Here is a 127,604-nt window from a genome sequence, read left to right as displayed (position 1 = left end):
AATCGAACCCGGGTCCTCCGCACGCTAGGCCGACGCTCTACCGCTGAGCCAACCGGCCAGGGCCTATTTTCTGTATTTTTTAAAATGTTTATTTGATTGATTTTAGAAAGAGGAAGGGAAAGAAAGGGAGAGACAGGAACATCAATCTGTTCCTATATGTGCCCTAACCTGGGATCGAACCGGCAACCTCTGCTCTACGGGATGATGCTCCAGCAACTGAACTATCTGGCTAAGGTTTATTTTCTGTATTCTTGATGATCTGCCATCTGGGGCTTCACTGGCTAAGAAGACATTGCCCCTCCTGTGGCTAGCTAATTCCTAGAGAAAGCAAAAAAAGTTCCCTGCACCTTTCATATGCAAACAGACCAATCCATAATGCACAACACACAACTACCTCTATCAGAATCACACATCAAGCCAATATTTCCCTACTCTAATCAGCCCAGGTCCAGACACCAGTTTGGGGTAGCCCCTACACTCTAAAACATGCTAAATGATTATGAATAACCAATTCTAAGCCTGCTTACTCTGCTTTGTTTTGCTTTTTCTGTGGATACCACTGTAAAGCCTTGTACCCATACTTAACCTTCACTTCTTTTGCCCCCTGGCTGAACCTGGTGCTTCCTATGTGACCTTGCATGGTGTGGCATCCTCCTCTTGGGGACTGTAATTAACATACTATCTTGTCAATGGCAGCTGTCTCCTGATATCTTGGTCTCACCATACCTGAATAATAATAATAATAATAATAATAAAACCTACATTTTTAAAACTGGGAGTTATGCTCTGGTCAGATAGCTTGGTTGGTTGGAGCATTGTCCTGTAGTGCAGAGGTTGCTGGTTCAATCCCTAGTCAGGGCTCATATAGGAATAGATTGATATTCCTTTCTGTCTCTATCTCTAATTCCCATCCCCTCTCTTTAAATAAATAAAAATAATCATAAAACTGGGAGTTATTATTGGGCCTTTCCAATATCCTGACAGATATCTTCAGGAGATGATTCAAAGTGTGACTTTATAATAGTGTCACCAATATCATTTCCCCTTCTTTCCTGCTATCTTTGTTATTAAATAAGTAACATAGGAACAGAATTAGAGTTGATCTCTGAACAGCAACAACTTGCCCAGTCTTCATTTATTCTAAAGAGTCTAACCATTTACTTCCTAAAGAAAAATAGCTTACCCAATGTAAGGCCAGGAGCCGCCATCGTGGCCATTCACATGCAGGTTCCCATTGGATTCAGGCAGACGATAAAGAAATGGCGGAGTCAGAGGATGGGGGGCCATCCTATTTATTGGTGTCTCACCAAGACAGGCAAACCACAAAAGAAGACAAGGGAAAAGCAGAAAACCAGCTCTTCCCATGAAGGGCAAGGGATCAGGGAAGCCCCTGCAATTGTGATAGCAGGAACTGTGTGTCCAAGCTCCTGGTCTGTCCCACTTTATAGTGTAGAAAACCAAAATCCCTTAATCCAATATACAAACAAGGAAGTCTCCGATACAAAGTCACTTATCCAAGGCATAATTGGATTCCTCATGAGAGTGCACCACCCAGATCATACAATCAGTCAAGGGTGTGGGGAAAAGCTTAGTCCCAAAACCAAACCCCAGGCTACAACGACCTGGCCTGCTTATAGCCTGTCCCCCACACCCAATATAAGTCACAAGCGAGCAAACATATATATCATATTTACAAACTTATTTGACCAACACCCAAGAATTTATCAATCAATCTGCATCTTAATTTTGAAAAATTCTTAAGTATTCTGAACACAAGAGAAATGTATTTCATATTCCAAGCTTTCCTGAAGCTTATGGACAGTGGGGAAGCAAAACTAGAAAATATTAAACAATTAAGAAGATTTTAAAGTAGTATGGATTAAGTAAGGTGTAATGGGAATTTAGGAAAGGAAGGACAGTTTGAAAGTGGCATAGAGCTAAAAAAAACAACTCAAAGGATGACTTTAACTTGAAGAGACAAAGAGGTGGGAGTGTTCTTTGCAAATCAATTCAAATCGGTTTAAGCAAAAAAGGGAAGAAAGCATTTATTCCTTATTACTGAAAAGATCAGATATAGGTAGGTCTAGAAGCTCAAATTATATCATCAGGAATCTGTCAGTTGCTATTTCTAGTAATGCGAAAAGAGCACTAATCTTTTGCAACAGAAGGTCTGGGCAGGGCTCTTTCTGGACCAGCTTGAGTCGGGTGCTCTTTGTTGAACTGGCTGTGGTTCTCTTGATTAGCCAGGCTTGGGTCACATGTTCACCCTAGAACTGGCTGTGGAGTCAGTCACGTTAAATTTACGGACTGAAGGTAAGAGTTTAATGGCCCTCAAAGGAAATTCTGAGTGATGTTACCAAAGAATAAAGTCGATTCTGGATAAGAAATCACAACAATTGTTGGTGTAGTAAAGGAATATCATAAGCCATATGAAGAGGAAGGCAAAGACTAATCTGATTATAATCCATATGAAAAAATAGAGGAAAACAGATTTCAATAATTCAGATGGTATAAAATTATTAGAACTGATTTAAAAATCAGACTGAAACATTTGAGTGAATCCCTAAGCCAAAGAGATTCACTTTAGATTCTGAAACAGCAGTGTAATGTGATAAAGGTAGTAGTACTGTATTATAGAGCACTTAATCAGACGAGAGCCAGGAATAAACTGTTGTCAGGAAGACCAAATGAGGAGATTGTTAGAATAATACTGACATGGAGTGATAAGTATTTATGTTAGACAGTTATAGTTAAGGGAAGAGATTAAGGCAAATCCAGATGGTGCTTTCAAAGGAAGAAAAGACAGAGTTGAATACAGGGGATGAATAAAGAGAAGAATCAAAAAGGATGACAAAGGTTGTAGCAAGAGTTACAAAGATATTAATAATAGAAATTTATAAGGAGAGTGAGTTTCTCCTTTCCCAATGCCCCCATTCTACTAGCCTGCTCTTTTATCCTATGGGTTCCATCATAGGCTAGATAAAGATTACTAGAGGTTCTAAGTACTGCGAGATTATGGTCCCTACCTCCTTCACCATATGTGATTCTGAATAAAACTATTTAAATGATGAAGTAAGCATAAGAAATCCAGCAGCTATAACTTGTCACATGATGCTACTGTGATGCTTTGCTTACAATCACAAATATTGAGCTTTTTTACTATTTTTTCTCATTAGACATTTACTTGCCAATACCATAATTCACACTTAGCTTATGTAATCTAGCACTACTTGTTAGAAATAACGGCCTTATTTTTAACCCTTATGTTGAAAACACATATTTTTAGACTGTAGATATTCTTTGTTTTTTATGGCAACTAAAAATGGAGTCCTAATACAGCTAAAATTCATTTTTATTTTCTCACAGGAAATAAAAGCGGGGTATTGAAGGGATAGCTGCACTCCCATTTTCATTGCAGCATTATTCACACTAGCCAAGACCTGGAAACAACCTTAGTGTCCATCATGGATGATGGATAAAGATGTGGTATTATGTATATATAAATTAAAATTCTGAAAAATTTATTTGTAACTTCCAGCTGTTTAAAAAAAATGATAGCATATCTATCTAATCTTAGTAATTAAAACTATTTGATGGGGTATCAATTATACATAGGCAGAAAGAAGATAAGAAGGAAGCGGAAAGATGAAAAGTGTATCAGGTAAAGCTCTCATGATTGGGAAAGGACTATCATTAGCCCTAAAGCAAAGAGACTTATCTTACCCTTCCAGCTTCCTTTCTCTAGCCACTAGATCACAGGGTGGATTCCTCTTCATTTTAGGAAACTGGCAAGATGCACTGATTTGGTGGATAGAATATAGAGAGTGTGAGAATTCCCAAAGGAATAAAGTCTAGAATGGAAAAAGAAAGCTTAGTACCAGCTAACAATTCTAAAACTATTGACCAGTGGATTAATGGAGTGTGTAATTAGAGCTATACTTGAATGTCTTGTCACTAACTTTCCACTTCTACAAAATTTATATTTTTTTCTCTGTCTTTAAAAATAAAAGTTAATATTTAATGAGCCAGATTACTGTGCTAAATGTAAGGCATTTACATGAGTTAAAAATTTAATCCTCACAGCAATTTTATAAAGTAATTTTATTATTATTTCTATTTTACAGAGAAGGTAACTAAGCCTCAAAATAGTTGAGCTCTATATGACAGACATCAAAGCTCTGGTTTTTATTACCACTTAATACTCTTTTCCAAATAAATAAATAAATAAACTCTTTTTTTTTAATTAAGTGAGAATGGGGGAGGTAGAGGGACAGACTCACACATGCATCTGACTGGGATCCACCTTGCAAGCCCCCTACTGGGTGATGCTCTGTCCATCTAGGGTGTTGATCGACAACCAAGCTATTTTCAGCACCTGAAGTAGAGGCCACAGAGCCATCCTCAGCACCCAGGGCCAAATACTCCAATCAGTTGAGCCATGGCTGCAGGAGGAGAAGCTGGTGGTTGCTTCTCCTCTGTGCCCTGTCTGGGTATTGAACCTTGGATATTCACATGCTACACTGACACTCTATCACTGAGCTAACCAGCCAGGGCCTAGAGAAACTCTTAAAGTTCTTTTCGCTGGGTGACAATGTTTTAACACACAACCCAGGATTTGTATTGCTAAAGAGGAAGATGGAAACTGGGAGGCATTCTCTGCCACATTCAATAAATCAGTGCAGTTTTCTTCTAGTGTTAGAACAAATCACTGTTTCTTCAGCTGAGCACCAGATGAAGTAACTAGTGTGCATTTAGGGGTTATAGTTTATTAAGTGTCAAATGACATGTAACATTTTAGAATGCTCATACTCTTATGTATTTGGGGGACTGAGGAAAAGCTTGGAAATACACATCTTCTCCCGTGTTACCATACAGGCATATATTCATTTTCTCTCTCTCTTATCTCCTCACCCTTCTCCTCTCCTCTCCTTTTTTCTCTCTCTCTCCCTCCCTCCCTCCCCAAGCCTTCTCCTAATCCCTCCCCATTCTTTCTCCCTCTCTATTAACCTATATAATTGATTGAAATTTGATACAATAACATTTTTTTCTAGCCTTTTTTCCATTTGCCTTTTGAAATAATTTTAGACTTCAGAAAAATTGCAAGGATAGTACAGAGAATTTTCATATTCTCTTCACCCAGCTTCCTCTAATGTTAACATCTTGCATAATCACAGTACAATGGTCAAAATTAAGAAGTTGGTAGAGTAGCATTAACTAAGCTACAGAATTTACATGCATTTCACTAGTTTTTCCGACTAATGTTTTTCTATTGTTCCAGAATTCAATCTAAGATCTGGCGTTCTGTTTAGTCATCACGTCTCCTTTGTGTTCTGTGCCTGTCTGTGACATCTTCTCAGTCTTTCAATTTTCTTTCATGATCGTTGACACTTTGGAAGACTACTGATCACTTTTTTTCATATGATGTTGCTCAAGTGGGTTTATCTGGTGTTTTCTTATGATAAGAATACCACAGAAATTATGTGCCCTTCCCAGTGTATTATAGTTGTGGCTGTGTGATGTCAATGACTTGCTTTTAATCAGGGAATTGGCATGCCACAATTCACACTTTGGAGAGATACCTCGGGCCGCTACATGCATAGTGAACTGGAGTGAAGAAAGGTTGTTAGAGCCACCAGTTAAGAGCTTGCTGTAGTCAACTGAACAGAGGTGGTTGCTGCAGAAATGGGGATGAAAATCTGAATATGAGATTTTTGAAGTAAAATTAATAGGAATTAGGGGTTATTTCCGTGAACAACATGAGAAGAGAGAGGAACTGAGGGTAATTACTAGGATATAAGGATATCAGGTAGATAGCTGATGTCATTATCAATTGATGGCTAAGATCTTTGTAATTCAGGTTTCTGAATAAGATTTTAAAAAATGATTTGCTGGTGTGTAATGCTATAAGAAGCTTCTTGAGTGGATAAGGCCTCCACCTGGAATGCTGAGGTTGACGGTTTGAAACCCTGGACTTACCCGGTCAAGGCATATACAAAAAGCAACTACTATGAGTTGATGCTTCCTGCTCCTCCCTCCCTCCCTCTCTTCCTCTTTCTAAAATCAATTAATAAAATCTTTAAAAAAAGTAAGAAAGTAGCTGCTTGAGTGTGAAATAATAAATCACTTAAAGAGAAGGAGAAAGAGATGCTTAGCCATTCATTTACTCTTGTTTTCAAGTTTCAGGTTTGGAAATTCAGCATTTTGGGTTTATATCAACAAGTGAGGACTAGGCAGAAGTGTCACACCTCATCATGGCATCGTTTTCTCTGGGTAAAAGGGAATTTTCATAAGTACTTGAAAAATATTTGTGGAATATTACATGAATGAGTTAGTGTGTCTTGAGTCAGGGGCAAGGGAGATTAGGCAAGAGAATGTGATGAGATCTCTTGCAAATTGCCCCATGGCCCATAACATTTCATTCATATGGGCTTTATTTGTAACTCGGTACACTGAAGCCAAGGTGAAAATTCAAGAACAGAGGAGTAAAAATTAATCTTTCATGCTTATTTGTATGTTAGAGATAGAGGGAAGAAAAGAACCTTAGATTTTCCTAATGTTGGAGAAAACTGTCTGAACTTCTATTACCCAACAGCTGCTCTTATCACAAGGTATCATGGAGGGAAGAGGGAGTTTAGTTCACTGGGAATTTTAGGGTTATAATTATATGTTAATATCAATATTCCACAGTAAAACAAAGTTTGTTTGTTTTTGAGAGAGAAAGAGAATCATCAACTCATTGTTCCACTTAGTTGTACATTGATTGCTTCTCGCATGTGCCATGACCCGGGATTGAACTGGCAACCCCGGGTCTTGAACCAGAGACTTCAGCATTCCCAGTCAACACTCTATCCACTGCACCATCACCAGTGAGGCTAAAACAAAGTGTTTCTTTAACTGGCTGCACCTTATAATCATTTGTAGAGCTTTTTTAAAAATAGAGATGCCAGGCCCTGGCCGGTTGGCTCAGTGGTAGAGCATCAGCCTGGCATGCAGGAGTCCCGGGTTTGATTCCCAGCCAGGGCACACAGGAGAAGCATCCATCTGCTTCTCCACCCCTCCCCCTCTCCTTCCTCTCTTTCTCTCTCTTCCCCTCCTGCAGCCAAGGCTCCATTGGAGCAAAGTTGGCCCAGGTGCTGAGGATGGCTCTGTGGCCTCTTCCTCAGGTGCTAGAATGGCTCTGGTCACAACAGAGCGACCCCTGGATGGGCAGAGCATCGGCCCCTGGTGGGCGTGCCGGGTGGATCCCGGTCGTGCGCATGCGGGAGTCTGACTGCCTCCCCGTTTCTGGCTTTTGAAAAATAAAAAAATAAAAAAAATTAAAAAAAAAGAAAAATAGAGATCCCTAAGATGCATCCCAAATGATTCTGATATAGTAGATGCATTATTCAGAATTTCTTTGGTTGGAAGTGGCAGATATGCAACTCAAATCAGTCTCAGCCAACAATTTGGAGTGGGTTGTGTATCAGTTATATACTCCTGCATAAAAAATTACCTAATAACCCAAAACTTAGCAACTTGAAACACAGTTAGCTCATACAGTTTCTGTGAATCAGGGTTTTGAGAGTGACTTTCCTGGTGGGTCTGCCTCAGGGTCTCTAATGAAGTTGAAATCAAGGCGTTGCCTGGGCTTCAGTCATCTAATGGCTTGTCTGGGGTTGGAGGACCTACTTCCAAGGTTGCTCAGTTGGTTACATGGCTGGCAAGATGGTGCTGGCTGTTGACACCATCAACAAAACTTTTTAGATATTTTTATTTATTGATTTTAGAGAAAGGAGAGAGAGAGAAAGGCAAGGGGGAGGAGCAGGAAGCATTAACTTGTAGTTGCTTCTCATATGTGCGCTGACCAGGCAGATCCAGGGTTTCGAACCAGTGACCTCAGCATTCCATGTTGATGCTTTATCCACTGTGCCACCACAGGTCAGGCTGACCCTACTGTTGCACCACATGGATTTTTGCAGAACATTGCTGGAATATTCTCACAATATGTTGGCTGGTTTTACCCAGATGGAGCACTCTAGACAGCAAGGCAGAAGCAGCTTGATACAATTCATGGCTGGAACTAAGGTGAGTAAGAGAAAGGGGATGGCACTTATAGGTCAGACGATTTATTGTTGCAAAGGCTAAAGCTCACCCGTATATGGATTTTTAGGTCCTAGAGCCGATATACCATATGTTACACCATACAGAGTCATTTCTTTTATGTAGTGAACATAATTAAGGTAAGTAGCAAGGAAAAGCTTAAAGGGAAAGAATACTAATTTAAAAAAACCCAAGAGTCGTATGTGATTCACCTCTATTCATGGTAATAGGCTTAGATCTCCCTTAATAACACTTTAACCTTTGAGGAGCTCTTTGGAGCCTTTGGATAGTTTCATAACATTTTATTTGATCTTAAGAATAATCTTGGGTTCATAGGATGGAGTTCAGAAGGTTGGGACTGAAAGATAGAGCTAATAATTGTGAACACCCACCAGGTGCTAGACACTTGACTGGGTGCTTTGTATGTATTAACCCCTTTTAACCAAAAACCATGAGGTTAGTGTTAATCATTTTGATTTTGAGAGAAGCTTGGTTTCTTTAGCCTCAGAGAGGTTAAATGGCATGCCCATGGCCAAGCATCAGAGCTAGAAAGAGAACCCAGGTTTTCCTACTCATGGCCCACCTACTTTCCACTTGGCTGTTTCACTCTTTAGCATGACCAATCATTGCTGCTGATCTCTCCACTTGATAGGTCCACGATTCACTCTTCATCTTCTGGTAGCATGGGACTCCCGCAAAACAGGGATGCTATAATTGTAGGCCCAGACTTATTGTATCCTCAGAATGGTTTTTTTGTTTTTGTTTGTTTGTTTTGGTGAACACTTCCTTACAAGCCTAATGGAAATAGAAAGAGGGAGAGAGAGAGAGAGAGAGAGAGAACAAAGAAAAGTATATTGGGTCAGAAAAGAGACCTAGTTTATATTCTATATTGAAATAAATCCAAGTCTCTAGGAATGTCTACCCTTGTTTGATTTTTATTAAAAATCTGACTCTAACGCAGACTATTTGAGTGGCCCCAAGTAACGCTTTGGTACCTCATTTTCCTGTGTTGTTAAGTGGGGTAATATTCCAGGCTGGTCTGCCTTTCATGCTGTGGAAGGATAGGTGGCATGAAAGATGGGAAGCACTTCATGTTCCTATATGTGTTTGGGGGGAACGAAAACCTCCTGAATCCCTTTGAGTGTCACCCAAAACTTGGACTTCCTCTATTTCTGGATTTACAAAAAACAAAACTTGGATTTCCTTTATTTCTGGATAAAAATTACCCACAATCAAACAAATCTTTATACAAATGAGCTTTGCAGCCCAATCACCTTCTCTATTTAAACTTTCTTTGCTAAAATTAAGCACTAAGGTTTCCTCTACAATCTTCATCTATGGCACAGCTCTTGCATCTATGAAGCAGCCAAGCCAGAACTGGAGGTGTTTCTCCATAACACCCAGAAGAAAAAGCTTTTTCTTACAAAAAAAAATTTTTTTTTTTTGTATTTTTCTGAAGCTGGAAACGGGGAGAGACAGTCAGACAGACTCCCGCATGCGCCCGACCGGGATCCACCCGGCATGCCCACCAGGGGCGATGCTCTGCCCACCAGGGGGTGATGCTCTGCCCCTCCGAGGCATGGCTCTGCCGGGACCAGAGCCACTCTAGCGCCTGGGGCAGAGGCCAAGGAGCCATCCCCAGCGCCCGGGCCATCTTTGCTCCAATGGAACCTTGGCTGTGGGAGGGGAAGAGAGAGACAGAGAGGAAGGGGGGTGGGGGTGGAGAAGCAAATGGGTGCTTCTCCTATGTGCCCTGGTCGGGAATCGAACCCGGGTCCCCCGCACGCCAGGCCGGCGCTCTACTGATGAGCCAACCAGCCAGGGCAAAAAAAAAATTTTAAGAAAGAGCTATCTTAATGTTCTAGCTTAATGTCAGTTTTCACAAAGGCTCCCTTGTAGGTGCTATTTTATAATCATACAGGTTGTAGCTCATAGCCCTTGTAGACCTCTGGGTCAGAGTCATGCCATGCCCTGAGAGCGGGGCAGAGTGGGGTAGAGTGGGGAAGAGCAGGGTCTCATGCTGCCCTCCTCCACAGCCACCCACTTGCTAGGGAGATGACAGCTGTTTCTTCAAAGCAGGGCATGGCAGAGCAGAACACAGGGAAGGCTGGAGCAGAGGGAACGTTAGAGAGCAGGATGAGCCCAGTCACAGTGAATACACCAGCTTCTTCCATGTATTTTTCATAAAGCTAAATTATCTCCTAAGAGAGGTAACTCAGACTTAGGAAAGTGATTATTGTTTAATCATGGAATCCAAAAGGGATTTCTATGCTGCTACTGTGATTAGTATTATTAGACTAGACAGAGAAGACATGAAGACAGGCAGTTGAAAATCACTAGCATAGACCATTCCCTGATGCCTTTGTGCCTTATTTTACCACATCTTCCATTTGAAAAACAGGAAGAAGGAACAAAAGGTGAATACCCGGATAAGTCCAGAAAGAGTCTGCTGGATCTGTCTTTTGCCTGGAGGGAGAAAAAAACAGCAACTCACAAAGGTAAATTCAAGGAACATGTTGATCAAACACGCCACCTTGAATTGAGTAGCTACAGATTCCATGGACTCCTCTGTCAGCCTCCTATTGTGTTGACTTCTGTGATATTATAACAAAGGGAGCACAGAATGTTCCGAAGTTAGACGGCTACTCTGATTGGTTCTTGTACAATATATTGAACTATGAAGCCCTTTTACTGGATATAAATCGGGTGGCCTAGAGCCATGGGGGTATAATTACCTACTAAGGGCAGTGACAACAGCAAGCAGGTCACAGAGATTTAGGATTAGCTTCATAATACAATATAGCATATTGGTCTAGAGCTCTCTATTTGGGTCATGAAGACTTTGGGTTCCAAATCTTGTTCCAAGTGTTAACAGTATGACTTTGGGTATTTATTTTATACCTCAAAGCCTCATATTTATACAGTTGTTATAAGGATTACATAAAGTAATGTATGTAAAGTATTGCAAAAATATACTTTTCAAGAAGTTAAAAACATGACTGTCTTACAAATGTAAAGGGAACATGTGTTAAAGATTCACTTAACATTTTAATAAGGGGACTGGCAAGGTGCTGTGGGAGGTTCAAAGAAAATTGGAGACAGCAATGCGTTCATGGTAGCTGAAGGAAAAAGGCTTGAATAAGATGATTAATTTTAATACAAAACTGGTTAATGTGAAAGGCAATAAAACTGTCATTTTGGATTTTTTTAAAATTAGATAACTCACTTATATCTCTGGTGGACAAAGTTAATTTTCATTGCTATCAGCAGTTGGTCTCAAGTGGAGATAATTTTGCCCTCAGGGGACATTTGGCAATGTTTGAAGACATCCTTTTTTTTTTTTAAGATTTTATTTATTCATTTTAGAGAGGAGACAGAGAAAGAGAGAAAGAGAGAAGGGGGGAGGAGCAGGAAGTGTCAACTCCCACATGTGCCCTGACCAGGCAAGCCCAGGGTTTCAAACCAGCAACCTCAGCATTCCAGGTCGATGCTTTATCCACTGAGCCACCACAGGTCAGGCGAAGACATTGTGTGTGTGTGTGTGTGTGTGTGTGTATACTTTAACATTTCTTAATTGAATTTATTGGGGTGACATTGGTTAATAAAATCATATGGGTTTCAAGTGTAAAATTCTATAATACATCATCTGTATATTGTGTTGTGTGTTCACCACCCAAATTTAAGTCTCCTTTTGTCACCATTTATCCCCCTTCTTTACCCTCTTATATCTTCCCCTATGCCCTTTCCCTCTGGTAATCACCATACTGTTGTTCGTGTCTATGAGTTTTATTTTTTTTTCTTAATTCCTTCACCTATTTCACCCAGCCTCCCAATCCCCCTCCTCTCTGACAATTGTCAATCTGTTCTCTGTATCTATGAGTCTGTTTCCATTTTGTTTGTTAGTTTATTTTTGTTCATTAGATTCCACATATGTGTGAAATCATATGGTACTTGTCTTTCTCTGACTTGCTTGTTTCACTTAGCATAATACTCTACAGTTTCATCCAAGCTGTTGCAAAAGGTAAGATTTCCTTCTTTTTGTTTTACGGTGAAGTAGTATTCCACCATGTAAATGTACCATAGCCTTTTTATCCACTCATCTGCTGATGGGTATTTGGGCTGCTTCCAAATCATGGCTATTGTATATAATGCTGTAACGAACAAAGGGGTGCATATATTCTTTTGAATTAGTGTTTTGGGTTTCTTATAAGATAGTTCCAGAAGTGGAATTTCTGGGTCATAAGGCAATTTCATTTTTAATTTTTCAGAACCCTACACACTGCTTTCCACAGTGGCTGCCCCAATCATTCCCACCAACAGTGCTTGAGGGTTCGCTTTTCTCTGGAGACATGTTTGCTGTCACAATCTGGGAGGAGGGAGCACTACTGATACCTAGTGGGTAGAGAACAAGGATGGTTCAATGTACAGGAAAGTCCACCATACAGAAAAAAAATATCTAGATCCAAATGCTAATAGCACTGTGGTTAAGAAACCCTAGCTATCAATTTCCACAAGATAACATTTAATCTTGTGGCAATTAAAATATCCTAATTAAGAGAAAATAGCAAGTCAAACAGGTATATACTGCTAGAGAATTGTCTAATCCTTCGGTGGGTTACCTAGGCAATCCTGAGATAAATTGAAAAGGACATGCAATAAACTCTTTTGACTGTTTCCAAGCTTTGGAAAATCTTCTTAATAGCACTTGACATCATATCTAGCACATGCAAAGTGCTCAAAAAAGTTTAGTTATTATAAATTCATAGGCCACTAGATAGAAGTCCAAATGATAGATCATACTGAGAAATAAATACACATTTAAAATTTTTTTCTGAAATCCTCACTGAAGAAAAGCCTCTCTTCCAATTTAAGAAACTTTACTGTCAAATGGAGAGTATCCGAGATAGCCTTAGAAAGTCCATTTCATGGCTGCTGTAAAAAGAGGTACAGTAACATAAAGATCAAAGGATTGCAGGCTCTGGCCATTTTGATGGACCAAAATGTTTTTATCTTATGAGCATGGTATCCCAGAGATAAGACATGGTAAAACAAGCAAGCAAACAAACAAACAAAAAACCCACAGTTGCCCAAATTCATCTATAAATCAGTTGAATAGTATACCCAATAGTTGTATCAATTTGAGTTCATCAGGAGAGAGAAACCACAAAGATATGTAAACAAGGTAAGTTTAATATAAAGAATTTCATCGCCTGACTAGGCAGTGGTGCAGTAGATAGAGCGTTGGCCTGGAATGTTGAGGACCCAGGTTTGAAATCCTGAGGTCTCTGGCTTAGCATGGGCTCATTTGGTTTGAGCGTGGGCTCACCAGCTTGAGCACAGGGTCACCAGCTTGAGCGTGGGATCATAGACATGACCCCAAGGTCGCTGGCTTGAGTAAGGGGTCACTGGCTAGGCTGCAGCCTCCCAGTCAAGGCACATATGAGAAAGCAATCAATGAACAACTAAGGTGCCACAACTATAAGTTGATGCTTCTCATCTCTCTACCTTCCTATCTGTTTGTCCCTGTCTTTCCCTCCATCTCTCTCTCTCTTGCTTTAAAAAAATAAAATTTTATAAATTTTTCCATAAAATATAAGTATTCTTAAAATTAATAATTGTATTATGTAAATTAAATAAGTAGACACATAATTTATGTAGAAATAAATACATAAAACAGATTTTAAGTATATTTATATAAATATATGTGTGAAAATATAAAATACATTATAATATATAATATATATCATTCATTTATAAGACCTAAATCATTTAATAGTTATAATTATGTATTTGTTATATAAACAGAATACACACAAGGTGCTGACACTAAGAAATAATAACTCTAAGGAACAACTACATCTGCTGATTGAGGGTAAATACCCACAGAAGGGATGAGCCAGTAATGAGAGCCAGACCTTGCTGGAGAAGGCACAGCCATGGCTCTCGAATGGCAGGGAAGTTGCTGTGGTGCCATGTCAGCAAAACTTGCTGGAAGTTAATCCTCTGGAATCCTGGGGAAATCCTAGGATGCTATTGAAAAGCCACTTGCCGGGAGGAGTCTCACCAGATCTTTGCTATACAGTTGCTGACTTATGGGAGCCAAAAAGCAGAAACCTTTTCTTCTTCATTGTCTCCCCAATGTCCTCTGTTGTCAAAGCTTAACATCGTTCCTCCTGGTAAAGGAAAAATATTTAAAAGGCCCAGATTCATTTTTACACGTGAGGCAAAAATGAAGAATTTGGAGCTAAGAGTGGAAAAGAAAAGTTGGCACAAGAGTGGTGCAGTAATATCTTTAGGGGCTTAATATACTGGTAAATTCAAGCTGGTAGTGTCCAAATAGCCAGTGTGGGCCCTTAATGGTCAGCCAGCTATTTGTCCATTATAGTGCAGAGTGTAGTAATTCTGAAAGTGTGGGCCCTGGATCAGCAATAGCAACATCATCTGGAAACTTGTTTGAAATGCAAATTCCAGTGCCCTACCCCAAACCTATTGAATCAGAAACTGGGGTTGGGGCCCAGCAATCTGTTTTAACAAGCCCTCCAATTAATTCAGATACATGCTAAGGTTTGAGAACCACTGCTATAACAAGTTCTTGAAACTTGCTTTGCAGGTTTGAAGGAAAGAGTCAATAGAGATTTCTTTGTATAAGTTTTAGTCTCAATATTTTTTTAAGCAAAGTAAATGGGTATTATTTTTTCTCTTCCTTTTTGAAGTTTTATTGATTTTAGAGAGAGAGGGAGAGAGAAACATTGATTTATTGTTCCACTGATTTACGTATTCATTGGTTGATTCTTGTATGTGCTCTGACCAAGGGATCGAGCCCTTAACCTTGGTGTATTGGGACTACACTGTAACCCACTGAATTATCAGGCTAGTGCTACTCTCAATTTTTCATCTTGAAGAAGACAACCTAACTTCTTTAGGATCTGGAAGCTAGCAGAGAGCATATTATTATATCTCTACTTTTGCTAAATTGATGACATCTTTGTGGACCCTGTGGGTATGACTGCATAAGATATGCTCACTTTGCTAAGAAAAAGAAAAATTTTTTTATGTTCTCTTATCTGCGGATCATTCTACCCTAATTAGGGCCCCAAAGCTGCTATTGCAATTGTCATCTCTTTCTGTGTGTAAACAGAAGTGGAGAGTAGTGTTTATTCTATTTGTCCATAACTTTTTCCCCCTAACCACCCTGGATGGAAAATTGAAAGAAGAGCTGAAACCACAAACCTAAGGTCTGCACGGCCAGACAGTGGCATGGAGCTTGTGTTAGCTTCCTACACTCCTTGCCCCAAGGGAGTTAGCTTGCCTCCCTAAGTTGTGAAAGTCCAGACAGACAACTTCATTTTCCCCTGATATATACGCCTTGTTTTTCCAGGCTCTTCCATGTGCTCTCTTCAAAGGAGAGATGGAAAAATGATGTATTCTAGCAGGCGATTTTTCTATTCTCTGCTTTAAAATTTAAAATATGTGTGTGCATATTTGAGTGGAGAAGGCTTGAAACCTGGCGCTGGTCCCACCACTAACTAGCTGCATGTGGTTGGGCAGGTCACCAGCTCTGATTTTAATTTTCATACTGACCTATAGAGCATAGGACCAGTTGATACTGTTCCAACATTTTATGATTCTATTTTCTACCAGAAGCATATCCTTAAAAGGTAACTGGTCTTAAATCTCACCCTTTACCATAACAGTCTCTTCATGAGGTCCTCTTTTAAACTTTGTCCTCTATTTGATGTTAAGCTCAGTGAAGCCTTTCTACAGCAAATTCAACCTAAAGGAATTGAGGTTATTTATTCACAAAAAGTGAAGACTTCAGCAGATTTGCTCGGTTCCAATAAATACAGAATGCACGCCTTTTGAACGAGATACAATACCCCATTAATTGCTTTGATGAGTGCACTGTGAAACCACACACCCAGACACAAAGCAGTGGTATTCTTTATTTCAGTCCTGATTTTTCACTGATAACAATATACGAAAAGATATTTCTTCTTCCAAAATGATTTGAATGTTTTTCTTTTTAATTTACATTAATATTTTGTTTGTTTTTCTTCAAGACAGTCTTTCTGTGACCTAGTCTCACATGCGGAACACAAATCAAGGGTCATGATAATCAGCAGGGTGAAGATGTTATTTCAGAAATTCTTGGAAATCATATTTGAAAAATCACACCTAGACTTTTATTCTAAATATAAATATTATATATTCCTACTGTTCTCATAACAGTAATTTGGAATTGCAGTCATCAGCTTGATAAAATCATGGTTAACACTCCTAGTTGCTTACCTGTTTCCTAGTCCTTCCTTGCTAAAAGAAGCTTAATTTTGTTCCCACAGCCACATCCCCAGGCAATGAATCGTAATTGCTCCAATTCTATCGTGACATTCTCTTTCCAGCCTCCTTTGCAGTGAGAGGTGGCGATGTGAGCCAGTTCTGGGACCGGAGGCATACGGGGGAGTCTGTTAAAGACACTATTAGGTGATTTGGGGAGGCATGTAGCTCTCTGTGCCGCCAGCACCCATCTTCCTGCCTTGATAGTTGACACTATTCAGGTAGCTTTTGCTGCTTCCTGTAATCTCCTGGCAATGGGGCCACAAAGCTAGGATGAAATACCCTGGCTTTTTCATGACATTTTTGAGTTGTGGCTAAAGTAGAGGTACAGATAAAATACAGGAACACCCCAATTAAATTAGAATTTCAGAAAAACAGCACTCTTAAATGTTTGGAACTAACATATATAGAAAGTTATTTATACTTTATCTGAAATTCAAATTCAAATGTGTGTCCTCTAAACCCCCCCCCCCCATCTGACATCTGTATGCATAAGCCTGGACTGTCTGCCTTGGACTTCCTTGTTATGTTTAAAACAATAACAACAACAACAAAAACCTCCAATGAGTGTAAGCTATTAGTTAAGTAATATATTGGTAGCATGTGAACTCATTCCTGACTTAACAGTAATTAACAAAAGGTACCTAGCATTTATTGTGTTCATCATGTGCCAGATACTGTGCTAGTCAGCAGGGACACGTTTATAACTAAGTCACAGAGGTAGGTCCTGCCATCATGGAGCTTGTATCTAGCTGGAGAGATGGCCACTAAGCAAGAGATCCTACAAGTGGCAGTATAATTACAGTTGTAATTAGTGCTTTCAAGAAAAAAAAGCATTTTGAGAGCACCAAGTAGGGGGGATCAGGAAGGCCTCCCTGAAGTGGGATTTTAGGGGCAATCTGAAGGAGGAGGAGGAGGAGGGAGCAAGCTGGTTGGAAGGACGGGCTGCAGAAGTTCGCTGTCAGCATTGGGAGCAGAGTGTGTGCCAGCTGCGGCGGGCAGGGAGGGGTCCTGGTAAGTTGGAGGAGAGCTCCCACTGGCTGACCAGGAGTGTGCTGAGTGATGGGAAATGAAGGTAGAGACCTACACAGACACTAGATTGGGGAATGCCTCAGAGGTTATTTTAAAGATTTCAAACTTTTTTGGTACTCTGCACAACACCTTAATGTTGATATCCCCATCTTAAAAAGAGGAAATCAAGACTTTCAATAACTCCATCAAAGTCATACAGCCTTTAAGTATCTGAACTGTAATTTGAGTTCAGGTTGGTTTCCTTGTTTTATGTAGAATGTGTGACAAACAAAACAAAACTAAGCAAAGCAAGAAAAACAAAACCAAAGCAACCCCGATCATCACCAAGTACAAGCTAGTTAGAAATACAGAATGAGCGCTGATCAAATGAGTCTGTAGAGAACATTTAAAGTTAATGTAACAAAATATTTTATATTTGTAAGGACTGGAGGGGTTGTGAGCAATCTATTTGTTATTTATAAACAAAAAGTTGATCAGTACAGTAGATACTTTAAATTCCAGCATTGAAAAAGGCCTCAAAAAATCACACAATTCAAATTGCTTGTCTGTGCTATATTACATGTCGTTGAAATAACTATAACTCATTTCTGTGATTTTTAGACCATTGGTTTTACAAAAACAAAATAAAACACAGAAACACCCCCCCATTTGTAATAATGTCTTAACATAAATGACACAATGATTCAGTGGTTTTAGACACACACAAAAAACAGTAAGTGAATCAATAATGAGAAAACACACGAAAGTTACTATAGGATATCTCTGATTTATTTTAATACGATTGCTACTCCTGGTAATGCCATTATTTGTAGGAGGTGAGCAATAGTATGTAATATTTAAAAAAATTAAAAATGGAAAAATAGCAGAATACACATATATAAGGTAAATATTTTGATACTTCATTATGTGTGTGTATATATACACACATATAATATATACACATATAGACACACATATAGACATGTACACACAAACACACACCAGATTACATTTATACTGGATTGTGATATAAATCTTATTGCTTACTCTGGGTCCCATTCAGAGAAGTTTGACAATTCATTGGTCTAGAAGAGGAGCTGACTCACTGTTTGTGAGCTATGCTGTATCTATACATTGCTTGGAGTGAAAACAACTCATTATGATAAATTCATGACCGCCTGACCAGGCAGTGGCGCAGTGGATAGAGCATTGGACTGGGTTACAGAGAACCCAGGCTCCAAAGTCTGAGGTCGCCAGCTTGAGCACGGGCTCCCCAGCTTAAGCATGGGGTCACTGGCTTGAGCGTGAGATCATAGACATGACCCTAAGGTCACTGGCTTGAGCCCAAGGTTGCTGGCTTGAGCAAGGGGTCACTTGCTCTGCTGTAGCCCCCCAATCAAGGCACATACAAGAAAGCAATCAATGAACAACTAAGGTGCCTCAACAAAGAATTGATGCTTCTCACTCTCCCTTCCTCTCTGTCTGTCCCTATCTGTCCCTATCTCTGTCTCTCTCTCTGTCTCTGTCAGAAAAAAAAAAAAGATAAGTTCATGACCATTGTCAGGGATAACTGTTTACTGTTCCACATATTGGGGAAATCATGTGTGCTAGAACAAACAAAACAACAGTTATCATTGTACCAAAGTGCATGTTATATCTTGATAGGTTAAGGTTCTTGAATAAGGTCCTTGGTTAAGTTTCTTAATTCACACAAGAAGAGTTCAGTGTGTTCCATCTTTATGTTGTTACTTGCAGACCTTGGAAATAAATATAATAGAAATTAATGGAGAATTCCAATTCTCATTTTACTAAGTCCTCATACAAACAACAATCAGTATTCTAAGGCTTTTAATATTACAGAGATTCAGCCTGACCTGTGGTGGCTCAGTGGATAAAGTGTCGACCTGGAAATGCTGAGGTCGCCGGTTCGAAACCCTGGGCTTGCCTGCTCAAGGCACATATGGGAGTTGATGCTTCCAACTCCTCCCCTCCCTTCTCTCTCTCTGTCTCTCCCTCTCCTCTCTAAAATGAATAAATAAAAAAAAATAAAAAAAAATATTACAGAGATTCTGGAGCCAGAAATGCTGGTTTTCCATAGAACTAGAGTCCAAGTCTCATTCTTTTAATCCTTGCATTAAATTTAACTCTATATTAAAATATCAGATATCCATTATGATTTGCAGTTGGTATAATGATCCTTGACTTCAAGGAATGAAATAGTTTGAGAACTAGAAGAATATCACAAAGTGGAGCTAGCTGCGTAGAATTTGTGTTTTGGGGTGTTGTCCTTGATTTGGAAAAATAAGTATTGTTACCTTAATCATTTTTCTTAAACCAAGGAAGCCTAGCTGAATACTTAGTGACTTTGCCTTAGAAATCCAGTGATAAACAGCTCATGTTGGAAAAACACATTTTTAGTATAGTATTTAATTTTTGAAGTATGTAAAATTTAAAAATGATTCTACTCTTTGACCAAATACATGTTCCTTTGAAAAAAATTTTTTTTTGTATTTTTCCAAAGCTAGAAGTGGGGAGGCAGTCTGACAGACTCCCACAAGAGCCCGACCGGGATCCCCCTGGCACACCCACCAGGGGGCGATGCTCTGCCCATCTGGAGCATTGCTTCATTACAACTGGAGCCATTCTAGCACCTGAGGCAGAGGCCATGGAGCCATCCTCAGCGCCAGGGCTAACTTTGCTCCAATGGAGCCTTGGCTGTGGGAGGGGAAGAGAGAGATAGAGAGAAAGGAAAGGGAGAAAGGTGGAGAAGCAGATGAGCTCTTCTCCTGTGTGTCCTGACCGAGAATCAAACCTGGGACTTCCACACACTGGGCTGACGCTGTACTGCTGAGCCAACTGGCCAGGGCACTTTGAAAATTTTTAATGTAATTTAAGAAGAAGGAAACCAGCAATCTGTACAGATATTTTTATAGCATGTTATTTGCCAATGTGAAAAATTTGTACAATACTAAAAACCAAGCAATGGGGAAATGACTCAATAATTATATGTTAATTTGAACTATTATGCTACTATTACTTTATAATTAGAAATTATATTTTAAATTCAACACAACAGAATGCCAAAAATAAAAATACAAACATTTAATTAATTTTTTATTTTGCAATTTCTTATTCCTATTATTTGAAAGTAGGCATGTGACATCTTCTCCACTAAGATGTCTATGTCAAGCCTATAATTCACTTTTAAAACAGAACTCAGCCTTCAATCCTTTAACTGGGAGAGCTATTTAGTTTTATTTAGTTTCATTCGATAATGAACTCTATAAAACTTCTTGAATATTAAATATTAATCTAAAAAGGAAAATAAGCATCACAATTAACCATGTAACCATATAAAAGACAGATGAATGTAAACAGCAAAAAACAATGGATGTATACTCATTAAAATATTAACATTGCTGACTGGTAGAAATATAGGTTGTATTTTTCTCTTTTGCTTTTACATTAAAACCTTTTTTACAATTAATATACTTTTATCATGAGATAAAAATAAATATTCTTTTTTTTTTTTTTTTTTTTGTATTTTTCTGAAGCTGGAAACGGGGAGAGACAGTTAGACGGACTCCCGCATGCGCCCAACCGGGATCCACCTGGCACACCCACCAGGGGCGAGGCTCTGCCCACCAGGGGGCGATGCTCTGCCCTTCCAGGGCGTCGCTCTGCCGGGACCAGAGCCACTCTAGCGCCTGGGGCAGAGGCCAAAGAGCCATCCCCAGCGCCCAGGCCATCTTTGCTCCAATGGAGCCTTGGCTGCGGGAGGGGAAGAGAGAGACAGAGAGGAAGGAGGTGGGGGTGGAGAAGCAAATGGGCGCTTCTCCTATGTGCCCTGGCCGGGAATCGAACCCGGGTCCCCTGCATGCCTGGCCAATGCTCTACCACTGAGCCAACCGGCCAGAGCCAAAATAAATATTCTTAAAGGAAGTATGAATGTTGCCGGTGGCAGACTGCTTTGTTTTAGTGAGAATAAGTAATGATTCATTTTTGCCTCAAAGTCTGGATTTAGATAAGTATTGAATTAAATACAAAACTTCATATCCTTACTCTCTTGGGTCATTTATTGTTTCATTATTAAGTAAATTGAATCTTTGTTCTTTCCCTTTCATTACTGTTGCTTTATCACAATTATGATTTTAGATGCTTAGAGTAGAAAATTAGTTTAACAGGTTTATGAGATCATAGGAGAAGCTTCAAGAGTAGTCAGCTGAGCCTGACCAGGCGGTGGTGCAGTGGATAGAGCGTTGGACTGGAATGCAGAGGACCCAGGTTCGAGACCCCGAGGTCACCAGCCTGAGCGTGGGCTCATCTGGTTGGAGCAAAAAGCTCACCAGCTTGGACCCAAGGTCGCTGGCTCGAACAAGGGGTTACTCGGTGCTGAAAGCCCGCAGTCAAGGCACATATGAGAAAGCAATCAATGAATAACTAAGGTCTTGCAACGAAAAACTGATGATTGATGCTTCTCATCTCTCTCCGTTCCTGTCTGTCTGTCCCTGTCTATCCCTCTCTCTGACTCTCTCTCTGTCTCAAAAAAAAAAGAAAAAAAGAAAAAAAAAGAGGCCCTGGCCGGTTGGCTCAGAGGTAGAGCGTCGGCCTGGCGTGCGGGAGTCCCTGGTTTGATTCCCAGCCAGAGCACACAGGAGAAGCGCCCATCTGCTTCTCCACCCCGCCCCCTCTCCTTCCTCTCTGTCTCTCTCTTCCCCTCCCACAGCCAAGGCTCCATTGGAGCAGCGTTTGCCCGGGTGCTGAGGATGGCTCCTTGGCCTCTGCCTCAGGCGCTAGAATGGCTCTGATTGCGGCAAAGCAACGCCCCAAGATGGGCAGAGCATCGCCCCCTGGTGGGCGTGCCGGGTGGATCCCGGTTGGGTGCATGCGGGAGTCTGTCTGACTGCCTCCCCATTTCCAACTTCAGAGAAATACAAAAAAGAAAAAAGAAAAAAAAAAAAGAAAAAAAATACAAAAAAAAAAAAGATGTGTTTTAAGAGTAGTCAGCTAAAACTTCTGAAAAGCCTCCCCAGTGGCTGATTCCTGAAACTGAAAGGTTAAAGCAGGTTATACTGAGGATCCCTGCAGGCTGGCTTGGCCAGGACACTGTGGTTGGAAGAAATGGGAAAGAAAGATGGTGGTTTAAGAGAACACAGTAACTTATTTATGTAACTAAAAAAAATAATAGGAAAAGTTGATCTGCTTTGGATTTTATTTCTCTTCTAATATATCTGTCACATACAAAGGTGGGCAAAAGTAGGTTTATAGTTGTTCATATAGAAAATATAATATTAATAAAGAATAAACACTGTGTTTCATGTACTCACAACTGTAAGCCTACATTTGCCCACTCCATATTTTTTTAAAAACTTTATCCAATATCTAGAACACAAGCAAGATAGCCTTAAAGGTTAAATATTTCCTTACAAGGACATTCGCAAGGAAAGAGGAGGGGTCAACACATGGACATGTATAGATACTATCTCGTGGGCTTTCAGTACCTGTCAAAACACGCCAGATATTCCTGGGCCTTGGACCAGACTGCAAAAGCTGGCATTTGGTAGGAACTAGGTGCTGTTTGCTGGAAATACATGATCAAGGCTCCTTTCATTCTTATCAGCAGGTAGAACAATCATAAAGCCAAACTCCAGTATTTGACTTAGTCGCTAAGGGAGAATTGCACCTGCACACTGGCCATTATTAAGAGGATGGAGAAGTCTAGGTGACCCACTGGCAGAAATGCCCCCAGAAGTATCTCATTAGGGTCAGAAAGGAAGCCAATAACCCCTATAAAAGTGGTTTTGGCATAGGTGCTATCCTGAAGGCAAAGCCCCTCCCTTCCCCTTACATTCTCTGTGTCTATTCATGATGATGTCCTTAGCTTCACTGTTGGAGGCCTGCTTTTCATCAGAGTAACAGATGGTAGGGGTGGGCAAGCATATCTGGCAAGAATTATAAGTTCTACTAAGAAGCAATTTAAAAACAGTCCTGAAATTTCTTCAAACTGGTTCATGCCTACATGAAGGGATGGTCTTGAAATTAGGAGTATGTAGGAATAAATAGCTGCTGGCTGGCTGAGCTCAGTCTTCTAGTCAGATGGAAATTTACAGAGGACATTGGAAATCTTTTTATTATTTATTTATTTATTTATTTATTTTGAGAGAGAGGCAGCGAGAGAGACAGAAACATCAAGCTCAGTCTTCTAGTCAGATGGAAATTTACAGAGGACATTGGAAATCTTTTTATTATTTATTTATTTATTTATTTATTTATTTTGAGAGAGAGGCAGCGAGAGAGACAGAAACATCAAGCTACTCCTGTATGTGCCCTGACTGGGGAATCGAACCAGCAACCTCTGCACTCCAGGACGATGCTCCAACTAACCAAGGTATTGGCCAGGGTTTAATTTTTATTGATTTTTAGAGAGACAGGGAGAGGAAGGGAGAGAGAGGGGAGGGGGAAGGAAGCATTCATTTGTTGTTCCACTCAGTCTTGCATTCTTTGGTTGCTTCCCATGTGTGCCCTGACAGGGGACCAAACTATAACTTTGTCATTTCCAGATGACACTCTTACCCGACTGAACTAATTGGCCAGGGCTAGGAAATCTAGTTCTTATTGAGAGATGATGACATTTGGACTAGGGCAGTTATGTCTCACCAAAAAAGCGTGTAATATTCTTAATTGCTGTTTTCTCTTGATCAGCTGATGATTGCATTTTACATGAGATAGTCATGAATATCTATTTATTTCAAATATAACAGTAGGCAGAGCTACAATTTTGTTCTCCCAGTATGATTTGTTATCCTTTTTCTTCTGGTTTCTACTTCCTACCCTTCTTTCTCTTTGGTGAATTTCTCCCCTTGATTCAGGAGGCCTTAGGAGGTATATTCAATTACAAGATCAGTACATGATCCATTCCTAGCCATTCAGAGTGTGCTATCTCCCTGGCCGTAGTGATTGGTTTATCAAAAGCCATGTGACCCAAGCAGGACCAATTAAAGTCTTTTCTGGAAATTGTCAGGTGGCCTGAAATGGAAAATTGCTTTAAAAAAACTGTTTAAGGGGAAGAGGTTTTGGAGGAGGTAGATTAAAAAGGTGAAGAGATTAAGAAGTACAAATTGGTAGTTACAAAATAGTTGTGGGTTATAAAGTGCAGCATAGGGAATATAAGCAATAATATTGTAATAACCAAGTATGGTGTCAGCTGGGTGCTTGAAATATTGGAGGGAATCACTGTAAATTATGTGATTGTCTAAACACACCTGAAACGAATATAAAATAATATGGATGTCAATTGTACTTGAAAAATAAAATTTTAAAAACTTTATAATAATAAAATATTAAACATTGACAAAAGCAGTGAGAATAATATGTAAACCCCTTGTGCCCAACACCAGCTTCAACATTTATCAACTTATGGATAATTTTGAAAAAGGATAAACTATCTTTTGTCACTGGGGCTGTCAAACCCAGGGAGACAATTCTTCCAACAGCCATGATGACCATCAGCGATTGATGTCTGTCAGTGATGGCTTCCCCTGTATGGTTTTTGCTTAAGTTAAATTTAGGAGGATTTCTGTCACTTACAAAATGTGACAGAAATTGTTGGCTCTGGCCAGCTGGCTCAGTGGTAGAGCATCAGCCTGGCATGTGGTTGTCCTGGGTTCGATTCCGGTCAAGGCACACAGGAAAGGCACCAATCTGCTTCTCCACCCCTCCCTCTCTCTATCTATCTCTTTCACTCTCTCTTTCCCTCCTGCAGCAATGGCTTGATAGGAGCGAGTTGGCCCCAGCCCCTGAAGATGGCTTAGTGGCCTCTGCCTTAGTTGCTAAAAAAAAAAATGGCTTGGTTGCTGAGCAATGGAGCAATGGCCCCAGATGGCCAGAGCATTGCCCCCTAGTAGGCTTGCTGGGGCTCATGTGGGAGTCTGTCTTTCCTTTCACTAAAAAAAAAAAAAAAAAAAAAAAAAAAAGTATCATCCAATATAAAAATCTGAAAGAAACACTTAATAATTTTTTAGAATCTTGTGTTACTTTTGAGATATTTGGCAAGTAGAAATTCATGTACAATCCTTAAGAGGAATCTTTAAGAGGCCCTGGGCAGGTAGCTTAGAGCATCGCCTCTATACGTCAAAGTTGTGTGTTTGATCCCCGATCAGGGAACATACAAGAATCAACCAATGAATGTGTAAATAAGTTGAACAACAAATTGATGTTTCTCTCTTTCACTCCCTCCTTTCCTTCCTCTCAAAAATCAATCAATAAATTTTAAAATATTTAAAAAAGAAGAATAAAGAAGAAGGGGAGCTTGAGACATATTAAAACAAGATCATTAGCATTTTAACTTCACTTGCCAAAGGATAGTTTCAGTCTTATTTAAATAGCAGCCATTTACTAAAATATTAAACTACATAACATAAATATTATTAGGAGATATATCAAAGGGTGGAAAAAATAATGAAGTCTCCAAATCCATTTAGAGCATCTGATTCTGAATTGTCTTCAAAGCAATGAATGAATGGATACAATCACTCCTACGTTAGCATCTGGATGTCATTTTGGGTATATAATTAACTATATTCCTCGCTGTTCCTTCACCATCTACGTTGACAATACTTACATTTTTGCTTTGCTAGTTGTTGTCTTAGGTCTTTATACACTTGTGAAAATAGGTCCTCTTCAGATTTTGTTCCATCTAGGTAAACTGAAAAGTGAAAAAGAGAGCAAATCAAATGCTAACAGGCTTATTAATATAAGATGCTTACTTTGGCACCTGATAGCTCTTGAAAGTACCTGTAGGTTTAACCAAAGAACCCTGGACCATAAAGTGAAAAGAAGAGAGAAAGAGAGACTGACCAGGCAGTGGCACAGTGGATAGAGCATTGGCCTGAGACACTGAGGACCCAGGTTTGAAACCCCCAGGTCACCAGCTTGAGCACAAACTCATACAGCTTGAGCATGGGATCACAGATGTGGCCCCATGGTTGCTGGCTTAAGCCCTAGGGTCGCTGGCTTGAAGCTCAAGGCTGCTGGCTGGCACAAGGGGTCACTGACTCAGCTGGAGAACCTGATCAAGGCACATTTGAGAAAGCAATCAATGAACAACAAAAAATGCCTCAACTAAGAGTTGATGCTTCTCATCTCTCTACCTGTCTGTCCCTGCCCCACTTAAACAAACAAACAAACAAAAAAATGGAGAGAGAGATTACAGTCAGAAACTACAGGTAAAATATTTTGGTTAATTACAGAGAAATGCACACTAGCTAATGTTAACATTGTTTTTAGAAAAAGAAAGAAAAAGAATGAAGTAGCATCGTGAATACGGTACTTTAGGAAGACTAAAGAAGGGCCTCCCTGAAAGGATCATTTAAAAGAGTAGTTCTTCAACTTACTTATGCATCAAGATGACCAATGAAACTTTTTAAACCATGTAGGGGGCTGGGCTCTGGCATTCGTTCTTAATCAGAATTCTCTAGGCCCAGAAGATATGTATTTTTAATAAAACTGGCATAGGCAATTCTTAAGAAAAAGTAGAAGTTATGTATGTTAAAAGAAGGAAAGGTCTTCTAGTCAGAAAACTGCTGAGATGGGAAGGTAGGAAAGAATTTTGCCTGTTAAGGGAAAGATGCACAGTGTGGAAAGGCAGGAACAGTGGAGAGATGAGGTTTAGAGCAAGTCTGTGTCTTTGTCTTTAGATGTCTGGCTGTGTAGGTTTTACCCAAGGGCTGGAAACTCTCTGAAGATGTTCAGCAAGGCAGGACATAGTTTTATATTTTAGATGGAGGAGCAGTAAGAAGAGGACACCCTGAAGCCATGATCCAAACTGGAAGTGTTGTGGCTAGAACTTCAGCAGTGGCTCTGGAGATGGGGAGAAGGGGTTGGACCTGACTGAAGAAGAGGTCAGGGCTGTCAGAACATGGGGAGGCCGTAGGTGTTTTCCATGCAGCTCAGACATAGCCAACCTGGAGGCTACAAAGCTTCTCAGAATATGGGCAACTCCCTTTATTCTGAAAAGTATACATCAGTTCTGATACCTCTGCCTCGACTAACAGCCTTCTTTCTCAACCTCCTGTAGCTTCTCGGTGTTGAGCTCTGTATACCAGCTGTTTGTTCTAAGCCTGAGCTCACAGAGTCAGATACTCCCCTTACATCTCTCAGGCATCTCCACGACATTATGTGCAAAACAGACTTGCATTCTTACCTTACAGACCTGCGACTCCTTCACTTGGTTTCCGTTTTCCACAATAGCACCAACCAGGTTCCAAGGTGTTATCCTTGCCAATTCAATATCCTGCACCCTCCATATCTACACTATCATCCAGGTCTATTGAGCACGCGTTTCTAATACTGCACCCTCTACGCCCACCCTCCCCATAGCCAGACGGATCTTACTACAACAAGAATCTGATATCTATGATGTCCTTGTCTAAACCTCTCTGTAAAGGGCTTCTCACTATTCTTGAAATAATCTTTACATGACTTATGGCCTTATAGGGTTTGGATCTTTCCTGTACTGCCAGCCACACCTCTTGTCCTTGGTTTTCTCTACCACAAATACACCAACCTCCTTTCAGGTGCTGATCATTCCTTCCTGCCCCCTGGCTTTTCATATACCATACCCACTGTCTGGGGTGATCTTCCATCTTAACACTCTTCTCTTTGTCCAGTGAAACCTGTCAGGGAGTGGTTTAAATGTGGCCAGATCACTGAGGCTTAGGCAGTCCCCAAGAGCTTGCTATCATGTCCTCATCACAGTGAGAAAGGACAGCAGCTAGAGTGTTTAACATCCGCTTTCCCAACAGAATGTTCGTGCAGGAGTTAAGGGACTGGATTGGCCTATCTCCTTTGATATACATCATTTTTCAATCAACATTTATTGAATAAATGACCACCTAGAAGTTGACAAGCTATTCACAAGAGCCATAGAGAGATCAGGAGAAGCCAGGGGAGCCAGTTGTGAAGAACTGCCCGGGGAGCCCAGTGTTATGACTTAAAGTATTCCTTTATAATTTAATAAATGAGAAATGTGCCTTCTGATGTCCTTTTGTTTGTGTACTTTGAGGCAATGATAAGTAAGAGGCCTTCCGTGGAGGGAGAAAGGGCACTTACCAATTTCCCATGTGATGTCTTCCATTTCTTGTCTGTGCTTTAGATACATGGGCCACACGTGTCCATCAAAGTACCCTGGGGGGTCTGGAGGCGTGTAGACCCTAGTACTATTGAAACATGTAGGGAACTTTATGTTGATAGAAACACACATTGGTAAAGTAAAATAATAATAGTCAGAATAATGGGAAAAATCACTCAGAGACTGAATCTAAACAGGATTAAGATTATACATTTTAGACTCAATGTCAGTTAAAAAGACACAAAAATGGATTTAGTTCACTTGTCCAAAAATTAATCTTCTAATACACTATCATTCATATTATTTTTTCCCTTCTTGTTTTTATAAAATAATTGAGAGATAAGTATTGATATAAATACTGATATGTTTAAACTAAGTGGTGTTCCTTGTGGCTGTAGCAGACTATAAGCCAACTAATTTAAAATCATAATCAACATGAAATAGTGAAGATTTAGGAGAAATGAGCCAAGTAGCTCCCATCAGGGACTTTTCTTAGAAAAGTAATCTGTGCCCTGGCCGTTTGGCTCAGTGGTAAAGCATTAGGCCTTGTGTGTGAATGTACTGGGTTTGATTTCTGGTTAGGGCACACAGGAGAAGCGACCATCTGCTTCTCCACCCCTGCCCCTCTCCCTTCTCTATGTCTCTTCCTCTCCCACAACCATGGCTGTATTGGTTTGAGCATATTGGCCCCAGGTGCTGAGGATGGCTCTGTGGACCCTCTGCCTCAGGTGCTAGAAATACATGGCTTGGTTGCAAACATGGGCCCAGATTGTCAAAGCACTGGCCCCAGATGCAGGTTGTTGAGCGGATCCAGGTTGGGGCACATATGGGAGTTTGTCTCTCTATCTCTCTATCTCCCCTCCACTCACTTGGAAAAGAAGAAAAACAAACCAGAAAGTTGTAATACTCCTGTGAATGATTACTTATGAAAAAAGGTTTTGCTTATTGTATAAAAGAGTTAAGGCTTCCCTTGTTTGAAAAATTATATATTTCTCAATAATGTCACTTTCCTCATTTTTAATAAAGTTTGCCTTCTGAATAACATCTGCAAAGGCACTTTTAAAACTCACCTCCTCCTCCTCTTACATTCTTCATATGGAATGGTCACAAAGTAGCTTCTATTCCATATAGTGTCAAGGGGCCTAAAATAACAGCATATTTAGTTCACAAGATTTTTACTCCCATTCATTCAGAATCAATATTTGAGTGAGGAATACTTACTTATAATTAAAGAGAAGGAAACCTTCGATGATTAATATGGGAATTTCTTCAGAGCTTCCCCAGTCTGTTGATACCAGAGAGTGTCTCGGGTTTTCCATCCAGCAAGAAATGGTAGCCATCATTTTTTCCATGTTAAGTGCTTCAAGCACTTCAACGTACAAAAAAATGAAATCAGTACAAAAATTTTATGGTGCAGCTTTTTATGATAAGTATATTATATGTAGCTCTATAAATTTATAATGCCATTTACTCTTCAAAAAAACCTAATAACAGCTCTGGCCAGCTGGCTCAGTGGTAGAGTGTCGGCCTGGCATGCAAGAGTCCCAGGTTCAATTCCCGGCCAGGGCACACAGGAAAAGCGCCCATCTGCTTCTCCACCCCTCTACCTCTCCTTCCTCTCTGTCTCTCTCTTCCCCTCCCGCAGCCAAGGCTCCATTGGAGCAAAGTTTCCCCAGGCGCTGAGGATGGCTCTGTGGCCTCTGCCTCAGGTGCTAGAATAGCTCTGGTTGCAACAGAGCGATGCCCCAGATGGGCAGAGCATCGCCCCCTGGTGGGCGTGCCGGGTGGATCCCGGTCGGGCGCATGCGGGAATCTGTCTGACTGCCTCCCGTTTCCAACTTCAGAAAAATACAAAAAAAAAAAAAAAAAAAAAAACCACTCCAAAAAACAAAAACCTAATAACAAAACTTTTAGATACGTTTTGAACTCTAATATTGATAAATTGGTATTCTTGAAATATTTTATTATGGGAAATTTGAAATATACACAAATGTAGAGAGTAAAGTAAAATGAACTCCCACATCCCCATGCTCAGCTTTGACAATCATAAACTCATGACTAATCTTGCTCTGTTATAATTTCTACTATGCCCGACTACATAAAAGTTTAGCATTTTTGGATGACAAAATATCTATAAATTAGTTCAAAAGATATATGACACACTGAGGAAAATATATGCAATGTATTTGGCAAAGAGCTAATATTTTTAATATATAAAGAGACCTTATCTATGAAAGAAAAATCATTAAAAACTTTTACAATGAACACAAGTATGTCATTTTCAAACTCTAAAATGTGTATACTTATTTTGTGTGAGCAAGAGAGACAGACAGGGACAGAAAGCATCAACTCATAGTTGCAGCACCTTAGTTGTTCGATTGCTTTCTCATATGTGTCTTGACCTAGGGGGCTCCAGCTGAGCTAGTGACCCCTTGTTCAAGCCAGCAACCTTGGGCTCAAGCCAGCAATCTTGGGCTTCAAGCCAGCGACCTTTGGGCTCAAGCCAACAACCATGGCGTCATGTCTATGATCCCACACTCAAGCCGACAACCTCAGGGTTTTGAAACTGGGTTCATAGTGTCCCAGGCCAATGCTCTATCCACTGCGCCACTTTCTGGTCAGGCTAAAATGTGTATACTGTTCTAGCTTATAACATTATAGTAACTATCAACATGATTCTGAAAGTGTGGTCCTAGACCAGCAGCATCAGCATCGCCTAGGAACTTACTAGGAATGCAAAGTCATCTGGGTTTAGAAGTTTTTAGTTAAATTATGGATTAATTTATTTAATAGATACAGGGCTATTAGGATTTTCTCTTTGTTCTGGTGTTAGTCTTGGTAAGTTGTATTTTTTCTGGGAACTTGTTCATTTCATTTATGTTTTCTAATTTAGTTATTTAAGTTATCTATAATACCTTCTTAACTTTTTTCATGTTTGTAGGATCTGTAATGCTATTATCTTCTTTTCATTTTTGATATTTGTTATTTATGCTTTCCCTATATTTTTCTTTATCAGTGTTGTGCAACCTGTTTGGGGATCACTCAGATTCTTACATATGTAATTTATGTCCTATGCTAAATTTGAGATGTTTTACACCATTACTTCTTTAAATACTTTTTCAGCACCATACTCTTTCTCCTCTCCTTTTGAGACTCCAGTGATACATTAGATCTTTTGTTATTGTTTCGTATTTCTATTCATTTCTTTGCAGTCTATTTTCTCTTTGTGGTTTAGGTTGAGTAATTTCTACAGTATTTGTTTTGCTTTATAGTTCACTGATTCTTTCCTCTATCTGATTTTTTCCATTGAGCTCATCCAGTAAGTTTTAAATTTTCAGTTACTATTTGTTTTCAGTTCTAAAATTTCTCTTTGATTCTTTTTTACATCTTGTATTTTACTGGAGCTTTCTAATTTTTCACTTGACTTAAGAATATGCACAATTGCTTGCTGAAGCCTTTTAATAAACACTGCTTTGAAATACTTTGTCAGATAATTCCAACATCCATGCCATCATGGAGTTGATGTCTGTTGTTTTCTTTCTCACTCAACTTGAATTACCTGGTTCTTGATATGATAAGTGATATTCAATCTTGTCCTGGAAACTTTGGGCATTATGTTGCAAGGCTCTTAAGCCTACTTAATCTTCTTTTTTTTCAGGTAGTCACCTTTTTTTTCAGGTGTAGTCTGCCCAGGTAGGAGGATGTTCAGCTCCTTGCTGGGCCTCACCAAGAATGAGTGAGGAATTGCCATGGAGGGAGAAAGGGAAAAGCAAACAGCTGGTGTGGCTTCTCAGCTGCTCAGTGAAGGGTGAAGTTCAGCTCTCCATTGAGTTCTGATAGTAGCTGACACCATTTGGTTGAGGAAAGTAACGAGCTAGCACCACCTCTGCCCCTTAGCTGCTAGGTGGTGGACGAAGCTCAGTCACAGTTTGGCTCCACTGATACAATCCCTGTGGATGACATGGAGAGCCAACTCAACCTTCCTTACTAGTGTTGGTGGATTCAGAAGTCTTGCTCCCCACATGGCCCTGCTAAATCCACAAAGGAGAACAGTTTGTTTGTTTGTTTGGGTTGAGTAGGGTGGATATTATAAAAATGATTTTCTATTCTGCTAAGATACCCTTTATATGGTCCTTTGATTTAGAGAACAGTCTTCCTGTTTATTTTTGTCTGTACCTATTGATGGTTCCGTATTGTACCCTTCTCCAGCACCTCTTCCTGAAAACCTGAGAGGCAAAAAGAAAACTCTGGTAACTCACAGCCATGTTCTTCCTCAAGTCCTATAGTCCCTAGTCAGTTTGCTCTCTGTTTTTCATCTTTCAAAGCCTTCCCTTTGTTTGCTGTATTCCATCCAGGGTTTTTAGTTGTAAGAGGGAGGAACAGCAAGGAATAGGGCCAATGCATTTTGGCTGGGGCTAGAAATACCATTAGTTTTAATATATTTTCACTATCACTCAGTTAAAAATATTTTCTAATTTTCATTGTGATTTATTCTTTAACCCATGGGATATAGAATTGTTTTGCTTCAAACAAAGTTCATTGTCTGGAATTTATTCAAAATAATATAGGAGAAAGTGAGTGAGGATATAGATAAAATATAATTGGTTAAGAGTTCATCATTTTTAAAGCTGGATATTGAACTCATGAAAATTCATTGTACTTTCCTGCCTACTTTTATATATGTTAAAATTTTTCCATAAGAAAAAGTTTTTAAAAATTAGAAAAAAAAGGTACTGATTATTTTCCAAACACTTGAAGAGGACTTTTCTACTTCCTCTTTTGTTACTGACTTCTAATTTGGTTCTTTGTGATTGGAGGGTGTTTCTGTATTACTTGAATCCACCGAAATGTATTAGGATTTGCTCCATGCCCATGTATATAGGCCTCCATTTTGGTTAACGTTTCATGTGTTCTTGAGAAAACAAATGTGCATTCTGCGGTTGCTGGGTGCATGTTTCGTATGCGTTAGTTTGGCCAAATTTGTTAACTGTATTGTTCAAGTCTGTTATACTTTATAAATTTTGCCTGTTTATTCCATTAATTTTTGAGGACGTTGTATTAAAATCTGCCACAATAATTATAAGTTTGTCCATTTCTCCTCTTAGTTTAGGTCAGTGGTCCCCAATCCCCAGGCCGTGGACTGGTACCGGTCCGTGGGCCATTTGGTACCAGACTGCAGAGAAAGAATAAATAACTTACATTATTTCCGTTTTATTTATATTTAAGTCTAAACGATGTTTTATTTTTTAAAAATGACCAGATTCCCTCTGTTACATCCGTCTAAGACTCACTCTTGACATTTTCTTGGTCACGTGATACATTTATCCGCCCCACCCTAAAGGCCCATCTGTGAAAATATTTTCTGACATTAAACTGGTCCGTAGCCCAAAAAAGGTTGGGGACCACTGGCTTAGATCATTTGGAAGTTTCTGATTAGGTACACACAAATTTTATGTTGTTTATCTTCCTCTTGAATTGATTTACTTATCTCTCTTTATCTTTAGCAATACTCTTTGCCTTAAAGTTTACTTTGTCTGATAGTAATATAGTTATATCGGTTTTCTTTCAGTGGGGTATGTGCATGATGTACCACTATCTTTTTCCAGCCTTTCACTGACTACTTTTCTATGTTCTAATATTTAAATATATCTTTTATAAGGAACTGGAAGTTGGCTTTGAGAAAATAAACCAGTCTGATAATATCTAGAGTATTTTAGTTCATTTAATTTAATGTAGCTACTGATGTATTTGTTTTAAATCTATCAGCTTACTATCATTTTCAATTTTTATACCCCCCTTTGATGTTTTTAAGATCTGTTTTTTTTTTTACTTCTTTTGACTTACTTTGTATTTACCAACTATATTTTAATGATTCCCTTTATTTATAAATTTGATAGCTGTATGTTTAAAAATTATTCTTTTGGTAGTTATAAAGATTTCAACATTACCTTGATTTACCTTAAATTTGTACATTTACCTAAAATGCTCAGATTTTTGCTTCTATGAATAGTTTATTCACATCCTTGGACATTTTTTCAATTGGGATATTAATGATTTTCTTATCAGTTTGTAAGAACTCATTTAAATTAAGAATAACTCTTTGCCTATTATTAAAAACAGTTTTTCCTTGTTTAATTCTACTTTGTAATAATCTTCTTTACTAACCTTTAGAGGAGGGGAATATATTGTCAAAATAATATCCTGGCTGCAGCTCAAGACACAAGAACAGACCGCAAGTCAAGGACTTTGCCTCTCTTAAAACTATCACGTGTAGGTAAGAACTAACTATGCAACATTTTCCCTCCAAGATTATCAGTGAAAAATAAAGAACATATTTTATAGATCCTCAAGAGAAATCTCTTGGTTGCTAGTTTACATAAGCTCTCAGTGATCATCTTGTTAGTTATAAAAGCTGATAATACCATTAGATATAGTTTATTAGCATGATATTCTTTATAGGAAAATAAAAATTTTTTGATGGACTTTAATCCTTTGGTTTCAAAGCAGTGTTAGATTGGGCAGAGAAGTGAGGTGAATCCATCTTAACAATAATCACTGTCCTTTCTGATCGATGAAAAGGAAACACGCTGCCCAGTTCACCCTGGTCACTGGGAAAGAAGGCTAGAAGATGATGCTTAGAGTGAGTTCTAGGTGAGACTGGGGGGTGGGAGGGAAGTATAGTTTGGTGTGCATTCCCCAGGCAGGGAAGACTAGAGTGCCAGTGCACCCACAGTGCCTCAGCTTCAGAAGAGATATCTATATCATTCCAGGGTGTTCAGTTTTAAATATAAAACTGGGGAAAAGATTTCAATTTTAAAAATAGCTGAACATAAATCACAAATCTTTACAAAAGCAGGTTTAAAGTACAGTGATATATTTTAAAAGATACTTTGAGAATGTCTTCATAGACAGTAAAGTATTTGTGTTTGAAGAGAAAATGAACACGAAAGTATAATATTTTCACAAGTTCATCTACTTACCATCATACTGCAGAAATCCATTTTTATCTGTCTCTATCTCAGACTCTGGCTGAAAAAATAATAAAGTATCAATAAAAACTTTGCAGTGCAGAATTACAGAATGAAAGGCAATAAACCTTTAATAAATGCATTGGATGACGAGGATAAATAAAAATATAAGAACAGCATCAATAGTAGTGCCATCTAGTGGAAAAGTAACACTACTGCATTGACTCTACCTTCACTTCAAAAGCTGTATCACTCAGCAAAGGTTTTTTGGATGTCATTCATTTAACTTTGCAAATAGAACATCTTAGGACATCTTTTGTGTTAAATAAATTACCTTAAAGAAATCATCCTGAGATATGACACTGCAGTTTGGGAGATGTTTCTGCAAATTTTTAGCCAGTGTTGTCTTCCCACCATTTGTCACACTGAAGCCAAAAAAAAAATTAATTAATAAAAGATTTTTTTTTTTTTTGGAAATACTGAAAATACCAAGAAGATGCATTAAAAACATGGAACATTTAGTCTGCCAAGGTGGTGGAGCAGTGGATAGAGTATTGGCCTGGCACATTGAGGACTCAGGTTCAAAACCCTGAGTTCCCTGGCTTGAGTGCCAGCTCATCTGGCTTGAGCATGGTCTCACCAGCTTGAGCACAGAGTGGCCAGCTTGGGCATAAGATCATAGACATGACCCCATAGTTGCTGGCTTAAAGCCTAAGTTAGCTGGCTTGAGCAAGGGGTCACTGGCTTGGCTGGAGCCCCCCAATCAAGGCACATATGAGAAAGCAATCAATGAACTAAGGTGCCGCAATGAAGAATTGATGCTTTTTCTCTCTCTCCCTTCCTTTCTGTCTGTCCCTCTATTTTTCTCTTGCTAGAACAAAACAAAACAAAACAAAACACAGACCATATAAAAATTATCTTAGAAAAAGAATATTTAAAACAATATTTAGTACCTAAGGAAAAAAATACTTCTTTCATAGATGTTTTTCTGTTGGCAAAACCACAGGCATAAATAGACCTGATGTAATAAATGGTAAGAAAGAAGCTGGAAGGGTTGAATAGAAAGGTAACTAACTACTGGGCAAGTAAAGTGGGTAATACCAATACTAAAAATACAGCTGTTGTTTTGGAATCAAAAGAATTTTTTGTCTATGATGAAACATTCACAGGGTTTATATGTAACACAGAACATGAGTAGCACATTTTAGTGCAAGGATAAAACTGCCTGTGGTTATTGTGATTTTGTTTCAATGCACAGTATAAAAAAATGGAGGAGTGGCTTATTACAATCCCACCTATCATGAATTTACTTCTCTGTGGTGTCTCTTTTTCCTTTAATCTTTCTTCACCTTAGGGCTAGGTGGGAGGTCCATTTTAGGGTTATCACACTAGTCAGGTGAGGTGGTTCCATATTCCAATATCCAAAGCTGAGCATAAGAGAAAAGAAATGATAGATTTTCTCCAGTGTTACACTGGGGAAGCAGCCATATGGGGAATGAAACCATCCCGACCCAAAGTAACATCTGATCAGGCCTTGCCTCTGGTATCAGCTCCAAAAAATAGATGATAAAGTAGGCATACTTTGCTTATCGACTGTGTTGTTTTTCTGTTTATAAGAAAACTCTCCCGTCTCTCACTGGCATTTATGTAGCCGGTGCTGCACTGTTTTACATTCGATAGTGGCCTGCTTTCTCCAGGACTCAGAATCCTCACTGCCTCTCCTTCCCCCACCACATCCACATTAAAACACCCTTTGGACATCCTCAATATCTTGACCAGCTGTTTGTAGCAACATTACTTACCCACCGATTCCAATGACAAATGTTTTCATAATTAGCTTTGAAAATGTCTTCCTAAAAAAAAAAAAAATCAAATGCTTATCACTTAGATGTCTGAAGAGGCAAAGGAAAGAGTGTAAATTAGGAGGACCAGCAGGGGGAGAAAGATGGCTACCTCACCCCTGGATTAACCACATTCTGTGGAAGAGCTTCACACTGTACGGGCATACCTCAGAGATATCGTGGGTTTAGTTCCAGACCACCCTGCAATAAAGGGAATCATAATCTTTTTGCTGGTGGAGGGTCTGGCCTTCACTTTGTAAAAAAAGTGCAACATCTGTAAAGTGCAATAAAACGAGGTATGCTTGTACTGGCTTCTCTCTGCCATACTCCCCTGCTAAGTGCCAACAGATGGCGCATGCTCAGGGCCTATATGCCCAAGTCAAGTGAACTGAAAGGGCCTTGGTGACAAAACATCTACCTTCAAGGTCTGTTCTCAAGGCTCTGGAAGAGTTGCTAGGCCGTAGAGCACACTACTGTTTCATACGCCCCTTAGCCAGGTCACCTTTTACTTGCATGATTCAGTCACTTGGAGATGACCCATTGCCTCCGTGGAGGGACCAGCAGAGCCTCTCCCCCCAGACCCCCTTTTGAGATGGGGATAAAGGTACTGTTGGCCAAAGGCAAAAGGAAGTTAATGCCCTTTAAGGGCACTATTTTCTCACTGAAAAGACTAGGTCTAGGGCCAGGGTAGACACATTTTCCTAGGAATGGGATAGACTGTAAATAGTAGAGGTTCTCTGGGCTAAGAGGCAAAATCCAGGTTATTATGCAGGAATTTCTACAAGAGAGAAAAAAATTTTCCCCAATTTTTTTTTTCTTTTTTGCATTTTTCCGAAGCTGGAAATGGGGAGGCAGTCATACAGACTCCCACATGCGCCCGACCGGGATCCACCCGGCATGCCCACCAGGGGGTGATGCTCTGCCCCTCTGGGGCATCGCTCTGTTGCATCCAGAGTCATTCTAGTGCCTGAGGCAGAGGCCGCAGAGCCATCCTCAGCACCCGGCCATCTTTGCTCCAATGGAGCCTTGGCTGCGGGAGGGGAAGAGAGAGACAGAGAGGAAGGAGAGGTGGAGGGGTGGAGAAGCAGATGGGCGCTTCTCCTGTGTGCCCTGACTGGGAATTGAACCCAGGACTCCTGCACGCCAGGCCAACGCTCTACCACTGAGCCAACCGGCCAGGGCCTCCACAATTTTTTTTTATGAAAGTCAAAACATCATAATAATTGAGTACAATTATTTTTGGTAAAACATGTCTACTAATGAGAAGGATGCTTTTCTTTTTTTTGTTTGTTTGTTTGGATAACACTTCCCTTACTGCATTTGAAAGTTTGTGCTCCCAATCAGGAATTTGACAGCCAGTGTTCAAGCAGAGGTCCAGTTTTTAGCCACAGGTCATTGTCTGTTGACCCCTGGTCTCAGAAGTGGAGGGCAGTTTCACACATGGTCATCTAAGGTTCACCATAGCGTTCCCTTCCAATGGGCCATTTTCACCTTTTTAAGTGAAAAATTGAAGTTTGCTGGAGAGACTTTAGAAAACTGCTCATTATTCCTGATTGCTTTGGTTGGATCATCAGGGACCTAAGTTGTGCTGTCCAGGGTGAGTGGCCTCTGGATGGAGGTTCCCAGCCACCCTGCCAATGCCTGTCTCTGACCTGTGTCTAGCCTTCCCCTGGGAAGAGGGGGTGAGAGAAGAACCTGGTGGAGAGAGGGCTGTTGTTTCTTGGCATCGTCTCAGTTTATTCAGAATATTCCAAATTAAGAGCAATTTCCCAAGATTCAGTTCTATTTTCATTAACAAGCTGATGTGAGACAAGAATTCAACAATGTGCTAAAAATAAAACAGCAGAAAAGTTGAACATCTGAGTTTCACCAGGAGTTGCATTATTGAGTATTTATTACACCCAAATTGACAGAGTATCAAGGGAACAACTGCATACAGTGAGTACTGTAAATTTTTATGCTATAATTGTCAATGTAGGAAACGTCCAAACCTGTAGAGACTTTTTATGAGTTTATTTGAGCCAAACTGACAATTGCTGGCAAACAAGGTCTGAATGGATTGAGATAATGCTCTGGAAAATGGCAGTTTTGAAGCTTATTTATACATTAACTTAATTTTTACACATTAGAATCAAAGGAGGATTAATAACCTTTAACCAGACTTTTCAAGAAAAAGAGAGAGAAAATCCAAATAAATAAAATAAAAAATGAAAGAGGAGAAATAACAGCTGACACCACAGTTATATGAAGGATTATAAGAAAATATTACACTCAACTCTATGCCAACAAATTGGATAATCGGGAAGAAATTGATAAATTCCAAGAAACATACAATCTAAGAAGCTGAATGAAGAAAAAACTAAAAATCTAAACAGACCGATTACAACTAGTGAAATTAAAGCAGTAATCATGAAATTGCCAAGAGACAAAAGTCCTGGGCTGTGGCTTCACAGATAAATTTTACCAAAAATTGAATGAAGAACTAACACTTATCTTTCTCAAACCATTCCAAAAAATTCAAGATATGGAAATACTCCTAAGCTTATTTTACAAGGCCAACATTATCCTAATTCTAAAACCAGATAAAGATACTAAAAAGAAAGAAAATTATAGGCCAAACCTCTAATAAACATAGATGCAAGAATCTTCAACAAAATATTAGTAAACTAAGTCAAGCAATGCATTTAAAAAATCATATACAATAAACAAGTAGGATTTATTCTTGTAATGCAAATCTGGTCCAATCTCTGCAAATCATTTAAGGTGATACACCATATAAACAAAATGAAGGATTACAATCATATGATTGTAGCAATAGATATAGAAAAGACATCTGACAAAATCCAGCACTCATTCATGATAAAAACTCAGTTAAGTTGGGAATGGAGGGAACAAATCTCAACATAATAAAGGCCAAATATGACATACCCACAGCTCACATCATACGCATTTCCCTAATTATCAAAAACAAGATGGAGATGTCCACTGTCACCACTCTTATTCAACATAGTACTGGAAGTCTTAGCCACAAAAATTAGACAAGAAGAAAAAATAAAAGCCATCCACATTGTAAAGAAGTAAAACTCTTATTATTTGCAGATAATATATGACACTGCATGCAGATAACCCTAAAGATTCTACCAGAAAACTACTAGAAGTGATAAATGAATTCAGCAAAGTATCAGGATACAAAATTAATATTCAGAAATCAGTTGCAGTTTTATACACCAATAATGAATTTTCAGAAAGGGAAACCTGGAAAATAATCCTGTTTACAATGCCGCAAGAAAAAAGTTATACACCTGAAACCTATATAATTTTATTAACCAATGTTATCCCAATAAATTTAATTTTTAAAAATATAGAAAATTTAAAAATAAAAAATTAAAATAATTAATTAAAAATACCTGTACTCGAAAATTATAAGACAATGACAAAAAATTGAAGAAGATCCCAATAAATGGAAACATGTATCATGCTCACAAACACGAAGCCTAAAGATCATTAACATTTTGCCTGACCGGGCGGTGGTGCAGTGGATAGAGCGTCAGACTGGGATGCGGAAGACCCAGGTTCGAGACCCTGAGGTCGCCAGCTTGAGCGAGGGCTCATCTGGTTTGAGCAAAAGCTCACCAGCTTGGGCCCAAGGTCACTGGCTCCAGCAAGGGGTTACTCGGTCTACTGAAGGTCCCCGGTCAAGGCATATGAGAAAGCAATCAATGAACAATTAAGGTGTTGCAATGCGCAACGAAAAACTAATGATTGATGCTTCTCATCTCTCCGATCCTGTCTGTCTGTCCCTGTCTATCCCTCTCTCTGACTCTCTGTCTCTGTAAAAAAAAAAAAAGAAAAAAGAAAAAAAGATCATTAACATTTTAATACTACCAAAGTTATCTACATGTTCAACACAATTCCTATCAAAATACTAATGGTGTATTTCACAGAACTAAAATATTTAATCCACAAATTTACATGGAATCACAAAAGACCCCAAACAGCCTCATGTATCACACTACCTGATATCAAATTATACTACAAGGCTATAGTAATCAAAACAGCGTGGTACTATCATAAAATCAGACATATACCTCAATGGAACAAAATAAAAGGCCTAGAAATAAACCCATATCTATATGGTCAATTAAAATTTGATAAAGAAAGCAAGAAAATACAATGGGGTAAAGACCTTGTATTCGATAAATGGTTTGAGAAAATTAGATACATGCAAAACAAAGAAGACAACCTTCTTATACCATACACAAGAGTAAACTCAAAATGGATTCAAGTCTTCATTTTATGACTTGAAACCATAAATTCCTAGAAGATATCGTAGACGGTAAAATCTCAAACATTTGTCTTAGTAATCTTTTTTTCCTGATACATGTTTCACTGCGTGGTGTAGTGAGCTGACTGCCTTTGCCAGGAAGTGAAGTCACTGCTCTTGTCTGGGCAGCCACTCAGGGTAGGGGACCCAGGCAGTGACCGCACTTCCTGACCATAGAGCACAGCCCTGGTAACCAGGCAGCCACATTCTAACACAGCCTCTCCTCAGCTCACTTGGCTAGAGACATTTGAACTCACAGAATGTTCTCCTGTTGTATGCCAATGCCCAGTGACTGTGGCCCCCAAAATGCCAGCCATGATGGTATGTTCCTGTGGACTCAGCCCAGATGTCTGTGGCTCTTTACACGGGGGGATCCAGAGGTAACACCTGGTTGCTCAGGGTGGTTTTGTTGAGGCCAAGTCACCACTCTGATCCTACTTGAGCAGCCCTATGTCCCCTGTGTGTGTGTAGAAGAGGGGTTCACCTAAGGAAGGCCTGCCAGGAGCAGGAACAGGCTGAGCAGGCATCAGAAGCCTGGCGGGCCTGTCATGTTCACACCCTAGGTCAAGGCTGGCTGGGTGGACACAGAGTGCGAGCGGCACCCTCTGCCCAAGGTTCACCCGAGCACTGGAGGTGAATCTCATTTCCCTTGGGTGGAGGTCTGTGCAGACACAGGGCTGACCCTGATCCAGGAGCAGAAGGTCCGGTGGGCAGAAGTGGGAACAATGAGGGCCAGTCAGGGCTTGATGTCTTCTGACCTGCTGCTGCTCACTGTCATTGCAGAACTCAACCAAGGACACTGAGGAGCAGCAGCTGGACGAGGAGACCCCTCAACCCCATCTCCACCAGTGACGGGTAATTGTGCCACACCACCAAAAGCACAGCAGGCCTGAAGTGAGTGTGGCCACCCGGGAGCCTGGGGAAGCAGGGCCTGTGGAACCAGGGCCCGTGGAACCAGGGCCTGTGGATGGCCGAAGCTGCCCAGGCTCTACAGGCCTCCTCCCATGACACCGCCCAAGCTTCATGGGCAGCTAATGATTTCTGACTCCAACCTGGGGCACTAGGCCCATGCTAAACCAATTGGGCAGGAGGACCTGGAGCCCAAGTAGGCAGAGCCCAAGGGTGAGAAGGTGAGGGAGGTGGCGGTGCATGGGAGCTGGAGGTACATGGAAGATTATTGGGGAGGGTTGGTGCCAGACGCACAGGGGTCACCCCCAGAGGCCAGGAGCAAAGACCAGCCTCAGACCATCTATTTGCTGAACTGCCAGCAGGGAGGACGTCCTGTATGGGCCCTGGGCTGCAGCTGTGTTCTATCTTTGGGAGGAACATTGAAATGCAGGCACATAGGTGATCAATCTTTTCTCCTCTTGTAACTCTAGCAGCAGCCGCCCAGGAGGCAGAGCCATTGCTGCTACACCTGTGGGACATCCCATGGAGCCGGCTGCATGGGCAGACCTGGAGGCAGACGGACTGGGAGCAGTGCCCTACACCAGCGGTTGTGCCCCTCCAGCAGCCACGCCAGCTGCAGCGCTGGAGCCGGCCGGCGCAGCATCTCCTAAGCCACCTGAGGCCCTGCCACCCCTGCCTGAGGCAGCCTCTCCCCAACATGCCTTGGGGCCTGCAGAAGGGAGGAGCTGCCTCTGGAAAATGCGGCAGGGCCAGCTCTAGAGCCACCTCTAGAGCTCAGTCGTCCAGCCATGAGAAGAATCTTTATACGCCTCCTCTTTGACTTTTTTCTTACTTTCTACAATTGGTATGTTTTTCTTCTCTATGGCGTGATTCAGTATTTTATTTTCTTTATTTGGGATTATGGGAGTTTATTTCTTTTTTTTATCCTTTGTTTTTTCATGGCATAATTAAGTATCTTAAGTAATAAAAAAACGTTATTGTTTATATTTTAAATTGTGCCATTCCTGAGCATGAAGTACATTCACGATGCTGTGCGAGCATGGCCACTATCTAGTTGCAGAATGTTCCTTCTCCCAATAAGAGACCCTGCACCAAAAGCCCTCACCCCACTCCTCCTGCCCCTGGCAAGCCCTGATCCTTTTCTGTCTATGCCCCTTACCTATTCTGGTCATTTCCCAGCAATGGATTAGAGATCAGATGTAAAAAAAAAAAAAAAAAAAAAAAAAGCTCTTTTGTTAAGTGTGAAGTGTGTGTATCATCTAGGGGTAGAGACTGCTGTCAGAAGCCAGTTAGGTAACAGCTGGCTTTTCTTGTGCCCAAAACAAAAAAGAGAAAAATGCAGAAATTTGAAAATACAAACCACATGCTGGACAACATTTCTCACACAAGACCAGAGAAAGGTTAACATCTCTGTAGTGAAGAAAACTTTCTAAGTTGGTGTTTTCTAAAGGGACAGAGGGCAAACACGTGCACTTTAGAGATGCACATTAGAGATGCCTAACGGCCCCATGGGGACACACAGGCAATGTAAACACTGGGAAGACAGCACTGTTACTAACAGACTGGATGGCCTCTGGTCTGATGGCGATCAGCCCTGGGGACAAAGTGAGGAAGGAGAAGCCCCAGCAGCTCCCTGTGAAAGCCTCCCCCCCACACCGAAAGAACAGTGTGCAGCACCTGTCAAACTTCCACAGGTGCTCACCTTCACCTGGCAGTGCTCACACCCTAGGAGGTTACCTCACAGAAATTCTTGCTCTATTTATCAAAATGTACTTTCGAGACTGCCCCTCAGCGCTCTGATGAAATAGCCAGAAATTAGGAAAAATACCTATGGCCATGGAGAATGGGACCAAGCAATTCTAATCCACATGAAAGAGGGAAACTGAACAGCTGCAAAAGTAGGTGTGGGAGGCCCTACATGCTGACAGATAAAGACCTCAGGGGTCCCCTTACATGAGACACATAGACCAACTGTCTGCATCCAGGAGCCCACCTGTTAGACCACATACGTATGATTTTAACAGGAAAACATACATATGTGAAAATCAGTCTGAGTGTAACAGAGACAGTCAAGACAATGAGACCGGCGAACCCTGTGAGATATCCACCAAGCCAGTCATGATGGTCACCTGTGCAGTGAGGCTTATAAATCTCTTATCTTCTCTTTGAGGTGATGCCCAAATTTTTATAATGCATGCATAACTTTGATAGTTCTAAAAATATTAAAATCATATGTTCAATGTTATCCATTATCACTTATCTATGGAGTAAAGTACATTATTTAATTTTTATTCTAAGAGATTAATGACAAGGAAAATAAACATTTATTATAGTACAATAATGAATTCTAAAGGAATTCAGAATCAAGGAAAGTACAAAGTCCTTCCAGGGAGGAGAGCCCTGACACGGGGTGCCCACTGTTCCAGTCCTTTCCCTGTGTGGGCATGTGCACGTGTGTGTCCCTGTGTTCTCACACCCATGTGTCCATGTGTGTGTGTTTCCACACCTGTGGGTTTCAGGTGGGGAGGGTTTCCAGATGTGTACCCATCCAGAACCACATTTCCCCAGGGGTGGACTCTGCCAGTTAGTTCTTTTCCTCCTTGGCATTTTCTGTGTCCCCACTTCAGAATTTCCCAAGGCTCTACTGTGGAACACGAGCTGTTTTCAATTTTTCACTCCTATCTTCATGTGGAAGGGCAAGTCTGCATCCATAAATCTTTATTTATTTAGAACAGGTCTCTCGAACTGGAGATTCTTGGTCTAATGTAAAAATAATTTTAAGGTGTTGGATACCTTTCCCTACATCCAAGGTCCCCTGTCCCTTTGAGCCTTGTTTGGGAAAGGAGGGGTGCCGAGACTGGGGGGTGAGACCTCAGGGAGGGAGGGAAGAGGAGAGGCCAGGAAGGAGCGAAGGGGAGGGGCAGGGAGTAGAGGAGATGAAGGTACCTGGGAATGACAGGTCCCCTCTGTTCTGCCTCTGCCTGACACAATGTCTCACACAGCTGCCCCTGCCGTTAGCCCGCACCAACCCCACTCTGCTCCAATAACTCTACTGGGATGGACAGTTTGGCCCTGCCTTCCTAGACACAGGAGGGAGCAGCCCTGCGCATTCTGGCTTGCTCCCTGTCTCTACAAGTGCAGAGCCCGTTCCTCTCAGTCAGGAAAGCAGGTCTACAGAGGGTGCTCTATGTAGGTGAATTCTCAGTGGCAACAGCAGAACCCGCTTGATTGTATGAGCAGAAGGGACCTTGCAAGAGGCTTCATGGAAGGTGCCAAAAGGTGCTGTAGAACAACAAACAAAGCCCCAAGCGAGTGGAAGAAAGGAAACAATAAAGATCAGAGCAGAATTAAACAAAATAGAGTCTATAAAGCACACACACAAAATACCAATGAACAGGATTAATACATGAAATCCACTGGTTTTTAGGGAGGCAGGAGAAAGCGAAGTGGGGAAATCTCTAGGATTGGATCAAGAGTAAAACACAGACACTTCTTTTACTCTGGTGGGTCCAGGACAGTGAACAATTAACATCACAGCCCACAGTGATGGTATTTAGGAAACAAGCAATGAGGGGTCCTTGGCCTTGTGCCCTGGTGCAAGGTGGTATTCAGAGGGGTCTGGGAAAAGGGGATTACTCTGACATTCCAAGGGTTTGTTATTTTAGATGCAAAAGGACAACAGACAGGCTTCCTTACAGTAAAGACTGACCTTTGCCAAGGAAGCTGCAGGCCTAGGATGTGACTACCTGCCATGACTAGCTTTTAGTTAGGAATATTTACATTCTGACCATTATTATATCGTTATTTTTAGTTTCTGAGTCTGTGAGGCCCACCCTGCAGGCCTTCCCTGAGCTTGTCAGGTTTAGGATGTGGCCCCTTTTTATCCACATAGTTTTTCTGCTTTTGATTTTAATTTTACCTTATTCTTCTTTTTAATATGTTAGTGCAAGGTTGGTAACTATTCTTTTCTGGGGGAAGAAAAAGGCTGCCCTTTATCCTGAGATGGTGCCTTTTTAATTTTTTTTGGTGATAAATGTCTTTTCTCTTATGCAGTAAATAGTAGATTGATGTCCTTACTTGGCAAAAGAAATAATAAATAAATAAAACTTTGTCATTCCTTGCACCCACTTTACTTAATTTTAGATGGTTTGTCAGAACATTAAACTCTCAAGCCTAGAGAAGTATTGCCTTGGAGTTTACTTAGTCTACCCCTTCATTTTGCAGAAGTTGAAACTGACCCAGAAAATGGAGTGACTTGCCAAGGTCACACAGCGAGTAAGTTTTTGGAAAGCAAGAAACAAAACTAGACCAAAGAAGTTAACTTCTTTCCTCTTTCCAAGCTGCTAAAAAGCACTTTCTTACCAAGAGCAAAGAAAAGATGGTGTTCAGTAGATGAGTGGATAAAAAAGCTGTGGTACAATGGAATACTACTTGGCCTTAAAAAGAAGGAAGTTTTACCTTTTACAACAGCATAGATGGACCTGGAGAACATTCTGCTAAGTGAAATAAGACAGTCAGAGAAAGATAATTATCATATGAATTCACTTATATGTGGAGTCCAATGAACAAAATAAACAAGCAAAATAGAAATAGACTCACCTGAGTGGTGGTGGCACAGTGGATAGTGTGTGTTGACCTGGGACACTGAAGTCCCAGGTTTGAAACCTTAAAGTCACTGGCTTGAGCGCAGGTTCACCAGTTTTAGCACAGGGTTGCAGGCTTGAGCATGGGATCATCGACATGATCCCATAGTTCCTGGCTTGAGCAAGGGGTCACTGGCTTGGCTGGGGCCCCCTGATCAAGGCACATATGAAAAGTAATCAATGAACAACTAAAGTGCCGTATCTACGAGTTGATGCTTCTCATCTCTCTCTCTCTGTCTCTCTTTCATTAAAAAAGAAAAAAGAAAATAGATTTGTAAATATAGAAAATGGACTGATAGCTATTAGAGGGGAGGGGGATTAAGGGGTTGGGTGAAAAAGGTGAGGAGATCAAGCAAAAAAAAAAAAAAACAACAACTAAAAGAAAACTCATAGACACAGACAACAATATGCGATTTAGACAGAAAGGAAGGTGGGGGAAGGTAGAGGAGGATGGCCGGGTGATAAATGGTGATGGAAGGATACCTGACTTAGAGTGGTGAACACACAATACAACATGCGGATGGTATATTATAGAATTGTATACCTGAAACCTATATAATTTTATTAAGCAATGTCATCTCAATAAATTCAATAAAGATAAAAAGAAAGAATGGTGCACATGCGCTGGCTTGTGAGGTTCTCATGTATAATAAATGTCCTTTTTATTGATGGGTGTATATTTGCTGTGCACACTGAATGGCAAGGATTACTGGTCCCCAGTTCTTCTTGCCACATCTGTGCACACACACTAGGGTATTGTATCAATTATACAGCATGTGAATAACAAGTGAATGTGGAAATAGGTTCCCAGAAATAGGTTTGAAGGGATTATCATGTGGAAACTCTAGCAATTCAGAAACTAGGAGTGAGGGAGCATCAAAAACCTAATATTATAAAATCTCTCAGGCTCAGGAGGGAACTCCCCCTGTCAAATGCAAGTTTTTACCAAAACTGGAACTCTTAGTTTTATACCAGCAGTCTTAGCCTATTATAAGACAGTGTTTGGATAACTGTTGGGTACTGACCATTAGCAATGAACAGGTGACAATGTGCTGGTAAGGGTGGGGAACTGGAAGAAGTAGAAGCAAGACCTGTGTCTGGGGTGAGTAGCTGGGGTGGGAGAGGGTGTAGAAATCCCTGAAGCCATTTAATTTCATTAACACTGTTGGGTGCACAGGGAAGCTTCAGGTGAATTCTAAGTTCAAGCCTGGCACCTGTTCACCTCAACACCATGTTCTGCTATTTCACTGCCAGTTGTCCTCCTTAAGAACTACTTTAAAACCACACTTAAAAAGCTTTCAATCAGGAGTTAGCCATCACTAAATATCTATACGTAGCAGCAGGCTCCATGGAACAAACACAAATTTGATCAACTACATACTATTTATCACTGCAATGTCTCCAGAGAGAAAGACAACCTTTTGGTCTTTCCAGCGTCATCAATCCAGGGCATCCAATTACTAGGAATATAAATCAACACCCAATCTCGTGGGATATTTGTATACTTTATTCTCCTAATAAGTGCAAAGCTTTCCTCAACTGCACAGAACACCAAATAAGAGATCCATGAGCAAATCCAAAATAAGTAATTTTAATTATCTTTAATACTTTTTTTAAACCTAAGTAAACTATGTTGTTGAGTCCTTTTTTTCATAGCTCATGTTTATTATATTTCATTTATTTCACGACTAAACTTGGTATATTTTAAATTCCAAACTGCAAAATGGTCAGGTGGCATGTGCCGATTCAGCAGATTATAAGCATGAAGCAACTCCCTAATACAAACTGTCTGAAAGAGGGATTCTGTTTTTCCATGAATTGAAAGAGCGGTTTGATATTTCTAAGAGTGAAATGTTTTCAGAACTTCTCTCTCATTTATTTTATTCAATAGGTATTTTGATTAGCTTCTTCCAAGCAGCAGGGAAGACTTTTCCTACTATTGTAAACTTTGCTCCCTTTTAGTAAACAAAACTCTCCCAAGGCTAAGGTTTCAAAATATGCAAACCATCCCCCTTTCTCTTGGAATCACTCCATCTTTCACTAACCCCTAGTTGAAACTTTGAAGCTTCATTTTATGTAGACACTCACGTAGAAAGTAAAAAAAAAAATTTTTTTTTAAATTTACCGATTTTAGAGAGAGGAAGGGAGGGAGGGAAGGGAGGGAGCGAGACTGGGGAGAGAGAGAAAGAGAGCCAGGGAATGGGGGTGGGGAGGGAAAGAGATGATTTGTTGTTCACTTATTTATGCATTCATTGGTTGATTCCAGTATGTGTCCTAACCCGGGAGCCAACGGGCAACCTTGGCATGCTGGGAGGACTCTTTAACCAACTTAGATACCCGGCCAGGGCAGGATTTAAAAATATTCTTTTTAATGTTTTTACCCCCAAACACACAATTGGTTTATAATACTGACTGTTTTTCCGAACTCATGAACGTTGCAGATTCTGTGTGATCCAGCCCTTGGGTTCCTTGTTAGGTTATGGGTGGGCACACTTCTGTTAAGTCTCTGATCGAAAATTCTTCGGACGATGCGGCGGGCAGCTCTTGTCAAGTGAAAGCGGCCACAGACAATAAATAAGCAAACGAGTGTAGCTGTGTTCCAATAAAGCTTTATGAACACAGAAGTGTAAAATTTACATACTTTTCACAAAATATTTTTTTGATATTTTTGTTAGCCATATAAAAATCTAAAAACCATTCTCGGTTAGCAAGCGGTACAATAAAAGGAGGCAGGCGGGCCGCAGAGTCAGCCGACCCCAACGCGAGAGGAATAAAAGACTTCCTGCCGTGAAGATCAGGACCTGGTCTTGTCCCCAGTGACTTTCCCCACAACCTGTACGATCTCGGGGAGGCGGACTCCTATTTTAAGGGTTATCGCGGGGCGTGAAAGCACTAAGCTGTCACGAGTACACTTGGCAGGCCACGTATCAGCCCTTTCAGGGTTGTTAGGAGTCTCTATGGGGCTTGCAAGACGCAGCCAGGTTCGGGCTCCAGCGCGGGAACACGCCGGACACACTCCGCGCCCCGGGAGGCTGCGCGGCGCGGCGGGGTCGGGCAGGTACTCACCGGGCGCCAGTTTTAGTCCTCCCAAGCAATGCGGCAGAGGCGATGGCCCAGCGCGCGCTTGGCACTAACCCGCCGCAACCCCACAGCTCGCTAACTGAGAGGCCCACGGTCTCTTGCCCAGCGCCCCTCTCGGGTCAGAGGCGGTCCAGGTAGAGATCTTCAACCTTGGGATCGGTCCCGGCCCGGCCCGACGCTGCGCCCGGCACAGCCCCCGCTGGGCGGGGTCGGGCTCCCGCGAGCGTGGCTGTGCGCGCGCCCCTGCAGGGTCCGGCCCTTTCTCCTCGGGGGCGCGCGCCGCCCGCGCTCCCGCCGCAGCTGCCAGAGTCGGAACCAATTAGCGCTCGGCAAGGCGGCGGCCACTTCCTCATCGGCCCGGCCGCGCGCTCCGGGCGGCTCCGGCGGCCGCGGGGCGGGGCGGGGACTGTGCGGAGCCGCTCTGCCGCGTCCGCTGGTCCTGCCGCCGAGGGTGGGCGCAGGTCCTTGAAGGCGCAGCACTGCAAACCAGACAAAAAGAAACTTGGGGGCGCCGGGAGTACCGACTGGCGGGGTATTCGGTTGGCTTTTCGTCCGTGGACTTTAGGCTCAGCTGCTCCAGGAAGCGAAATGTCGAAGCCGCCACCCAAACCGGTCAAACCAGGTAAGGGAGGTGCTCGCTGGGTCCCCTGATCGCCTCGGTGCCCTGCGCTTCCTCTGCCACTTGGCACGGCGGACTAGGCACGTACCCGGCCCCGAGCCTCGCTCTCGAGATCCGACCCACCGGGATGAGAGTTGTTATCTTTGTTGCATTCGCTAAAGGGGAGGGACCGTTTTGGGTAGCAAGAGGATTTCGAGGATTTTTAAAACGTTTATTTTTAAAGAGGAGTCGCCCTCGGTTTTGCAACATTGACATTCTTTGCAACTTGAAAGTGGGTGTGATGGCTACGTCCTATTGAAGCTTTCGTGGTATACAGGGCCACCGATCTCCCTTTAAAAAATAAATTAAATAATTGTCTTGAGAAGGTCTTGTAGCCACTTCCTTTTTTTTTTTCTTTCAGTGTGTCACTGTCAAGTTAGAGTTCTTGACCGGCCAGAGCGAACGGGAAGTGCGCTGCTTGCAGGGAGGGGTGGGTGAGCGAGTCTCCTTTGGGACTTTTGAGAGGAACATCGTTTGGAATTGACCTCGAAATCTTGGGGAAAACATTTAGAAGAAAAAACAAAACTCTGTACTCGGGTTCATGGCGAGAACAATCTAGGCTGCGGCAGAGTAATCTCGGCTTTTCCTATTAGGAAGTGTCACTTTATCGTGTAGTACAGGTTCTGAGCCTCCGCTTCCCCGGTGAATTTGGCCTGCTAAACTGGAGAGGGCGAGATTAGGAACTTCCTCAAAATCGTTTTCTTGTCAAATAGTCCAGGTTAATTTTTTCCTTTATTCTTAGAATATTGTCTGTGATAGGGAGAAAAGAGAATTTAAAAGGGACTGATGTATTCAGCTCAATACTTTATAACAAAATTCTTCCTACCTTCATTTCGTAGGTAATTATGGGAAATATACGGAATGGAAAATAAATAGCTCTGACATGCTGTCAGGTTTTTCTTTCTTTCTCTTAATCTCATGTAACTTTAGTACAGCACAGGCTGAAATTTATCCACTTACCTTACATTTCAAAGTAACCTTGATTGCAAGGCATAGAGTATCAGCGATTAATTATTTTCTTTATTTTTCTAAAATTTAGTCAAGCACTGCAACTTGCATTCAGTTTTTTTTTCTTTGCCCTCAAGCATTGTTAGTTTCAAGTAATTTTACTTGAAAATTATGTACATACTCACATGTGGAGAGTGATTCACTGAGGAATTAAATTAAATTGGTGGGCTGGGTGTGGAGGAAGTTGCTGGGATTTAGGCTCTGCTGTGAACAAAGATGGGGCTTGGCTAGAATTGGGCTCTGTTCTTCTTAAGATGTGGAATCTGATGAGGAATTTGCATTTTGAGTGAATGTGTAGGAGGTGGCAATTTTGTAATCTCAGATGGGACCTCAAGTATTCAACAAAGCAGAGTTGTTGTTTTTTTATTTTTCAGAGACAGAAAGAGAGTCAGAGAGAGGGATAGATAGGGACAGACTGACAGGAATGGAGAGATGAGAAGCATCAATCATTAGTTTTTTGTTGCATGTTGCGACACCTAAGTTGTTCATTGATTGCTTTCTCATATGTGCCTTGACCATGGGCCTTCAGCAGACCGAGTAACCCCTTGCTCGAGCCAGCAACCTTGGGTCCAAGCTGGTGAGCTTTTGCTCAAACCAGATGAGACCGCGCTCAAGCTGGCAACCTCAGGGTCTTGAACCTGGGTCCTCCGCATCCCAGTTTGACACTCCATCCACTGTGCCACCGCCTGGTCAGGCCAGAGTTGTTATTTGATAGTGAAACAAAGTGCTATATTTTAGAGTGTCCTGTTCATGAGGTTTTTCATCCCTCTAGACATTAAGTCAGGGGTCCCCAAACTACGGCCCGAGGGAGCCATTTTTCTGGCCCCCGCCGCACTTCCGGAAGGGGCACCTCTTTCATTGGTGGTCAGAGAGAGGAGCACATTGACCATCTCATTAGCCAAAAGCAGGCCCATAGTTCCCATTGCAATACTGGTCAGTTTGTTGATTTAAATTTACTTGTTCTTTATTTTAAATATTATATTTGTTCCCATTTTGTTTTTTTACTTTAAAATAAGATATGTGCAGTGTGCATAGGGATTTGTTCATAGTTCTTTTTATAGTCCGGCCCTCCAACGGTCTGAGGGACAGTGAACTGGCCCCCTGTGTAAAAAGTTTGGGGACCCCTGCATTAAGTGATGTCTTTTTGGCAGCTGGAGGGACATCAACAGTGATGTATATGTGTGTGCATATGAGTTTGTAAATGTGTACTTATGCACACTTATGGTTTAGGAATCATAGTTTTGCCGGTTGGGGATAAACTTCCAGGAACCATTTTTGTTGTCTAATGCCACTGCTGTCTCCTGTTCTGCAAACCAGAATGCAAATGGTTGAAAATGACTGCTGTTTAGAGAGAACTTGGACTCAACACTTATTTATAAATGACATCGAAACTTAAATAAGGTCACCACAGAAATTGGTTTGTACAGTAAGAAATATTACTTGCAATCAGACTTGAAACTTTGTGTGGCCTGACTTAATTGAAAACAGAATTGTCCTGTTACAGTACCGGCTCATATTTACTGTGTGCCAGGCACTGATCTAATCACTTTAAATGTATTTATTTCTTTTATTTCTTACAACCCTGTGAGGTCAGCACCGTTATTGTTTCCATTGCACAGGTGGGGAGTGAAGGCAAGGCACAGAAAGAGTAAGTAACTTGCTCAAGGTCGGTAGCTGGATGAAGAGGAGCAGGAAAGATTAGAACTCAGGTAGTCTGGATCCAGGGTCTGGGTTCTTAAGTGTAATGCTATTCTGCCTTACAGTGCATCATTCATATGAATGGCCATATGTATTTTAGAGCTTGTGGGCAGGAAGTAGAAAGGAAAGTGCCTCTGGTTCTCTGTCAGACTTTCTTGTCACAAATGCACGTAAAAGTCACCCCCTGGTTGGTAGCAGCAAGAAGAGTGGTGCTGAGCTTTACTCACTTGTCCTGCAAACAGGCTACATAGGTGAAAATGTCTGAAGCAAGATTGGACTGGGGGATTTAATTATTGGTTTCTTGATTTGTTGATACTCTGCCTCATCCCAAATGAGAGTATAAAAATAAAGAAAGCAGGGTCGTAGAGGGAGGAAAGAGTAGTAGGAGGAAACCAGTAGAAAAGTTAGCTTTCAGACACATGTTGTAAGGTCCTACAAAGTTTGTAAAGGAGGGTTGTAGATTTGGCCGTCAGCTTCAAGCAGAGAGGTAGGAGATAAATTACAAGATTCCTAGTATTCACAAAATTAAAAAGTATTACTTGCTTTGAGAAGAGTTATTTTAGTGGCACTGAGATTTGAGTGGAAGATCACAGTGGTGGTCCCCATAGCTTTCTGCAAAGCAAGTCTTGGCAGAACAGCATGGCTCACTTCATAGGCAGTGCTAAAAGAAGGGCAGCTGGGCGAAGGAGGACAAAGGACTTAATGGGAGATTTTAGTAGCAAGGAACTTTAAACTATAATGTAGGCTACTGTATCTATTGGTCTGATTAGCAATTCCCCGGAAGGGGACCTTTTTGGAATGGAGGCTGCCCAGACAGGCACTCATCAGCTGCTTGTGGGAAGGCCGTCACTTATTTTTTCTTTGCACTTCCTTAATTTTCTTCCTGAAGTTATACCAGGGGTCACTTTGTTAGAGATTTTGGACACAATCAAAATTCATTTGCTAAAAGCACTTCTTAATATGTGTAGCTATATTTTAGGACCTGTGTTAGGCACTGAGGTTCCAAGGAGCAATGAAATAAGTTCTCATTCTTGAGGGTCTTGAGTTTAATGAGGGAGATTTATGTATTCATAGATTATTTTTATTTTTTATTTTTTTAAGTTTTTTTCATTGACTTGAGAGAGAGAGAGGAAGAAAGAGAAAGAGAGAGAGAAGCACCAACTCGTTTCACATAGTTGTTCCATTTAGTCATGCATTCACTCATTGCTTCTCTTTCGTGCCCTGACCAGTGATCCTACTCCATGACCTGGGAGCTCTGGGTTGATACTTTATCCACTGAGCCACCTAGCCAGGGCATACAGATTAGTTTTAGATTGTTCCATATATACTGCTGGATGGCTAGTATTGTTCATTTTGTTTCAAAAATCTTGTAGTTAAAAATAAAAGTAATATTTTTATTATAGAAAATTTAGCCAATACAATAGAGAAAAATAATAAATATATAAATAAATTTATAAAAATTATCCCTAGCCTGACCAGGTGGTAGCACAGTAGATAGAGCATTGACCTGGGATGCTAAGGTCCCAGGTTCAAAACCCTAAGGTTGCTGGCTTAAGCACAGGCTCACCTGGCTTGAGTGTGGGCTCACCAGCATAAGCACGGGGTCACTGGCTTCAACATGGGATCATAGACATGACCCCATGGTTGCTGGCTTGAGCAAGAGGTCACTGGTTTGGCTGGAATCCCCTGGTGAAAGCATGAGAAAGCAATCAATGCACAACTAAGGTGCTGCAACTATGAGTGGATGCTTCTCATCTCTCTCCCTTCCTGTTTGTCTGTCCTTGTCTGTGCCTCTCTTTTTCTTTCTGTCTTGCTAAAAAAAAGAAAAAATAGTAAAATAAAAATCATCTCTTCTATCACCTGGTGATAACCACTGTGTTTTTCCATTTTTTTCTTCTTCTTCAACTTGAAAAAGAAAACGCAGTTATCCCAAGAACAGTGTCTTAGTTGTTGTTTTAAGTGCCCTTGCTGTTGGTTGGCATTTGTTTCCTTCAGCCTCCGTAGTAGTGCCTACCCTCTGCTTGAAAATCAATTTTGTCACATTTTAACTTTTCTTCTTTACTGTTTTTTTCCTGTAGGGTCACTTTTGGCCACTCAAGGTTTGTTATCAAAACTCTCCCTTAAATGTGTCATTGTGGTTCTCCGTTTGTTTAAATGTATCACAGGTTTGTGGTTCAGCTCATTCTTTGTGGGACCTTTCTTACCTACTGAACCGGCCCAGCCTCTGTTTTACATACGCACGGCAGTTCTGTTGCTTTCAGCCACCCTCTGAAGCCTTGCAGTTAAGTTAGAGTGAACCTGTCTGGCTTGTCAGAGTGTAGAAAACAACTTAGATTCTCATAAAGACTTTTTTTTTTTAAACAGACTTTTATTATGAGACTTGATGTATTATGGGCCAAAGGATATTGAATGAGATGTGGACTAGAATCATTGCATTTGGAGCAAGTTTGATGACCCTGCACTGTAGTTGGAAGCCTGATGTCTGACCTTGACCAATTATTTTAATTGCTTATTGATTTTGCAGGAAGTAAAGCAGTATAAATATTTCACATATCTTGTGAAAAATCATGGGACTTTGAAGAAGCATATGTCAATGTTTTGGGTTCTTTTGTATACATGGTAAAAACAAACTTCAAAGATGTTACACATAGGCTGCTTATATAACACCTTTGAAAGGAAAAAAGGTCTTCATCTAAAACAATCTGAACTTTTGTGTAATTGTTTTCCCTCTTAATAAATAAATTAGTCAGAGGTGCTCCATTTATAAAGTTTGAGAAACACCTTCAAAATTACAGGATGATGATGATGATGAGAGTTAACATTTATTTGGCCCTAAGTGTTGTGAACTCTGCAAAGAACTTTAAATGCTGTATCTCATTTGATTATTTTAACTTGCCTAAAAGGTAGATCCTAATATCCCCATTTTATGGATGAAGTAGGACTTAGTGAGGTTAAGAAAACTACTTGAGATTTCAAAGCTAGGAAGTGGTTGGTTTCACCTAGAAATGGAACACAAGCCTTAACTGATGTCTGCATTTTGCACAGAGAAATTTGTGAGGATTCTGTTAGGTTTGGATAAGCTTTCGTTGGGTGGCCACCTTCACTAATTTATGCAGTGGTATGTTTTGCAATTGCTTTGTATAACTCCCTCTTTCAATAGGTCTGTATTACACTATTTGGTACCTTTTGAGAGTAGAATAATTTTTTGTTTCTTTGTAACTGCATAGCAACTAAACTTTTTATGCATGAGGGATACATAGAAAGTCTTGACACATAATACAGTCTTTGTCTGGAAGAAGGTGAGGGAGACTGGTTGGGTACATCTTGTAACTTCACTATGAAGTAGCAAAAGCTGGAGGCATTGTCTATCAGCACTACTTCTGAAAATAGTGGGGTCCCCTCCCTTTTTTGTTAATATTCTTACTGCTTGACTTCAATGTATCTAGTGACTAGCTTTTCTGCCATGCCTCCTTAAGGGAGCAAAAATCTTTTTCTCTACCAGGTTAAGTTCTATTTCTGGGTCCTGTGAATTAAACTGACAATAAACAAGCAAACAAACAAAAAAGACAACAAGCAAACTAACAAACACAGATTAGTAGGAGTAAAAGGCATACAAATTTAATTGATGTTTTGAATATGATATGTATAGGGGATCTACAGAAAATCCAAAGAAGTGGTTAGATTTGTAAGCTTATACAACATTTTAACAAAGGGTAATAAAATGTGGAAAAGTGACTAGACAAATAATAAAAGGGTTGGGCTTCTGAGGGGAGTAAATTGTGGGAAGGTAAATATATGGGGAAACTAATGGAAGATAAGGATTATTTTTGTAAGGTTTGTTTATATAGTCTCATCTGGGTTCCATTTCCACCTGCAGTGGAAGGAAAGGCTAAGGGTTGTTTTCTTCTTGTATAGGGGACATGTTGGGAGGAGTGCCTGCACAAGGGGAATTTCTGCTCTGCTTTTAAGCAGAAACGAGGGGGACAAAGAGTTCTTCCTGTGTCTGCTGCTTTTCAACTGCCTTCAGCTCAAAATAATCCTTATGCCAAAGTGGCATATTTTGGGGTGGCAGATTTTGATCCCCTTTACTTCATACATCGTTATATCCAATGAAAACCATTGCCAAAGTTAGGTCCTCCCTTGCTTAATGCCCAGAAGAAAACAAATTACTTGAGAGAGAGAGAGAGGCACTGAGACACCCTTTCAGTGGGCTGATGTGATCTGTTTAGTTAGGATTCTCTATAAATTCATCAGTCATATCTCAGTAAAGCTGATGGAAAAGATTCTCTATCAAATAAATTAAAGGAGTTTGGGAGGAAACCTTCAGATATCAGTATAAAGAGAGAGCTTCCTGGTTCTTTTGAACAACTACATGGTACTCTATTATATTTATTTAACCAGACCTATATTAAGGAGCATTTACATGGTTTCTACTATTTCGTTATAACAGTGTTATAACAGCCTTGTTGCTTACCAGGTGAGTAAATCCACAGGAGAGTCTTGATTGTGGGGTTGTTGTACTGTTCGAAGGCACGTGCCTTGTCATTTTTATAGACATTTCCAGAATTTTCTCCAAAGAGGTTGTACCAGCTGACCTTTCTACCAAAAAATGTGTGAGCTTGCCTTAAACAGAAAAACTGCAAGGCTTGTCATAGATGATATTATCTAAGTGTGATCAGAGAGCTGGAAAGTGCAAGGTAAGGAGCTTGAGGAAGCTGAAACATGTCACAGAAAAGGGGAAATATAAGTAAGAGTTTCGCAGGCAAAAAGGGGGAAAGTCATTTGACTTGGGCAGAAATGAAAGAACTTGATACGCCCTCCTATCCCCATTCGCCTGACTGCACAGGGGCTGGGTTTCGCTTGGAGAAGTCAGAGAGACTGCTGTGCACACGTGGGACTGTGGACTGGAGAAATTTGTTCTGAATTAAAGAGAAAGCCATTTGTCTGGTGTAGCAGTCGGGAAAACCAGGAATGTGTTCCACACAGGAATCGAAAATTTAACCGTCTGCATATCAGCCCTCTCCATCTCTGCATATCTTTGTGTCTGAGCATTAACAACAGCTGTGGGTGTTCGGTTTGCAGCCATAGATGAAAGACGGTCACGTGGAAATCACTCAGGCGAGTCAGTGGTGGGACTGCTGTGACCACCTCTTTTTCATTCATTCTTGCCAGTGATTTTCTGCGTGGTGTTTGGGCATGTTTGGAATTTTTTAAGAGCCACAGGCAAATTCTTCCGCTTACTCTTGGGTTAAAAGTTGTATTTGTACATTTTGATTAACTTGGGATTTAAAGCTCGTTAGCATCCCTTAGAATTTGATAAGTTACTTTGGTTTTATTATATTTGTGGGGCCAAAGAATACTCTCCTTTTGGTTATTTCCTAGTTTAGTGCTCCTGATTTCCAGGGAGCCTGAAGGCAATTTGAGTTCAAATTAAGGGAGGCCCTAGGGACCAATTCAGTTTATACTGTACAGAGGTTGCCGTAAGCCCTTGAGGAGGATCTGACGGCAATTCTAGGGAGTCTTTCTGGCAGCTGACACTTCAGGGATTTTGCCTGGTTCTGAGACACTCGTGGGTTCTATTTCAGGATTCCCTCCCTCATCTGGGAGAAAAGACTGGAATCAGCTTCTTTGCATGAGACAAAGAAATGATTTCCACTGGAGAGAGTTCTGGGGTGGTTGTGTTTTCTGTGAACCTCCCAACCCAGTCCCTACTTGGGGGAAGGACACTTCTAATTTCAGCCTCTGAGTGGTCCCGTGAGGACGGGAGGTGATCAGAGCCCCTCTTGCCTGCTGGCACAGTGGCAGGTATCTCAGACTCCCGGTTTGGAAGTCTCCAGAGTCTCATATTTCCTTGTTCAAAACCCAGATTCCAAAGAACTTCCTCTAAAATGTTGCCTACCTGGGTTTACAGGGTTTTCTGCTCTGGGGGCCTGTTGTTTTGATGAGTTAGTACAAGGTTGTCAATAGTAGCCCTGGGAGGACCTAGACTGAAGGTGTTCTCACTCGTTTTTCAGGCAAGGAAACTCACTGGCTATGAAATATTACAGCAGAAATCCTTCCCTTTAAAGTTTGTTTGCTGAATGCTGTGCCAAATTTGAGGTAGTTTTTTCTGCCTTAATTTTCTGTTGGGGAATAAAGCATTCTCTTTCATTCGTCTGCACTCAGGTTCTAAATCTAAGTTCTCCAAGCCGCTGCCAACAAGAACCTGGGCCTGTGTTAAGTTGAAATGTGAGGTAGGAGTCATCACTTATGGTGACTGTCCACATCTCCTCTTTCAGGAGCCTGCCCCACCCACAGGGCTGCTTCTGATCTTCGCCTGATGCCTTCCCACTCTCAAGGACCAGTGCTGTACCTAAACCTTGGGGCTCTACGCGGTCCCTGGGACTTGACACTGGCTTGGCAGGAGCTCTGTTCTCCACAGTGGGTTCCTGCCCATTTCCAGATTCCTGGTTGGTGCTGGATCTCTCCAACGTCTTGGTATCTGTTGTGGTGCTCTCTTGTTGATTGGCACTGGGTATCTGCTGCTTGGTCTGCCCTGAACTCTTGTCATTGGCTGGCTTTTTTCCTGCTGGGATGCATGCCCTGTATCATTTATACACACCCTGTCCTTTTCAGATGTACTGCGACCCTAAGATTGGCCTGGGTCTGTGGCTACTCTTGGATAGATTTCCCCTTAGGTGCCTGTATGGCCAGTAGTCACAACCATCGTGGCCATGCACATACAGGTTCACGGTGGATTCGGGCAGATGGTAAAGAAACAGTGGAGCCAAAAAATGATGGGCCATTCCTTTATTCAAGTTTCTCACGGGCCGACAAGCAAACACACAGGGCTCCCAAAGCCCTGACACATTCTCCGGTTCCACAACTAGGAGAATCTTCTCTGGTTTCTCCTAGAATCAAAGGCCCCACCAGTCTCAGCGGAGCATGCAAAAGCCCCTCAGCTCTGGTTCCCCATCTGCACACCTCCTCTCTCTCTGCACAAATTGGCTTCTTGCTCAGCACTTTGTATTCTCTCTGCTCTCTCACTCTACAAACATGGCTTCTCCCTCTTTCTCCTTCTCTTTCCAGTACTTTCTGGCAGGAAAACCTCTTGTCCAGCAAACATTAGCAAGACAGTGGCCCTTCCCAAGCAGGAAGGTAATTTGCAATTTCACAGATCATATACCTGGCTGCTCAGAGCCATTTTTAACAATAAGAGTGAGCAAACTCAAAAAACATAAATTTTACACACTCATTTGCCCAACAGTGCCCTTGCTTCTTCAGACCTAGCTTTAGGCAGACCTGCATACCATAGCCAGTTGGTTAGACTATTTATGGCACTTCAAGGGACCAGGGCCATATACCCAGAGAGCCTTACAGCAGCATTATCTCAGTCACCATCCTGGTTTTCCTTGCTGACATCATCTGGAATGTGGTTTCCTCTTACCTCAATTCTATAGGGCTCTGAGCATGAACTGACTCACTGCTTCTCATCTGGTGAACGAATCCACCTTCCATGTTAAGCCAATCACTGATTTCTCATAAGCTCCTTCCCAAAGATGCTTACATTAAAAAATAAAATAATGCTAAAAACAAGATTCCTGAAAGAATTCGCTTTTCAATTGAACTAAAGTAGTCCCCTTATTCACGGTTTTGCTTTCTGTAGTTTCAGTTACCCGTAGTCAACTGTGGTCGGAAAACGTTAAATGGAAAATTCTAGAAATTCATAAGTTATTAATTGTGCATTGTTTTGAGTAACGTGATGAAATGTCATGCCACCCCACCCATTGTGAATCATTCCTTTTCCCACTGTATCTACAATGTATATACTACCCAGCTGTTAGCCCTCTGAGTTACCAGATCTATTGCCTCTGTATCACAGTGCTTGTGTTCAAGGAACCCTTATTTTACTTAATAATGGCCTGAAAGCACAAGATTCTGGCAATTTGGATATGCCAAAGACAAAAGCTTTCTTTAAGTGAAAAGGTGTGTATTTTGTAGGAAAAAAAATTAGTATATACAGGGTTTGCTACTATCTGCAGTTTCAGGTATCCACCGGGGTCTTGGAATGCATCCCCCATGGGTAAGGGGAACTACTGTGTTTTTAAATAGGATTTTAGGCATAAAGACAAGCTAATAAAGTGCATATTCTAGGGACTAAATTTTGATTTGGAGGAGGAAGCAGAATATAGACATAGGAAATGAACATTAGCTTTGGGATGAAATTGTGGCCTCAAGTTTTTAATTAACTTGCTAGGTCACCTTGATCAGTCAGGCCACTGTGGACCTGTTTCTTCACTTGATTCTAAATCTGAGACTAAACTATCATGGCCTTAGACTGGTTTTTCAGATAACTCCTCACATTTCTACATGATTTCATCCTGTGCTTCTTAAAGAACCCGCTAACATCTTTGTTGATACCATCTTCCTGCTACCTCCAATGCTCATTGTCATGGGAATGCTTTTCCTAAGTCCAGAATTTCATGATAACCAGGGAAAGAGGGGAAAGGGTGGGAAGAGGACATAATATATTCATAATCAGGCCTGATATCATTTTACATAGGCTCTGGTTAGATAGGGCAGTGGTGGGCTTTCGTTTCATTTTGTTTTTGTTTTTTTTGTAGCTGCCTAGAGGAAGAGAACATTGGGGTGGCCTGCAGAAACGTGTCTGGATGGACCCTGCGTTTACAGCTAGAAAACCCTTGCAAAATGTGGTCATACATGAATGGCCTGAGACGTTGAGGTCTTTTATGTTTGGAATTTGTATAAAGCTAGTGATAACTCGATAACATCAATTCCATAGATTTCCACAGATTTGAGATCTAACAATATATCTTTGGCTAGTGTTCAGAAGTTAACTCTGTTCATAATACACCTTTCTCTGACAGTTTTTTCCTGTCTGTTTAGAGGTAACAGTTTTAAACCATGGATTCTAATTCAGACCTTGCTTTATAGAAATTGCCATATTTTATTCTGGGAAGGAAGGTTCTCAGGGCTTCTCTCTGGAAGAGGAATAACAATTCATCCTCTAAGAAAATTGTTCTCAGCTTACCCATCACTCTATCAGTTGATGTAGTTCTTGTACAAGAAACAAAAAGCCTCTTTTAAAATTTTTATTTTTATTTATTGATTTTAGCAAGAGATGAAGGGGGAGAAAGAGAGACAGACAGGAACATTGATCTGTTCCTGTGTGGGCCCCAATTGAGGATTAAACCAGCAACCTCTGCACCTCAGGACGATGCTTTAACTAACCGAGCTATCCGGCCACAGCCTCTAATTTTCTTTTTTTAATTTAAGAAAATAACATTTGTACATTTATAGGGATTCTGATAAAATGACACTTTTAAGAACATAGAATTGTACTTACTGGTGGGTATAAATTTTATTGGTAAAACTTTAGAACTTAAACCAAAAAACAATTCTGTTTGTAGTCAAACTATTATAATGTTCTCGACTATAACATTTTCCACTAAACACTCAATACATATAAGGTCATAAAAGACTGCAATTTGTGCCTGACCGGGCGGTGGTGCAGTGGATAGAACGTTGGACTGGGATGCGGAGGACCCAAAGCTCACCAGCTTGGACCCAAGGTCTGGCTTGATCAAAGGGTTACTCAGCCTGCTGAAGGCCCGCGGTCAAGGCACATATGAGAAAGCAATCAATGAACAACTAAGGTGTTGCAACAAAAAACTGATGATTGATACTTCTCATCTTTCTCCATTCCTGCTTGTCTGCCCCTATCTATCCCTTTCTCTGACTCTCTGTCTCTGTAAAAAAAAAAAGAAAAATAAAGAAAAAAAGAACTGCAATTTGTTAGGACAGATAACAAAAGAATACAGGTTACTTATGCAACTGGACAGTGGTTACTGAAGGAGGGCAAATTCCTAGTAATTAATATGAAAGCCTACAATTTAGACTGCCACTGCGTGTTGGCGGAAAGCCACTGCCCTAGAGAGTGGTGAGTTTCCCCTCTTCTGTCCCTGTGGGCAGAGAGGTTATTTTCTCTGTCAACCCATTTACATCATAAACAGCCAGTGGTTCTGCAGGCTCAAGGGTTTGGAAGGGGACCAGGGGTATTCTTAGAAGTTTAAGGGCAAATTGCAATGTCTCAATCCCCTGCCTTCCACCCACTCATGACCCCATTTCATAAAGATAAATGATCTTCTGGGTGTCTGCTAATGAAAAAGAATTAAAATTCATGAGCAACTTGCAGCCTGAGGAATGGATATAAAAGGTGCCTTGGGCTTGGAGTTGCAGAAGCTTGTCACTGAGTCAAGGTACCTGACCTTCAGAGAAGCCCAGGCTCTGAGTGGATGAGGACATTTTCAAAAGAATGGTTCTGTAATTACCCTATTTTAATTACAGCCCCAGAAAAACCACAGCTTTTCATTTGTCTGACCTTTGTCATTCTCTAGGGAAACTCTAGGGACTTCTATATCATTCTTTACGAACTTTATTCTCTTGGGCCTCACTTCCCTCTCCCAAAATCTGATCAAAAAATGTTCAAGTATTGGGAAAATACCTGAACATTTCTTTGACATTTTTTGGGAGCCACTGGGAGTCTGTAGGGGAAGGAACAAACTTTCCTCTACCTTCAAGTTTCTTCTGGCTGGTCTAATAATCAAATAGACATGAGACAGATTAGCCAAAGAAAATAACCAAATTTACTACATACAGCTGTATGGGGACCCTGCATATATGAGCAAGTATGCAGGAGAGGTTTATATAGAAGGGATTGAAGTATAAGACATTCTGAGTTAAGGACCAAGTAAAGTAATGCACCGCAGGGGCTTCGAAGGGTCATTGCAGGATAAGAGCAGCTGGTGTTTAGAACATATAAGTTTGCCCTGTCATTTCAGGTGGGTTGAACAAGTCATTGCTGATAAACTTTTATGGGCAAGGCCTCTAATTCAAATTCTTCTAGGCAGTTAAGGGTGGGGGTCAGAAGTTTCTCCTGAGCCTGTGGTTTAAAGTTGCCTTTAGCTAAAAACTATCTTCTTACCACAGAGGCACATCTTTGTGGGTGACTTGTTCTGGTCCCTCCCAACTCCTTGGGTCTTCTCAGACCCTCTAGACTCCTGTCAAGCTCCCCTTTCCATAAACAATTTTGACTCTCAGAACCAGGCAAGCTGGGAGAAAGAACTCATCTCTTGGGGCACCTCCTGTCTGCCCTGCCCCCAGCTGAGCCTTCAGCGAGATGCCATATCTGGCTCTGTAATGGCCGGAAGTGTCATGTCCAACACTTCCAGAACTAGCAGGCCAGGCTCACCACTTTCATGGTAGGACCACGGCTCTTGGTGCACTTCGTAAACCTGCTGAAGGAGCACTGCTGTGGGACTGGAGAGTGGGTGGAGTTAGGGGAACAATTTCTAGTTTAAAGACTGTTGAATAGGTAGGTGATCTGGGAAGCAATGAAGTGATAGACATGTTGTTGGTGTCCTGTCGATGGCCTTTCTGAATCTGCTTTCCTGTTTTTGGTTCTGTTCTCATTTTGGATATGGACTTTCATGGAATCTCTTGAATGTGCCACAGAAGCAGATTGGACTCCTTTTGTTTTCTGAACTGAAAGGGGCTCAGTTTCGGCTACTGCTTATTCTTTGCTCTCTAGTTACTTTCTCCTGTTGTGTTTGATAATATTTCTCACACATCTAGAGTTTGTATTGTTGTACAAGAGTTCTAGTGTTAACTAGAAATAGTATAATGTCGTCCCCTACAGGTTTGGCTCCTCTGTATCCATCAGGTAAGTTTTGAGTGAGCACCTCCATGTAGCTTAAGCTCAGTTCATTGTCTCTAGAGATTCTCTTTTCTTTATTTTAGACATAGTGTATATCTTTGTCCTTATATCAGGTTTTAAAGGGGTTCTGCTTAAAATAAAAGAGACATATTTTTAATCCTCATGTTGTGTTGCTAGCATGTGTTTTTATAGAGGGCTAAGACCAAAGCCATTTTATTGTTGTTGCAAAAAATTTTTTTTTGTATTTTTCTGAAGTGAGAAGTGGGGAGGCAGAGAGACAGACTCCTGCATGTGTCTGACCAGGATCCACCCGGTATGCCCACCAGGGGGCGATGCTCTGCCCATCTGGGGTGTTGCTCCATTGCAGCCAGAGTCATTCTAGTGCCTGAGGCAAGGCCATGGAGCCATCCTCAGTGCCTGGGCCAACTTTGCTCCAATGAAGCCTTGGTTGCAGGAGGGGAAGAGAGAGACAGAGAGGAAGGAGAGAGGGAGGGGTAGAGAAGCAGATGAGCACTTCTCCTGTGCGCCCTGGCCAGGAATCGAACCTGGGACTTCCACACACCGGGCTGATTATCTACCACTGAGCCAATCGGCGAGGACCTTGTTGCAAATTTTTATTTTATAAATATTTATACATTTGCAATTTTTCTAGAAATTGGACATTCATGAAATCTGAAGTTTAAGCTTGTCCATTTATTATTTGCTCAAATTAAAAAAAAATTCTCTTGGGATAAAAATAATTTCCAAGACCATTTTTAATATATTTTGAAAGCATTTTGAAAATTATTGCCAAGAGTACCAGATATCTAAATCTGAAAATTTTTTATTTGGTTTTTCAGCACTGGTTATACACATTCATGTATTAAATGCTCTGGCCTGGTGTTTATTCAAATTGTGAGTGGAGATCCAGTAGTAGGTCATGAAGTCATGAAGTCTATATAGTTAGTCATGACTAGCATTTAGTACAGGGGTCAGGAACCTATGGCTCACGAGCCAGATGTGGCTCTTTTGATGGCTGCATCTGTCTCGCAGACAAATCTTTAATAAAAAAAATAATAACGTTAAAAATAGAAAACATTCTCATGTATTACAGTCCATTCATTTCCTACCACTCATGTTCATGGTTGCGGGTGGCTGGAGCCAATCACAGCTGTTCTCCGGGACAACACCAAATTTTTATGGATAATGCATAATGTACATGGGTCGTTGTATGGCTCTCACAGAATTACATTTTAAAATATGTGGCATTTATGGCTCTCTCAGCCAAAAAGTTTCCCGACCCATGATTTAGTAGAAACAAACAGAGAGAGAGACAGAGGGACAGATAGGGATAGACAGACAGGAAGGGAGAGAGATGAGAAGCATCAATTCTTCATTGCGGCTCATTAGTTGTTCATTGATTGCTTTCTCATATGTGCCTTGATGGAGGGCGGGGCTACAGCAGAATGAGTGACACCTTGCTCAAGCCTGTGATCTTGGGCTTAAGACAGCGACCATGGAATCATGTCTATGATCCTATGATCAAGCCAGTGACCCCTCACTCAAGCCAGATGAGCTCGCACTCATTGACCTGGGGGTTTCAAAACTGGGTCCTCTGCATCCCAGTCCGACACTTCATCCACTGCGCCACGTCCTGGTCAGGCTAGCCTCACTTTTGTGAGCATAGTTGGCATCGCAGTTGCTTATCTCTACACAGATGATTTTTTTTTTTGGTGGTGAGATCTGGGAGACAAAGATGACAAAAAAGACTCATATTAAAACACTCTGCTGGCCCTAGCCAGCTGGCTTAGTGGATAGTGTTGGTCTGTCATATGGACATGCCAGGTTCTGTTTCTGGTCAGGGCACACAAGAGAAGTGACCATCTGCTTTTCTTCCCCTCCTTCTCCTCCTTCTCTCCCTCTTTCCTTCTCTCAGCTAGTGACTCGATTGGTTCGAGCATTGGCCCTAGGCACTGAGGATAGCTCGGTTGGTCTGAGCATTGGCCCCACGTGGAGGTTGCTGTGTGGATCTTGGTCAGGGTGCATGAGAGAGTCTGTCTCCTTATCTCCCCTCTTTTCACTTAAAAAAGCTGATAAGTAAGAGTACAAATGACTTAAGATGTCCTCCTGTAGGGCATTAAAATAGAATATGTCTGCCTGATTATATTTGGAATTCGTATTCTTTGTAGACAACTTAAAAAATAAAGAGGAATATAAACATGACTCATAATTCTACTGCCCAGAGGTAACTATTAACAGTTTGATGTTTTTTATTTCTTCCAGTTTATCTCCTGTGCATATTTTTGTTTTGCATAGCCAAATGTATACATGTAATATTACCACCAACCATTTTTTATGTAACAGTAAAACATAAGCATGTCTCCAAAAAGCTAATTTTTACTATTATTGTGGCAGCCTATATTCTACTGTATGTATACATTTACATGTTCATGCATTTCTGTTTTTTTAAAAAACAATTTTGCATTTATAGCTCCTCTAGATTTAGTGTTTTATTTATTGTATATCTTAATGCACAATGTGGTGGTATGTGGAAATGGGGCCTTTGGAAAAGGTTAGGTGAGGTTGTGAGGATGGGGCCTGTGCGATGGGATTAGTGCCTTTATAAGAAGAGAGGTCTGTGTGTGTGTGCAGAAAAGGCCACATGAGCACACAGTGAAATGGCAGCGATCTGCAGGCCCGGAAGAGACTTATCTCCAGAAACTGAGTTGGCTGGCGCCTTGATCTTGGACTTCCCAGCCTCTAGAACTGTGAGAAATAAAGGCTGTTTAAGCCACCCTGCCCATGGTATTTTGTTAAGGCATCCTGAACTGACTAAAGACTATAGCTGTAGGTTTCAAAACCGACAACTTAAAACTCACATTTAATTCTTTAATAGCCATGGTGAGGGATATAATACTAGATATTATGCTTTATTTGCATAAAAAAGCATTAAGATTTCTCTGCTGGCATATTATGGATGATAAACCTCCTAATATACAAGAATAAGATTTTGATAAGGTTGTTTCGCCAGAATGGATAAAGACAGAAGGAATAAACCCCAAAATAGGGTGAAAATTTGTAGTATTTAATAGTAGCTAATACTTACAGGCACATACAACACCACAGGAACTGCATTCAATACTTTATGTATATTAATTGGTTTAATTTATTTAATGCTAGTGTGCTTGCACTAAAAGCTCAGGTCTTTCTAAACCGCATCCAGGGTGTTCAGAGCATCATGGGCCCTGGAACCCAGGCCTGGGTTTACACCCAGCTCTGCGCCTTCCTAGCTGTGCAGACCTGGGCTGTGGACTTACCCTCTCCAATCTCAGTTTCCTGAGCTGCAAAATAGGGCAGATAAAGTACTTACGTCCCAGAATTGGTTTGAAGATTAAATGAGTGGCTGCAGATCAGCTCTTTACAGGGTGTCTGGCATTTGGGCATAGATGGGTAATTTTGTTTTGGCTTAGAGATTTTAGTGTTAGAGAATATTCTATTTCAGTCTTGGATGTATAGACTTATTTTCCCAGCCAATTATTTCTCATAGGATGAGGCTGGGACCGAGCCTGCTTGTGGGATCAGTGGGAGGTAGGTTTAGACCCATAGCTCCTCACATTATACCATAGTGATCCTGTGGTCTGACTTGTTATGCACAGAAGAAGGGACCAGATGATAGGACTTGGCAGACCTTTTCCATAAAGGACCAGATAGTAAATATCTTAGGCACAGACAGGCTCTGTTCCTGCTGCTCACTTCTACCATTGTGATAGGAAAGCAGTCATAGACAGTACACAGAGACTGGCCATGTGCCAATGAAACTTTATGGATGCTGCAATTTAAATTTTGGATAAGTTTTCATGTATCTTGAAATATTATTTTGATGTTCCCACCCTCCCATCCTGACCATTTACAAATGCAAGCCCATTCTTAGCTCCTCACTGTTTGTACAAAAACAGCGATTGCCGTCATGGGCCGGCTCTTAGACTCATCTGAGCCTTTTGCAGAAGGTAACATGGTCAGTGCAGCCTTTTTTTAAAGTTAAATCCCAAGGACTGAAATAAATAATTTTCTTTCATTCATCTCTACCGTCTCCTCAAACTGACTTTGGAAGCAGTTTATCTTGGGATGAAGGGTCCTTGGGGGCCCTTGCCCCCACTCTAATTTTTAGCCAGTCAAGACACAGTTGGCAATGAACATGTCATCTGAAAATTTGAACCCTGCTCTTTAGGACTTTCACATAATATTGTAGAGAAGAAACAAAAATAACCAGCAGTTATGACCCATTGAGATGTAAAAGTAACCAAGTTTGCTGAAAGGCACTGAAAAGTGTAAGCAAAGGAAAAACTGGATAAGAAAGGCACACTGTTAATAAACAGAACCCTCTTGTCTGAAAACACACTGGCTACTGTTTTTAATGAGTCTGCCATTCCTCCAGCTGAAATCAAGACACGTTTCAAATTCTTTAGTTTTTTTTTTTTTTGTTAAAGTGGTAGGGAAGAGGTGGTGTTGGAATAAGGAGAGATGAAAATATTATGTTCTTAGCCTTTTTTTATTATATCTTTCAAAGGTATATATGCAATTCTTTGAATTTCATTTTATTAATCCAAGAGTATAAGTACGGAGGGAAGAAACTTATTCTTTACATTGGAAACTCTTGGACATTGCTATGCTCACATGATGATTTTTCTTTGCAAGGATCCTAGCCTCTGTGTTTTATTTTCAAGGGCAGTGGGCTTTTGTGAAATGGCACAAATAGAGATCATGACCAAGAAGTCTGTCCTGAGCTACCCGCTTTATTTATGGGTGTTTGCAATGCACAGAGCCCAAGGGAGCCTTGTGTTGGCCCAGCAGAGCACAGCTGTTTCCTCTCACCCCAGCAGTCAAACGATGACCTTGACTCTTGGATACTATCACGTAGACTCCTGTATTGGTTTTGAGCAGAAAACATCCTGTTTCATCCTGCATGTTCTATGGAATAATTTAAATATGCTTAGTAGAAATAACATTAATACTTTTACTTATCCTGAGAAGAGAAAGGGTGGTGACACATTTGTTTTTTCATACAGGATGTGAATTAAGAAGTTAGCACTCCCTGCGTTCTCTTAGGCAAATGTGAGAACTATATCTACATGGTAAATTCTGATTTTTCCATGATTCTCCCTTGTTCATTCATTTTTCTTTCTCTTCCTTTTCAAAAGCCCTAATGTTGGTTATAAACTATCTGTTTTAGGGGGAGATAGGAGAATAAATAGTATTAATATGCTCGGTGAATTTTAAAATTCATAAATTAGAGGAAATATTACTTATTCTTTGGAGTATTTTGTAGCAAATTCCTAATTTGATTAGATAGTCTAGAGCAGTGGCTTTCAAATTATTTTTTTTTGATGTTGTCTTCGGTAAAACAATTTACTTAATGACCCAGTCCAAACACACACATGTGCACACATGATTATAGGAGTACACAGAAGTTTACCTTAGCCTCAAATTTCTTTCTAACTCTGCCATTCAGCTCTGGCTGACTGGCCAAATGGTGGAGTGCCTACTTTAGTGTCCTTTTAGGCACACCTAGATTGATACTAGAACAAAGATTGTAGATTGACTGGTAACCTTCTTGTCTAACCAGTGTAGTGCACCAGTCCTGCAAACAAGGTGTGCCATTTGGACTTGTTGTTATCTTAATATTCACTGTGAAAAACAAGTCAATACTTAAAATGTACTTTATTCTGAATGCCCCCTTTTGTGCTTTATATATGAAAATTTCCTCAGTCAGTGGAAAGTTTAAATGTATATTTGTTATTGGAGAATAAAAATACTGCTCTAAGTAATGATGATTGTTAAAGGCTGTGAATTTTATTATGTCCAAAAATTATTATGTATATAAATAGTAGAGAATTGATATTGCAAGAGTGTGATTGGTTATAATTTTGGGGAAACCAGTGTGTCCTTTGTGGGATTGCCTCTGGTGAAATTGCATCGTTACCATTAAGCAAATCTTCCAGCCCAGGAGATAGAGAGGAAGTGAGTCTCTTCCTCAGTCATTTTTTCTTAGGAAGGAAGAAAGCTTACTAACTCGGTGGCAACATCACCACGGGTGCAGCTCAGTTGGCAGAGCTAGCACTGAACTGTTGCTTTTCAACAGACCTCATTTTATTTATTTATTTTTTTACAGAGGCAGAGATAGACAGGGACAGACAGACAGGAATGGAGAGAGATGAGAAGCATCAATCATCAGTTTCTCGTTGCGCGTTGCGACTTCTTAGTTGTTCATTGATTGCTTTCTCACATGTGCCTTGACCGCGGGCCTTCAGCAGACTGAGTAACTCCCTGCTGGAGCCAGCGATCTTGGGTCTAAGCTGGTGAGCTCTTTGCTCAAGCCAGATGAGCCCGCGCTCAAGCTGGTGACCTCGGGGTCTTGAACCTGGGTCCTTCCGCATCCCAGTCTGACGCTCTATCCACTGCGCCACCACCTGGTCAGGCCAGACCTCATTTTAGACAGAACATTTATTTAGATTTACACAAGTCTCATCAGGCTGCAGATGATGGTGCCAAGAAATTGGGGTTCCTGCCCTTTTATATCAAACTTTTAAAACGGGTCTACCAGGATTTTTAATTACTAAGGTTATAATCATAAATAGTATTTTGAATAACATTTCAGATTTATTCTTGTCTCTCAATAGTTCATCCTGTGAAGGCAACATTGGACTTAGGCAAATATTGATTTTAATATTTGGCCATTTGGCATGATGCCAAACAAAATGTGTGTTCAGGAAATCTGTAAAATAGACATCCATCTATCCCATCCCAATAAAACAAAAATTTCACAAAATGTTATTATTTCTGTTGTTCTCTGGTCTATTTAGTTCTATTTGATATTTTTTAAAGCTACTAAATTAGCATCATGATATACCTATAGATATTATATATACTATATATGTTATAGAGGTTATGATATATAGTTTAGAAATGTTGAGACTCACTGTATTCTGAGAGTAGTGACACTCACTGTCCCAGAGGGGTCATCCTTCTCTGCAATATTTTAGTCCTACAAAGATGCAGTGAAGGTTTTCGACTTGTGCTTTTTTCCCAAAAATGAAACTTTAGGTCTCAAAGTCATGTTAAGACTTATAAAAAAATGAATTAAAGCTACTGCAAAATAATCTTCTGTAGTGGCTGCACCAGTTTACATACCTTCCAGCAGTGTCTGAGAATTCCAGTTGTTCTGTATTCTTCACACTTAACATTACCAGTATTTTTAGTTTTAACCATCATAAGCAGGTATGTAGTAGTTATAGCCATTTGAAATGAAATCCTAGATGGCTCATGCTTCCCAAATTCTTAGCAGCACATGAATGAAATAGCTCAGCTGTTCTAGATAACTAAAGTCTGATGTTTGAAAAGTCATTCCTCTTGCTATTTATTACATGTTTGTCTGTTATAGTGAGCAGTCCCTTTTTAATTCTGTCTCAGTGGCTTACTCTAGGAACTTCTTCTCCTCTACTCCTTCATCTTCAGAGAATAAAACAGATTAACAATTTTACATCTGAGTTTATAAACCCCAAGTCCTAAGTGCTATTTCAGAGCCTTAGAGGTGCAGCAGTATATAACGTATTCTGTTTGCAAGCCTCAGAAACAGAAAATTCTCTTATATTTCCCTGTACAAGGCCCTGTCCAGATCCCCTTCCCTCTACCTACCTCAACCACAATGGATAAGGATTAGTTTATTGACATGTGGGGTCAGCCTAACTCCAGAGGAAAATTGTATTTGGCTGATGACCTGTAGACTCAGCCCTTCTCTGTAGGGGCAGGAAGGGGTGTGCCAGGCAAGATGAGAAACCAGCAAAGGGAAAACCAGCAGGAGCCAGCTGCTGCGGGTGCTTATTTATCTTGTTAACATTGGGAAGCCAGCCCTACTGAAATCCTCAATACCATTCACATGCTAGTTCATGCGAGAGCCACGTAAAGCATTAGGCATAGGATCTGGCCTCTCTCCATTCTTAATTCTGGTGAATTCCAGGATGATTTCAGGTAATTTACACAGTCTTCCCAGCTCTTCTTTCTCTCTTTGTTATGTGTAACCAGATTTCCATGAAAAAAAAATGATAAGATGGAGGATGCCCGAAGAAGGCATCTGAGCTAGCCTCCCTGCATACGCAAGAACACAACTATGTTAGATTTGTGAGTCTGCCTTTAAATAATTCTGACTTTGATCATCAGTACCTGCTCTTGATAATTAAAATGTTTATTATTTTTTTAGATGCATGCTAGGACAATACTATAGAAACACATAGTACCTTATTTCTTCCCTTCAATACTCTGTTTAAACCTCTATAGAACATCATGCACAGTTGAATTATTTATGATGTAAAAATGATCACTGTATTAAGTATTATTATTCTCTTGAGAGACTATTCAAGGTTGGTAAAACTAATCATGAAAGTCATGTCTTTCTCTTTTTTTATGCAATTCTTTCATATCTTCTATTTTCTTTTTTGTTCTTTTATTTCTATGTGACTCAGATCTGAGAATGGAATAACTTAAGGCCAGAATTTTTATAATATATGTATATAGATTAACAGGGATCCACTGGAGGCTAACATCCCAACATTAACTGCAAAGTAGGATCCTGTATATGACAGGGTTTCTACAGCATTTCACAGAATGTTCCCTTGCCTAATGTTCAATATAAATCAAAATGCAAATAAATCTCCCACTTTCTTTTATTTGTGAACATTTTAAGTAAGACCATCACACAAGATACAGTTACAAAAATCAGTGGGTTAATCACACTCCAAGTATTTTATTCAGGTTCTTTATGTTGAATTTTATCTAAGCTCATTAAATTGACCTTGGATCTTGTTTTCAAAATTAGCCAGAGCACATCCCATTGTAACCATTCCCTCAAAGGGACAAGAAAATCTGTCATTATTGATTTCAGTCATGAGTAGCCTGCTTCCTGTGTAACTTCTCTTTGGAAAGTTTGAAGTAATCAAGATGCCCAGTCTCCCTTCCCCTTCTCAGAGAGATATCAGGTCAGCAGAAAATGTTTCTCCTGGCGGCTCCTCCTTCCCCTTGGTGTTGCCTTTCTTAGGCTTTGTGGATGTGGGTAAAAAGTAAACTCAAAACAAACAAAAAGGTTTTCACCTGACCAGGCGATGGTGCAGTGAATGGAGTGTTGGTCTGGGATGCAAAAACCTCAACCCCAAGGTCACCTGCTTGAGTGTGGGTTCCTTTGCCTTGAGTGCAGGCTCACCAGCTTGAGTGCCGGGTTGCTCACGTGAGCATGAGATCATAGACATGACCCCATGGTCACTGGCTTGAGCCTAAGGTTGCTGACTTGAGCAAGGGGTCTCTGGTTCAGCTGAAATCCCCTGGTCAAGGCACATATGAGAAAGCAATCAACGAACAACTAAAGTGCCGCAGTGAAAAATTGATGCTTCTCATCTCTCTCCTTTCCTGTTTACCTGTCTCTCTCTCTCTCTAAAAAAAAAAAAAAAGTTTTCACCTTTTCTTCTGCCTATTGAACTCCCCCTAGTAGAGCAGGAAAGAAGTAGCACTAGAATTCAGGTTGCAAGAATATTTTCTTGCAGACACACTAAGTAACAGGGATCTGAGCTGCTCTTCTGTGTTAGGGAGTTTAGGAGAAAGAATGACTCCTACCTCTTCATCCCCCATGAAAGTATTTTTACTACTTTTATTGATTATAAAAGTAATACATGCTAATTGTGCCCAAGTCAGGTAGCTCAGTTGGTTGGAGTGTCATCCTGACATGCCGAGATTGCAGGATGGATCCCCAGTCAGGCACATACAAGAATCAACCAATGACAGCCATGAATGAGTGGAACAACAAACCAATGCTTCTCTCTCTGTCTCTGTCTCTCTCTTGCTCTCTCTAAAAATTAAAAAATAAAAATTTAAAAATGCTTGCTAAATGTATTGAATATAAACAATACATGTAAAGTAGAAAGTGAAGTTTCCTCATAATTGGTTCTATCAGTCAAGGGGTGTGTGTGTTGTCAGCATAAAGGCGATGATACTTGGCATAATGTTCTGTAGCCTGCTTTTTCACCGAATGTTTTGTAGGCTCTTTGCTGTCAATGTCTTTGGATCTCTCTGCAGCCTTCTTCTTTAATGACTGTGAACAAATCAGGGTTAATTTATATAGTCCCCTCTTAATGGACATTCCATCATTTCTCATTTTCTAATGTTCTAAACCTGCGATGTTCAATATGCTACCGACGAGCCATGTGTGGCAATTTAGTTTAATTAGAAATAAATAATGTTTAAAACTCAGTTCCTCACTCACTCTAGTCACATTGTGTTATTAATCATTTATTGGGGGTGATATTGGTTAATAAAATCATATAGTTTTCAGGTGTATAATTCTATAATACATCATTTGTACATTGTATTGTGTGTTTACCACTCCAAGTCAAGTCTCCTTCCATCACCATTTTTGTCCCTTTTACATTCTTTTACTTCCCCCAATTCCTCCCTTCTCTCTGCCTATCACCATACTGTTGTTTATGTCCATGAGACTTTCTTTTTCTTTTGCTTAATCCCTTCACCTTTCTTACCCAGCACTACTCCCACAGCTGTAAGTCTGTTTGCTATACTCATGAGTCTGTCTCCTCTAGTCACATTTCAGGTGCTCAGTAGCTATATGTGACTAGCACAGACATAGAACTTTTCCATCATTGCATAGTTTTATGGGACAATGCTGGGTTTTTTTCCTTTTAAGTGAGAGGTGGGGAGATAGTCAGGGAAACTCCGGCCTCCCTCATGTGCCCTGGCCGGGATCCACCCGGTAACCCCATCTGCGGCTCATGCTCCCGTACCAAGATATTTTTAGTGCCTGAGCCTGATGTGCTTGGACCAACTGAGCTATCCTCAGCATCTGGAGCTGATGTTTGAACCAATTGAGCCACTGGCTGTGGGAGGGGAAGAAGGAGAGAAGAGGGAAAGGTAGGGGAAGAGAAGCAGATGGTCACTTCTCTTGTGTGCCCTGACTGGGAATTGAACCCAGGACATCTATATACTGGGCTGATGCTCTATCCGCTGAGCCACCAGCCAGGGCTGGACGTTTGCTGTTTTAAACTATGGGTTTTCAGACTTTTTTTAAACATGTTTTCATTCCTTTATTCATTTATTCTTCATTCATCCAACAAATAATTATTGAGTGCTCTTATGTGCTCAGTACTTGGATGTCTAATTCGTGAAACCAAAAACCTGTCCTCCTAATGCTTACATTCAATCAGCAAAAGGTTTTGAGAACTCAGCCCTAATAAATGTATGTGTATTTATAACTTGCATATGTAGTCTATTATGCTGTTATATTATAAAACATGTTAAGTTAGGAGTGAAAAGAATAGGTAAAGATGTGCATAGTTTCTGAAGTAGTCTTCCTGTATCCCACCTTAGGGGCTACCATTCTGCATGATGCTCTTGTGATAGATGTCATCTCTAAATGTGCTTCCAGTGCTGAACCTGAACTATTAACACTTTTTATTTATTTATTTCTTTTATTCATTTTAGAGAGGAGAGGGAGAGACAGAGAGAGAGAGAGAGAGAGAGAGAGAAGAGACAGAGAGAGAGAAGGGGGGAGGAGCTGGAAGCATCAACTCCCATATGTGCCTTGACCAGGCAAGCCCAGGGTTTCGAACCGGCGACCTCAACATTTCCAGGTCGATGCTTTATCCACTGCGCCACCACAGGTCAGGCAACACTTTTTATTTTATTTTATTTTATTTATTTATTTATTTATTTATTTATTTATTTATTTTTTTTTTTTGCACTTTTCTGAAGCTGGAAACAGGGAGAGACAGTCAGACAGACTCCCGCATGCGCCCGACCGGGATCCACCCGGCACGCCCACCAGGGGGCGACGCTCTGCCCACCAGGGGGCGATGCTCTGCCCATCCTGGGCGTCGCCATGTTGCGACCCTCCTGGGTGTCGCCATGTTGCGACCAGAGCCACTCTAGCGCCTGGGGCAGAGGCCACAGAGCCATCCCCAGCGCCCGGGCCATCTTTGCTCCAATGGAGCCTTGGCTGCGGGAGGGGAAGAGAGAGACAGAGAGGAAGGCGTGGCGGAGGGGTGGAGAAGCAAATGGGCGCTTCTCCTATGTGCCCTGGCCGGGAATCGAACCCGGGTCCTCCGCACGCTAGGCCGACGCTCTACCGCTGAGCCAACCGGCCAGGGCCAGGCAACACTTTTTAAATAGGTAGTTCTTCTATTTTGATATTCCTTCTAAATTTATTTCATAAAAAAACATTTTCCCCCTCTTTATGCTTTTTCATACACTGTGTGGATTTGTTCTTTTACTTACATATTCATTTAGCAAGAATTTATTAAGTTTATACTGTACATCTGCCAGGTAGGGGCCAGGAAGTTGAAAAAGTTAGGAGTCTTGCCTTCAAATGAGACAGGCCAGCAAATTAGTTATTCTAAGACATGGTACTATGGAAATGCGGCAAAGGGGCATAGAAGGAGAGATACTGTTTGGAAGAATGGAGGACAGCTCTCAATGAGCATGGCCTCTGCTTTGTACTCTGTTTTGGAAGTTAATGAAACCGCTGATTTCTCCAATAGGTACTGTTGTTTTCAGTAGTATTTTGCGGGGGTGGTGGTGGTAAAATTCTAAACCATTAACTGAAGAATACTAAACCATTGTCATTTGTCATGTTAGGTATCTTTTTTATGTTAATGCTCACCTTTCCAGTTTTAAACTTAGATTTTAGGGTTTGAAGGGCTCTCTATATAGGATAGAAGGTAAGTACATATAATTATGTAGCTGCTGTTATTTGAGAGGAGAAAGCAAAACTACTCTGGAGTTGTATGTTTGTTCATGCTTTTATTTAATAAATGTTTAAAAAATATCTCTGATGTGGAAAGGGCACTTAATTTCAAAGTAAATTTCACATGGGCTTTTAATAGGGAATTCTGAAGACTATAATGGATAATACTAGATAGAACAAATTTAGAAATGAAAGAATTGATCATATGTTGTTTTCCCCTTTCTTTTAGGACAAGTTAAAGTGTTCAGAGCTCTTTATACATTTGAACCCAGAACTGTAAGTATTCAGTTTTTAACTTTAAAATTGGCATAGAACGTAAGGTGGTTTCATTTAGATACTTCCTCTGGCCTAAATGGTCTGCCTGTTCTTGGATAGCCATAAATAATTCACAGGAATGGGTGTTCGGTCACTTCCCACTGCAGTCCAGAGGGTTGAACGCTAAGCTCCTCTGCTGATCTGCATGTCCTTCTGTCTCTAGGTCATGTTGTCTATCTTGAGCTGCTTCTGCCCCTGCAGTAAAACAAAGTGATCTGCATAGCAAGCATATGACCCCATCTTAGTCATCCTTCCTGTGACTCTCACGCTTATTTTCACCTTGACCTTTTACTTTAAGCTACATTGTAGTGGCACCTTCTGCCATTTGCCCAGAGCATTTTTTTTTTTTATGTCTCTGCTGTATGCAGTTTCCATTGTTATAGTTTCTGGTGTCCATCCATAAATCCATCTATTCAACCATGGTTCAGTGAGCACCTATTATGTGCCATACACTGGTGCAGCCATGGGGATAGTGTTGTGACACCAGAAAGGACCGTCTCATGGAGCTCACATCCCACTAGGGAGAGACAGATAGTAAGCAGACAAATGAGTGTGACTGTCAGGGCCTGGTAAGTGCTGTGAAGAAAACTGAAGAGGGTAAGGGGCAACGAGGTTCAGAAAACTGGCCTCATCTGGGTTTGCCCTGGGCCCTGTGGTCCCTGGGACATGTGGCACTTGAGCTTTGATTCACTGTCAGGCCAGTGCCTGCCTTCAAACCCCAAATCTGTCATTTACTCACTGTGTGAATTCACTTATTCTTGTGGTCATCATTTCCCTAATTTGAAAATGAGAATAACATAAACCATCCTCCAGGGGATCCTTGCTGTGAGCACGGAATGTGATGATGCATGCCACTAAATGGCAGCAAATAATGCAGTTAGCAGGAGTGTGTGTGTTCAGATGAGTTCTCCCGATACTTTGTAAACAGATGTTTCTGGGACAAGAAAGGGATTTGGTGAGTAGAGGTAAGTCTTAGTTTCTTTTCTTTTTTTTTTTAAAGTATGTACATTGTTTGATTTTTATTGAGGCATAATTGACATATAACATTATATTAGTTTCAGGTGTATAAAATAATTCAGTAATTGTGTATATTGTAAAACAATCACCACAATAAGCCTAGTTAACATTTGTCACCATACATAGTTACAAAATTTTTTTTCTTGTGATGAGAACTTTTAAGACCTACAATCTTACTTTTAAGACTTACAATTCAGAATTATTAACTATGGTCACCATGTTGTACATCCTGTGACTTTATTTTATGACTGGAGTTTGTATCATTTGATCACCTTCATTCATTTTGCCCACTCCTTGCCCCTGCTCTGGCATCCAATCTGTTCTCTGCATCTATGAGATTGGTTTTTATTTGCTTTGTCTTTAGATTCCACATATAAGTGAAACCATACAGTATCTGTCTTTTTCTGTCCTACTTATATCACTTAGTGTAATGCCCTCAAGGTTCATCCACGTTGTCATATGGCAAGCTTTCCTTTCTTTTTTCTTTTTTAAATTTTAATTTATTGTGTTTACATAGATTCTAGTGTTAGTTTCTTACTCTTTTCACGGAGAGGTTGCGCTGACACCTGCCCTGTGTTGGCCTAGGTGGGGAGGGGTGGAGTGACGGTCGACTGGGGCTGCTGGGACAAACCACATCAGCCTGCGTGGCTTAAGCAGCAGCAATTTATTTTCTCAGCTTTCTGGAGGCTAGAAGTGTGAAACCAAGGTGTCAGCAGGGTTGGTTTCTTCCAGGGCTCCCTTCCTGGCTTGTGGATAACTGTCTTTCTCTCTGTGTCTGCAACATGGTCTTTCTCTGTTTGTCTGTATCTCAGTCTTCTCTTCTAAAAAGGACACTGGGCCTGACCAGGCGGTGGCGCAGTGGATAGAGCGTCAGACTGGGAAGCGGAAGACCCAGGTTCGAGAACCCGAGGTCACCAGCTTGAGCGCAGGCTCATCTGGCTTGAGCAAAAAGCTCACCAGCTTGGACCCAAGGTCGCTGGCTCCAGCAAGGGGTTACTCAGTCGACTGAAGGCCTGTGGTCAAGGCACATATGAGAAAGCAATCAATGAACAACTAAGGTGTTGCAATGAAAAACTGATGATTGATGCTTCTCATCTCTCTCCATTCCTGTCTGTCTGTCTCTATCCCTCTCTCTGACTCTCCCTCTGTCTCTGAAAGAAAAAATAATGAAAAATAAAAAAAATAATAAAAAGGACACCGGTCAGACTGGATTTGGGCCCACTCTAATGACATCATTTTAACTTTATTACCTTTTTAAAGACCCTGTCCCAAATACTGTCATATTCTGTGGTACTTGAGGGATCTCCCTCTGAGCTGGACTCTGTGGGACCATTGCTGGCTGTGCAGCACCCCAGGGATGCCTGGGTCTTGTTTTTAGCTACTGTTGAACCCTCAGGAGAAAGGAACAACAGTGCCCAACTCCATTCTTGGTGATCTGGTGAGCACGTAGAACACTGAGCAGAACTCCTGGTTCTGCCTGCCACCCCATTTCTCTTCTGTCTTGCTTGAAGGCAAGGTGGTCCTCACACCGCCCAGGCCTGTTTAATTCTTATTTCTCATCCAACCCCCAGAGCAATAACATGTCATACAGAGGCCTGGCTGGACTGGATAGACCAGAGTAAAGACATGCTGACAGAGAAAGAGCAGCATTGCCTGTATGCTGGAAGTGTAGCACTGATCTCTAAAGAGAAGCCAGCAGGACCCTGCTCCATCATTAATGTTGGCTGGGCTTTGCTAGGTTTATAGCATTAAATGTGAGGAATGACCCCTAGAATGGGATTGCAAAAGCTGAAATAGGAGCCCAGTCCCGCCACTCACTCTGTGACTTGTGGCAAGTTCTTTAATCCTTCTAGCTTGGTTGTGAAATGGAGACTATGCCCATGTCCTGCCCTGCCCTAATGGGTTGTTGTGAGGATCAAACAAGGTTATATATGCTTTGCAAGTATAGGGTGCTGCTGTTGGTTTTGTTGTAATGCATTATGTGGGGGCGAGTGGAACAGATATTTCCCATGGCCACTGCCTTTTAACCAGGTCATGACTCCATGATGACCAATAGTGGTTATGCATGACCCTTCTGTATGAGAGAAAGCATAGGTTTTGGTGAAGAGCAGGGATTCCAGAATCTTACTATCATGGTGCAAGTCTAAGGTCTACCTTGTACGTCGTCTGAGGCCTTGGATAAGTTTCTCATCTATAATGTGGTGATGAGAGTAGCACCCACCCCATAGTGCTGCTGGTGAAGGTTAAATTAGTTCATCTTTATTAAGTATCCAGACAAATGTCCGGTACATAATAATATCATGAAACATTAAATGAAAATATGCATCAATCTGATTTGTTTTTATCTTTTTATTAATTTTAGAGGCTCCAGATTGACAAATCTGAAAAATTTCCAAAGTATCGCACAGTCTTTCTAAATTTTTTCATAAAGTATGTATTTGTGTAAACCAACAAAAATAATGCCTTGGTAATTATTACCCATAATTTATGGAACAAGAGTGAGCATATATGTTACCAAGTTTGTGCTCATCGCCGTAACATCCCAGTGGTCGACAATTTACTCGTTCTGATACCTTGTGGTTCTTCAAGGAGAGAAGGAAGGAGGAATGTGGTTAAAAACCAAAGAACACGTTGGAAATAGAGACATGCCTCCTTGATTGTGTCACTGTTTTACCATTTCTATTCCTTGAATATGATGCCAGTAATTTAAAAGTAGATCCTCACTGAACCATTTGCATTAAGTGTCCTGCAAGCGATTTCTTAATGTACAGTGGGACTATGATAGGTAAAAATCTAATTTTTAAAATTATGAAATTACCTTGTTTATGTGGCTACCAGCAGTCTGAAGAATTTGGGAAAATTGCCACTAGTTTCTTTGGAAGAAGGTATTTTACGGGTACTAAGTAGCATTGTGTGTCTGGGGGCTATTGGTTAACAAGAAAATAAACCATCCACTCTTTTTTCTCAAGATAAAAAAAATAGACCTATTTATACCTGACTGAAATCGACTACCTATTGTTGTCTATGTTGAAAAACAAGTCTGACTGAATACGTGGCTTGTGGCAGACACTACGATTGAACAGCAGCCATTAATTTCAAAACCAAAAGAACACTGAGAAATATAAAAATGACTGTACTTAGTGACATTTTCCAAATAATGCATCTAACCAAAGCACACAGGACAAGAATTACTTATAAGACATTAAGAGTTTTAACTTTTCTTGGCTTTTATTTTTGCCTTTTTAAAAATTGAGGTAAATTTCTCATTACATAAAAATAACCACATTAGCCTGACCAGGCGGTGGCGCAGTGGATAGAGCATCGGACTGGGATGCAGAGGACCAAGGTTCGAGACCCTGAGGTCGCCAGCTTGAGCGCAGGCTCATCTGGTTTGAGCAAAGCTCACCAGGTCACTGGCTCGAGCAAGGGGTTACTCAGTCTGCTGTAGCCCCACGGTCAAGGCACATATGAGAAAGCAATCAATGAACAACTAAGGTGTTGCAACAAAAAACTAATGATTGATGCTTCTCATCTCTCTGTGTTCCTGTCTGTCTGTCTGTCTCTATTTATCCCTTTCTCTGACTCTCTCTCTGTCTCTGTTAAAAAAACAACAACAAAAAAACCCCACATTAAAGTGAACAATTCAGTGGCATTTAGTACATTCACTGTGCTGTCAGCCACCACCTCTTGTGTTGTTCCAAAATATTTTTATCACCCAAAAAGAAAACCCCGTATCAATTAAGCACTTACTTTCCATTTTTCTGGGCTTTATTTTTTAAAAGTGAAAAACTAATCACAGGGATTGTATATGTGTGTTCACACTTTCCCCTCCCCCTCCCCCCAGTAGTTTGATAGTTTTTCACAATGTGCCTTTTGCTTCCAAGGGTGAATGATCTTATTAAATGAGAAAATTTAGGCAGAATTGACTTGCCATTTCAGGCATAAATAACCCCTTAATTCCAATGAAAGCACTGATTGAGGATTCATTGTTAGACGTAAGTGGGCAGGATTAGCTCTTAGAGAAGTACAGAATAAGAATGTCCCAGCATGGCTCTAAAAAAAAAAAAAAGATTTCTTCAAGGCATTGAGCTCTTTCAAAACTCCAGGAAACTTAGTCACTCCAGAAAAATGCTACATGTTCACTTATATTCTGTTTTCCTTACTTCCTTATATCCTATTTCGTTCTCTCCTTCCATTGCATACTGTCATCTAGAGGAGAGATGGTCAAATGGTGTTGCCAGTGAAGGCTGATCTTACTGTTATGGGTATGGCCACTGCGTCTAGTTGGGATGCTATCTACAGTGGTAAGCAAGTCCCCTTTCTGGCCTCTTGGAGAGGGAGATATGAAAGGAAATATACTGCTCACAAAAATTAGGGGATATTTTATCGCTTCATATTCATTTTTGAAATATCCTCTAATTTTTGTGAGCAGTATAGTTTGTTTCCCTAATCACTTTCTCTATCACAATAGTAGTAGTCAATAATATTGATCATAGATCATCAGAACAATTTAGCGAATAAGTAGAGGAAGTCTTAGAGGGCTTTGCTTTTTTTCTCCTCAATGCCTATTTCAAATAATATTAAAATCAAGTCTATATACATTCAACTAATTTTGAATAGCTTGTGCTATTTATAAGTCTAGTTTCTGTAAATAAAGTGCAAATGCCACAAATGCTTCAGGGAGTTGCCTTTTAAAGAATCTCAGCCATTTTTTTATATCAATCATTATTTGCTAATTTTTATATTTGTATTTATAATGCATGTAAATATTTGTGTATTGTGGTTGTTAAAGTATGATATAGCTGTTATAGTCTTTATATTTGGGAGAAATAGTTATAATAATAATATAGAACAGCTTTGAAACTAAATACATTACTAGTGTAGAATGGTATTTATTACCCTAGTCTGTGACTGATAGAGGAGGTAAACAAATGGAAAAAGAAATGGATGAAATAATTTTTTTCACTAGCATAAATTTTATGTGTGTGGAAGAATAACTGTAGTCAGAAATATCAAAGGCTTGTGCTAAAATGTATTTTCCAACTAAAATTATGAAAGTAATAAAATTTGGAAAAATTTCTATACATATTTCATGTATTGTTGTGATCTTGTCCTATAATTTTGTGTCTTACATTTTTTTTTTTTACAGAGACAGAAAGAGAGTCAGAGAGAGGGATAGACGGGGACAGACAGGAATGGAGAGATGAGAAGCATCAATCATTAGTTTTTCGTTGCGCATTGCAACACCTTAGTTGTTCATTGATTGCTTTCTCATATGTGCCTTGACTGTGGAACTTCAGCAGACCGAGTAACCACTTGCTGGAGCCAGTGACCTTGGGTCCAAGCTAGTGAGCTTTTGCTCAAACCAGATGAACCCGTGCTCAAGCTGGTGACCTCGGGGTCTCGAACCTGGGTCCTCGGTATCCCAGTCCGACACTCTATCCTTTGTGCCACCGCCTGGTCAGGCATATTTTTCACTCAATGTAACATCATAAACATTTCTTAATATCTGAAACTTGTTTTGAATAGACATCATTTTACTTACTTATAAGGTCATGCTGATAAGTGTTATCTACTGATGGGAAGAAGGGGATGTTTAATTAAAGTGTCTAGCTTTATCCAGAGAATGTGTTGAACATTTGATTGGTATGGGTCAGAGCAGATACTGACTGTAATCAACTTATCCCGTAGAGCTGCTAATGGGCTGGACTGTCTGAGTTACTGCTTCACACTTTCAGCTCCATAGCTTTCATAGTTGAATTATGTATTCACTAGTCTCACATATAAAATGCTTATTCTCTCTGAACATAAAGAGATAGGAAATATTTTTTCTCAAAGTAACCATTTAAAAAATTTTGATATGAAAGTGTTTAAAGAATTGATGCCTAATCATTTAGGAGAGAACCAAGCTTCAAGTCACTTTTTATAGTTTTAATTCTAGACATTTATCCTTTAATAAAGAAATATATATCACTTTTTGGAATTTCTATCAAAGAAATTTTATTAATATTTTCTTGATATAAAGATGCACTGCTTTCATTGTGGAAGAATATGAGATGTGTGTATTTGGGGAATCTTTGTTATAATTTCTTGAAGTTCGTCATGGAAAAAGTTCAGCATCTGTGTATGTGTTAAATTGTTAATGTTTTATTACGAGACTAAGAGACATGGACAAGAGTGTGGTGGTTACCAGGGGTGGGGGGAGGGAGGACGCAGGAGGGAGGGAGGGAGAGAGTCAGGGGGAGGGGGAGGGGCACAGAGAAAACTAGATAGAGGGTGACGGAGGACAATCTGACTCTGGGCGAGGGGTATGCAACATAATTTAATGACAAGATAACCTAGACATGTTTTCTTTGAATATATGTACCCTGAATTATTAATGTCATCCCATTAACATTAATAAAAATTTATAAAAAAATTGTTAATGTTTTATTAAATGGGTTATGTAATTTAAAACCACATTGTCTATATCATTATTATAATTAGTGTATTCTAATTCATGAAAATGTCACATGAAATCAAATGTAAACATTTTTTTTCTTTTAGCCAGATGAATTGCACTTTGAAGAAGGTGATATTATCTACATTACTGACATGGTAAGCCCAGCTAAAATTTTGTAATATCATATATGAATTAAAGATAGACAATAGAAGCTATATTTTATAGCTGTAACATTGGACATTATTTAAATGATATCTATATAGAAATACATATATCATTTTAGCATGGTTTTAATAGCATAAGACTAGAAAAAGCCCAAGAAGAAACATTCAACTATGTTTAAGAAGAAAATAGTTGAATAAAGTTTGCTATGTTGGACTATTATGCTGCTACCAAGAATAAGGAGTATCTCTATTGTAGAGTAATTTAAGTGAAAAAAAGCCAGGTGGAAATGTGTGGATAGCATGCCCTCACTTATCTAAGAAAGGGTGAGGAGTAAACATATACATATTTTTTAAAGTTTAAAATAAAATGTCAAAGGAGTCATAAAACTGAATTTAAAAAATGCTTTCTTCTCTGTGGGGGAAGGGAAATAGAGGAGAGGAAACATTGATGGAAGCTAGACTTTTATTAAAAAATTATAATTTGGCCCTGGCCGGTTGGCTCAGCGGTAGAGCGTCGGCCTGGTGTGCGGGGGACCCGGGTTCGATTCCCGGCCAGGGCACATAGGAGAAGCTCCCATTTGCTTCTCCACCCCCCCCCTTCCTCTCTGTCTCTCTCTTCCCCTCCCGCAGCCAAGGCTCATTGGAGCAAAGATGGCCCGGGCGCTGGGGATGGCTCCTTGGCCTCTGCCCCAGGCGCTAGAGTGGCTCTGGTCGCGGCAGAGCGACGCCCCGGAGGGGCAGAGCATCGCCCCCTGGTGGGCAGAGCGTCGCCCCTGGTGGGCGTGCCCGGTGGATCCCGGTCGGGCGCATGCGGGAGTCTGTCTGACTGTCTCTCCCCGTTTCCAGCTTCAGGAAAAAAAAAAAATTATAATTTGTTTTAGAGATCTGACCTTAGAATCATATAAACTTTTGCATAGTTATACAATTTGGTTGATAAAAAGCAATCCCTGAAAATTAAAAGCAGCATGAATCAAATGAGCTTAATTGTACCCCAGGTAATTGGCATAGCCACACAGAGAGGAGCTTTTCCAAGTTGACTTTAAAACATAGCAGTACAACTGAACATCGCTAGTAGAATACAGGTGAAGGACAAAACAAACTGCGAAAAGAATTGTAAACTGTTTTTAAGCATGATCTTGTTGGAGAAGTGTTGGTATTGCTATTCTGCGATTGTTGCATGTGTGTTGTGGAGCAAATGAGCCTTTAGATAAGTGATGTTGATAACAGATTTTCAGCCAACAAGAAAGGATATACAGGTGTAAGATCAATGAGAATAAGTGGAAACCTTCCCTGTAGCTCTGCATTTGAATTGGGTATTGTATTTTATCTAAAATAGGACAGTTTCTCCTGCTCTGTACTTAGAAGAGGCCTAGAAAAAAATGACTAACCAATAATAATGTGTTATTTCCCATGAAAAGGAATAAAGCTCCTTTGAGAAATGTTCGTGTCAGATCAGGGGCAGTTAAGATATAAGTTAATCCCCAAATATCTTATTTTTAGATAGCAAGGAAGCTACCAAAGACTACTTAGAGTCATACTGAAAAGACATAGGAACTAAGCTGAAGAGGCTGCCTGTGGCCAAAGATAAGATGATTTGAGCAAGCAATTAAAGCAACAATTCCCAAGGATTGAAACACATTTACTATAATTAAATTATGAGTTCATAATGATATTTCAAAACAAATATTATCAGACACCCTGAGAATGTGAGGGATGCAACTTTTTATTCTGCATCTGTTAAGGAAAAATAATCAGCATTTATTCTGACTTTTTTCGATGAACTTCACCTCTGAATAACATGAGAGTTGATAAGGGAGAGCTTCTCTTTGAAAAGATACCCTAGTTATTTCAGTGAAGAAGACTTAGCATATGACCCATGTTGCAATGGATCCAAATCATGCTCATCAGTGATTACTAACACTATAAAAAAAGAGACCACCAGACATTATATGTTTTTGATGGAAGAGATCAAGATTGCCTGTGAAATAGTTTTGCTAAAAACATTGATTCTGAATCGAATTAAGTCTCTAGAACTAATGACCAGTTTAAAGGCAATACAGGGAACAGAGGAACACATTTTTGCTAACACAGGGATTCAACAGGCAAATCGAGGCTGTATGAAACTCTACAAAACAGACTTGGTTTTTCAACATGTAGATTATGAAGAAGTAAAAAAAGAAAAAAAAATGGAGGGGGAACCCATAGACTAAAGGAGAGTAAAGAGGCAAATCAGTCAGTTATTTGGATTCCTGTTTATGGGGCAACAAAAAAATTTGAGTTTTGATCTAGATATTGGATGACATTAAGGAGTTAATGAAAAAATTTTAATTTGTGATAATGATGTTATAATTGTGTCTGAAAAAGTCCTTATCTTTGAGAGATATATATTGAAATATTTACAGATGAAATAATAGGATGCCTAGAATTTATTTCAAAATAATCTGAAGGGGAAGAAGGTTGTAGGTGGAGTTATATATGAAACAGTATTGACCATAAGTAAATAATTCTTGCAATTGAAAATGGGTACATGTAGGTTCATTATACTGTTCTTTCCTACTTTTATATAGATTTGGATTTTTCTGTAATAAAAAGTTACCCCCAAAATAAAGGTGTAATAAAGAGATTGTTAGAAAACAAATAAAAAATCTTGACACTAGCAAAAATTAGACTGTACAAATAAACCCTATAAATAGTCTATAAAAACTAAATGTAATTTTTTAATTTGTATTATCTCTGATTTGTTTGATTGTTGAGGCCCTGTGATGAAGTGTATTTGATTTGTTGCACAGATGTGTGAACTTGTAATTTAGTGATAAGGGGAATGGACATCCATAACCGAGATTGAGGAAGCTTGATCATTGTGACCAGGGCCAATGGATATTTTATAGAGCGGGTACACTCCATGAGTTCAATGGTTTTAAAAGTGGTTGACTGTAAACTGGATTTTGTACCACTTAATTTAATGCTTCTTTCCCCAGAGTGATACCAGTTGGTGGAAAGGCACCTGCAAAGGCAGAACTGGACTAATCCCAAGCAACTATGGTAAGCATGGCTGCTGTGGCTGTACTTTGGATATACTGTTCCGCACTTTCACTTATCTGCATCCTGAGCCCTTTCTGCTTGTTGCTGTGGCTAAGAAATCAAAGGAGCATTGCCAGTCTAGGACATCTTCTCTTCCTTGAGCCTGCTGTTAATAAATTGGTCATGAACTCTGGAAGTCTAGAAGTGCTAGAGCCTTGACTTATTGGCTTAAGAAAATGCATTCTAGGCCCTGACCAGTTGGCTCAGTGGTAAAGCATCGGGCCAGCATGTGGAAGTCCCGAGTTCAATTCCTAGTCAGGGCACACAGGAGACGCGACCGTCTGCTTCTCCACCCCTCTCCTCCCCCCCTTCTCTTTCTCTCTCTCTCTCTCTCTCTCTTTCTCTCCCACAGCCATGGCTCAAATAGTTTGAGCAAGTTGGCTCTGGCGCTGATGATGGCTCCATGCCCTTGCCTCAGGCACTAAAATATCTTGGTTGCCCTAGCAATGAAGCAGTGACCCCATATGGGAAGAGCATCCATGTGGGAGTCTGTCTCCCTCCCTGCCTCTCACTTAATAAAAAATAAATAAATAAAAGAAAATACATTATAACATTCTTAAAAGAATCCAAGGTTTCCAAGGAAATGCTATGGTTTTACTTCATTCAACTCTTTGAACTTTTTTTTTTGATGTTAAATGAAATTTTACAGATTGTTTCTTAGCACCCTCCCTTTTTTTTTTTTTCTGATGAAGTAGCCCTACCTTGTTTGTTTATGTTTGGTGCAGTATGGTCATTAAATGCCTATCAGGAGCAGTTTGGGGAGCTTAAGTTGAGAGATTCGGCAGCTGCCATAATCTACTTCTAGTTGAAGCGGGGACAAAACAGACTTTCCTAGAAATCAGCAAAGTAAAAAGAGCACAAGATTGACAAATAAGGATCCTGGGTTCTAATCCTTTTTTCTATACTTCCTAATAGCCAGACACCTTAGTGAATACATTGAACTACTACCTAATGGACTTTTCCTTTATCTATGTAATGAGAAGGTTTGATTTAAACATTGCCCTAGCTGGATAGCTCATTTGGTTAGAACATCATCCCGATACACCAAGGTTGTGGGTTCTATCCTGGGTTAGGGCACATACAAGAATCAACCAATGAATAAATAAATAAGTAGAACAACAAATTGATGTTCCCCTCTCTTTCTTGTCCTCTTTTTAAAAATCAATAAAAAAAATAAGTTGTCGGTCTATAAAAAAATAAATCACTTATAAGGTTCCTTTGGACTTTAGCATTAGATGAACTCTCAGATGAATAGGGCTGGCATCAGGCACCAGTTCCAAGAGCTTGAAGAGAATTTAGAAAATTTCAAGGAAGGCACTTTAAAGGTCCTAGTGGAGGGGAGGAGCGGAGAGGATGAGGAGCTGAGGCTTGGTTTTAGAGCGATACTGTTCTGGATTTAAAAAGACTTTAAACATTTCTACATTTCTTTAACCATGACATCCAAAATATACCTCATTTTTGAGGGTGTAAATTGTTCACAGACATTGAGGGTATAAGATGTTCCTCTGTTGCTTTGGATTGCTGGTTGCCAAGGGAGTGTTCAGTTACAGTCCATTATGGAGGGGAGGGGGCATGTCTGAAGTCTCATTTGAACAATGGTCTTGTCACTCCTGCTGATTCTAGGACAACAGTGAACACACCTTTCTTGAAAGCAGCTGGCATAGTCATTGCCTTTTATGAATACAGGAAGCAAAATATTTTTCTCTCAACACACACACACAAACACACACACAGAAAAAAGTTCTTTTCAGCCATCTCATATACAGTGTTTTTACAGGATATAAACATGAACATCAAATGCTTTCTTTTGCATTTTTGTGACTAAATTTGTTTATTAAATAACTTGAATAAACGGTGTGTAGGCCATGAATTTGTTTTGTTTATACTCCAGTTAATTGCTATATTATTGTCTTATTGTTTAGCTTGCATTTACTGAACACATCATTCAGCTGCTTTTAAAGCAGGAAACATCAGTTTGATTTTCTGCTATACGTATATTTTTTCCATATTAAGTAAGGGAAGCTGAATTGTGGAAGGCCCTGGCACTGTGGAAGCTGGGGGACTGTGAAGGCTTTAGTGAACCATTTGGGTGACATTCTCAGCATTGGGTTTGTACTTTTTCTTTTCAATCTAGTGGCTGAGCAGGCAGAATCCATTGACAATCCATTGCATGAAGCTGCAAAAAGAGGTAGGTGTGGTTCTTTTTGACTGAGATACACACACAGTGATATAGATTTAATTATATATAGTTTGGTGACTTTTGACAAATGTATACACTTATGTAGCTGACACCCAATTCAGGATCTAGAATATTTTTATCATTTCTGAAAATTCTCTTTCTAGTTAAATCCCTGCCTTCCCCGGAGGCAACCTCTGTTCTGCCTTCTGTCATGCTAGAGAGACAAGTGTCATTTTAATCTTGAAATTTAAGTCACAAACACTTTGAGTCCCTTACATACTTGTGCTCTGTGGCAGATGGAAAGGCATGGTCTGTGACTCCCAGATTCGAGAGTCTGGAAAGGGTGAGATGTGTGTAACAGAACAAAATGGTGTGATAATATGCAGCGATTGAGTAATAGAAGGGCAGGGGGGTGGGGACTTCTTGTGAGTGCAGCAATTGGGAAAGTGTTGATGTAGTGCCTGTGTGGTAAGGGAGGAGTCAGGAAGGGAGGGAGCAACCCGATGGGCCTTGTACAGAGGTTTTATTCTGCAGATCAGTGGTTTTCCACTGAGTGTAATTCCTCTCTCCACATCTGGAACATTTGGCAGTATGGAGACATTTTTTCGTTGTGACTAGGGGGATGCCACTGGCATCCTTTGGGTGGAGGCTGGGATTGTTACTGAATATACAACAGTGTGCAGGACAGCACTGATAACCCCAAGTGCCAGTAAGGCTGCTGTGGAGAGACCCTGTGCAGGAGTTTTTGCAAGGCCTCACTAAGCTCCCTTTTATTCTATTTTAGGTCTTTTTGAAATCTGAATATGCAAGAGGAAATTATTGGTTTAGGATTGTGCATAAGTCGAAATATGAAACTGACATTTAAAGCATTTTTAAAAATTAGATATTTAGGGCATTAGCCAGAGGATTTAAAATCAGTAGTTATACTTTACTACATAAGAATAGCGGATTTGAGTAGGTCATTTACTGTTTCTTTTCTTGTAAGAACTGAAAGTGCATTTTAAATATCAATATAAGTAGTGTTGCTTGTCCTTAGGTTTGATTGTTTTTTTCCCCCAAGTTTCAGGAATTCACAAAGGAAAAAAAAAGGATATATATATCCATATATATATATATATTATTATTATTATTTTTTTTGCAGAGTAAAAATACCTTAAGCAGACCCATTTAGGCAGCTCTTCTCATAAACCTATTATTAAAAATTGATGTTAATGCTTTCCATTAATAAACTGGAAGTCAAAATGTACCATAATAAGTGCATAACTGGGCAGGTCTTAATTTCAGACTTGCTGATTAATCCATTGCAAATGTAAATTTATGCAGGCTGAAGTTGATTTAAAAGCAGAACAACAAAAAAACAAAATTCTTTTTCTTGTGTTTTTTATAAATGTAAAATTTTTTCAGGCAACTTGAGCTGGTTGCGAGAGTGTCTGGACAACCGAGTCGGTGTTAATGGCTTGGACAAAGCTGGCAGCACTGCCTTGTACTGGGCTTGTCACGGAGGTCACAAAGGTATTACATTCTGTTTGTTACCATAAACGTCTATGCTACTGAAAAATGTGCTTCATGCAGGTGAATTAGAATAGGTTATTTTTAATTTAATTTTATTTTATTTTTATTGAGAGGTGGGGAGGCAGAGAAAGACTCCTATGTACCCTGACTGGGATCTACTCAGCAGGCCCCCCACCAGATGATGCTCTGCCCCTCTGAGACGCTGCTCTGTTGCTTGGCAACCAAGCTATTTTAGCACCTGTGGCAAGGTCATTTAGCCATCCTTAGTGCACGGGGCCAACTTGATCAGACCATTTGAACCATGGCTGTGGGAGGGGAAGAGAGAGAGAGAGATGGAGAAGCAATGGGGGGAGAAGGAGCTGATCACTTCTTCTGTGTGCCCTGACTGGGAATTGAACCTAGCACTTCCATACACCAGGTTGACGCTCTACCACTGAGCCACTGGCCAGGGCCTACTTATTCTTTTCAAATTCTTTTTGAACATCAGCCAATAGCCTGGTTACTGCACTTTCTTTGTCAAACAGTAGATTGATTATGATTGTTCAGCCTCCTATGGACCTCTTTCACTTGAAAGAGTTCCTCTTTCAGACTTGGCAAAGTTACAGGAAAACAACAATAATATAAAAACAAAACCTGATAGCTAATCTTACAGAAGAAAGGGGCAGAATTGACTCTTACATAAGCCTTTCCATGATACTGCTTTTATGATATACATTTTAAGTTTAATATAAACTGTTAGATTCAGGCAAAAGAACATTTGCTTGAGTTAGTGATTCAGTTGGTAACTTTCTCTTTTATAATTGACAATAATAATAACAGATGGAATTTCTAGGTGTATTTCAGACTGGCCAAAAATCTACCATATCCATTCATTCTCTTTCTACCTCTCTCTACAACACAAATACATACATAATCCCAACAATGAGAAACAGAGAACCCAACAAATTAAATAGCATAGCCAAAGGGAAATTTATGGTTGTCTCTCAAAAAATACCCATTTTATTTTAGCTAATAAATACAAATTAGTGACACAAATATTAAGTATGATAGCAAACGTAAAAATATTCCCATAATAGATGTCAGAAAATGCAAAAGCCAAATTATTTGAAAAATATTTCCTTTTAGAGTCTACAATTTAGATATACCTTGAAAAATTTATTGTAAGGATTTTTTTTTGAAGATTCTTCTAAAGAATTCTCTTCTTTAAACTTATTATGCTTGGTTTTGCCAGACTTCCACTTCTCATTCTTAAAAAAGTTATTTTTTTCTATTTGAATTTCAGATATAGTAGAAATGCTGTTTACTCAACCAAACATTGAACTGAACCAACAGGTAAGATTGTTTACATGAAAGTCATTTAACATAACTGCCTTGTTCTCTTTGTGCAGCTTATGGGCATGAAAAAATCATACCATAGTATCTTGAACTAACCTTTCCCCGTTCATTATCTTTCATAAATTTTTAATCAAAATACTACAAGCACAGTCTGTCCAGGCAGTGGCACAGTGGATAGAGTGTTGGACTGGGACCCAGAGGACCCAGATGCAAAACCCCAAAAGTCGCTGGCTCATCTGGTTTGGGCACGGGCTCACCAGCTTGAGTGCCGGGTCGCTGGCTTGAACGTGAGATCATAGACATGACCCCATTGTTGCTGGCTTGAGCCCAAGGTCACTGGCTTGAGCAAGGGGTCACTCGCTCTGCCATAGCCCCCCGTCAAGGCACATATGAGAAAGCAATGAACTACTAAGGTGCCACAACAAAGAATTGATGCTTCTCATGTCTCTCCCTTCCTGTCTGTCTGTCTCTTTGATTCTCTCTGTCTCTGTCCAAAAAAAAAATACTACAAGCACATAGTTAAATTATTATTGTACTAAAGTTCAAATTGTATAAAGCCCAAAATGCCTATTATCAATACATTCCTCCTTGTATATCACTTTTGGCTTTTAGCTCTTTCTTCTTACCTTCATGTTACTCAGGAAAATACTTATGGAGCTTTCTCATAATTTGTCATCTCATATGCATTTCAGCGTCCTATCTGGTAGGTGAAGATGTAACCTTGCCAACAGCCCCACGCTCACCTTTGAGCACCTCATCACCCAACCTTTCCCTAGCTCGTCCTCCACAGTGTATCACATCATAGTTTTGGTTCTATTACTGTGTATTGCTTACATTATTATGGCTATTTAAATATTGTTCACTGCTTGTAGAACTTCTTTGTTTTTATACTTACTGACTTTTATTTAGCTTTTTTGGGGGGTATCTCACAAAGACTTCTATACTGCTTCATACTCTCTTGATATTCTTTTCCAAAATTTGTAAGATAATCAATTGATTGCTTCTTTCTCCCTGGAATCATCCTTCCAGAAGCCACCCATTTGCATTCTCTAACCCAGGGGTCTCAAACTCAACTCAGCATGTGGGCCGCAGAGCAAGATCACAGCCTAGCGGGCTGCACTAGGTCTACAAAAGGCAACTGTTACGCAACACTTTTCTCACTGCAGTTGAAAACAAAAAAAAAATCAGTACAACAAGCACAATCGTACATGCAGTTTACTCAGTGTCACAAAACGACCAGAAACTGTAGTTCGCATCACAACTGCTGTTAACTAAGCTAATATCTAGCTAGGATGCTAGAGAAATGAAAAATACAAGTAGGCCCCTAGGCTTACTTAATTTTATCCAAAATATTTTGAACTTCGTGGATTAGTCTGCGGGCCGCACAAAATTGTTCGGCGGGCCGCATGCGGGGCCGCGAGTTTGAGACCCCTGCTCTAACCTAAGCAGTTTGCTGTCTCCCTGGGAAGTCCGTCACCTCCCTCTTGTGTTGTGTCTTCATGCTTCTGGATCCTGTGTCTTCCATTTGTTGAAGAACATCTTCATATAGATTGCTGAGAAAGAGGAGCTTGGTGCTGATTATTTGGTTGACAGAATCATAGCTTGAAAATGATTTCCTTCAGAATTGTGCAGGCATGCCTCCATGGTATTCTACTATCTGGGGTTGCCTTTGAGAGGTTCGATGCCATTTTGATTCCCTTCCTTTTGTGTGTGATCTGTTTCTGCTCTTGACTGGAGTCTTTACTCTAACCTTGGTATTCTAAACTTTCACAGTGATGGGCTTTCGTGTGGGTCTTTTCCCAAACATGGTGATGAATTCTTTCAGCTTGGAAAAATATTGTATATTATTTTCTTTTATAGTTTTATGGTCAGTTTGCTGACCATTTTCTTTGTTCTTTGGCTCTGAATGCCATTGGTAGTTATATTGAAACTTTTAGGTTGAACCTCCAATTATCTTAGTTTTTTTGAGATTTTTCTTACTTTTATCTTCATGTTTTTATTTTGGTTTTTAATTACCCAGAGCTCTTAATAAGTCTCCTATTGCTACATAACAAATGACCACAAACTTAGCAGACTAAAACAACACCCATTTACCGTACATTTTCTGTCAACCAGAATGCTGAGCTGGCGGAAGTGGGTTCTTGCTTAGTCTCACAGGCTGCAGTCAAGGTGTTGGCTGGAGTGGGGTTCTCATGTGGAGCTCACATCCCATCCTGAGCTCAGTCAAATCAGCAGAATTGAGTTTCTTGAACGGCAGTAATGTGGCCTTCAGCTTTCCAAGACCACTGTTCTCTATAGACAGTTCATAACACGGCTATGTGCTTTTTCCCTCACAGCCAGCAGCAGATTGTGTCTCTGACTCTATACCCTTTTTTTGAGAAGGGCACACCTGATTAGGTCAGGCCCACCCAGCATAATCTCTCTTTTGATGAACTCAGTATCAATTGATACTTTGTTATATTCCCTGGCCTCACTCATACCCCAGGGGAAGGAATTATACAGTGGGTGTGTCAAGGAGTAGGAATCTCGGTGGCCATCTTAGAATTCTCTTTACCCCAAGCCCTTTCTTTTATTCCGATTGTTATTTTGAATAGCATCTTTTTTCTTATTTTGTTATTTAATATCATATCTCTAATGTTAATAATAGCTTTTTTTTTTTTTGTATTTTCTGATGTTGGAAACAAGGAGGCAGTCAGACAGACTCCCGCATGTGCTCGATCGGGATCCACCTGGCATGCCCACCAGGGGGCGATGCTCTGACCATCTGGGACGCTGCTCTGTTGTAACCAGAGCCATTCTAGCCTGAGGCAAAGGCCATGGAGCCATCCTCAGCGTCTGGGCCAACTTTGCTCCAATAGAGCCTTGGCTGCGGGAGGGGAAGAGAGAGACAGAGAGGAAGGAGAGGGGGAGGGGTGGAGAAGCAGACGGGCGCTTCTCCTGTGTGCCCTGGCCAGGAATCGAACCTGGGACTCCTGCACGCCAGGCCGACGCTCTACCACTGAGCCAACCGGCCAGGGCCAATAATAGCTTTTTAAAAGATTTTCTGCTTTTCATAGTACTGTGTCTTTTTCTTCAGAGATTCTTTTATTTTGTTTTGGTCTTTCCTCAAATACAGGAGACTTTCCTCAAATGCATAGTGTCTTTCTTTCTCCTTCATGCTTAAGTGGAATTGGAGGCTTTATGTGCTTGAGGGCTTGTTGGCTGGTGGGCTTTCCATAGGGTGAAGTGGTGAAGTCCTAGCTGTCTTGCTGGCTTGTCCCCAGATGTCAGTAGGAGTTACTCACCCTTCCCTGGCATGTGGGGCTGTTCAGCTTTACCAGGGATGTAGCCCCCAGCATCCTTCCTGGGTTACATGGCTGTATTTATGCATTGGGGCTGGGGAGGGGGTTATAAAGGCAGCTGGGAGAGTTTTCAAGTTTTTCACCAACCCCCAGGTTTTATGCCTGTGGTCTTATTGCCACCTTCCCTTGTCCCTAGTGTCCATGAGCTTGGAAACTATCTGGTTAATTTCTTGACAGAGTAATTCTAGCATCTTTACTGGGCCACCTGGCATCAAGGAGAGAGGCAGGTGATCTGGGGTTCTGGGGTTACTCCCTATAAAAGCTTTCACCCAGTACCCTTGTTTCCACCCCATGCCTCATTCCTGCTCCAGTGTCTCTGGGCATCTCTAGTTCCTAATTCACTCCAGGTCCTGTGGGGCTGGGGGAACCTGCTTGCTTCCTCCTAGTGTCTTCCTCTGTAGGCATCTGCACTTTCACTTAGATTCCATCACAGCAGTTTCTATTCCTCCATCCCATTCCGTCTCCCAACGTGACTCACCTTCCGGCTCTTGAGTGTCCATGCCTTCTTTGGAATTTTGTATGATTTTATAACTTTCTTCTCATTAGAGGTTTACTTAGAGCAGTGATTTTCAACTGGTGTGCTGCGAGAATTTTAAAGACATTCAGCATCTGACTATTTAGTCAGAAACATGGACCTCTTTTCCCTTAGATTTTCAAATGAATAAATGACAACTTGCCAATACAACAATATCCGTCTGGTGTGAATGCCCTGCCTTGAACCGTAACTATATAAGTCATATAAAAGAGTTGTATCTTACTGTTCACAACTCATAATAATATTTTGTCTGGTTGGGTAACTTTTGGTACCAGAAATTTTTATATACAGGTATAGGCACCTGATTTTTTAAAAAGTTGCTTTGGAGCAAAAAGGAAAGGTAATTACTATTGTTATTTTATTTTATTTTAACTCAAAGTTATACCAGTTTTGTTTTTTCTTTTGTCAGATTGGCAAAAAACATGGTTTGGTGTACCACAAAATTTTAGTAATTAGTTTATGTGTTCCATGAGATGAAAAAGGCTGAAAATCACTGATTTAATGTAAGCGTAAATTAAAATCCTGTGTGTTTTCAGTCCACACTCTATTTTAAAAATGCGACTTTCTCTGTGTTTTGTGTTGTTTGTTTTCTTTTCTTGATTTTTTAACATTGAATTTATTGGGGTGACATTGGTTAATAAAATTATATAGGTTTCAGGTATACAATTCTGTAATATGTCATCTGTATATTGTATTGAGTGTTTACCACCCCATTCTGCTAAGTGAAATAAGCCAGTCAGAGAAAGACAAGTACCATATGATTTCACTGATATGTAGAATCTAATGAACGAAAGGGACTAACACACAAAATAGAAACAGACTCATAGCAGGCTGACAGCTGTCAGAGGGGCGTGGGGTTGCGGGGCTGGGTGAGTAGGTGAAGGGATTAAGCTATTTTCTCTTTTCATCACCACAGAACAAGTTGGGAGACACAGCTTTGCATGCTGCTGCCTGGAAGGGTTATGCAGATATTGTTGAGTTACTTCTGGCCAAAGGTAAAGGGTGCTGAGTTTATCTGGTGTTTGCTTTCTCTGAAAAATAGGCTAGATTCAATTATACTGTTTGAAAGAGTAGGAAGAATAATGGGCTCCTTATTTTATTTAACTTATTTCTTTATTTTTCCTTTTTAATTGAATTTATTGGGATGATACTGGTTAACAAAATTATACAGATTTCAGGTGCACAGTTGTACAACACATCTTCTGTATACTGTATTGTGTGTTCACCTCCCCAAGTCAAGTCTCCGTCCGTCTCCATTTATCCTCCCCATCCCCTCTTCCACCACCTCCCGCCCTGAGGCTCCTTGTTTTAAAACTGGGGTTTTTCCCTCTACTCTGTCTGTGTCACAGAGTTATCATGAGATGGGATTATTGTGATTTGTATAAGTTTTTAGTTTTAAATGTAAACCATCGTAAGCTTTAAAATGACATATATTAATTTTAGTAAGAACTTATTGTATATTTCTGTAGGATTAAAGGGCCTTAGAAGAAAGATGTGTCCAGTGTGTGTGGGGGGGGCATGCATGTGAGCACACATGAGCACACATGAGCAGACAGAGCACACATGAGCAGACAGGAGGTCCTCTCTGAGAAAGCTGTGTGGGCTATGTTTCTGTGGCCCCTGTGCTCGCAGCAAAGGCTTGATAGATAAGAAAGACATCTGTGGTTACAGTTCCTACTTTGAGCTGAGCAGAGATTTCAGAGGTACAGAGAGATCCCTCGATTCTCTGTTTTTACACAAATTAGAAGTTAACTGTGAATTTATGGACTGACCCACCATCCCTTTATTTGTCCCACAAATATTAATTAATCCTACAGACGGCTAGGTATAACACCCCGTACCACACCTTGGTCCAGAAGGTTATAATATAAGATGTTTGAGCCCCTGAAGCTTATGTTATTTGGATGCACTATCATTAGGGTGCCTCGGAGCAGTGTTGGAGATTATGAGAGGAAGTATTTTGGATTTGAAGTATGTTGATAAACTCTAGGTCTAAAAGATTGGATGCCACTTTTGCCCCTCAAAAGCTATACTGAAAGCTAAACTCTCTGTGAAACAGCCACTGGCTACCTGTGCTTTTGAGCCCTTGGATAAAGGCTAGTGTGAATTGAGATGTACTGTAAGCGTAAAATGTACCACAGATTTTGAAGATTTAATGAAAAAAAAAAGTAAACTATCACAATCATTTTTATCATGGTTACATGGTGAAACGATAATATTTCAGATACACTGGGTGAAATAAAATATATTATTTAAATGAATTTCTCTTTTGGAAAATGTGGCCACTAGACAATTGAAAATTACACATATGGCTCACCCTGTATTTCTGGGAGCGCTGGGAGAAGGACACAGGAAATGGTTGTGTTTTTTTCTCAGCATCGCTGTCTCTCTGAACATTTCCTGTCCTGACCAAAATCATGTCTGCATTCTAAAGTGTAATTTAATGTAAGTTCTGATTAGTCACAGAACTATTAACCATCAGGATTTTTTACCATAGAGAAGGAGGTTTTCTGTATAACTGTGGATAGATATAATTCTGTTTAGTAGAAAGGTTTTCATACACGATCACCATATTCCTAATTAAACATATTATTTTTTTCTTGACTTAGTATTTTTCTGCCTTTGAGTTTTAGGACATTTATGTTTTGTTTGTTGAAGAGGATGTGGTTGCAAAAAAATGGTACTTTCATACATTGTGGCAGAAAGTATAAATAGGTAAAACCTTGGAAAGCAGTTCGACAGTCGCTAACACAATTAAAAATGTACATATTCATACATTTCAACACCACTTGTAGGAAACCATTCTTCAGAAATATATAAATGAACAAAGATGTTGTTTAAGATGTTCTGGCAATATTGTTTGTGATAATGAAAATTTTAGGAACAACAGCCTATGTGCCTCTCAACAGAGGAGTTATTAAATAAATTTTTGAACATCCACAAAATTGAATACTTATAAACATTTAAATAGATTGAGTTATAAGTATGTGTACTACTAAGGAATTAGTGCCATTATAAATTGTTAAATTAAAAAATCTTGGGGTTGACCTGTGGTGGCGCAGCGGGTAAAGCGTCAACCTGGAAACGCTGAGGTTGCTGGTTCAAAGCCCTGGGCTTGCCTGGTCAAGGCACATATGGGAGTTGATGCTTCCAGCTCCTCCCCCCTTCTCTCTCTCTGTCTCTTTCTCCTCTCTAAAAATGAATAAATAAAAAAGATTAAAAAAAAAATCTTGGGGTTAAAAGGTCCAAACTTAGTTATAAAATAAATCATGGGGATATAAAATATAGCATGGTGACTATAGTTAATACTGTATTGCATATTTGAAAGTTGCTAAGAGAGTAGATCTTAAAAGTTCTCATCACATAAAAATATTATTTTGTAACTGTATGGTAAAATAATTTGATTAAACTTATTGTGATGATCATTTCACAATATATATAAATATTGAATCATGCTATATACTTGAAACAAATATAATTTTATATATCAGTTGTACATCAATTGAAACATGAAATTACAGAGTAAAACGTGTAGTATGACTTTGTGAGTATGTACATACATGCCTGTGAATGCATTCGTGCACATAAAGGAAATAACTGATGCCCACTCTTGGGGAATGGTTACTTCTCAAGGAGGTAGAAAATAGAGAAGGATGGATTTGTTAGGAGTTAAAATGGGATATATGGTTTTGTTCAGCATATTTCTATATTTTTGAATCTTTAACATTGAGAATATATTCATGAATTCTGATATAACTTTTAACAGAATAAAGACAAGGAAAAAGTGTGTAGAACAGAGGCTATAGGAATTATATTTTAATTGCCCCTGGGTTTATTATGTTACTGTTCTGATAATTTACATGAGAGTATACTTATAGATATAAAATATTAATCCCCTCAAGCTCAACCCACATGGTCTTTTCCAAAGACCTCCTGAACAGAAGAGGCAAAGAGTATATTGGATTTAATCTCATGCTGAGGCACAATAACTATTGGGGGTCTAACTGATTTAAGACTTACCATAGAAACGGTAAACTCCTCACTGAAAAGTTCACATGGAACTCTGTAGGAACTCAAAGGGAAAGGCTATATTTTGATTGTGCATAATTCTTCCAGGTGCAGCAACAAGCTCCCTGATGCCAAGTACAGTATCACTGGTTTAAGAAAGTACTTTTGCTTTGAAAAAGCTTACTTCTGGGCTGGCAAAGTTCTCCAGTTAGTTTTGCCAAAAGTGATCAGTTTTGATGGAAAGCGTATTGGCTGCCACTATAGTCTTAAAAACATCTAATTGACTTTTCTTGTGTTGGGGAAGGTGCTAGAACAGACTTAAGAAACAATGAGAAGAAACTGGCCCTGGACATGGCTACCAATGCTGCCTGTGCAACTCTCCTGAAAAAGAAACAGGGAACAGGTATTTGATTTTAACTGTCCTTTCTCCTATGGTATTGACATGACTAAGGTTTATCAACTTAGTAATGGAAAAAAACTGTTTTGTTTTTTTTTAATCTTTCTGAAGCTGGAAACAGACAGACTCCCGCATGCGCCCGACTGGGATCCACCCGGCACGCCCACCAGGGGGCGATGCTCTGCCCCTCTGGGGCGTCACTCTGCCGTGACCAGAGCCATTCCAGCGCCTGGGGCAGAGGCCAAGGAGCCATCCCCAGCGCCCGGGCCATCCTTGCTCCAATGGAGCCTCGCTGCGGGAGGGGAAGAGAGAGACAGAGAGGAAGGAGAGGGGGAGGGGTGGAGAAGCAGATGGGCGCTTTTCCTGTGTGCCCTGGCTGGGAATCGAACCCGGGACCCCTGCACACCAGGCCGACGCTCTACCACTGAGCCAACCGGCCAGGGCTTGAGAAAAACTGTTTTGATAATCTCTTCAGGTGATTCTGAAGTCTAAACCAAAAACCTCTGACACAGAAGAATACCCTCATGCAAACACATCTGAAGAGACAAATTAAACACATACATTTTTGTGTATTTCTTTTTTTACACTCAAACTAATCACATTGCTTTCCATTACAATCCTTATCAGAGAACCATGGTCTCCATCTCCTCTTTTTAGGTATGTTTTTATGAGTGGTATCTCTGATATTTTTAAACTTAAGCACTCAACAGCTCCAGGATTATATTTTGTTTCTGTTTGAAATGAAGGCATCAATAAACTATAGTCAAAATTATTCCCGGTGTTGTAAACATTTTGGCATTTATTCATAGTACCATAGATCATTTTAAAGATGAAGTATAGGTGTACATTCTTAAAGATAAAAGAGCTATCGATGTGGGAGAATAGATTTTAAAAAATGAAAGTTTTGTGTGGTTGTTTTGAAAAGGTGTTAAACATGATTGCGATCATTTCTGACTAGAAACCGGATGTTTATTTGCCTTCTCAGTATATAGCCTACTGAATGTGTCCCGGATGTTTATTTGCCTTCTCAGTATATAGCCTACTGAATGTCCCGGATGTTTATTTGCCTTCTCAGTATATAGCCTATTGAATGTGTCCCCAGAATCATCCTGATGTGAAGATTCCTGAAAGAAATGCTGGGAGGGTGTGTCTTGAGCTCTTTCCTCCTGTCTTCCCCTTCTGTTTCCCCCTCCTCATTCATTATCAGCCTCTTGCCCCCCCGAGAAACCCAGACATGTAGGAAAAAGAAAAGTATAAGATGATTTGGTTAGAGGGAACTTCTCGTCTCTTTTTTTCCCTCACTTCTCAAGCCTTGCTTGACTTTATTACCTCATGTTTGGCACTTTAATACCACTTTGAAGTATATAATTAATATATATACATACATATATTTATTATATTAGTTTCTTTCTATATATATGTTTTATATATATATATATATATATATATATATATATATATATGATTTTTCCAAGTCTTTAGCATTGCTACTACTCATTTCAACACTTCTTAGTGTAGCTTTAGAGTCTAAAGGTTAGACTCTTCAGTGTGGTGGAGAATCACCAAAGCAACTTTTGAAAAATTTCTATTTTAGAGGCTAAATGCATGTGTTTTCATTTTAACTTCAGGATACTATCACTTTCAGAGTTTGTGGCATGAGATACTGATTTCTGTTTTTATCATTGAATTGATTTTCCATTAATTTTTGAACCCTGGGAAAATTTATTTTTCCCTTAGGTATTCTCTGATTTATGAGAAGTGGCAAAATTATGCAGTCCCATACATATCCATTCCTAGCAGAAGCAACAAAATAAAGTCAGTCCCCTAGCTCCCTGTTTCAATCAATCAAAAATATCAGTCCCCTTCTCTTCATGACTCACCAAGGAGGCTTCCCAGAATTATCCTCCTTATTAACAGAGTCTCATCTTAGCCCTCCTAGCGAATCTGTTGTTATTTTTGGTCCTTTATTCCAGATATTTGTTTGTTCCAGGTAAAAGAAATAATTTGAACTTCAAATACATAATGTAAACTATTAAGCAGTTTGGGATTCTTCAGTTATTTCAGCCATGAGTGCTTACTGTCAGGGCAAGTCTTTCCTTAATGCAGTGATTCCTGCATCGACAAAATAGGTTCTACCATGTAAGTGAGAAAGTATTTTCCAGCTGAGCAGAGCTCCCCAGCTACAGTTTTACTGAGCAGCTGTATTTGCTGCCATGCAGGAGGGGCACTTTTATGTGAAATGGACCTCCTACTCTTTGCAGTCTTGGTTGGGTCAGGAAGTAGGACTCTGGCCTAACTTCCTTTTTCTGCTACTGACTTCCTGTTGCTTTGTGGGCATCTTCAGAATGTCCTGACTGAGGAGTAAGGTTTCTTGTGAGCAGAAGGTTATCTGAATCTTACGCATAGTATGAGCTTGATTGTGATTGGCCAGGAAAATACCAAACTTGCTCAACCCTACACCCAGAAGCTTTGGTGTGAGCAGCGGTACTGAGGAGAGGCCGGAGACAATCTCTTCTCTGTATCCCTCACTTTTTCGCTGTCTTTGTAGAATAAGGCTAGAACCTGGTGCTCTTTTCCTCTGTTCACTCACCAAGTGTCTTTAGTCTGCCTTCCTAAATATATACTGATGGATAATGTATTCATTAAGAAGGTATTCTTGGGGCCTAGCAGACAGAGCCAAGCAATGAATTTTCATATCTTGATTTTTATATTACCTTTTTCTCTTTTTTTCCCCCTTGCTTCATTTCCCCAGTTATCCAGTTAAAAAGATTTAATTTGTATTTTGATCCTATTTGAAATAAGAGTTTGACTATTGGACCATATAACTAATTGCCAGCAAGAATTCTAAGCTGGAAAGGTATATTCTGATATGGTTTCCACTTTTAAAACCACATCTTGGATTTTTTTAAAGGGACAAAATAAATCATTTGTTTTAGTTAAGATGAAGGGTAACTTAAGGATATAGGGGTGGGGTCGAGGTCATATTTAAGGGTTGAGCCCTTAAATAGTTCTTTCTCCAATTTTAAGAAATTGGGATATAATTTACATTAAGTACATAAATGTAAAGTGTTCAGCTAAGTGATGAATTTTTTACTATGTGTACACTATTTGGCACAACCCAGATCAAGACAGAAAACTTTCTCCATTCCCCAGAAGCCTCCTCAGTATTCTTATTTCTCTCTCCATAGATTAGTTTTGCCTGTTCTTGAATATGACAAACATGGAATCAAGCACTGTGTACATTTTGTGTTTAACTTCTTGCCCTTAACATTATTTCTGTGATATTTATCTATGTGTTTGTGTTTATTTCTCCACCATTTATTTATTTATTGTCTGTCTGCAGTGCTGATGCTTGACTTGGAACATGTAAGTCCAGGGCAGTGAAACTGAGGAAAAGTGGAAGTGAGGGAGGGGAGTTTGGGAAATACTACCAGGTGACACGTTATCATGCTGGTCATGCTCCAGGTTGGGCTGTGAAGAGAAGCAGCTCGTGACTCAGCGTTTGTCTGTCTGAGATACTTCCAGAGAAACTGTGCCTCAGAGTAGTCTATGGAAGGAAAACGAATTTATTTGCCTGGCTCATTTCTTTCCCTTGAGTTCTATTCAGTCCAAGTTTTCACCATGCCAAGCCATCTTTCTCTTGTTATCAGAGGAAACAAGTTTAAAACAAAGTTCAGAAGTAACTGTTGAAGGACAGAATATCTTCAATACAGCAAAATACAGGATTGTAGTAGCAAAGGAGAAGGGGAAACAACTTTGCTGCTTGTCTTTTTGTTTTTTCACTTAAAATGCTGCTTTTAACCAATTTGTCAGACAGTCTTGAAGTTTGTGGGTGTGTGTGGGATAGAGCAAAATATATTTCTTGCAGGTCTCCAGAACTCCTTTCAAGGAGAATGGAGAAGAATATAGTCAATCTGGAGACTCCTAATAGTCTGAAAGTGAAATAATTGAAGTTTGCCTCTGGTGTGCTTACACCCACTTGTTCTTTTATCTTTCCTTCTCTCATATAAAATAAATTGGTTTCTACCTGCCTTGTTCTGACTTTCCCTTGTTCCTCCCTTTTTTTTCAATAATTATTTTCCTAAACATGTAACGATTATTTTAAAAAGCTACAATATCATTAACATACCAAAAATTTAATAAGTCCTTAATATTATCAAATGTCATTTTCCAAATTTACTCATTCTTATTATACCTGTTTATTCTTTGCTTACTTATCTATTTATTTTCTTATACTTTGTATAAGTCAGGGTCCAAATAAGGCACTTGAAGGGTATGTCTCTTAGTTTGTTTTTTTAAAATAGTGTTTTTTAAATCATTGTTTCCTTTCCCTTTCCTCTTCCCCCGTTTCTACCTTGTAGTTTATTTGTTACAGAGACTGGGTTAGTTTACCTGAATTCCCTAGTGTAGACATTGTTGTGTGGATTCTATGGTGGTGTTTGTCATTTTCTCCTGTCTTCTGCATTTTTGCCAATTGATGTGAGATCTAGAGGTTTTATTAGATTCAGCTAGATCTAGTTATCTTAGGGGGAGAGGAAAGAATACCTCATATAAGAAATCATGTTATTCCGCCAGAGGCATATAGTATCTGGTTGTTACTCAACCTATGATGTTAGAACCCATTGATGATCATTGTTTAGATCCATAATTTCACTAATCATTGCAAAATGGTGACATTCTAATTCTGTCACTTCTTTCCTTAGTTATTAGCTAGAATATTGTATACAGAAAAATTTCTCCTTATCAGCTGTTTGGTTACCCAGAGGAATGTAGCAAAAGTGAAATAAAGTCTTGATTTTTGCCCTTTATTTAAGAGTTTTCAAAATAACGTGCTGGTTGCCTGTCATTCTCCAAGGGGGCCAATGAACTTGCTTTGGCGTATGCTGAAATATCTGATGTGTTTTAATTTCTCATAATTAGTATCTCTATTGATATCTTTGACTAGTGAAGGCCTCTTTAGGTTGGATCCTGAACACCTTTAAAATGATGCTATCTTTGGTAGTATCCTTGCTTTGTGGCGCAAGTAGTTCCAGGTGCATTTTTACACTCTCTGCCCCAGACTTGAAATTAGTCACATCTCCAACAAGCTATGGGGATCTAGTATTTAGAGACCATGGTCTAGGTGATGTAACATATATTTATTAAGCTCTAACAATGCGTTTACACATGCATTTCAATTTCCCCCCTAAAATTTTACCTGTTGATAATATAACCTCTTGCTATAGAAATTTGATTAGACAGTTGAATAGGTGAACAGATAAAGGTCCAATGTCTTTCTTTTGAACCTTGTTTAAGATTGATTTTATATTTGATGAGGTTTAGCTCTTTCTGTTTCAAACTTTTATTTTCTTTTCATTTCAATCCTTTTGCTTCTGAGTGTACTTTATCAGTGTTTTCTACAATAAACTGAAGTTTCTGTGTTTTCATTCTCTTCCTTTTTCCCCCTCGTTAGTTATCTTTCTACCCAGTGACCTGGCCTTCAGGTAAGGCCACAGGCTGTCGACTGACTGAAGCCACATGCGCACTTGTCATTGGCAGAGGAGGTGGGAAGCACGGTTGTCAGAGGGCAGCCTGGTGTGTTTCATGTTGCTGTGTACCACCTTTACTTCTCTGCATGTCTAAGGAACATGCAGACAAATGTACCTTGCCGGCCCCTGTAGCGGCAGAAACTGAACAGTTAGGCTGAAAAGCAAAACTTGAAAAAGATCCTTGGGGAAAGTACTACCCCTGGGTCTGAAGAAAGATGACAAATTGTTGTATTGTTAGGAACTTTGACAGTGAAAAGAAAAACAAAGCCATTTTAATTTTTCTCTTTTGCTTTCTCCACTTTTTCAGATGCTGTTCGAACATTAAGCAATGCTGAGGATTATCTTGATGAGGACGACTCAGATTAATTCACTTCCAAAGCCTTAAGAGCTAAAACTTCTTTTGCTTTTGCCATTCCAAAACCTTTTCTTTGCCAGGAGAGTGTTGGTAACTGTTTTCTCTTTTTTTTTTTTAATGTCTATATGAATGTGGCAATATTGCACTGTGTTTGAGTAGAACATGTAAATGAATAGTTCTCACCTTTGGTTTGCCAGTAAGTGACTGGATACTTTGCTGTATAAAGAACATTCTTGTTCACCAGAGTAGAACAAGAAGAGATTATTGCTATTTATCACATTAAAGGAATTTTAAAATTTATTTCTTTAAAAAAAATCAGGATGGTTTTTTAGTTAAAGTTCTTTACTTCAAGGATTGAGATGTTTTGAATGGATTTTTCAAGGGGGGAAATGCTTATTATAATAAACCAAAAGACAACAGGAAATTGTCAGTTATTCTGACAAAAATAAACATTTTAAGAGACTTTATTTCTTTTGTCTGTTTTTCTGGTATCACTCTTTGCTGGTAAGTAGAGCTTTCTATATTTAGGTAAAGACTGATTTAATTTTTTAAATTATATTTTGTATTTGTGAGCACTGAAAAATTGTAATAGCCAAATTTTCATTTAGCTTTCTATATCTACTTTTATTAGATTCAAGACAATAATCACTGAAAAGATACACTTCTAATAAAATATATAACTGTAATAATTATGAAATTTTTAGTTTTATCTGCAAGGTTATACTTAGTATGAAGAAAACTAGCAGCTCATTATAGTTTGTTTAAGTTTGAAAGGTTAAAAAATGATTTCCTTATTATGGAAGATATGTAGTTTCTGTAATAGAGTAGCCAGGAGACATGAAATTTTTTGGCTTTCAGTTTTTTACTTTGATAACATTTGTTTTCTCAAAGTAGGGCTCTAGCTCATAATGATTTGGATTCTTTTGCCCAAACATCAGTAAACATTTCAGGGAAATGTTCACATTACTACTGAAGTGACACTTTATTTGAGATTCTAGTTTTATATTACTAGTATGATGATATTAAAAATGACAGAGCTATTGGTATTCATCCAGATTTCAGGTGCTAGACCTAGGACGAACATATTTCCCATGTATAAGACACAACTTTTTTCGAAAAATGTGGGGTCTAAAAACTGGATGTGTCTTATACAGTGGTTGTAAAGTGTGGCATTTCAAATGCCATAGATCAGGCGTCCCCAAACTACGGCCCGCGGGCCGCATGCAGCCCCCTGAGGCCATTTATCCGGCCCCTCACCGCACTTCCAGAAGGGCCACCTCTTTCATTGGTGGTCAGTGAGAGGAGCGCTGTATGTGGCGGCCCTCCAACGGTCTGAGGGACAGTGAACTGGCCCTCTGTGTAAAAAGTTTGGAGACCCGTGCAGATGGAACTGAAGAGGAGGCACTATATGAAGACAGCGATTCGTCATCAGACACAAATGAGGACAAGCTAATGGATGGGAGTTTTGACAGTGATGAGTTGTATGAATTTTATAATGAATAAAACTTGAGTTCAATAACTTTATGTAACACATCTTTTATCAAATTTTGGGCTCCAAAATTAAGATGCATCTTATACATTGGAGCATCTATATATGGGGAAATATGGTCTATTTTGTAAGAAGACTTTGAGACTAATTTCAAAAAACACATTGGTGAAGAGAAGGAAATGTTTGAAGAAGGAAGTGGGTTAGCTCAGGAAACAAGTAACTGCCTCTGTAAAGGTTTCCTGTGGTGCTGACTGGTTTTTCTGTCTGTGGGTGCCGTGAGAAAGGACCCCCTGAGAAGCCTGTTCAAGGCCTTTCATAGCTACCCCGACTAAATGGTAGTAGAAAGAAATCTGATCAGTAGTTGCAGCAAAAGATGAGCACAAAGTCTGAAATTAATAAAAAGAAGATATTTTATTCTCGAAACAAATATGTTAGTTAATGTTAGACATTTGTATTTCTTCATAAGCGTAAGTTTGAAGATATGAAATCATTGTTGAAATTATATCTGTTCTCACAGTGCCTTTAAGGATTTGTACTTTAAAAAGGGGTTTGTGCCATAACAAAAAGCTGTTGGAGATCTCTGACATTGTGTTCCAGTCCACTGTGGGCCTGGCGTAGTGAGGACAGATGCTAACTAAATATTCTTAATTTTTTAACATGGGTAGAGAGAATACAGTTTGCATGAATATGGATAATTTTCATACAATAGGCTGTGCTTGATATAGATATATTATTTATGTATTTGAGAAGAATAGTGGGACATCCACTGTCATTGATTCTAATATTATCAAACCTATGAGAAGTTTAGAAAGTTGGCCAACTGTAGTTTTTTTGGGAAGTGGAGGTTGGCCTTAGGTATTTGCATGAATTTTTGGTGAAACAGGACAATGCATTTAGCTGTAGTTGAAACTCTATGCTAAAATTTACTTTTGCTTCTTGTTTATTCAGCCTAGCTGATCTGAACGCTCAGAGATTGTTCAATGCTGACCTTGGCAACAAAAATCGGTTCTAGGAATTTGCCATGCTCAGACTTTGCAGAGGAGTGCTTGGCTCATGTTCTGGAAATGACTTTCAAGATTTTGCTGTACCTTGAGCTTTCTGACAGTCGCAGTGGCCTGAACTTCTAAGCCGTTGCATCCTTTAGATAGAAAATGCCTTTCAGCCCTGTGCCAAGTGAGATGCTAGTAGAGCTACCTGCCCAGTAACTTCATGCAAAGAATATATGTATATTTTTTAATTCAGAATTTCCCATTTCAGTTTCCTTTCTGGGATTGGTCTGTTGTAAATTGCATATTTATCATTGGACTTCCATGCATTACTGCTGTTGGTTTCTGTATTTCCTTAGTGAGCCCCTCCAGTGGCCTCTTTAGCAACAGACTGGCTATTTTACCCAAAAGGAAATGTTGAGCAAAGCAGTGGTGACCTTATTTTTTTTTAAATCTCGCACAACAAATTGGAAATAATGCTGAAAGTGAAATCTCAGATAATTTTAGGTAGAGAAAAATCTAATTTTTTCTATATATGCTTTCTTCATAAATGTTCTTTATTATATAGAATTTCTGATTTAGTGGTATTTCTTATTGTAAGCCCTGTATTTGTCATCTTCAAAGAAGATGATTTCTTTTCTAATATGCTGTAGGACCTAACAGTGACATCTGATCATCACCATGTTGACTTTGATTTTGTGTTTGTCCCCTTAAGTTTTATGTTGCAAATATGTAGGTAGCAGTAATACACAGGGCAGCCGTACGTTGCGCAGCCAAACTTCGAAGTGTCTGCATTACCAAAATTTGAGGTTTTAGTGGGAGAAGTATTGCAAAAGATTGTGCTCTCCCTGTTTTAACTGAAAATACAGGCTTGGTAAATGGTTTTCTGAAGTGAAGGAAAAATAGCAGACCACAAATTTATGGTTTCTGTCTCCTTATTTCTAAATAACAAGCCTTTATATCTGCCTCTCCCTTAAAATGACATAAAATTAAATAAAACTACCATTTGTTTAATGCCTACTCTGCCAGTTTCTGTGCTAAGCACTTTCAATGGCATGATGTCATTTGATCTTTACAGCAAATGTTCACTGGGGTGGTGAACATTAGTGCTCCGGTGTCTTTACAGAGAAGTTGAGGTGTGAAGAAGCTAAGTAACTAGCCCAAGGTCACAATGCTTGAAGGTGGAAGTGCTGGTCTGCCTGGCTCCTGAGCCAGTGCACCTGCTGCCTCCTGCTATTGGCAGATGATGCCATTCACATTCTGCCAGGAAATTATGCAGAAACAGACCAGGTCCTTTCCCATCTCAATCCCTGGATGTAGCATCTCATAAATTTAACATATCTACCAATTTAAGTAAATATGTTATTTAAACCAACCCTAAGACCTTTTTCTTATTAAAGATCTTTTTATCCCCTCAGAAAATTTTTGGCTAAATGTTTTGGTTCCTGGTTACCCTGTAGAACTATGATTTAATGAAACAGGTTGTAGCCCTCACATTTCCAAAATTTCCAACTCTATGCAAATTAAACTGAATACATATTATAGAAGGAAAGCCTAGATTAGTGGCCATTCACCACTACACCATAGTGGTCATTCACCTGCTACACCAACTGAGTTTGCATTGCTAAATTCAACATTTCTCTCAGACAGTCTGAGAGCTCCTCATGTATTTCTACATAATCACAAAAAGAAATGCATCCCCGGGAAGGGTCAGAGTGTATTGTCTTACTCAAGTCTGGGAGCTTGTCATGGACGTGTAGGTAACCTCACACTTCCATGCAGTTCTGTTTTCTATCAACAACCATCTGCTTGGGGTTCCCAACAGGCTCAGCCTCCACCTAACTTGCACCATGGCCAATGGGGAGCTGGAGTGAGGCCAGGTCGTGGCTGTGGCTATAAAAGACAACTGAGGAAGTTCAAAGGAAGGAGTTAGAGAACCTGAGAAGAAGCAGGAAGGAAAGTGGGAGAAGAGACAAGGAGGAAAGAGGCTGAACAGCAAAGGAGAAATGGTGACCATTTTAAAATTACCCACATCTGATACGAAGTCATAAGAATGCCTCAAGAAGTAGCTAAGAGTGTGTGGGCTTTGCACGGAAACACTGGATTCAAGACTGGCTCTGCTGCTTATTGCTGAATGACCTTGGACAGATTACCTAAAACACAGCTTCCTTAGCTATAAAATGGGGGAAAATAACTACCCTACTGCCAAAGTTAAGAGGATTAAATGAAATGAGCTACGTAAATGACTTAGGACAGTGCCTGGCAGACTTGTTGCTCAGTAAATATTGGCTATACACATATGCCCCAATGCAGAAGTTTTCATTAAAAACAGATAACTGTGGCCCTGGTTGGGTAGCTCAGTTGGTTAGAGCGTCGTCCTGCTACACCAACACCAAAGTTGTGGGTTCTGTCTCTGGTCAGAGCACATACAAGAATCAACCAGTGAATGCATTCATAAGTGGAACAGCAAATCAACATTTCTCTTTCTCTGACTAAAATCAATAAATAAAATTAAAAAAACAAATGTGTACATATGAAGAATGTGTCAACGCATGTTTTTCAAAGTCTTCACTATTGTGGAAAGTGGAATATTCTAGAACACTTTAAAAACAAGGGGAGGACAGTGATGTTTCCTTTCAGTCATTTAGGTGTATTTACAAGTGATAGCATTTTTCAATGTACATTTACTTACTGAGAGTTACAGAGGAGAGGTAATAACTCGAAAAAAAACTGGTTATTATTATTTATTACTAAAGTAATTCAAATTTCAGGTGAGGAGAATGTCTGCCACTGTTTCTGTTTTACATTGTTGCTTTGGAGTGGTCTGATAGGCTTGAAAGTCCATGCGTCCAATATTTGCTATGTGATGATTTCAAATAGGAAGATTACTTGATGGTACCATCTTTCTCACATGTTTTCAAAACAGAAACAGTCCATCTCTCCAAATAGATAAGCTTTGCATCTTCATATGTTTCTCCTATGAGAGCGAAGCTTCAAGAATTTAATCAGTGTCTATGAGATAGAGAATCTAAGGCACTTAGAAGTTAAGTGTCATACATTCCTCACTAATTTTGAAGAAGAAAGTAATAGAGTAAGAACTAAATTGTATAGTTCATTAATCCACATTCCAGAAGAGGAACTCTTGGGATCACAAAAAAATGCCTTTTTACACCAGGAGTAAGTCTAAGATGTGAAAGTGCGGTCTATTTGAACACAGATTTGTATGAAGAATCAGCCAAAGAACAGCCATTGACTGAAAAGTTCTCAGATAAAAAGGGCATCACCATGACAGCCAGTGTTCTGGGAAAACCTGGCCTGCAGCACTCACCCATCATGTCTGTGTTCTGTGACATTGGCCAGACCTCTCAGTCCCTTTGATACACCTGTAATGAGGATCAGGTGATGTTGGCTTCTCATGGGAGTTCAAAGTGTCATTTCTGCTTCAATTTTTTAAAGGACCTCGACGAAGGACCTGATTTTTGAGAACCTCACATTACAGCATAACCCACTGTGGTTGCTGTGTCACCTTTGCAGCGTGTGGTAGCCCTTTCCTGCAGCAGGCCACATGGAGAGCCCCTGCTCTTAATCTCAGAACGAGGGTTCAGATGGGGGGGTTCAGGATAAAAGGACATGGGAGGTCTTCTACTTCAACCCAGGTGAGTGTGTGAATGTGCTGTGGTGTAGTGGGAGATTTTTACTTTTTTCTTTAGATCTGCATTCATCACTGCTGGGAGTAGTGCTCTTCTATGAGTCATATGCTTTTCACATTTTTAAGATTTTGATCACCACTTAACAGACACTGTATGAAACTTGTAAATGCCCTTGTCTCTTAAAATTGGACATTGTGCCTTATTTCTATTTCTCATTGTTAGCAGTGGTTTCTACTGTCCTGTGAACTCATTAATTCTACCTTTAAACTCTAAGCATTTACAGGGGTTCCTCGGGTTACAACATAGTTCTGTTCCTATGACAGTGAGTTAACCCAAATTTTGGTGTAAGTCGAAATACACCCAGCCTAAGTCACTTACCTATCCTAACACAGTTGTAAAATCATAATTTAGAACATAAAAACATAACTAAGCCACAGAAAAAGGAAAAGGACATAAATATACTGTACTGTATACTGCACTGTAGTAATAGAAAAAATGACCAAAAAATGAGTGTAAAAAAAATCCTTACCTTTATTCCTGTGGCTGGCTTGCACACTGGAAGGGGCATTGCAAGGTGGGAGAGAGTAGCCTATTAGGAGGCGGAAGCTGGAGAGGCAGGAGAACCTGCAGAAGGTGCTGGAGATACAGGGTCAGGTGAGTCAGGATTGTCTAAGGAACATGCAAGAGACAAAACATTCACATCTCAGTTTCTTTTAAGTTTTTATGGGAGTGAGCATAGTAAACTCAAAATGTCATATGTTGAGACTGTCATAACCCCCTGTATTCCTCACTAGAAAATTTCAGCAAGAAAAATACAACTGCTAATATGAGAGCTGTTCTTTAATGTTTTTGAACAGTCAGATGCTGTTTAGTTCACTGTCCCTTCACCCCTTTTAAATGAATAGAACCTGAGGCCAACAAGTGACTTCCTATCAGAAATAAAGCAAATTAATAACATAGCTGATCACCAATGTGGAATCAGATGCACGGGATTTGCGATAGTTGCCATGGGCATCTCTTTCTAGATCATGTTGCTGTGTGTGAGAGATCAATTTCCCACTGTAAGCATTTTTTTTTCCAGTGGATTTTCCAGGTCCTTTATAATCAACTCTTTCCACTGTCCTGTTTCTTTTTCTTCAGTATGTTTTAGCCACACACATAGGAAATGGAAAGGGTCTGTTCAAATATATTTTTTTGATATATATGTCAAAAATATATTTTTTTACGTTTGTCTCCTGGTAAAGGTTAGTATGGGAAGAAATTGAAATGCTAGCCAAAAATTAAACTTGAGATGAATGAATTTATTATTCATGTTTAGTGTCTGGCCCTTCTTACCTATCCTAGGTGAAGAGGAGTTAAAACTCTTGTGTCCTTATTTTTATGGTGTCTGAGTTACTAAAACAAGGTGACTCAATTCCATGGAGTATGACCAATCACAGGATATAAGTGTTATGATATTTTCTCTCTAGTTCATCTATCAGTAATGAGTACTGATGTGTATTCAGAAAATATTTATGAACCTTTTTATGTTTATGGTGCTTTCTTTTTAGATTGAAGAATAAGGACTAAATATTTTGAATGGTTTTATCTTGTACTTGTTTAGCAACATTGCCATTTAAACCAACTGAGGAATCTTAAGAATGAAACCATGGTAAATAGGTAATGTAGGTACTCGTGGCCATTATGTTTCCCTTTGAACCAAGAGCCCTATAAACTTTATAACTTCAGATGAGCAAGAATACAAGTCTGTTTTCATTTCCTCAATCTTTATTGATGTGCCTTGCTTATTTTTACTATTTTTTACTTGTTTGCATATTTTTATTGCAGTGTTAATAATAATTTTATGTACATTCATGCAAATAGGAAAAATCTCGTCTTCAGTTTACTGAGTCTCTTCTGTTACATACAATTGTGGTTTAATACAAACACTAAAACAATGTACATCCAGTACTATCAAATTTTATTTTTATAACAAACTTTATATGTCATTTTAATCTCTCTTTCAATAATTTTTTTTTCTTGTGAGAAAAACCACCAATACAGATATACCTCATTAGGTAATGTGGGTTCCATTCCAGACCACCAAAATGAAGAGAGTGTTGTAATAAAGCAAGTCAAAATCTCTTTTGCTGTTGGAGGATCATGCCTTTCATTTCTAAACTTGCAACAGTTGTGAAGAGCATTGAAGGGAAGCTCAATAAAATAAGGGCGTGCCTGTACTCATTTTAAAAAGAATTCTTCAATCACATTTTATTTTCTTGTTCTCTGTAAAGTTCATGAAAATTCTTCCCTCATCTCCACACCAATAAAAAGTTTTTAATTGTGATTTGAAGGATTGTCTATTTATCTTTTAAAATATTGGATTACATCATGCTGTTACTTAAAATACTTTCCACTTTCTTATTTAAAGTTGGAATGGCCTGTTATTGTTTTATTGCCCTGCATGCACACTTTAAATAAAGAAAAATTGGTTTATTTATAATATAAATATTGATTTAAGCAAACTAATATTTAAATGTAGATGTTGGAAAAGAGTAAAATGGTCACTGGCTACATTAATTTTTTTAGTACTTTCCCTCTAAACTTGTGTTTTTTTCTTCCATATTCTTCCATTCTTCACATCCAACTTACAAACCAGTCTTTTTTTTTTAATGTTTATTTTATTGATTTTTAGGTAAAGGGAGTGAGAGGCAGGAACATTGATCTGTTCCTGTATGTGCCTTGACTGGGGATTGAACCGGTGACCTGTGCTTCAGGACAATGCTCTACCAACCGAGCTATCTGGCCAGGGAACAAACCAGTCTTGTCAATACTAAATCCAGAATGGTGTCTCTCAAACCTGTGCTTTCCATTTAATTCCCGGTACTACTGTCTGGGAATACAAGGCAGGTTGTATGTATCCTTTTTAGGGGGGCACCATCTGAGTAGAGGTTGCTGGAAAATAAATAAGCTGGGAAAGGATCTTCTTAGAGATCTGAGGATAAACTGCAGATAAAAGATTGCATAATTTTGGTTAGGAAGAGCCAATGTTGTAGCAAGGAAGATGAAGATATGAGTGACCCACATTTGTAAATGAGGCAAAACAACAACAAAACAAAAACCCAACCTCAATTGGTGGGAATAAAATGAAGAAATAGATCACACCAACCTTCTTTGGGTCTCTGGGGTATCCTACAGGTGTGGGTTCAGCTCCCTGGAAAGGCTTACTGTGCTAGATAGATGGTCAACACCCCAGCTCAAGCTCTCCCTAAATTCCTTATATTCTAATCAGGCATACTTTCTGCCCTCTGCACTTTCTGTTCCTTCCTGCATGCTACTGACATAATCTGACTGACCATTTTTTCACATGGAATTATCACTTGCCTTCTCTTGCTCTAGAATCTGAGATCCCAAGCCACTTCTGCTCTGAAGCATTTTCTGTTAAACTGGAAATGATCTTGCCTGTAATTTTCTATAACATTTGCTGTCATTACTTTTCAGTTATCCTATATTAAATATTTTGTGTCCTAGTTACTTCGTGTTTATAATTACGCCTTACTGGGATCATTGCTTTTGCCTCAGATAGCATAGTGCCTGAGTTAATTTTTTTTTTTTAAAGTTATACAGTAATTCAAATTTCTCTGCTTTTCTTTGTAAAGTTCTATGACTTTTAACACACATATAGATTTGTATGACTCCACCATTATCAAGATACAGACAGTTTCAGTCAACCCAAATAACTGTGTGCTATCCCTTTATAGTGACACCCTCCCCTGACTCCACCCTGTCAATCACTCTATCAATTACTGATCTGTTTTCCAGCCCTGTAGTTTTATCTTTTCCAGAATATCACATAAATGGAATCATACAGTATATAATTTTTTTTAACAGACAGAGAGAGAGAGAGGGATAGACAGGGACAGACAGACAAGAACAGAGAGATGAGAAGCATCAATCATTTTTTGTTGCGCATTGCGACACCTTCATTGTTCATTGATTGCTTTCTCATATGTGCCTTGACTGCGGGTCTTCAGCAGACTGGGTAACCCCTTGCTCGAGCCAGCGACCTTGGGTTGAAGCTGGTGAGCTTTTGCTCAAACCAGATGAGTCCGCGCTCAAGCTGGCGACCTTGGGGTCTCAAACCTGGGTCCTCTGCATCCTAGTTTGACGCTCTATCCACTGCGCCACCGCCTGGTCAGGCAGTATATAATATTTTGAGATAGACTTCTTTCACTCAACATGCCTTTGAGATTATCCAAGTTTGTTGTATGTATCAACAGGTCTTTCCTTTTATATTGCTAACATTCCATTTCATGAAAGTAACACAGTTTGTTGCTGAACATTTGGGTTATTTACAGGTTTTGGCAACTTTGAAAAGCTATGAACATTTTATTTACAGGTTTGGTAAGCACTTTACTTCTTTGTTACTGAGCACACATCAGAAAATCAGATTTCCCTTTCTTTCTATCTTTGGAAGGGAGTGAGAGTGTCTGGATTCTAACTCCCACATATGCGTGGACCTTTTCCTGTGCCCATGACTTCCCTGTTTCTTTCAAATGTTTTTTCCTTCCCTGGACATTTACTCTGGAAACCTTCATTCCTTCTGCAACACGCCCAAGACCCAGGTGCACAGACCTCTGCTGCAGCCTGGTGATAACTAGCCCAGCTGTATCTGTAAATCCATAATTGTTCACAAGCATTTGGCCACAAGGCCCGTCCTAGCGGTCTCCATGCAGGAATTAGCATGGGCTCCGCAGCAGCCACCCAGCCAACACGTGGAAGGAGAACCTGGGTTTCAGGAAGCCCCAAAGTTCAGCACTCGCTCTACAAATGTGCCCCTCCTGGCCCGAGCCAATAACCTCGGTAACCTCGCGAGATCTGATTGATGAGTTCCTGCTCCAGCAGGGACACCCCAATCACAGCCTGGCGGGACAGCCATTACTTCAGCACCTTTACTCCAGCACCTGGAAGGCCAGGTCACTCTAGGACCAGCTTCACATACTTTCTACCCCCTGCTGCAGAGGCTTTGAGCAGCCCAGATGCTGCAGTGTTTTCCACGAGGAGTAGTTTGTGGGCCCACAGGCCTCCTTCTCCATGCTAGCCCTGCCTCCAGACCCAGCATCGCTGTCCAGGTAAGTGCTTTTTCCATGAACAGATGAATGGGGATAGTTTCAACCACTAGGTCTTAAGGACTTTCATGTGTATTCAGAATTTGTGGTAGGCCTCTTTGGAAGCTAACCAGGAAAACTTCTTTCTATTGTATTCACTTCTACACCTTTGTGTGGGGTTTCCACACCAAGCCACTTTCCAACTCTCTGGACACCAACTGAGTGTCCTGTAATTTAATTCAATTCTGATACTCGCCCTGGGGTTAGTACTGGGACTGACAGGTTAAGGGCTAAGTCCTACAAGACTGCCTCCTGGACCCACTGCGTATTGCCAATCGCTAGTTCAGGTTGTCACCTGTTTTTCTGACCAGCTGTTTATTCTTTTTATTTTTATTTATTTTTTATTCATTTTAGAAAGGAGAGAGAGAGAGAGAGAAGGTGGGAGGAGCAGGAAGCATCAACTCCCATATGTGCCTTGACCAGGCAAGCCCAGGGTTTCGAACCGGCGACCTCAGCATTTCCAGGTCGACCAGCTGTTTAAAAATCACGTGCACCTATAACCTTCACCCTGAGATTGACAATTGCTAGCATGACTCGCAGAACTCAGGAAAGCAGTTACTTATGTTTAACAGCCAGATGGAAGAGCCGCACAGGGCAAGGTATTGGGGAAGAGGCCAGGAGCTTTAATGACCTCTCTGAGTGCACTGTTCTCCAGGTACCTTCATGTAGTTACCAACCCAGATCTCCAGACATCTTCAGTTAAGGTGCTTTTTTGGTTTTTGTTTTTTTAATGGAGGCTTCATTACCTAGGTATGATTGATTAAATCAGTGATTTTCAACCAGCGTACAAAAGAATTATTTTTGTTTTGAGAGAGAGAGGAAGAGGGACAGATAGGGACAGACAACAGACAGGAAGGGAGAGAGATGAGACTCAGCAACTCATAGTTGCGGCACATTCGTTGTTCACTGATTGCTTTCTCATACATGCCTTGACAGGGGGTGGGGAGCTCCCGCTGAACCAGTGACCCTTTGCTCAAGCCAGCAACCTTGGGCTCCAATCCAAGCCAGAGACCTTTGGATTCAAGCTAGTGACCATGGGGTCATATCTATGATCACACTCAAGTCAGCAACCCCATGCTCAAGCTGGATGAGCCCGTGCCCAAGCTGGCCACCTCAGGTTTTGAACCTGGGACCTCAGAGTCCCAGGCTGATGCTCTACCCATGTGCCACCACCTGGTCGGGCTGAAAGAATTTTAGAGCATACAATACCTGACTATTTAGTCAGGGGCACTGGCCTCTTTTCCCTTAGATTGGCAAATAAGAAAATGACTATGGCCAACACAACAATAGCTGTCTGGTGTGATTGAATCAAAATTATACTTATTTTTGTTTGTCAGATCAGCAAAAAATATAATTTTTGGTGAGCTGCAGAATTTTAGTAATTAGGTTATGTATACCATGAGATGAAAAAAGTTGAAAATCACTAGATTAGATCATTAGCCATAGATGATTAATTCAACCTCCAGTCCTTCTCTCCTCCCTGGAGAGAGTTCTAACCCTTTAATCTCAAGGATGGTTCTCAGGTCAAACACCCCCTATCCTGATACTGTCCAGGAGTCCCCAGCAATTAGTTATTATTATGCATGTTAATAATATTAGTATGCATTAGCAGACATAAAGACACATCATTTAAGGGATTCCAAGAGTTTTAGTGACTGTGTGTCAGGAAAGGGTAATGAGACCAAATGTATATTTCTTGTAATGTATAGACTATTAGTATATATTATATATACATAAAAGTTATATATACAAATTATATATATGTATATATGCAATCAGTAGTTCCAAAAACATGCAGGAAAAGATTTTTCAGATTTCAGGAAAAGATAGAATTACTTCTGGCTAGTTGTGAGTGTTACTGAGGTATAATCAATATTCTCTGGATTCTGAAATCAAATAATTGTTTCCCAACAGGCTTGACATTACAAATCAAGGAAATACATAAACTTGTATAAAGATTTATTTTATAATTTATATAGAATTGATCATTTTTGAATGCTTGCAAGTGGTCCAAAATATCAGGTTTTTATCATTGACTGAATAATTTCCCCATGACTCAGAAATACAAAACACTTAAAAAATAGATTTTTAAAGAAGTTGTCACTATAGACATTTTCAGAAATTTCCAGTGCAAGCCCTTCTCAGAAAAGTAAAAATAGTGGAAAATATTTTGACTTCCCCTTTTACTCACATAAAGCAATGTGTTTTACAAAGTACAGCACAGAGAAAAGTGCATTCGTTGTTAGAGAAATTTGAGTTTTATCCTGGATTAACTATAAACTAGTTGAATGACTTTAGGCAAATCACTTAACCTCTCTGTACCTGTTTTCTTCTAAAATGAAGGTACTACTGGCTACCAAGCAGGAGATTGTGCATATTTCAAGATAAGGCATGGAAAATGCTTGTCATATTATTTGTTAAGTAAATGTTAAGTACCTCCCTTCTTTCCTTCTCTGGACCTGAACTCCATTATTTAAAAATTTTTATTTTTAATTATCTACCATGGATTAAACTGTATTTTAAAAAAGGATGTAGGACATATTTAACTTGCTGATTTAGAAATTTGTGAGCTTGAACATATATTCTTGTTCACAGTTAAATTGAGTTCCTGGATACCACCAGGGTGTCTGAAAATTCAACTCAATTCTGACACTATGTACCTGGAGACAGCACCAGATTCCACAGTTTAAGGGCTTAGTCCTACAAGACTCCAGTTGTAAGCCCTGTGTGTTTTTGATTATCTGGCTATAATTCAGAGGTTCCCACAACCTTCTTCCATAGGTTCAATTAATTTGCTAGAAGGGCTCACAGAACTTAGAGACAGTTTACTTACCTGATCTCTGGTAGTCCCAGTAGAGCCCGAGCTCTACGTTGACCAGGCATCCCCAATTTGACTTTCCTGTGCAGTGGGACACTCCTGCTTAATGGCAGGGCTGGCGGCCTTTTGGAGACTATCTTGAGGCAGCTGTGAGGATTCTACTTATTGGTACCGAGACCAGTCACCACCGGAGGAAAGACACGACCGACACACAAGTTAGTTGCAAGAATCACACAGGCAGTTTATTATTCACTGATCCTATGGTGTGTCTGGATACAGCTTAATGGGGCGCTGTCAGAGTGCTCCTTTTGGCTGTCCTTGGTCAGAGCAGCGTGGAGATGCTCCAGGGATGTTCACTGTTAGAGTATGGATGACTGACTGCAGATGGGGCCCCCTTGGTTTAAGTACCCTTTCTGGCATACGCCTTCTAACAGGTGTTAATCTACGGGATTATCACATCAAGCCACGTTTAGGGAGTTCCTGGCAAGGAGCTCCTTTTATCTAGATATCATTTCACACATACACTAACTGGGCCATGTGCAGAGGGCAGGGTCTTGCCTATCACATCTCTATACACTAGATTAGCTCTCACCCAGAAGGCGTAACCTTATTCACTTGCCTTAGGTTTTTAATATTATATCCTAACTTATTTCTATATATATTCTATATTTCTATATATTTATTTACTATAACATTATATTACTATAACAATGGTTTATTATAGAAGGATATAAATTAGGAACACTGAAATAGTCCTGTAGGATATAGAAAGTAGAGCTGAAAATACAGTAAAACTTGCTCTTATATTTGCCTATGCAGTTACCTTTTCCAGAGATTCTTTTTAAGAGAGAGAGAGAAAGAGAAAGAGACAGGAACGGAGAGCAATGAGAAGTATCAACTCATAGTTGAACAGGCTACATGTCTTAACTATGGATTTGCAAACAAGCCACCTTTGTGCCCCAGGGAACAAGGCAAGCAAAGCCTTTGTGTTCCAAGGACGGAATGCCCAGTTAACTTTGCCTATGGTGTGATTAACTTTCGCTTAAAATTCCAAAACCCCATGCCTACCTTTTCTTCCCCTTATAAAAAGGATGGCTAAGGATAGGTTGTTGAAAGGGCTTTTTAGGGTACATAACCCCTGCCTCCTCAGGTCACTGGCCATCTGAATAAAGTGCTCATAAAGATTCAATCCCTATCAATAAACAACTAAGGTGCCACAGCTATAAGTTGATACTTCTCATCTCTTCCTCTTCCTATCTGTCTGTACCTGTCTCTCTCTCTCTTTCTCACACACTAAAAACAAACAAAAAATGATCCAATCCCTGTGTCTACTTATTTTCTGAGTGGGTGACAAGCAGCACAGACGCTGATATTTTCAGTTTCAGTTGTATCTTGAAATATCTCGAAATATATTCTCTGCATGCATAACAATTAATTGGATTTCTTCAGGATAACGGTAGAGAAATTTTATTTTATTTTTATTTTAGAGTAGTTGGCTAGGACACCACCTGCTTGTGAAGTCTTTTACTAGACAAAAGCTATAACAGTTTTTATATACTTGGAGAAGAGTTTTGTTTTAGATCGCCTTCTTTCTCATATTCTGTTTAATATACAATAGCCTACAAATAAAAGACAAAATTTTAAAAAATCATAAAACTGCCATGTAACAAACAAAAAATCACCATGCTAGTCTTTCTTCCTTTCCTTGTTGTGCTGTTTTAAATCTTAACTTCAAAATGTTGAAACTGGGCCCTGGCCGGTTGGCTCAGCGGTAGAGCGTCGGCCTGGTGTGCAGGAGTCCTGGGTTTGATTCCCGGCCAGGGCACACAGGAGAAGCGCCCATCTGCTTCTCCACCCCTCCTCCTTTCCTTCCTCTCTGTCTCTCTCTTCCCCTCCTGCAGCTGAGGCTCCATTGGAGCAAAGATTGCCCGGGTGCTGAGGATGGCTCTGTGGCCGCTGCCTCAGGTGCTAGAATGACTCTGGATGCAACAGAGTGATGCCCCAGGTGGGCAGAGCATCGCCCCCTGGTGGGCATGCCAGGTGGATCCCGGTCGGGCGCATGCGGGAGTCTGACTGCCTCCCTGTTTCCAGCTTCGGAAAAATGAAAAAAAAAAAAAATGTTGAAACTGTGGGTTAATGCTATTATCCAAATGTAGTGTAAATGCTTCATGCATATACAAAGTGAGTAAAAGAGTTTTTGTGTAGTAATTCAAAAGGATTGAAGAAACTCAGAGTGATATATATGTACAAAAGCACCATTAGGTCAGTTAATGGCAGACAATTGTGCCATTATATAATAATTTTGGATTTAGTACTATCCTCCAGGGTAGTTTAAATTTAAATCAACTATTGAATAACACCATAGAATAATAGTATACTTTTGTAGTTTATTTTGACTGGGTTGACTTGGCTGATATGCTGAATATTTGAGGATAGATGGCATGGCTATTAGTGTGTTTTTTTTAAAAGTTCTCATTTTTTCATTCATTCAATTATTCAACAAATACTTGTGGCTTGCCTAGTAAATGCCAGCCATTGATGCTGAATGAAGGCAATGTATTTCTTGCCTTTATTGAACTGAGGTCTGCTTTTGGAGATAACAGTAAACAAGTAGACAAATACTATGAATTATGATAAGTGGTCTGCAGAAATATAGTATGAATTATGATAAGTGATATGCAGAAATATAGTATGAATTATGATAAGTGGTCTGCAGACATGGACTAGGTGCTGTGTTAGAGAATAACAGGGCTACTTCAGTTGAGATGATAATTTGAGGAGATTGAATTAAAATGACATTTGGAGGAGAAGAAACTCTCCAGGCAGAGTACTAGGGGATAGTGAAGTATCTAGATTCAGAGAAAGGAATGTACCTTGAACCTGGGAAGGTACATTGTTTTGGTTTGGTTTAAGATATAGAAAGTAGGTCTGGAACAGAGTGAAGGAGATAGCCTTCAGACAAAGCTGGACAGTTAGGCAGGAGAGTCAAATCATTGAGGTTAGTCCCAGTCCTTAAACTGGCCCATCAGAGGATAAATATAGAAATTGAAAATGCATAACAGGCAGTCCCTGGGTTAGGGACGAGATAGGTTCTGTAGGTGTGTTCTTAAGTTGAGTTTGTATGTAAGTTGGAACAGGTACATGTACCTATTAAATGCAACTTAAAGGTTTGTCTTTATATCATCTTTATTTTTACCTTTCTGTGCATATAAATACTTAAATGTTTTAAAACCTACAGAACCTATATTGTTCGTAACCCAGGACTGACTGTACTTAAAATCTTTTAAGTCATTTGACAGAGTGGTTTTATATCTATTCAATCTAATAAAAATTGGATTTGCATTTTGATGTCCTTTTTTCTGGTTTCATTTTTTTCTAGTAATTCATTTCTGTTATATCTTATAAGTATATCCAAGGAGAGGGATTAGAGATTAAAATACGAACAAACTGGTTCTTTAACATACATAGTTTGAGAAGTACTGTTATGGGGGCCTCATAGGCCTCAGTAAAGACTTAGATTTTCTTTTTTGGTGCAAAGAGAAGTCATTGAAAAATTTTAAGAAGAAAAATCACATAAATCAATTTATCTTTTTTTGTGTGTGTGACAGAGACAGAGAGAGACAGAGAGAGGGACAGATAGGAACACACTGACAGGAAGGGAGAGAGATGAGGAGCATCAACCAATTTTTTGCTGCGGCACCTTAGTTGTTCATTGATTGCTTTCTCATATGTGCCTTGACCAGGGGGCCATGGCAGAATGGTTGACCCCTTGCTTAAGCCAGTGACCTTGGGCTCAAGCTAGTGAACCTTGCTCAAACCAGATGAGCTCACACTCAAGCCAGCAACCTCGGGGTTTCGAACCTGGGTCCTTCACATCCTAGTCCAACGCTCTATCCACTGCACCACCATTTGGTCAGGCTCAATTGATTTATCTTTTAAAAAGACTCTGTGGAACTAGTTGGGCTAGCACACATGTCAAAATGTGCACTCCACTGGTAGATGAAGGATATATTTCTTAGACATTTTATTGACATGTGAAAAGGAAAAGAACAATAGTAAAGAGGACTAACGAAAAAAGGAAAAACATTGCCTCTTAAAAATTGTATGAATTGATACCTAGGCTGTTACAGTTGAGTAAGAAATTGGTCTTTTCTTCTTGAGCCCTTTGTGGGAGGATTAATGCAAATTTTTGTGTAAAAAAACCAAATTATTTTTCTAAGAGCTACAGTGGTTACTGTGTAGAGAGTGGATTAAGAGTTGTCAAGATGCAGATGGAGAGATGGTAGGAAGACCATTGTAATAGGTGGTGGATGGGTTCTAGATATATTTTGTATGTGAAATCAACTTGATAATGAAGATTAGATATGGTGGGATAAGGGAGAAGTAGGAGTCAAGGATGAGACTCGAGTATCTGACTGACAGCTGGTTACATTTTGATTCACCATTTACTGAGATAGCGAAGATGCAGCAACAGATTCATGGGGGCATTGGGAACCCAAGGAGCACCATGGGTAGGTGCATCATCAAATCACATGTTTTCTACATGTTGAATTTAAGATGTTTGAAATACGCAAGTAGAAATGCAAAATAGGCAGTTGGATATATGATGAAGGAGCTCTAAGGAAAGCTTCTAATTATTCTTCGGTAAGAAGGCATTTTTCCCATGTGAATGATCTCTGGCGGTCTTCAGTATTGTGATAACTGCTCCCTCAATCACCAAAGCCCTTCCCCAGCCTGATGGTTCAAGCACTTCCATTAACATGCCAAGGCTGACTCTTAGTTCTGGCACACCCAAAGCAGAGTTTTGTAGGTACTGCATAAAGACTATTAATTCAAGATTCCTGCTAGGTTTCTCTACTTTTCTTCTGCTTTAGAATACTGTGGCTTGTGCATCAACTTTTCTGTACCCCCAAACCAATAGTGTCACTTCTTTTCATGTCCAATTCCTATCTATCTACATTTGCATTTATTTATGTAGCACAAACCTGGAGGTACTGTGGGATGGGTCTTCCAGTAATTACCGTATTTCCCCATGTATAAGATGCAAACTTTTAAAAAAATTGGGGGTCTAAAAACTGGGTGTGTCTTATACAGTGGTTGTAGATTTTTTTTACTTGCATTTCCCACTTTTTCAC

General features: G+C 40.0%; 2 protein-coding genes across 6 annotated transcripts; one reads left to right on the top strand and one right to left on the bottom strand.

Annotated features, from left to right (window-relative positions):
* Positions 1-13,944: 13,944 nt before the first annotated feature.
* Positions 13,945-50,534, bottom strand: NMRK1 (nicotinamide riboside kinase 1). Of its 5 annotated transcripts, none has more exons than XM_066257069.1 (10): positions 50,304-50,525; positions 49,651-49,778; positions 37,323-37,373; positions 35,855-35,945; positions 35,533-35,581; positions 29,774-29,921; positions 29,623-29,694; positions 28,534-28,640; positions 26,045-26,128; positions 13,945-14,252 (listed from the first exon to the last, which is right to left on the bottom strand). In XM_066257069.1, coding segments are annotated over exons 2-10 (621 nt in total). In that variant the 5' UTR covers positions 49,668-49,778; positions 50,304-50,525; the 3' UTR covers positions 13,945-14,250. The 5 variants fall into 5 exon arrangements, with proteins under 5 accessions (XP_066113166.1, XP_066113165.1, XP_066113168.1 ...); XM_066257068.1 differs by lacking the exon at positions 13,945-14,252 and adding an exon at positions 18,467-19,181 and having other exon boundaries at positions 50,304-50,522; XM_066257071.1 differs by lacking the exons at positions 13,945-14,252; positions 26,045-26,128; positions 50,304-50,525 and adding exons at positions 47,053-47,087; positions 47,194-47,388 and having other exon boundaries at positions 28,400-28,640; positions 49,651-49,779.
* OSTF1 (osteoclast stimulating factor 1) lies at positions 49,717-108,846 on the top strand. The gene is made up of 11 exons (XM_066254351.1): positions 49,717-49,788; positions 50,457-50,940; positions 78,400-78,446; positions 86,049-86,099; positions 89,087-89,150; positions 91,324-91,377; positions 92,773-92,880; positions 94,163-94,212; positions 99,008-99,086; positions 102,404-102,502; positions 108,332-108,846. Exons 1-11 carry the CDS (start codon positions 49,717-49,719, stop codon positions 108,388-108,390), a joined length of 1,167 nt encoding a protein of 388 aa, XP_066110448.1. The 3' UTR covers positions 108,391-108,846.
* Positions 108,847-127,604: the final 18,758 nt, after the last annotated feature.

The sequence above is a fragment of the Saccopteryx bilineata genome, chromosome 2 (genome assembly GCF_036850765.1).
Source record: "Saccopteryx bilineata isolate mSacBil1 chromosome 2, mSacBil1_pri_phased_curated, whole genome shotgun sequence".
NCBI classification, from domain to species: Eukaryota; Metazoa; Chordata; class Mammalia; order Chiroptera; family Emballonuridae; genus Saccopteryx; species Saccopteryx bilineata.
This window is presented reverse-complemented; position numbering and strand designations above follow the sequence as displayed.

What these genes read in the sequence shown, in the direction of transcription:
- NMRK1 (XM_066257067.1), bottom strand. An exon ending in TGGATTTCTGCAGTATGATG is followed by an intron (nt 29,922 to 35,532) that starts GTAAGTAGATGA and finishes TGTACGTTGAAG; the next exon opens with TGCTTGAAGCACTTAACATG. An exon ending in GAATGTAAGAGGAGGAGGAG is followed by an intron (nt 28,641 to 29,622) that starts GTGAGTTTTAAA and finishes ATGTTTCAATAG; the next exon opens with TACTAGGGTCTACACGCCTC.
- OSTF1 (XM_066254351.1), top strand. Translation starts at nt 49,717, where the DNA reads ATGGGTGGGCACACTTCTGTTAAGTCTCTGATCGAAAATTCTTCGGAC. An exon ending in ATACATTTGAACCCAGAACT is followed by an intron (nt 78,447 to 86,048) that starts GTAAGTATTCAG and finishes TTTTTCTTTTAG; the next exon opens with CCAGATGAATTGCACTTTGA. An exon ending in ACTAATCCCAAGCAACTATG is followed by an intron (nt 89,151 to 91,323) that starts GTAAGCATGGCT and finishes TTTTCAATCTAG; the next exon opens with TGGCTGAGCAGGCAGAATCC.